At 42.6% G+C, this 144,179-nt stretch overlaps 5 protein-coding genes across 5 annotated transcripts; 3 read left to right on the forward strand and 2 right to left on the reverse strand.

The window, feature by feature from the left end:
* Positions 1-2,820: 2,820 nt before the first annotated feature.
* LOC142204358 (olfactory receptor 1M1-like) lies at positions 2,821-3,756 on the reverse strand. The gene has a single exon (XM_075275672.1). The coding sequence runs from the start codon at positions 3,754-3,756 to the stop codon at positions 2,821-2,823; it is 936 nt and encodes a 311-aa protein (XP_075131773.1).
* A 16,446-nt stretch (positions 3,757-20,202) lies between these two features.
* Positions 20,203-21,132, forward strand: LOC142204359 (olfactory receptor 10A3-like). The gene has a single exon (XM_075275673.1). It carries the CDS (start codon positions 20,203-20,205, stop codon positions 21,130-21,132), a length of 930 nt encoding a protein of 309 aa, XP_075131774.1.
* A 6,302-nt stretch (positions 21,133-27,434) lies between these two features.
* LOC142204360 (olfactory receptor 10A3-like) lies at positions 27,435-29,505 on the forward strand. The gene is made up of 3 exons (XM_075275674.1): positions 27,435-27,442; positions 28,245-28,305; positions 28,543-29,505. The coding sequence occupies exons 1-3, from the start codon at positions 27,435-27,437 to the stop codon at positions 29,503-29,505; spliced, it is 1,032 nt and encodes a 343-aa protein (XP_075131775.1).
* A 9,797-nt stretch (positions 29,506-39,302) lies between these two features.
* LOC142204361 (olfactory receptor 6B1-like) lies at positions 39,303-40,243 on the forward strand. Its single transcript, XM_075275675.1, has 2 exons — positions 39,303-39,926; positions 39,974-40,243. Exons 1-2 carry the CDS (start codon positions 39,303-39,305, stop codon positions 40,241-40,243), a joined length of 894 nt encoding a protein of 297 aa, XP_075131776.1.
* Positions 40,244-52,317: 12,074 nt separating this feature from the next.
* On the reverse strand, positions 52,318-106,092 carry LOC142204661 (uncharacterized). The gene is made up of 5 exons (XM_075275969.1): positions 106,054-106,092; positions 59,182-59,509; positions 55,444-55,497; positions 54,943-55,032; positions 52,318-53,803 (listed from the first exon to the last, which is right to left on the reverse strand). The coding sequence occupies exons 2-5, from the start codon at positions 59,456-59,458 to the stop codon at positions 52,395-52,397; spliced, it is 1,830 nt and encodes a 609-aa protein (XP_075132070.1). The 5' UTR covers positions 59,459-59,509; positions 106,054-106,092; the 3' UTR covers positions 52,318-52,394.
* Between the last annotated feature and the right edge of the window lie 38,087 nt (positions 106,093-144,179).

The following is a 144,179-nucleotide window of genomic DNA, read 5'->3' on the forward strand; positions in this document are numbered from 1 at the left end:
GGAGTGCGTGACTCGATGCCAGTGCAGTGCATCGGCATTCAGTCGCGGCTACCCCTATTTTGGATCGCCTTACTTGGCTCAGTTTGAGATCAGGAGGGAACCTGGGAGGCTATATGAAAAAATTGCAAAAGATAGTCCTGATGTAGATCTGAAGGGCAGCTGTGTTAAGGCCAGCACCTGAATGTAGACAAAGAGTCGTGAGGGAACCTGGAAGGATATTTATGGCAGTAGATTCCTGTGGATGACACCTGGAGCAGGGGAGTTGTTGCGTCCTACATCCTGATTGGTGTGGGGGTCCCTAAGGACAGCTAAGTGAGGCTAAAGCCAGGGACTGAAGGATACAGTCACAGGTATGAGGATCGATACAGGCCCAAGAAGCTGAGAGTGCAGCCAAATCATCAGAAGGACGTAGAAAGAACCTTCCGTAGAACTGATAGCGGTCCAATCTATTCACTACATGGACTGTGCAGGCTGCAGGTTGGTTCACCGCATATTCCATCTGTAGCATACCTGAATGAGTTAATATAATATATAGTAATGAGAGCAATCAATAAAAGACGGAATAAAGCTGAAATTCTGACTATTGCAGAGCTATAGATGGTGTATGTTATATAAGTTACTATATTATGATACATACGGATACAATAGAATCACATTCATTCTCCCGCCAGGTCCCTGGAACAGTCTCCAATAACCTGATGGATCATTAAAGGGAATCCTCATAGGACTCATTAACAATGTAAGAAAATATAATGAATATCCCATAATGAGGACATGTAGACACGTCCTACGGGACCTCACAAGATCATGTGTATGGCAAACCTGCAACTTACTGTGACTGTCTGCAATTGAATTAACATGCCGGGATGTGGATTGTGAATTTGGATTATCATATACAGGAGACGTACCCAGACTTAGCCCAGGCACAACTACACAAATTCATAGCTAGACCCCGTACCATATCCATAATCCATAGCAATGTTTAATGTAGGAAATAGATTTCAGCAGTAGGACTAGATCTGAACAAAATAGTCAATAATGAGCCAGATTTTTTATAAGCTTTCCAAAAATCTCAGGTTTGGCTGAGCCCAAGATTTTTGGGATATTCTATCCACAAATTTTTATTATAGTTTGGGGTCTCTTCAGTCTTCTGGCCTCCTCCGGCCTCCTAAGTGATGTCAGCAACCCTTGATGTCTGCTGAGGCCTGTGATTGGGCCTCGGTGGTCATGTGGGTGTTGACATCACAATGAGGCTGCTGATGTCAGACGGGATAGTCAAGGAAATCTGGAGAAGTGACAAAATATCAGTATGAGTTGTTTTTCCTTTTTTGAGGACCTTCGTTGGGCCTCCGATTATTACACCCTGGGATCCGAAATTTCAGTTCAAGTCAACACTTGGGGGCGAATGTCACAAATGATCACAAGCCGAATTTCGTGAGCTTTGCCTATGATTAAGTAGGACATCTGAGGACAACCAAGCTTAGGACAATAAAGCTTATACAACGAATCTTATATCAATGATGTACAGAGAGACGGTTCGCCTAAATAATCTCACTTGTGGCTCGTGACTGTTATAATCTGGTTCTTACAATAGCCAGAACTGTATAAGCCAGGTGACGCTATTAACCTAGTGTGCAATAAGGCTTTCAAATAGTTTATTCAATTTTTGCAAATTTTTAGCTTTCTTGATAAAATAGTTACGCCTCGCAGTGTTAACCTAGGGTAATGTTGTGGCAATTGAAGCCAAGACTTAATGTCTGTTGGGTAGACGATGGCTGTGGGTGGTGGAGTCGGAGCAATTATTTAGCAACTAGCCATACCCTACATACAGAAACACTGCCACTGACCACTAGAGTCCCCCGTATATGAGAGGAAGACCAAAGAGCAGATGTTAAGTATCGTTCCCTGGACCATCATTTTATTGACTCACTGCTACCAAGTACGGGGGCCTCCCATATCAATAGGGACAAAATCCAACATAGGAGTGGCATTGTATGTGCCGTTTGGCCTAACATGGGGTCGTCATTTTATGAGTGTGTTATTTATATCCTATTGTAACAACTTTCACGTATATCTATTACATGTTACATTGTAATTTATTGTACAGTTCCATGGCTGATTCTAAAGGGTCTGTGCATGAGTCTCCTATGTCTGTGAAGAAGGGGAGTCCATCAGTGATGTTGGTCAAATATTATCCAATTAAGAGGTCATCGTAAATAATGTTATCTCAATTTAATTATACAAACAAAAAAATAAATATGAAGAATCGACACAAGCAGAAAAAGGGAAAAATACAATCTTATTTAGAGATCACAAATTCATGATTTCACCTAGACTTCCATTATATTATTCTAGTTTGTGAAAACCATTCCAGAGCCAACATGGAGACTTCAGGTTAAGGTTGGGAGTAGGGGGCTATCTATTCTATCTTGGTGTATGGAAAATTAGGTTTCAAATCATATGGCCAGTATAAAGACTGTCACTGTAAATGTATCAGATTGTATCAACATGTATATATATTTATTGTAGGTCCATTGACCTTTTCCCTTTGGAGGAGCCCTGATCTTATCATCATCCAGTCTGTCTGGTATGGAGATGAAGAGGCAGAAGGATTGGAACACGCTACATCTACACAAGATCTGTACTTAGTTCTCCAAGATGGCAGCGGGAACAACCTCCCTACCCAGTTGTGCCAAAACTGTCTACAAGTACCGAGAAGAACAACTACAAAAAGTTACTACTATGACTGGTTAAAATACACAGGACACTCTGAAACCATTTGTCCATTGTTGGACTTTGATCGACATTGGAGAACTCATTTTAAGTCTTCGTAATGAAATTTCTGATGATTTTTTGCAACGTTCTCTTGATTTCTTGGTTCCTCAGGCTGTAGATAATATGATTAAGTAGAGGAGTCACCACAATGTACAAAAGAGAACTGAACTTATTCAGATTGGAAGATCCCTTATCAAAAGAGTTCAGTGATGATGTCATCAGGGTCCCGTAATAGGCACACACGGTGGTCAGGTGGGAACTGCACGTGGAAAAGGCCTTACTCCTTCCACTGGTGGTTGAAATGTTCAATATGGCAACAAAAATACAGACGTAAGTTAGAATGGTGAAAACAAAAGGAAAAAAGATCATAAGAACTGAGACGATGAAGTCAACCAATAATAAGACAGAAGTATCGGATGTGGCCAACTCTATCACTGGAGTAAAATCGCAGAAAAAACTGTCCACATGGCTTAGACTGCAGAACTCTAGCTGACAAACCAAAATGATTTCACTTGAAATGACGAACACCAAAAACCAGGCCCCTCGAGTCATCACAACACAAACACGGGGGCTCATAATCGATATGTAATGCATCGGGTTACAAATGGCCAAACAGCGGTCGTAAGACATGACAGCGATGAAGAAACATTGTACAAATCCAAAAATGAAGATAAAGTTCATCTGGGTAATGCAGATACCTACTAACATCTTCATCTCATTCACTAATATGATGTCCAACATGGCTGGCACCACAGTGGTGGTCAGGAGGACATCAGCGGTGGCCAAATGTTTAAGGAAGATAAACATGGGGATCTTCAGATGATCCATGGTGGACACCAAAACAACAATGAGAAGGTTTCCAATCACTATGACAATGTAGACCAGAAGAAAGACTGTGAAGAGTAGAAGTTTTATTTCATGGAGACCTTGAAATCCAAGAAGTAAGAACTCAGTGACTTCTGTCTGGTTGACCTCACACATTCTCAGCAAGTCGAATCATAGGGCAAAGGAACTTCTCTGGAAAATAAAAGTAATACAGTCACTTGTCTAGTGGTATATGTCAGTGAGGACAAGTCAGTATCTTCTTTACTAATGTACTGTACCAGTGACTTTGATGATCACCCCCTGCCCCTTCCTTACCTGCCCCAGTACATCTACTTATTTGTATCTGCGGATCTCATTTATATTTTTTTCAAAGAGACAAAAAGGAGAAATGTCTATCACAGATTGAGTCAATTTAGAAAAGTCCAACCCTTGTTTAGTGACCATTTATAGTACAAGGTGGGCCATAAGTATGGATACATATGGATATGGATCTTCATGGAGTACACCATAGACTTCAAATGGCCCTAGAGATAGAAGTCCAAGGGAGTGAGATCCGGAGCCCTTGGGTGTATCCATACTTATGGTCCACCCTGTATATAAATATCATTCTCATTTGATACATTGTCATTGTTCACTATTGTATCATTTAGCAGGCTCAATGAATTGTGGCAGAAGAGAAAACTTCGTTGACCAGGACCAAAGATGGAGATAAGCTCTTCAGATAATAGACAATACTTTTGTTCTCTTAGTTAGGACTTAATATCACATTGAGAATACGCCCCCTGTAAACTTCTTGGATGGCAAAGACGCTATAAAGCATTGCCACACGTGATGGACATTACATGTAGTAATAAAGATAATTCTGGAATGATGATGTCAATCATGGCTTTGTCTATGTCAATGTGACTGTGTCTTGACTCCATTTGGTATGAACTGTTTATACTTCTTGATCCCATAAATGTTGGAAGCTATTAAGACCCTAGTTTGTTTTACCCCCCCCCCCCCCCCCCCGTGTGATTGTGTGCACCATGTGCCTGCAACTAGACTGAAATGATGTTTTAAATTTCCCTATAAAATTTGACAATTTGTCTAAATTTTGCTAGAAATGTAGTCAAATATAACAGTTTGTTCTACAAATGTCTATTCACCAACAAGAATATCCTTGTGTTATATATGTCATGTAAATCCCAGTCCAAGGCCTGAATCTGTATGACACTGCCAGTAAAGCTGGTCAAATATATTAGATTTTAGACTATGGTTGATTGGTCATACGGCCATCTGTCCCAAACACATGAGCAACCACCAACTTTTCAATGAGCATTTGACCACCACAGACACTTGGGAAATGAACAGATGAAAGTCACACATAACGGACACTTCGTGGCTTTGTTAGTGCTACAAACATATGACCACCCATACAAAAATCTCCCACAGGTCTTTCAGTTGGGCCCATAAACAACGAGTAATGGCCGAGTAATCCAACACCAACCAACTTTATTTTAGTTTATGGTTAACTGTGTGGAACTGATTGTTGCAAGATTATATAGGACCCAATAGACAGTCTAAAATCTAATATGTTTGACCAGCTTTAGTCTTCGCCAAACTGAAACGATCAACTCGGGAGAGCAACTCTGTCATCTACTTGGATCAATGCGAGAGAGATATAGAGAAGTAAAGAGAGAAGAGACTGAGACAGAGAGAGGTGCACTTACTGGAATAGTGTCACACGTACGTCATGGTTCTTGGAGGTGAAGGCACCCCGTAATTTAAAGTTCCTCTTCTTATCTGTTGTGATGTTGACTTGGGAGATGTTATAATGAAAGTTCCCAGATTCAGTGAGCCTTTTATAGAGGGAATTACACTCCTTGGGGATTGGTTGGGTGGGGGTAATGAGTTTAGATCAGAGAATGTATAATTGCAATTAGGAAGAACAAAAGTAATTAGAGTTCCAACCACCTGTGTCAAGTGTATGAGTCAAGTGTTCTAAAGACGTGTTGTCAATGCCGGTAAACCATTGGGTCAGTCACGTAATATGTTATGTACTTACAGTAGAAGTTGTGGGCGTAAGAGTCTGAAGATATGGCAAATATGCATGTGAGCTGTCTTTAAAGCAGAGTCCTCACCCGTAGGGACCATGTACATTACAGCTCCCTTACATTGGTCAGGATTGGAGATAGCTCCAATCTCAACTGTTTAACCCTTCAAATACAGAAGTCAAGAGTAATAACATCATCTGACCAATAGGGAAAGGGAGAGGGCTCCCTCTGTTACCATTTATGTGCCTCCATTACAGAAGTGAAGGGACTGATGGGTTTTCAAGGCAGCCAAAGGCCTAATCATGGCCACTAGGTACTCGTTCTGTGGATACCTATTAGGCCCTGACAGAGGATGAGTTTTAGGTTTACATTGCCAGCTTGCTTGTCAGTTTCACAGTACCAGGCATAATACACTGAGATATGACATGGTATAGTCCACTGGTGATGTAAAAATATGGCAAAATACTATTTGTTTTATAATTCCCCCAAAATAGTACCAATGAAAAGTAAGGGACATCCTGCCAAAATCAAGCCCTGGCATCAATTTACTGATCTCAGAATGTGGAGACACAAAAAAGAGGCTTCTTTTAACCAGCAGCCCATTGACTATATATATCCGGGCGGTCAACATCTCTTCAAAGACATACCTATATGCCCTTGAAAATTGTGCAGCTACATGAATGGAGCCAGCTCACTTACACCTTTTGGGTTTGGAGAAGTTATGGCAAATGCTGGAGATGCAACGGTTTGCCATCTCTTTGTGGTTGCTGACCTCTATAGAAGCAATCCTTCCAGCACCTCCAAAGATGACAGCCCAGGGAACTACTTCTCTTTGACTTGAACTGCTCTTGGTAGGGTTGAGACGATCTTGAGATTTAAGGATCGATTTTAAAATCCGATTTCCGATCATTTTCCAGCCGATCCCGTTCATGAAATTTGCTGGATCGCCAATCAGGATCCGATCTTTACCGATCCCGATCGCTCAACTCTATTAATGATGTTTATATGATTAGGGTTGAGCTGATCTTGAGATAACCTCTGACCTCGATCCCACGGGAAAAGATTGGGATCAGAATTCCGATCTTTTCCGATCTCGATCACTCAACCCTAGTTCTTGATAAAGTGTCTACAGTGTTGGCCAAAAGTATTGGCCCCCCTGCAATTCTGTCAGATAATACTCATTTCTTCCAGAAAATGATTACAATCACAAACTCTTTGGTATTATTATCTTCATTTAATTTGTCTTCAATGGAAAACCACAAAAATAATTGTCAAAAAGCCAAATTGGATACACAACTCAATACTACTGATAAATATAAGAAATTATGTAATATATCTGTATTCTAGAAATAAGTTTCCTTCTCTACTTATTAGAAGATGTTACTTTTTACATAGAAGTCTATGGTGAGGGAAAAGGGAGGAGGAGGAGGGGGTGCTGGAGAAGACACAAATAGCTGCTAAACTCTGCTACACTGTGAGTCAAGGAGCTCCTGTAACCCTGATATTTTTCTATATAAGTCTCTACCGTTGCACAGAATGAGGCAATAAATCGGTTAGCAGCTTCCTCCTCTCTAATCCTCTCTCCATAGACTTCTGTGTGTGAGATGAGTGCAGAGACGGTTTTATAGAAATTAACTGCCTGAGTGAAGATAAGGAGAAGGGGAGCAGTATCTCCAAGTTCACCTTTACTCTGGACTGCTGGCATGGGTGTAAGGACCATAGTAGGAGACATAGCAGTTGCTATGGAGCCCAGTAACTAAAGGGGCATTTCCCCTGATTATGGGGTGCAAATTAGTAATAGGCATAAAATTATGTTATGCCTCAAAAATAATTATTCACTATCCTTAGAACATTAGAAGAGAGGATACATTACAATTGCTGTTTGGGGGGTGGGGAGTAGATTGTTATGCTGAGACAACCACATGTTGGAACCAGCCCTGGATAGGTTTGGCAAATAATTAACCTGGGCAAGAAGCGACTAAGACCCATTTAATTGTTTTGTGCTATAATTTACACCAGTTTTTAGCATAAATTATATAGTGAATTCATTGACTTGAAATGGAAAGGGTGGTAGCACCTGGAACCGCTCTGCTTCACTATAGTAGTAGCACCTGGAACCGCTCTGCTTCACTATAGTAGTAGCACCTAGAACCGCTCTGCTTCACTATAGTAGTAGCACCTGGAACCGCTCTGCTTCACTATAGTAGTGGCACCTGGAACCGCTCTGCTTCACTATAGTAGTGGCACCTGGAACCGCTCTGCTTCACTATAGTAGTGGCACCTGGAACCGCTCTGCTTCACTATAGTAGTGGCACCTGGAACCGCTCTGCTTCACTATAGTAGTGGCACCTGGAACCGCTCTGCTTCACTATAGTAGTGGCACCTGGAACCGCTCTGCTTCACTATAGTAGTGGCACCTAGAACTGATCTGTTCCACTCTAGTAGTAGTACCTAGAACCGTTCTGCTCTATTGTACTGTGGCACCCAGAACCTTTCTCCTCCACTGAAGTAGTGGCACCTACCCTGTTTCCCCGAAAATAAGACACCCCCGCCCTTCACCTTCTGGATCACATACAACCGGCAGTCATGCCGGCACTCCGCTAAGGAAGCATCAGCATGACTGCCGATTGTTCCCCGCTCCAGCCGCTGCATAAGACATCCCCCGAAAATAAGAAAGGTCATATATTTTGTTTGATAATTAATTATAAGAAACTGTCTTATTTTCGGGGAAACAGGGTATAACCACTCTGCTCCACTGTAGTAGTGTCACCTAGCACCGTTCTGCTCCACTGTAGTAATGGCACCTAGAACTGCTCTACTGCCATTCACTTGAAAAAAAGCAGAGCTTCTTCAGGTCATTTCCCTGGAATACCGCCTCTGGCGATTAAATCAGCTGATCAGTAAGGGGTCCAGGTATTGAACCCGACATCTGATACCGATGACTTATTAATGGGGATCACTATCATCACTATCCCTCTTCCCTCTGTATTTTCCCTCTTAAATCTTAAGCTAAGCTGTCTCTTTTATTTGTAGGTTAGACTAGAAAAAAAAAAATCATTGTACAATTTATTGGGGTAACTTTTTAGGACTCTTCCTATACAGTAGGATACACAGTGTATTTTCATAGTCACTGCTGTCTGTATACTAAAGATTCAGTTCATGAACCAAACCCCCCGGTGATGTCTTCATAACCGCTCTACAGAAACATCCAGAGACATGTGAGATCCCACATCGAGTGTCTATTATGGGCACTGTCTCGGGATTACTGTGTGTCAACACAATCCTAATTGACAGTAACATCATCACATTATACAATGTACATTATATTATCTTCTTACATAGTAAATGAGTCCTATGAGGATTCCCCTTAATGAGTCCTCAGGTTATTGGAGAATATTCCCGGACATCGGTGGAGAATTAATGGAGGCACGGATTGTATTTGTATATAGAAACAATGTAATACAGTATACACCATCCTCATGTAGTCACCACGTTGTCCATGAGGTTGATACTTACACAAGAACTTTGACATTTTCATATAAAACATAACGTGAATCCTAAATAGTCAGGACTAGGGTTGAGCGATCGTGTTTGGAAAAGATCGGATTCTGATCGGCGATCGAGAAAATTTCACAATCGCGATCGGAATTCCGAACACGATCTTTTTAGGTAGGATCGAGATTGGTGATTATTTCCCACAATGGTTTGCTACTGGCCAAGCATTGTGGGAAAAGCTAACAATGTTAGCGGCGTGTATACTCAGTGTGAAGGCTCTGCTGTGGTTCCATAGGAATGATTGGAAGCAGCCGGCACACAGCCTTAACCCCCTGTGCGCCGGCTGCATTCATTCATTCTAATGGAAGACTAGCTAACATCTCTAGTAGCTACTTACCTGCAGAGATGGCTGGTCCGGTGCCCGGTGTTCTAGTTCTTCTTCGCCTCGCTGCCCCCACCTTCCAGGATAGTGTTAAAGAGCTAGGAAGAAGGCAGGGCTTGTGGCTTAGGAGAGTGTAGGTGGGTACAGGGTTAAACTGGATGCTGCAAGGTGTTAATCCTAATGAAATAGATAACCATGGAAGGTTGTCTTATTTAAAGTTTATAAGATCTTAAAATATGAGGCCATAGTAGTTGTGACTAACCAGGGCCAATTACCAATCTAACCTTAGGGACTTAAGAAAATCTGCAGAATCCATTCTGGTTAAAAAGGTCCCAGTAGTAAAGCCTGGTGACCTGAAATAGGACTCTCGGCCAACACACTGATCCACGGTGATGGGCATGGGCCGACAGAATTTAATGAGTCAGTGTACTATTCAGTAAAAACCTTAATAGCGCACTGAACTAGCCCACGGCTTCTGTGCAGGGGGGCTTATGCCTGGTTCACATCTGCATTTGGTAATACTTTTGAGGAGTCTGCATGGGGACCCCCGAATGGAATATTGAATGCATTGGCAAATGGAAAGCACATGGACCCCATAGACTATAATGAGGTCTGTGTGCTTTCCGTGCGGTGTCCGAACAGAACATGCGGACAGAAAAGAACTTTGTGATCTACTTTCATGTCCCTATGACTTGTGCGAGCAAGGTGCAGAAAGCACACGGACCCCATTATAGTCTATGTCATTATAGTCTATGGGGTCCATGTGCTTTCACTGCACACCACTTGTCAATGCGTTCAGTAGTCCGGACTCCCCGAATGGAGGATTACCAAACGCAGATGTGAACCAGGCATACATCTGTAGAATTAGGAGGCCATGGAAGTTCTTGGAAGTCTTGGTCATGCTCTTCAGTCACATTAGACATTGTCTTACTGTAAGATTCCATCTGCCCCAGGGAAGACAACCATCACGTACGAGTGTATGTGATCTACAATGATGGATTCATAACCAAATCGGTTCGGAGAACCTTCCACTTGGATGAGTGGGCCCAGAGAATGTTATGAAAAAATGTCTCTACCTACCAAGTTGTAGATAGCAGCTTGTGTCCTTCCAGCAATGGCCCTGAGCGGTAATACAATTTCAATACTGCCATGCACATTGTTTCTTATGCACCTTGCCTAGCATCGCACTCACTGGCCCACGGCACGGTGTCCACATTATCTAGTCCTGATGGTGCCACTTGTCCACTCAAAATCCACATCGTAGCAGCATGAAACACATTACAAATGGTCCTGTGTGATGAATCCTGCTGAATCACATGGTGAGGTGCTGCATGGTGTCTGCTGCTTATGTGGTGCTGTGCCTATGGGGTGGTGCGGTCCAGAGCCTGGGAGCTTGGTCTGGTGGCAGGGATGTTGCCAGACCGTTGGGTCACTCACCCTGTGGGTGCCGTGTTGTGGTTGTGGCGGTTGCTGTGCGGCGCTGCACCCAGTAGAGTAGGGACCTGCAAACAGGGTTTAATGTTTGCAGGACAAATTGTACTTTGTGATGGTTCCACTTATTACTCCATATCATGTACCAGGAAAATTGAAGAAAATCAGAATGGGGTGGAAATGAAGAAAAATTGCATTTGTGTAACTTCCTTACGGGCTTCATTTTTACTGCACTCACTGTGTAGACGTAATGACATGTCACCTGTATTCTGTGGGTCAGTATGATTCTGGGGATACCACCTTTTTTATATTTCCATGTACAGGGGTGCATTGAGCGTCCTTTATAACATTTTGGGGAATGTCCATTGCTTTGATCCCTTTTTGTTAAATGTTTTATGAGATGCTATGGTATTCACTGTATAGGAACATTATTTTTATAAGTTTGTAGAGCGGGCATTTTCAGACACAAGGCGACCTCATATCTATGTGTTTTGTAGTATTTAAGTATTCTTATATGTGTTCTGGTGTAATTTTAATTCCCTATGATTTTTATTTTTTTTACTGTATTTTTGGGGAACCACTAGGGGTCTTGGTCACTAATGCAATGCATTAATATGCTAATGTATTTCACAGAGCAGTCTGTCATACAAGTTAATGTCATACAATAGATTCCACGCTGTCATGAACAAATCTCTTTCCGGGCATCAACAATCTGCAAGAAAATGGCGGCACCCATGCACCTTCTTGAAAGTAAGAACTCTTCCTGCCATGATCAGAGTCGTGTTAGTGCTGGGTCTCTGCTGTATAATACAGCAGAGACCCGGTGACTGTGATGGCCGATCAGCTCCCGAGTGACCACCATATTTAAATACCCCACACCTACCAAAATATCATAGCAGATTTTGGGACTGGGTTAAGGTAACTGAAGTCTTTCCCCAAATACATTGTTTTATCTATCCTGCTCAGTTTTTCAGACATTGCTGAATATGCCTCATTGTATATAGTTGGTTGACTTGGTTTTGGACCATCTGTCTGGTCGACTCGTGACTCAGTCCCTATTCCTGGTCACCTAAAATCTCTTCTCTTTGTCTTCAAAATGCTCTCTATTGCTCAGCCCTCTTAAGAGTAAGAACAGTGCTTGATCCGTGCCTGTTATCTCTGCATATGAATACAGAGATAACTGCAATTTAGAACCAATATGGAGACCACTGATGGCCTGAGCTGGCTAGTAAGAAATGGAGGCAAGGGGAGATAGGAGAACTCTATTAACTGCCATGGGTCCACGTCTTCTTCATGGTTTCCTAGAGTTAGATCCCATGGCAAGGTTTAAGGCCACAGTCACATAATTGACCCTCTTACACATTGGAGACCCATATATACCAGATACACAGTATCTAAATACTGAAGAAGAGCTTTCCCATTCCATATATGGAGTCTCATATTTCTATATTATGGGGTAGCAAACCGTCATCCTATCCAATAGTATAGGTTTTGTGGGGCATTCATTGCAGCTGTACGTTGTGTGTTCTTACTGCATGATCAAAAAAAAGCTATTATCCTTAGACTGTAATGTCTAAAGAAAGAAAGAACTATGTATCATAGAAAAACAACTTTGTAACCAAACACTGTAAATTTTCCAAAAGTTTTGGGCTTGACCTGAACCGAAAACCATTGGGATTTGTCACACACAAACCACTATTTTATGCTGAGGTCTCTTGTCATATAAGTGGAGTCCCAGGAAAGATCCTACTAATATTATAAAGGTGAAAGTATGTGTGTTTGGATGTTTGTGTGTTTGGATGTTTGGATGTTTGGATGTTTGTTCCTCAATCACACCTACATGGGCAAATGGACTTGTCTGAAAATGCACACATACATACCTTGGGTCCCGGATTGAACGATAAGCTACATGGAATTCCCATACACCACCGCAATTCACTCCCGTGCCCGGTGCTTCTCACGGTTCAATTCGCTGCAGGACCTGGCACGCTGTAAGACCTGGGATGACGTCATCCCAGCCCCTTCAACAGCTCACTTGATTGAGTGCCGCTTTTCTATGTGGTCGGAGTTATTGTCTGGCCAACGTCCACACCAACATGGCATCTCTGAGAGGTCCGGAGCGTCCTTCACAAGGGCCTCTATTCTGGGCCAGTGACAAGTCCATACGCTGCCCACCTGTGTGGCCTCACCACGGGATCGCAGTACTCTGCCATGGCCGGACAGGGGGTCGCCTGCGCCGCGCTCTGGAATGCCGGTTCGGCCAGCTGTCCCACAGCGTCTGCTGCCTCTGGACACTCCAAGTCAGAACATCGGTGCACGGGAAGCCCAGGGTGTGGTGAGGCTGGGGCCACAGGTTGGTAGGGGGGGGGGGGACACATGGTCGGCAGAGTCTGGTGGGGGAAAAGGGGGCACGGGGTAGGTAAGATGGGTGAAGGGGGCATTGGGTAGGAGGAAGGAGTGACAACATGGGAAAGTGGGTAGGGATAAAGGGGGGTGGCGGGCGCCAGGAGGGAGAGGAGGTAAAGAGTTCCAACGGGCCGCAGGGTGGGGGGACACGGGTTAGGGAAGACGGGAAAGGGGACATGGGGTAGGGGGTAAAAGGGGGCACGGAGTAGGTAACACGGGAGAAGAGGGCATGCGGTTAGAGGGGGAAGGGGGCACATTCCTGGGGGGCAAAGGGGCACGGGGTAGGAGGAAGGAGTAACCACATGGGGAAGCAGGTAGGGAGAAAGGGGGGTGGCGGGTGCCAGGAGGGAGAGGAGGTAAACAGTTTCAGCGGGCCGCAGGGTGGGCCCCGAGGGTACATGGACCCACAGGTGTAGGAAGGGCCCGCTGTGGACACAAGGCAAAGGAACAAGCCTGCGCACCGCTCCAGGTGGGTCCCGCAGAGGGTCAGGGTTACGCGGACGAAGTCGTGGTAAAAGCTAGTGTAGAAATATAACAAAACTCATAGTCTGGCTTCCTCACGTCTCCTAGAATCCCTTCTGAACGCCCCTTGTTGTTCTCTTGAAGACTCCAGACACCTTAAGGGGCTGCAGAGGGCTAGGATTCGGCCTCAGTGGTCATGTAGGACACACTGATGTCATGATACTTAAACACAAGGCTAGAAGAGGACACTGGAGGTACAATCTCAGGGGAGGTGAGGCAAGGTATAGGTTTTTGTTATATTGCCACACCTGCCTTGGGCCTCCACTGGGTCTCTGGGTCTGAGGTCCCAAAGTATAATAACAACACTTATCGTTTGTGCCAGTGATGTTTGACCCAAAGCGAACCTGACAGATGAACCTCATGAAGTTTCCCCATTTCTAATAGTGACCAGTGTTGGAGTTCATCTCATTCTGGGACTTATCATCATGGTATATTCTCTATCCCCCACTTACACCCCCAAACCATATCAAGTGATGATCTTAATTTAATTCAACTTCCTCATTTTATATGATGTCCATTAACTCTCCAACAGAGAATGGAAAGTGAAACAGTTAATTAGAATTAACCCCTTCCTGTGGCGGCCATATAGATTCACAGAAGGATGTTAGGGCTTATTTTTTGCAATACCAATTACATTTCATAGTGATACCTTTTAATATTCTGAGAACCTGGAAAAAAATGAATGTTGACCTTCTCTTCTTCATAAGTTTTTTTTTTTTAAATATATTTCTACGTACGGAAATTTGAAAGGAGTCTTTCCTTTTTGCTGTACTTTTAATTTTTTGTAGGCCAAATAGTGGAGTCCATTGATGGCAAGTACATAGACTAGATGAGGAATACACAACTGCCGTTAATTCTCTAGGAAATCTGTCCCTGCTTGATATCGCCATGTAGACCTCTCATTGGCAGTGTCCACATGGAGAAAATTGAATGCGCCATCAATTATGGGCAGAGACAATGCCTAGGTTTTGTAGGCCACTGGGTCAATGTTTTGAGCGTTAGCAGCCACCATCAAGCTATATCAAGGCCAGATGTTAGCACACATATCAACACATGGGTTCAGTCCCAATTTTAACCATCCACGTCCTCATATTTGCTCCTCACTGGACCATTTCCTGCATTCAGCATCACTATGGCAAGCCATTACTTCCATTCCTCCTCCTTCATTTCATGGCGGTAAGGTGAAGCGCACATTGAGTGCCACATTGTACAGCATTACTTTGAGTAGCAGAAAGTGATGAATGACGACTGCATGCAGCAAACCACAGATACAATGTGTCATTTTTAAATCTACCATTGGAGGCTCATAAGGGAAGTGTGTCACCTTCTAAAACCCTTTGAGGAAGACACCAAGTGTCTCAGCCGCATGTGATCCCATAAACGAGTATTTTTTGGTAGCTATTTTTTATATAGTCAATTACACCGCACAAGATTGATTTTGCTACTTAGAAAAAAAACAAACATGATTTATACTAAAATGAATGCACTGATTCCAAATATGAACTTGAACTTTGCCTGACGCCTCTAGATTTTAAGTTCTACCTGCAAAGCCTATTCCTTTTATGATATGAATGCATTATATATTGGAAATATTCCAATGGACATGCCCAGACCTGTCCAGCACCAAAACTTCACACTTATGTCATCGATGCCCCAGATTTGCGGAATACTATGCAATGGGAAGTGATGTCTGTTTCTGTACTGATGTAACTGGTCTTAGGATGGAGTTAGATGGTTCACAAGTTCATAGACTCTAGCAAAATAAGTTTGAAAGCTGTCTTGTGGACAATGGTAACGAAAAACTATCTGATCCATTGGCTCATGTGGTTGGAATGTAAGAGACCCATGCCTCTATGGAGTTAATTTTGGAAGTGATCAAATACTCAGAACATAAATGGACAATTTGTGCTGATCTGAATGTGGTAGCGCTGCTGCTTGGCCTACAGTGAGGGCGCACAGAGCATTTGTGTTTCTTGTACCTATGGAATCCATAAACCTTTTACTTTGTTGTGTGGTATTATGTATCACTTTTCAACAAGCAGGTCCCATTTTTCTTGATAATAAGGGCAGAAGAGCCTGTAGTTGAGGATGACTATGCAGGGCATGAATGGCTTCCTCAGGCGGTGGCAGGTGAGCGAGAAGAGAAGTGATGCCAGGACACGACCCAATCTATGAAGTGCACCTGTCCTATCTGTCTATTCATTTCTAGCACTACTAATCTGCCTGGGTATAATTGCTTGATCCTCTTATTTCTCTGTTCACTATGGCTGGAATTGCAGAATTTTCTGACCTATGCTACCTATAACCTAGCGATGATACAGTGAGATGGATCACAGATCTGTTTGCTTGTCCACCATTATAGCAACTGAAGCCGATCCATAGTGTCCAATCTTTTTTATCCACCCTATGACATCAGTCTTGTAATCTCTACCTGCCTGAGACTGTCAGATGTTGCTATCATGTGATCTGTAAGTCACTGACATTGTCTGTACCTTCTGGTCAAACATGTGGATCGACGTTTTTTTGTTTGTCCGAAGCAAATCACCATTTGTTTGGTTTCATTAAGGACTAAACAACTTGGAATATTTGGGACAACCAATACATCAATCACTATCACCATATCAGTGCTGGGAAATACAGCCACCCTTGGGCCTAAAACCAAGTAGATGTTAAAAATCTAACACAACAGATAACTTAGTAAGTCCTGGGCTACTAGAATCTCCAGTCACTGAGGCAAAAACAGTCCTGGGTGTGCTACGCTCTTCTAACCGGAGCCGAACCAGGCCCTGGAGTTCTGCACCAGAGCTCCTGATGGTGGAGTTGGACCTGGCAATAGTCAGAGACCTGCAACTGCCCAGAGAGCGACGCACACCCAGCGAACCCCAAATAAGAGGACCCAGAAGGACCCAGACACTAACCTGAGAGTGAGGTACAAGAAGGCAGGAAGGAATGGAGTAGTAGTTGAGTAGGAGGGTTATACAGGGAATACACGCAGATACCCAAGGAGTAGGGTTGAGCCGATCTTGACTTTTCAGGATCATTTTTGAAATCCGATTTCTGATCATTTTTCATTCGAACCCGATTTCGATCCCAATTCTGATCCCAATGCAAGTCTAGGATCCCAATGCAAGGGTATTTTTTTACTAATCGGAGATCAGATTTTAAAAACAATCCTATTCACTATACAGCATGGAATCTAACAATTGAACGCTTTCATTGTTAGAATCCACGCTGTGTAGTGATTTTTTTTTAATCCTCTGGCTACTTAGTCCCCCCTGGTGTCCACTTACCTGCAGAGATGGCTGCTTTGGTGCCCAGTCTTCTCAATCTTCTTCACCTCGCTTCCCCCTGCCTCCCAGGTTAGGAGAGTGTGGGCGGGCTAGGTGAGTGTGGGCGGGTACTGCGAGGGGAGACATCACGTCTCCCCGCCCTGTACCTGCCCACACTCTCCTAAGCCACAAGCCCCGCCTTTTTCCTAGCTCTTTAAACACTAACCTGGTAGGCGGGGGCAGCGAGGTGAAGATGAACAAGAACACCGGGCACTGGACCAGCCATCTCTGCAGGTAAGTAGCTACTAGAGATGTTAGCTAGTCTTCCATTAGAATGAATGGACGCAGCCGGCGCGCAGTGGGTTAAGGCTGTGTGCCGACTGCTTCCATTCATTCCTATGGAACCGCAGCAGAGCCTTAACACTGAGTATACGCTCCGCTCAGAATGAGCATAACGTATAATCAGTTTGAAGGCTAACATTGTTAGCTTTTCCGACAATACTTGGCCAGTAGCAAAGCATTGTGAGAAATAATCACCGATCTCGATCCCACCTAAAATTATCGTGTTCGCAATTCCAATCGCGATCCTGAAATTTTCTCAATCGCCGATCGGAATCCAATCTTTTCTGAACACGATCGCTCAACCCTACCAAGGAGCAAATTCGTGGTCAAGCAAGACGGATCAATAACTGGAGGTCACGAGGTAGCAGAAGGCAGAGGCAGAAGTTTAGTCAGGAATGCTGCGTCATACACAGGAAGTCAATGGAGTAGCAAAATCAGGATCCGGAAGGAAGCCAAAGGTCATACACAGGAGTTCAGGAAGGTGCCAAATCATGATGACGGAGGAGAGGTCTGTAAGCCAAGCCAGGTCAAACAATCCAGGGAATCCAAGAGCAGGGACAGAAGGCAGGAGGCAGAAGAGGAGCAGGAGAGGCAACACTAGGGAGCTGATACCGTGAAGTAATGAATAACCAGCAGTGGGCCAGGACCAGAATGAGGCCTAAATAGCCTCAGGTCTGCTGCTGATCTCCCTGACTGGGAAGTGCTGGCCATGGGAAAACCGGAACCTCTGCAAACTCTAGCGGAGGCCCTGGCCCAAACTAACAGTAGGCGTTGGCCATAGTACTGTAACTTGACTGTGGTGTATATATAATATAAAAAGATAAGTAAAGGTTAATAATATTTCATGTATTATTTTTTTTTTCTCTTACTGAAATAACAATTTAATATAATGTTATGAGGGACCATTACAATTCTCAGAGATGACGCAACCCTGTCTCCTGCGTACTATCCACAGATCTCTATTATATTGATCCAGCATATGAATAAACGTCCCCAGATAGCCGACTGCAAGACATAAAAAGCTCAGGAAGCTGAATGTGCCCCGTAATCTGCATTTCTCATGAATGGCCTGTTATGCTGCACGATTTCTCCAGATCCTAATACAAGCTTTATTACAGCTGGCTCTAGCATACGGTCATACAACCATCATTTCTCCTTCAAACCTGTGCAATCTGGATACTAAAGAGCTACAAAATCTGCCCGTCTGCAGACACTGATACTTGTAACGGGACGCTCCTTTCCAGCCTGCCAGATTAGAAGGAAAACTGATAAGGATTGTATGGTAAAGAGTCAGGAGGCTGAGCCCAAACTTGTAAGGAGTGAAGGAGCCCGGGAAAGTAATAAACTGCAACATATATTTCATGGTAAGAGACGACTCTAAGGTGGAGGAGGCAAATGGGAACAAAAATAGTTTAATTCATTGTGAACATTACTTTAATTCCATTACACCGAGACCTCGGATTCTTCTATCTTTTGTACATACACCTAAATCTTATTTGCTTTTCAGCTCCTGGCATTAGGTACTGCAACTTTTTTATGGATTAGATTCAAGGTGAGGACGGCTGTTTCTGAATTACTTTACATGTATCAACATTAATCCTGACCGTCATGTTCTCTTTGAGTAATATTTCCCATCAAGCTCAGGTTTTTCTACGATCGGCAAAGCTGACGCATTACTTCATACCCCATCCAGAAGGTCATGAATCTTGAGATTTCAGGACTGTTTTTGAAATCCGATTTTTGATCAATTTCCAGCCGATCCCGATCGTGAAATTTGCTCGATCTCTGATCGGAATCCGATTTTTTCCAATCCCGATTGCTCAACCCTAATGTTAGCTTTTCCCACAGTGATTGGCCAGTAGCCATGCATGGTGGGAACTAATGTGAGACCTTGATCCTGGCTAAAAAAATCGGTATCGGAATTCCGATCGTGATCGTGAAATCGCGATCGGAATCCGATCTTTTCCGATCCCGATCACTCAACCCTAGTCATTAATAAAGAATCTATACAGAATTGAGCCTAACAAAGATCCTTGTGAACTCCACTGCTGATTTTAGCCTTAGCCCATTTTTAATGACTCTTTGCTCCCTCTTAACCAATTCTTTCACTTGTAGGCGTCTCTCACGGCGGAGAGGCTGCAAACGGACACCTGCAGATTCTTTTAAAAACCCATTGAAGTGAATGGGTTTTTAAGCAGACCGTTTGCAAACCGTTCCCAATCTGTTTTTCTGATCTTAAGGCAACTTCACGACGGACGGGCACAAGGTGCAAGTGTGAACAAGGATAGCTGTGTAGGAGCCAAATAGTTAAAGACACAGCCTGTTCCTCAAGATTCCATACGGGTTATTAGTGATTCGATGAGTTGCCAATAAATATCTTATATTATTATATTCAATTGTAGTTCGTCTCTTAGAGTAATGTCAAATATTTTACCTGCTGAATTTGTCAAATTTACGGGACGGTAGTTACAAGGTTGTTTTTCTCGGATTATATGCAATACTTACGCTCTTTCTGCTTCTAGACATTTTGCTACTTGACATTACTGTTGTCATTCACATATCAAACACTTTGTTTTCCGCAGCTACTAGGACAGAAGACGTTTACAGGAATACATAGATACATCAGCGGAGACATCGGCCATTGTTATATCACATCTATAAAGAAAGTCCTAGACATAAGAATCTTAGGGCTCCGTAACCAGATACTATCTGTCATACCATGAATAACGACAACCAGTCATTTATCACCGAGTTCATAATATTGGGGTTCCCAGATGTTAGGGGATACAAGGCCACCGCTTTGTTTATGTTCATCCTGATGGCTTACATCCTAACGCTCATGATAAATGCGATGGTCATGGTGTTGGTGTCCATCAAGTCCCAGCTCCATTCTCCCATGTACTTCTTCCTCCAGCAGTTATCATTCGTTGAGTCCTCATTCTTGACTGTGATTGTTCCTAAGATGCTTCAAGTTGTCTGGTTAGAAGGAGCCACCATCTCTGTGGGTGGATGTTTAACCCAGTTTTACATGTATGGTGCCATGGCATGCACAGAATGCTACATCCTCACCGTCATGGCTTATGACCGCTACTTGGCTATTTGTAACCCTCTTCAATACCACACCATCATGAACACGAGATTTCAGCGTCTCTTGGTCATCTATAGTTGGATTTTAAGTTTTCTCCTACCCCAGATAACTCTTCAATTTCTTTGTCAACTTCACTTCTGTGGCCCCAATGTGATTGATCATTTCTTCTGTGACCTTGTTCCTTTCGTTGAACTTACCTGCACCTACAAGGCTGAGTTACAGCTGGAGATCCTGGTCGTGTCTTTCCCTATCTTGGCGATACCTTTTATGCTAGTTATTATCAGCTATATCTGCGTCTTTAGGACGATTTTTGGCATCTCCTCGACTACGGGATGGAAGAAAACCTTCTCCACCTGCAGCTCCCACCTCATTGTGGTCATCATGTACTTTGGGACGCTCAACGCGATCTACATGGTCCCAGCTAATGGCTACACTCTGCCCGTACACAAATCAATGGCATTTTTGTATATTGTAGTCACTCCCCTGTTCAACCCGGTAATATATTGCTTAAGGAACCAAGAAATGAGAGCCGTCCTGGTGAAATTATTTGGTAAAAAATAAGCAAAAAAGTTGATTAGAAATGAAATTAGAAGAGAATTGAAACATTTTAGTATAAAAATTGAATTTGAAATTGAAATTGAATTCCATGTAAGAGAGCCGCTCAGTTCTTTTTTTCCGGGAGCCGTTTCTTCCGGCTCCTGGAAAAAAGGAGCAAGATGCTCATTCTTCAGACCGTTTTGCCTCGCGATTCGGCCTGAAGACACTCCCTCCTCCCGACTAGGCCCATTCATTGGGCCTAATCCAGAGCAGAGTGCGTGGCTGGATGCCAATGCAATGCACCAGCTTTCAGTCGCGGCTACCCGGCTTTTGGTCCGGAACCTGAAGTGGCCTCCGCCTCAGTTTCCAGACCAAAAAACTCCGTCTGTTGCAAAGACAAGGTCTGGTACGGCTTCATTGGCAAAATTTATCACCACATTGACTTTCATTTGAAAATTGTTTGCGTTATTTTTTTTTCAGCAAACTTTTTGTTTTGGCTTCCAAGCTCCATAGAACGAGAAGCAAAAACTGAAATGTCAAGAAATTCCATAATGGAGTAGTGTACACATTATTATTTTATCCCATTAGAAGGCTTACTTGTGTAATCTTCACTGTGGCAAATGAAGTTTTAATGAAGACAAATATAAGGTTATGCAATTTGGTCAAAGAAATAAAATGTATCACTATGTACTTAATAGTAAATTACTGGGTAAGATCGACAGTGAGAGAGACTTGGAGATTGTGGTGGACAGTAAGCTTATCTTTAGTGATCAGTGTCAGGCAGCTGCTGCCAAGGCAAATAAAATCTTGGGATGCATCAAAAGAGGTCTAGATTCTCATCACAAGAACATAGTTCTGCCTCTATACAAATCACTATCAAATGTCCTTCTTAAGTAGGTTTCCATTAAATGGGTTTGAGATTGAGATTGATTTCTGAGACCCCAAACCAGCTTTGACTTTAATTGAAATACAAACAATTAATCTTTATGACACTTAAATCCGATTTACAGAATAATTTTGAAGGCAATGTATCCTACTAATATTGTAAATGTGAAAGTTTGTATCTTTGTGTGTTTGGATGTTTGTTACTCGATCACGCCAAAATGGCTGAATAGATTTGGATGAAATTCGGCACATAGATAGTTTGTAACCTTGATTAACTCATGATAAACATTATGTATTTATGTTCACATACTATATTACACTGCTCTTGGCAGAAGGACTCTCTCAGCTAATTGGAGTTTGCCGACAAAGCCAGGTCTATTATCTCTCTATATAAACACTCAGCTAACCCTCAGTCCATTATATACAAGCATTTTCATATTAACTGATCTGCTCCAGGCAGTGCTGACACACTAGACGGGAAAACCCCTTTAATACAAATTGGCAGTTTGCCAATTTTAAACATGCCTGGAAAAAGAAAATCTAATTTGTCGCAAAATTCTAAAACAACAAGAGCTATGAAGGTAGCTAGGTGCCACGGCTGGCACGGCTGCCTCCGCCTCAGATTCTGGTCCAAAATACTCTATCTGAACTTACTCTAATAGGGAGGGAGCTGTGTAGAGGCGAAGGAAGGTGAGTATCAATGTTTATTATCTTTTTACATCTCGGATAGCCCCAAGGCCTGGGATTGGGCCTCATTGGTAACAATGTTAGCGTACCTGAGGTTTGTCCATCTTTAGTATATCGGGCACTGGACTCTTTGACCAGATGAGAATGCTAACTATATTCTAGCTATCCTACTTTATGCAGCCTTTCATAACAATCACAGTTGTAGACCCCTGGGGGTCTAAGAAATAAAGTATAAAAAAATAAATAAAAATAATATAAAAAACTTAAATAGAATTAAAAATTTAAGTCCCCCCCCCTTCCCTAGAATACATATAAAACTAGAAAATTTAGTGTGAACCACATACACATGAGGTATCCCTGTGTCCAAAAACACCCAGTCTAAAAACTTATAAAAATATTTTTTCCAAACTTTGATTGCCGTAGTGGGAAACAAAAAAATCAAAAGTGTCAGACCACCATTATTTTCCGTCTGATAAAATTTTGAATAAAAAGCGACCAAAGCAATAGACAATCCCTCGAATGGTATCAACTAAAAAGTATGCCTGGCCCCGCCAAAAAGTTGCCCTATGCATGCATGGGTGTCAGAATATGGCAATATGGCAAAAATAAATAAATAAATACATTTGGTATCCCCAGAATTGTAGCAAAACATAGAATACAGGGGACAGGTCTTTTTGGATGCACAATGAATGTCATAAAAAAGAAGCCTGCAAGAAGGTTGCATAAATGCATTTTTTCTCCAATTCCACCCCATTCTGGATTTTTTTCCATCTTCCCAGTACATTGTACAGAATAATAAATGGTGCCATTATGAAAAACAATTTGTCTTGCAAACATCGAGTCCTCGTATGGCTCAGTGAATGGAAAAATAGGTTTGGAATGTAGGGAGTCAAAAATTGAAAAATGCCACAATGGGTCAAGTGGGATTAATGCCAAACCAGAACATCTCTTCCAAAATGAAGAGATACAAACCAAGACAGTTGTTTTTTGGCTATTGCATCTCAGTGTGAAGTAGGTTACTGGTTTGGGAAGATGAGAGGTCATAGACATAGGTCAGACGGTATGGGTCTTCTTTTTAACTGCAATCAATGTTACTATGTTTCTTAGATAGCAGGCATTGATCTATAGGAATCAACCTTTCAAAAGGTGGCACTAGAGTGAGTTTTCTTGTTTCCATCTTGTTTTCCTTTCCCAGAATTCTTAGTATAGTTGGTATGGTCTGTAAGGCTCTACATACCACAAAGTAGCTTGCCAAGGCAATGTCTCCCTAAGGAGAAATAGTACCCCTTCTGACCCATAATATTAAAATCCTTGGACATCACAATATGTTACATGTAAAAGCCATTAAGAATACAGTGGGTTTTCTGTAGCAGGACAATGTCCAGTTTCAGGTGTCTACGAGTCATGTAAGGATTCTCATATTACTATATTATAGTGTAGAAGAACAAACATGTCTACCCAATGGGACATCATATAGGTTTTGTGGGGCATTCATTGCAGCTGTATACTGTGTGCCCTTACATTTTGCTTACACTGTAATGTCTATGTACTATGTACCATAGAAAACCTGCTTTATAACTGGACACTATGCAAATTTTCCAAAAGCTTTGGGCTTGACCTGAACCCAAAGCCTTTGGTATTTGTCACCACTATTTTATGCTGAGGTGGAGTCCCAGGAAAGGTGTAGAAGCATAAGATAACTCCTACTCCCCTTGCCTCACGTCTCCTACAATCCCTCCTGACTGCCCTCATTGTATTCCTCCAATCTCCTGGCACCTCAAAGGGCTGCTGAGACCTGTGATTGGGCCTCAGTGGTCATGTGCGGCACACCAATGTCCTGATGCTTAAACATAAGGCTAGAAGAGGACATTGGAGGTGCAGAGGAGGGATTCCAGGGGAGTGTTGCTACATCTTCCCTGGGCTTCCATGGGGTCTCTGGGTTTGAGGTCCCAGAGTGTAATAATGACACTTACAGTTTGTGCCAGGCATGTTTGACCCAAAGCGAACCTGAGAGATAAACCTGACGAATATTCAAAGAAATAATCTTATGAGGTTTCCCCATCACTAATATTGACTAGTGTTCATGGAGTGTCCAGGAGTTCATCTCATCCTGACTCTTATTATCATAGATAGAGGTGAGTAAATTGAAGCTGACGAAGTGGAAATCTGAATTTCAGGAAATCTTCAATTTGCCAAGAAGACGTTTTTCCTCACGTACTGATGTATCGAATCACATGTTTTTCCTAAAATGGCCGCTGCACATGTTAGGACAAAGGGCAGGAAACTCTGGTGATATGGGATCACCCACAATGCCAAGTGTGCAGCCAATCAGCAGCCCTATAAAAACCAGCGTCCATTTTAGGTACAGTCATCGGAGCCGAAGCAGTGCTGGCCGTGCGCTCAGCTCAGCTACTCCGGAGATGCAACCAAGCTCAGCGCACAGCCAGCACTGCTACATCGGAGATGAAGCAGTGCTGGCCGTGCGCTGAGCTCAGCTACTCCAGAGATGCAACCGAGCTCAGCGCACGGCCAGCACTGCTACATTGGAGATGAAGCAGTGCTGGCCGTGCACTGAGCTCGGCTACTCCAGAGATGCAACCGAGCTCAGCACACGGCCAGCACTGCTACATCAGAGCTGAAGCAGTGCTGGCCGTATGCTGAGCTCGACTACTCCAGAGATGCAACCGAGCTCAGTGCACGGCCAGCACTGCTACATCGGAGATGAATCAGTGCTGGCCGTGCGCTCAACTCGGCTACTCCAGAGATGCAACCGAGCTCAGCGCACGGCCAGCACTGCTACATCAGAGCCGAAGCAGTGCTGGCCGTGCGCTGAGCTCGACTACTCCAGAGATGCAACCGAGCTCAGCGCACGGCCAGCACTGCTACATCAGAGCCGAAGCAGTGCTGGCCGTGCGCTTTGCTCGACTACTCCAGAGATGCAACCGAGCTCAGCGCACGGCCAGCACTGGTACATCAGAGATCTGAGTGTACGTTGAGCTCTGCTACACCTGAGATGCAGCAGAGCTGATTGTGCAGCAGGATTCAACGCACACTCAGCACCGCTACATCTCTGTGTGCTGAGCTCTGCTGCTTCTCTGTGTAGCAGAGCTGTGTCAGCACTGCTACATCTGAGATCAGACCACAATGGAAACTGCTGTGAACTGATGTTAGACTCCGCCTCCTCTGGCAGAACCAGTGTTGATTGGCCGAAAGCTGTACTCTGTATGGCATTCGGCCAATCAACGCTGGTCAATGAATTCCTATGGAAAAAAGTCAGCTCGCACATATCACAAGGTGACAGGGATCCCGACCAGATAGAGCCCCAAAGTGCCCCCTAAATAAAGGTAATCCCTAGCTAACCCTGCCTGTACATCTATCCCTGTCTCACAGTCACATAGTTCACAGTCCCAAATTAATCGAATGTTAAATTCACAATTCGTCTAAATTGGTCACCTGATTTCAGCTGCAAATTCCTTTTTCCGATTTTTTTTTCGATGCCTCCATTGTCGTAGTTCCTGTCCCGTAGAGAAAAATAAGCTGACCACTAACCCTGAGTGTATAGCCAGAAGTAACAGATAAGAGGCTTCCCCAGTAACCCTGAGGCTTATAGTTTGACTAAATGTGCCGATCTTTGTGTCTTTGTGCGTATTAGAATATATCGAGTTAAAACCAGTTATTCACTGCCCCTCCGTACTACATGCTGGCGAATGTAAGTTACCATATTTGTACATCACAACACGTGATGGCCTTATCAAGACGCATAAAGTTCACAAGCTATGAAGTCAGTTCTAATCTCTTGTTTTGTCTGCCATCCACTAGCATGAAACCTGGAAGGTCATGGCATCCATTTCGTCACACTGTGCTACACACTAAAATGGATGACACGGACAACCATGTGTTAGCTCATGTATTGTTTATACACGTATTCATAGTTTGTAAACTCCCATTTTGTACTTTGACCAATGATAATTCATATTTCTATATGATGCAGTTTGTTATGCCTAAATTAGCATACAATGATTATTTCTCTATAAAACCTAAGTAATATGTAATAAACTGGAACATCCTGATCACGATACTTGTGTGTCTGACTGTGTGTTCTTCGAGCAATTGCTGTGATGTCACCAATACTCATATATTGATTAATTAGGACTACGGCAACATATCCAGGGCTGATTGCCCCTAACACATGTATTGTTACTTTCTTCCTGAAATAACAATTCTATATTACACCACAAGGGACAATTACAATTCTCAGAGATAATGAGCTCTCAATAAATGTTTTATACTTAGTAGGTATACACTGGGGTCTCTAAAGGAATACATGTCCCCAGAGAGCCGACTGCAAGATATAAGCAGCCCCATACTGTGCACTTCACATGAATGGCCTGTTATGCTGCACAAGTTCTCTGCCTCGTCAGGCATACACTACTACAAGTGAGTGTGGGATAAAAGTTATCTGAGGGTCGCGTTTCCCCCCAAGCTGTGTCCTCCGGAAATTAAAGAACTAAAAAATACCACTCCTTATGGACCTGCACCTGGACTTGTTAGTCTATTGTTTTAACTCTTTCTTTTCCAGTTGGTCAGCTTTGAAGGAGAACTGATGACTAGGGTTCAGCCGATGTTGAGATTTCAAGATCATTTTTAAAATCTGATTTTTGATCATTTTCCAGCCGATCCCGATCGCGAAATTTGCTCAACCGAGGTTGGGTTTCTAGTTTCAACCGAGGACAATAAATCCAAACTATTGCCCCATGAATGGGTAAGTAACCTAAAAAGAACCTTCACTAGCACCTATATGTAGTCCTTTATTTGTCAACTTGTCTTCAAATTTCCAGATATGTGTGTTACAACTGTTCTTAACCCAACCTGGTGTTATCACACATTGTATTGAATTCATTCTATGGGAAATTAAATTTGGAGACCATTAAAAGTTAGACATTGTTTGGAAATATCAACAATCAAAAATTTCTCCGAGTTTTGAAAATGTTCTCTATCTATTGCCATATGGATGGAGGAACTTGTAATGGTTTGGAACTTGATAAAAATACAGCCGTGATTACTTCATTGCGGACAGGTATGGAGCACTACATGTATGAGAAGATAAAGTGCTTACAATAAGGACATCATGGTCCAACACCATGACAGTTTCCTGTAGTCATGGTTTTATGCATTGGAAACTGATTAAGTTCACACGCCAATTTTTGTCTGGAACCTGATGCCAACTGAAAGCCGATGCACTTCACCGGCATCCAGCCACGCACTCTTCTCTGGATTAGGCCCGATGAATGGGCCTAGTGTGGAGGAGGGGGTGTCTTCAGGCCGAATCGTGAGACGACTCAGCCTGAAGAATGAGCACCTCGCTCACCACTCGTGAATGGCTCCCATTGATTTCAATGGGAGACATCTTTTTGATCAGGATTTTGACCAAAAATCCTGACCAAAAATCTCCGTGTGAACTTACCCTAAGGCAATTTTTTAAATTATTCACATTTTCAAAAATGTTACACGAAATTTACCCTATGTATTCAGCTGTTGATATTTTTTTCTTTCCTTTGTTGCAGTTTTTGGATTCTTCTTCGGCAGACTCCTATCATTATTTTTGATTTTGCACAGAGAAAACCAGTATTTATCACAGCAAATTATTACTAACTACTAAATCTAATGCCACATAATGAAGATGACTGATCTGCATGTTGTCACGGATGGATTAGCTACTATATACTCTGCAATTATTAGGATGGAAGGAATTTACAGAAATTCATAAATTCATCATCGGAGGCATCGGACATTGTTCTAATATCAGATCTAAAAACAAAGTCCTAAGGTAACTTTAATAATAAACATTTTGGGGTTTCCTAGAATTGTACAGAACATCTGGCAATGAATGAAGGCAACCAGTCATTGGTCACCAAGTTCTTAATATTGGGGTTCCCGGATGTTACGGGCTATAAGGCCACCGCTTTGTTCTTTGCTATCCTGATAGTTTACATCATCACACTCATGATAAATGCGATGGTCATGGTGTTGGTGTCCATCAAGTCCCAGCTCCATTCTCCCATGTACTTCTTCCTCCAGCAGCTATCATTTGTTGAATCCATGTTCTTGACAGTGATTATTCCTAAAATGCTTCATGTTGTCTGGTTAGAAGGAGCCACCATCTCCGTTATAGAATGTATAACCCAGACTTACTTGTATTGTGCCATAGGTTGTGCTGAATGTCACCTACTCACCGTCATGGCTTATGACCGCTACTTGGCCATCTGTAACCCTCTTCACTACAACACCATCATGAACACCAGACTTCAACGTCTCTTGGTCATCTATTGTTGGGTTTTTGGCTTCGTCCTGACCCAGATCACGCTTAATATACTTTGTCAGCTTGAGTTCTGCGGCTCCTTTGTGATTGATCATTTCTTCTGTGACCTTGTTCCTTTTGTGGAGCTTTCCTGTACTTACAAGTTTACGTTACAGTTGGAGATCCTGATCGTGGCTGTTCCTATAATGGGTATACCTTTTATTCTAGTTATTGTAAGCTACATCTGTGTCTTTATAACAATTCTTGGCATCTCTTCTTCCACGGGAAGGAAGAAAACCTTCTCCACCTGTAGCTCCCACCTCGCCGTGGTCACCATGTACTTTGGGACACTGAACGTTATCTATATGATTCCAGCTAATGGCTACACCTTGCCTATAAATAAACTTATTTCATTTTTGTACATTGTAGTCACGCCCTTGTTCAATCCCATCATCTACTGCTTGAGGAACAAGGAAATGAGAGCCGTCATGGAGAAGATTTTTAGCTGGAGAAATAAAAAAAAATAGGCGATTAAAGTAGATTAGAAATAAGATTAACATAATTATAATTCTCCTGTTTATATGACTTATTTTAGTGTCCAAATGAAATATTATGAAAGTGATAGAATACATGTGCCTGTGTATACAGCATTACCTTTGTATATATGTTTAGCATGCTACTGCACCTTTAATGGAACAGTCTGTTGAATCAGAGAACCTGGTACGACCTTGACTTGGGAACTCTGATTAGGGAAGGTTCAGAGACAGGGTTGGTCTTACCTAAGGAAGGAGGAAGTAATGTGGGGAGGAAGAGTAAGACAGAGCCCTGCTTAGGCTAGTATAGGCCAGGAAATACAGCAAAGGCTACCGGGGGAAGACCTAGCCACCAAATTCCCGTAGCCAATCCACATTTAGTACAGGCCAGCTCAAGAACAGTCTTAGTTTAGTTCTGAGTTCAGGAGATGGGGTTAATCCCTGCTCATTTTGTGTGTGCAAGATAGGTCTGTGAGGGTAAAGTTATACGGATCTCACAGCAAAGGCTACTGGTGGAAGGCCTAGCCACCAAATTCCCGTAGCCAATCCACAATTGGTATAGGCCAGCTCAAGAACAGTCTTAGTTTAGTTCTGAGTTCAGGAGATGGGATTAATCCCTGCTCATTTTGTGTGTGCAAGATAGGTCTTAGAGGGTACAGTTATATGGATCTCACAACCACATCTCTGCTTGTAGACTCAACTCAGACAGGGCAAACCATTTGGATATATAGCTAAGGCATTGCACCCCCGAGTAGGGAGACACAGACTGCCAACTGGTAAGTAGCATCTAGCAGCTCAGCTCCAGTGGGAAACTGCTAAGAACTGTACCTTCAGTATCCGGAAGCTGTTTGATTACCCCCATCTTCTTCAGTAAAGACTATCAGAAGACTTATGTCTTCAATGACATTCCAGTATCTACCGTCATAGGCACTCCAAGCAGCATTAGTCTCAAGGAGGCTTACTAGATGTGTCATGGGGAAAACACTACTACTTATATTTTTCCAAGATGGCGTCACATTGAGTGGCTGCCTCGATACAGTGCTCCAAGCTGAGAGCAACCTTTATCTTCCTTTTCACTCTTTTTGTCTGGATCTTCAAGAATCCTCTAACCAAGCAAACTAGCACTATGAATTAGCAGCTATAAATCGAATGGAAGACCCTGTGAAGTATTTTCTTTCCTTTTGTTCCTATTGTTAAAGCATGGACAAGACTCAAGACCTGATGCAGCTGGAGTTTTCCTGTGTGCACTTGTGCCTGTTACCATCCCCCCAGAAGCTAAGGACAGCATGGTCACCATGCGGCATGGAGGAGAAACCTGCATGGAAGTGTGGACTTCTTCGTTCAAGGAGATGATTTTTGGCGTCTATTGCTGATGTGTGAAGATGCTACAGCTGACTGGTATTTCTTTCTTTTACTGTGGACACGTGTTACAACCTGGGAACCTACCATCACCCACCTACACATGTGTTTATGGAAGCTTGGCAAGAGAGCAGCACCCTGTCTACCTGGATGGCTTCAGACCTCTCTGGGCAGTAGAACACAGTGGTAAGAAGAAAGGAGGAGGAGGAGGAGGGCTTGTGATGAAGGACATTTGGGGCATTTTATTGTGGTTAATGGACAATAGTGCTGATACAAGATACCGAACTATCAGCTGTGAGCAGGAGATCTCACCACCTACCAAAGCAACTGCCACATGTTATCATGATAGCTGCCTATGTCCCCCACCTCTGCAAAAAGTTTCTTCCTGTGATATCTACATGCTGTGACCCCCCTCCTCATGTCCTCCAACCACGGTCGGGCTGTATTATTAACATCACTCCGCACAGAGAACTAAATGATCCTGCCGTGTGTCTGAGTTTCTTTCTTTTTAGTTGCTCTGATTCCTAGGATTTCTCTATCTGCCATGAGCTTGTATGTGTTTTCTCTCTTGTTATATACTACTGTACCATCTATGAAACTGTATCACTGACATTTCCCCATTGTGGCACTATTAAAGGATTATCTTATCTTATCTTAATCTGTAAACCCTCTTAGCACTTCATTAGGCTATAAGGAGTGTCAAAGAAGCTGGAAGAAATCTGCCAATGTGACCACAATGACTTCTACTCCCAACCTCCTGATGTTCCTCCCAAAGGGCTGCTGCATTGTTAGAACATTTTTATGACATTATCAATTTCATGTTCTCTAGGCTCCCCTCTATGAGCCCGAATGGACAGACGCTCTGACAAAATCAGGGGAAAGTAGGGCAGGGGCTGTAGAAATAATGAATTTTATCTTAATATTTTTCAGTAAACATGTTTGAAGAATAAAAAATAAAACTAAAACAAAATTTAATCCATAAGATATACATTTCTTAAAACCAAAAAACCAAACTCTCGTATGGCTCGGTGAACAGTAAAATGCTAAGATGTATCAAATTTTTTAAGGGGTTAAAACTACATCAAACTATATAAATGTGGTATCCCCATAATTGTATTAACCCATAGAATACAGATGACAGGTGATTTTGGCTGCACAGTGAACGTCGCCATAACTATGCCTGTAGGAAAGTTGTACACATGCACTTTGACTCCAATTCCACCCCATTCTGATTTTTTTCCAGATTCCCAGTACAAAATAATAAATTGTACCAATATGAAGAACAATTTGTCCTGCAAACATTAAGCCCTAATATGTTTGTAAGGGGTGGAGCCAAAAGTGAAAATCAAACATGTTGGCGGCAGGGAGGAGATGATATTTTTATTCTCTTTTAGCATATGAACAAAACTTTCAGTCTTCCTGGTCATATATAATAGGAAGATATTAGGGATTTACGTTCGATAGTTTTAAACACCTCTTCATGCTATCCTAATAGAAGACATACTTAGGCCCGGTCACACCTGCGCCCTGGTCTCCGCTTTGTGGATTTCCGTCTTCTGCCGACAAGAGATGGAAACCCAGCAGAATGTGTCCGCCCGTGAACATCTTCTGGTCTCTGTGGCGAAACCAGTTTCTTTTTAACCGGACACAAAGTCCTGCGTATCCGACTTTGTGTCCGGTTAAAAAGAATGGTTTCTCCGCGGAGTCCAGAAGACGTTCACGGGTGGACACTGCAAACCCATTCAGATGAAGGGGTTTGAAAACTGACTGCCGGTTTCCGTTTCCTGTCCAGTTTCTCAGGCAGAAGATGGAAACCTCAAAAAGGAAACCGAGCGCAGGTGTAAACTCGCCCTAATGTGATATTCAATGCTTCCATTTTCCCTTTGAAGCTTTCCAAAAGAAACCATTTGGTAAATATGAGCGCTAAGGGCAATTGTGAGATTTCTATCATGGTATGATCATTTTTAGAGATGAGCAAACAGTAGAATATTCGATATTCGTTATTCGTTTCGAATAGCCACTCAGTATTCGACAATTCGAATGAATATAAACCCCATTATAGTCTATGGGGAAAAATGCTTTGTTTCAGGGGATCTCACCATTCACGGCCGCAAACTAGCGCGGCGCATACGATCCCCGCTCCCAGTGAAATGAATGGGAGCGTGTACGGCACGCAAAGGGTCACGCGGCGTACACGTGCCACATCACGTGGCACGTTACACCGTGTGAACGAGCCCTAACTGGGACAGCAGGGGAAGCATGTCTGGGGGCATCTAACACACCAAAGACCCTCTATTACCCCAACATCACTGCCTAACAACTACACACTTTCCACACTCAAAAAAAACCTCTATCAAAGTGGGAAAATACCTGGAAACCTTCTTTACTCCCCAAATGGGTGGACACAAACCCCAATTTAAAGCTAAAGAAACATTAATAAGCATGCCTTTAAATCACGTTGCCCATGACAACCACAGATGGGATAGGCAATGGGAAATCCAAAATCCCTCACCCTCAACTGTCATTGTGTGTGTGTGTGTGTGTGTGTGATGTGTGTGTGATGTGTGTGTGATGTGTGATGTGATGTGTGATGTGATAAGACCTTCCAAAATTCACTTTTCTAGCCCTTAACATGAGCCCTTCCAAATTAAGTTCCAGGCCCTTAAGCTGAGCTACCAGCAGAGATTGAGGCCCTTTAACTTAGTTCAGCCTTGTATCAGCAGAGATTTGTTGGTCCTTTGGGTGAGTTGAGCCTTTAAATAGCAGAAATTTAGAGTTTTTGGCCCTTGGAGTGAGTAGAGCCTTTAAAAAGCAGTGTTTTTGGCCCTGGTTAGTCTTGTACCCTGCAGCCTACTTAATGTGGCCATCAAGTTGGGGACTGTGGGGAAGCGCAGTGCTTGCTGCCGCAGAGCAGTAGGCACGGTAGACGCTGTTGGTTGCTCCACATCTGCATTTCCACGCCCCCGTCCTCGTCCCCTTGCGCTAGCCTTACATATTTTTTGATGGATACTAATGCCCTTTTTATGGTCGATAGAGTACACCGAGAAAAGCTGGGGTGGACGTATATAGCAGGCACTAACTGTTCTGTATCCCTGTTTTGGGGGATACACAGTCCGTGGAAAGCTGAACTCCTCTCCCTGCAGTATATAGCCCTGAAAAGAGCTGTTGTTGTTCTTTGGTTCTTCCCTGCCTACTAGAAGCTAATGCCTATCTAGCCCTCAGCAGATCTCTCTCCTTCTCTCTCTCTATCTCTCACTGCAAATGACACAGAGAGTGCGCCGGCTATTCTTTTAAATCAGAAATCATTAGTTTTCGGGCAGCCAATGGGTTTTTTCAATTTTTTTCACTGCCTCCGTTGTCGTAGTTCCTGTCCCACCTCCCCTGCATAGTTATTAGTGCAAAAAACGCGCCAGATAAGGTGGGAGGGGATACAAATTTTTACTGCGTATGCCGCGTGGTATTCGATTGGAGACGAATACCTCGAACGGCCTGATATTCGATCGACCGGTGTTCGCTCATCTCTAATCATTTTTAATAATCACCGTTTCCTAAAAAGTGGGAGATTTTTTTTTCTTTATCTCTGTTTTCATACATTTTGCATTGATCAGTTTCTTTAACCTATTAAGGGCTGGATTGGAGCAATCAGAGCCATAGCAGGACTTTCTGCCAAAGATTTCGCTCCCCCCTCCCCCTGCACCAAAAATCCCTAATAAATACACTATAGTCAAGGTTAACATTCATTTATCGTATTCCCATTACAAGCGTTAACAATGAAATTTCACCCAATTTTTGGAAACAATGCAATTTGGCTAAAGCCCCACACCTTTTTTGTAGCAAAGGCTCGGAATACTTATGACCATGTGATATTTCAGTTTTTTTCTTTTTTAATAAATTTGCAAAAATATCTACATCTCTGTTTTGGGGGTGCATTCATGAGAAGTAAAATGAACTTTTTTGATTTTAGCAAATGGCTGCAATGAAACAAAGAGTCAAAAATTTAAAGGGGTCTGAGTACTTTTAACCCCTTCCCGACATGCGCCGTAATAGTACGACGCATGTCGGGTCTGTAAGCAGTAGACAACCGGCTCTAATGCCTAGCCGGGAGCCTGTACAAGGCTCCCAGGCTTGTCTGCAAATTCTCTCTTTTGCAGGCTGGTCTATGCAGCCTGCAAAAGAAAGGATGATTTTTTGCAATGCATTGCAATGCATTAGCATTGTAATGCATTGCATTAGTGATCAGACCCCCTGGGGTTCAACACCCTTAGGGGGTCTAATAAATGCAAAAAAAATAAAATAAAAAAAAAAGTAAAAAAAAAAAAAAAAAGTATTAAAAGTTCAAATCACCTCCCTTTCCCTAGAACACATATAAAAGTAGTTAAAAACTGTGAAACATATACATGTTAGGTATCCCTGCGTCCGAAATCGCCCGCTCTACAAATCTATAATAATATTTTTTCTGTTAGGTAAACGCCGTAGCGGGAAAAATAGTCAAAAGTGCCAAACCGCCATTTTTTCACTGTTTTGATTCTGATAAAAATTTTAATAAAAAGTGATCAAAGCAATAACATTTCCCGAAAATGGTAGAACTAAAAAGTACACCCGGCCCCGCAAAAAAAGACGCCCTATGCATCCCCGTACACTTACGTATAAAAAAGTTACGGCCGTCGGAATATGGCGACTTTTAGAAAAAAAAAAATTAACACAGTTTTGGATTTTTTTTAAGGGGTCAAAATGTAAATAAAACCATATAAATTTGGTATCCCTGGAACCGTACCGAAACACAGAATATAGGGTACATGTCATTGTGGCTGCACAGTGAACGCCGTAAAACCAAAGCCCGTAAGAAAGTCGCAGAAATGCATTTTTTCTTCAAATCCACCCCATTCTGAATTTTTTTTTCCTGCTTCCCAGTACATTATCCTATTAATATTATAAATGTGAAAGTTTTTGAGTTTGTGGGTTTGTGTGTTTGGATGTTTGCATGTTCGGATGTTTGTTCCTCAATCACGGAAAAACCGCTCCACCGATTTGGCTGAAATTTTCCACAAACATAGTTAATACACCCGATTAAACAATAGGCTACTTTTCGTCACAATAGCGCACATACGTTTGTGCCAGGACCCCCACAAAACCCAAACTCACACCACCATCTCTGCAATCTCACACACTTTGGACCATAGCAAGCCACAAAATTCCTATTGCCCTCTACAGCCTCGCCCCTAACCCCACACAATCTCATATACATAGACTTTACCACTTTGCCCCTCACCTTAACGATACTCCAGAAGGCTCTCTTTAACGCTCCGGAGCAGCCATGTTTGCCAACCCCCACCGCTCTGACAATCCGCAACACCGCCCACCCATGTCAATACCCCTAGGCGGTCTAATAAATGCAAAAAAAAAGTTTAAAAAAAGTAAAAAAAAATATAAAAAAATAAATAAAAAGGATTAAAAATTCAAATCACCCCCCTTTCCCTAGAACACATATAAAAGTAGTTAAAAACTGTGAAACACATGCATTTTAGGTATCCCCACGTCCAAAATCGCCCGCTCTACAAAGCTACACAAATATTTATCCTGTTCGGTAAACGCCGTAGTGGGAAAAATGGTCAAAAGTGCCAAACCGCCATTTTTTCACTGTTTTGATTCTGATAAAAATTTGAATAAAAAGTGATCAAAGCAATAACATTTCCCGAAAATGGTAGAACTAAAAAGTACACCCGGCCCCGCAAAAAAAGACGCCCTATACATCCCCATAAACGCACGTACAAAAAAGTTACGGCTGTCGGAATATGGTGACTTTTCAAAAAATAATTTTTTAACACAGTTTTGGATTTTTTTTAAGGGGTTAAAATGTAAATAAAACCATATAAATTTGGTATCCCCGGAATCGTAAGGAAACACAGAATACAGGGGACATGTCATTTTGGTTGCACAGTGAACGCCGTAAAACCAAAGCCCGTAAGAAAGTCGCAGAAATGCATTTTTTCTTCAAATCCACCCCATTCAGAATTTTTTCCCTGCTTCCCAGTACATTATATAGAATAAATAATGGTGGCATCATGAAGAAAAATTTGTCCTGGGAAAAATTAAGACCTCATATGGCTCTGAGAGCGGAGAAATAAAAACATTATGGGGTTTAGAAGGAGGGGAGTCAAAAACGAAAATCAAAAAATGCCATCAGCGGGAAAGGGTTAACTTCAAATCCCTCTGTCCCAAAGTCACTATGTAAAGTTTCTCACAACACCGTATATATAGCAGCTCAAATACAAAGTAACTTCAATACAAAAGTCTCACCTATTCTCTGAATTACAGAAACAACAAGATACAAAGTTACATTTCATATCCCATCCCTTATACACAGTACGAAAACCATACCCGCGCCTGTATATACCCACTGCTACAATCACCGCAGACGAAGTCGCGGGTACCAGCTAGTATAGAATAATTAATGGCAGCATCATGAAGAAAAATTTGTCCCGCAAAAATTAAGACCTCATATGGCTCTGGGAGCAGAGAAATAAAAAAGTTATGGGGTTTAGAAGGAGGGGAGTCAAAAACGAAAAACGAAAATCAAAAAATGCCATCGGCGGGAAGGGGTTAATAGTAAAGTAACAGGTTAAATTAAATTTTATGTATTTTTTGTCTTACTGAAATAACAGCTCTATATTACGCCATGAGGACCAATTACAATTCTCAGAGATGAATCCATGTATCATTCTCTATTATTATGTATACACTAGACTCATTAAAGGAATAAATGTCCCCAGATGGCGAACCTCAATACATAAAAGCTTCTGGAGCTGAATGTTCTCCTCACTGTACATTTCTCCTGCATGGCCTGTTATGCTGCACCAGTCTCCTCTTCTTCACCCAATCCTTACTACAGCTGGGTTCGGTATAGAAACTTCATATGAGGGTCACGTTTCCCTCATAGCCCTGCAGACACGTAGACTTGTAACTGGGCTCCCTGACCCCTTAGGATGTTTGATTGACTCATTTCTTTCCAGCTACCTACTCTGAAGGAACACTGATGAGGATAAGCGGACAAAAGGAAGGATCCGGTGCCCAAAGAACTTCTGTCTGAATAGGAGAATTGAGGATTCCGCAGAATTGTTTTCCCTGGTAAGAGGACTAGTGATGGAACAAAGGTGGATGGATAAAATAAAACAATAAAAAGTTTAGGTCCACTTCTTGTGAACATTTATGGGGTTTCTACTCACGACACGACAATTACTAATCCAAACTACTTTTTTTAGAAGGAGATTCTTTTTTTTTTTTTTTCGTTAGGAGGTCAATAAGACTGGAGAAAGACTCAGGTCCATCAAGTTCAAGCTGTATCTTACGGTGTCCAGAAGAAGGCCAAAAGTCCTATCAAGAAGACACCAAATCCCTAGTCCTTGTATCAGGGCTTTAGGACCAAGTTGTTATGTGGCACAGTCTTAAGTGCCTTTGCCAAACCCTGATATGTCATATCATGTTGTGCCCTCCTTGAGATCCCCTCTGAAAAGTTAATCCAGATATCTAACCATTCTTTTCCCCAGCCCTGATGTTCCCTCTGTCCATAGAGCCTTTAGTTGACAGAGAGGCCAATTAAATTCTCCATGGACTCAAACCCTTTGTTTCTGCACCAAATTCTAAGCCACCTACATAAGCACCTATTTTAGCTCCTGATGTCTTACTAGCAATGCTCATGGCACTGCTAGTATCCTGGAAAACACTATGGTGGAGGTCCTGGACTTTAGCTTCTCTCCTATCTCCCTAAAATCAGTTGCAAAGACCTTTGATCTCCCACTGATTTTGTTATGGGTACCAATGTGTACCATTACCTCCAGGTCGGCGTACAATATGCCAAACCAGAGCCCCCCAGACAAGACACTGCTTGGCATTGGTGGTAGAGGATCCTGCCAGTTCCCAACCACCAATATATCTCTGATCTTTGATGCACTCCTATCCCCATTCTTCCTACAGCTGAGATCCTCCTGGTTGTTGGCAGCGACACCCTTCATTAGTGAAAGAGTCCTGGACTTGCCTCCCTTTTTTCTAGGGTAGAGAAGGAGAACTTGACCTGACTCCTTCTCCTTTTTGGCCCTTGCCAGTGTCTACTCAGTTATGTCTATTCTTTTCAACATGACCAAATGTAGAGACTACTCATGAACAAGTCTCCAATTATTATGTTTGTGTTTATATGAAAATAACCCTGATATTTAAGTAAGCAATATACTTGCAAATGCTAAATCCATTTCTACGAGCTATATTTGACTGATGTTGATCCATTTTATTTTATAGTGTGCATCTCTTAGGACAGAAGGTGTCTACAGGACCACATGCAACATAATCATCACCAAAACCAATGGGCATTGTTCCGCTATAAAGAAATCCCTGGTGTAAATAATATAAGGGCTCTGTAGTATCACACATAACATCTGGCTATGAGTCAAGGCAACCAGTCATCTGTCACCAAGTTCTTACTATTGGGGTTCCCAGATGTTACGGGCTATAACGCCATTGCTTTGTTCTTTCTTCTTCTGACGGTTTACATCCTCACACTCATGATAAACATTATGGTCATGACGTTGGTGACCATCAAGCCCCAGCTCCATTCCCCCATGTACTTCTTCCTCCAGCAGTTATCATTTGTTGAATACATGTTCCTCACCATTGTTGTTCCTAACATGCTTCATGTCGTCTGGTTAGAAGGAGCCACCATCTCCGTTATAGGATGTATAACCCAGACTTACTTGTATTGTGCCATAGGATGCACAGAATGTCACCTCCTTACCATCATGGCTTATGACCGCTACTTGGCTATTTGTAACCCTCTTCGCTACCACACCGTCATGAACTCCAGACTTCAGCGACTCTTGGTTATCTACTGTTGGGTTTTTGGATTCATCCTGACCCAGATAACTCTTAATTTACTTTGTCAGCTTGAGTTCTGTGGCCCCAATGTAATCGATCATTTCTTCTGTGACCTTGTTCCTTTTGTTGAACTTACCTGTACCTACAAGGATGGCTTACAGCTGGAGATCCTGATCGTGGCTGTCCCTATAATGGTCATACCATTTACTCTAGTTATTATCAGTTACATCTTTGTTTTTAGAACAATCTCTTCTTCATCTCTTCTTCTACAGGAAGGAAAAAAGCCTTCTCCACCTGCAGCTCCCACCTTACCGTGGTCACAATTTTCTATGGAACCCCTACAGCTATCTACATGGTCCCAGTTAATGAATACACCTTACCTATACACAAAATAATAGCACTTTTGTACATTGTAGTCACTCCCTTGTTCAACCCGATCATCTACTGCTTGAGGAACCAAGAAATGAGAGCCGTCATGGAGAAGTTATTTAGTAGGAAAGAGAGAAAATAACGGGGAAAAAAATAGCAACAGAATTAATATTATGATATCATTTAGTTAATAGATTGAAACTTAAATTTGTGTTTCCCTTTCAATGCCCCAGCCTAATCACAATTATCTTATTGTAGCAATGTTATCAGGCAAGGACACTACATGTATGAGAAGATAACCTGACCACAATAAGGACATCATGGCTGGTTATCAGGAGGACACTGCATGTATGAGAAGATAACCTGACCACAATAAGGACATCATGGCTGGTTATCAGGAGGACACTACATGTGTGAGAAGATAACCTGAGCACAATAATGACATCATGGCTGGTGATCAGGAGGACACTACATGTATGAGAAGATAACCTGACCACAATAAGGACATCATGGCTGGTTATCAGGAGGACACTACATGTATGAGAAGATAACCCGACCACAATAAGGACATCATGGCTGGTTATCAGGAGGACACTACATGTATGAGAAGATAACCCGACCACAATAAGGACATCATGGCTGGTTATCAGGAGGACACTACATGTATGAGAAGATAACCTGAGCACAATAATGACATCATGGCTGGTGATCAGGAGGACACTACATGTATGAGAAGATAACCTGAGCACAATAATGACATCATGGCTGGTGATCAGGAGGACACTACATGTATGAGAAGATAACCTGACCACAATAAGGACATCATGGCTGGTTATCAGGAGGACACTACATGTATGAGAAGATAACCTGACCACAATAAGGACATCATGGCTGGTTATCAGGAGGACACTACATGTATGAGAAGATAACCTGACCACAATAATGACATCATGGCTGGTGATCAGGAGGACACTACATGTATGAGAAGATAACCTGAGCACAATAATGACATCATGGCTGGTGATAAGGAGGACACTACATGTATGAGAAGATAACCCGACCACAATAAGGACATCATGGCTGGTTATCAGGAGGACACTACATGTATGAGAAGATAACCTGACCACAATAAGGACATCATGGCTGGTTATCAGGAGGACACTACATGTATGAGAAGATAACCTGACCACAATAAGGACATCATGGCTGGTGATCAGGAGGACACTACATGTATGAGAAGATAACCCGACCACTATAATGACATCATGGCTGGTTATCAGGAGGACATTACATGTATGAGAACATAAATATACTGTATATACACTCCTCAACAATTATAAATTGCAACACCCAGATATGGTTATTGGGAGACAAATTTAGAGACACTGCAGGACACGGTAGTTTGTTTAGCTCCACCAGCTTCTCAAAGCAGGATGAGCAACTTGCAACCTGGCATTGTCCTGTTTAAAAACAGCTACTGGAACACACTGGAGGAATTGGCACACCTCTGGTTCCATGACCAAATCAATATAATGCCGAGCTGTTAGTATACCTGAAATGAAGATCTATCAGCGGTTGACCTTTGAGTATCTCTTGCTAGCACTCCAGTTCATTGTTGTTCTCCCATCCACTGGGGCATACACCATCCAGCAGTGCTGACATCTAGGTGCGTAGAGATCGACTGGAGTGATGAATAATGGGCTCTGCCTCTCTTATTTTGCAATAAATAGCAATAACTGGTTTGTCAACTGGGTTTGCCCGGGGGGTAGAGCGCTGATAATGTGTAGAATGGAGACCCCAAAGCTGGTATATACATTGAAAATGAACAGGCAATGCGTTTCTACATTGAACAAAAGGGCTATGTTTTTTATTTTTAATTGTAGATTGTGAGCCCCATATCAGTATGGGAGGAAATCCATGCAAACATGGGGAAAACATACCAACTCCTTGCAGATGTTGTCCTTGGCAGGATTTGAACCCAGGACTCCAGTGCTGCAACGCTAACCACTGAGCCATCGTGTTGCCCTGATGAGAAAGTGCTATATTGCTGAGGCTAAGGAGGCGCTGGCTCAATGGAATGTACATGATTGGCCATATCTGGTGGGGGAGTGGCTGCCATATGTAAGGGGAGGCAGGGATTAGATTGTGAAGCGTGCAAAGTTGTAGTAGTGAAAAAAGCTCTCAATGAAGTGAAGGCAATGAAAGTAAAAAAAGGAAAAACATTGATTTAGTAATAGATGGGAGATATGATATGTGTGATATATAGTGGATTGAGAGATGTCTGAGAATAATAATGCAATTCATTAAAGAATAGGAGTAATGGGGAACGGTAATACAATAAAAAAAATAAAAACATGGAAAGATGACTGACAGCTAGGGTTGAGCCCATCTTGACCTTTCAGGATCAATTTTAAAATCCAATTTCCAATCATTTTTTTTTTTTTTTTAAATGTAGATTGTGAGTCCCACATAGGACTCACAATGTACATTTTTCCCTATCAGTATGTCTTTGAAATATGGGATGGAAATCCATGCAAACACGGGGAGGACATACAAACTCCTTGCAGATGGTTTTATGCCCTTGGCGGGATTTGAGCACCAGGACCCCAGTGCTGCAAGGCTGCAGTGCTAACCACTGAGCCACCAAGTGGCCCCCAATCATTTTTCATTCGAACCCGATCTTGATCCCAATTCCGATCCCAATGCAAGTCTATGAGATTTTTTTACTAATCGGAGATTGGATTTTAAAAACAATCCTATTCACTATACAGCATGGAATCTAACAATTGTACGCTTTAATTGTTAGAATCCACGCTGTGTAGTGATTTTTTTGTAATCAATAAGTAGCCAGAGGATTTTTTTTTTTTATCCTCTGGCTACTTAACCCCCCCTGTTCTTCTTCGCCTCACTGCCCCCTGCCTCCCAGGTTAGGAGAGTGTGGGCGGGTTAGGAGATTGTGGGCGGGTACTGGGAGGGGAGACGTCACGTTTCCCCACCCTGTACCTGCCCACACTGTCCTAAGCCACAAGCCCCGCCTTCTTCCTAGCTCTTTAACACTAACCTGGGAGGCGGGAGCAGTGAGGTGAAGAAGAACGAGAACATCGGGCACCGGACCAGCCATCTCTGCAGGTAAGTAGCTACTATTACAATGAATGGACACAGCCGTCGCGCAGGGGGTTAAGGTTGTGTGCCGGCTGCTTCCATAAATTCCTATGGAGCAGCAGAGCCTTCACACTTCAGAATGAGCGGACTGTATACTCAGTGTGAATGCTAACATTGTTAGCTTTTCCCACAATGACGTCACATCTCCCCGACCTGTACCCACCCACACTCTCCTAAGCCACAAGCCCCGCCTTCTTACTTTACGCTTACTTTACTTACGCTTTTACTTTTTGGTAGAGTTGGAAGGGACCTCAAGGGCCATCGGGTCCAACCCCCTGCGAGTGCAGGTTTTCCTAAATCATCCCAGCCATATGTTTATCCAGATTCCGCTTGAAGATTTCCATTGATGGAGCGCCCACCACCTCCCGTGGCAGCCTATTCCACTCTCTCACTCCCCTCACTGTCAGAAAGTTTTTCCTAATGTCTAATCTGTATCTCTTTCCCTTTAGTTTCATCCCATTGCTTCTTGTACTTCCTTGTGCTAATGAGAATAGGGTAGATCCCTCTGCACTGTGACTACCTTTCAGATATTTGTAGACTGCTATTAAATCTCCCCTCAGCCTTCTCTTCTGCAAACTAAACAATCCCAGTTCTTTTAGCCGCTCCTCATAGGACATGGTTTGCAGACCTTCCACCAGAGCTTCTTCCTAGCTCTTTAACCTGGGAGGCGGGGGCAGCGAGGTGAAGAAGAACGAGAACACCGGGCACCGGAGCAGCCATCTCTGCAGGTAAGTAGCTAATAGAGATGTTAGTTTAGTCTCCCATTAGAATGAATGGACACAGCCGGCGCACAGGGTGTTAAGGCTGTGTGCCGGCTGCTTCCATTCATTCCTATGGAACCGCAGCGGAGCCTTCACACTGATTATACACTCCACTCAGAATGAGCGGAGCGTATACTCAGTGTGAAGGCTAACATTGTTAGCTTTTCCCACAATGCTTGGCCAGTAGCAAAACATTGCCGGAAATGATCACCGATCTTGATCCCACCTAAAAAGATTGTGTTCAGAATTCTGATCGCGATCGTGAAATTTTCTCAATCGCCAGTCGGAATCCGATCTTTTCCGAACATGATCGCTCAACCCTACTGACAGCTGATGTATCAGCTTTATACACTAATATTCCTCACAACAAATGGCTAGTAGCCATTGTTCACTTTCTCTCAAAAAATCCATCAAAGCCACCAAAACAAAAAAGATTTCATCCTGCACAGTTTCCAATTCAATTTGGAGCACAATATTTTCACCTTCCAAAATAACACCTACAAAGGGCTGTTCCATGGGTACAAGATTTGCCCCATTATATGCAAACCTATATATGGCGTTCTTTGAACATCTGTACAATCAATCTCCGGACATTAATAATAAACAAATTACATTCTACCAAAGATATATTGACGATCTTTTCTTCATTTGGGATGGGGACCAAAAGTCAGCCACAGACTTCATAACATACCCCACAAAGAACAATCTTGGCTTATCATTAGAAATGAGCGAATTGAAGCTGACAAGGTGGAATTCGATACGAATTTCAGGAAAAATTTGGTTTGTGTTGAATCCGGATTTTCTCACACTTTGTGGTGACAAATTGAATTTTTTCTAACATGAAAACTCTGGGAACGTGGTATCATCCACAATGCCATGTGTGCAGCCAATAAGCAGCCAGCCAGCCCTGTGATGTCACAGCCCTGTATATACCCTGCTCTGTCTTGGAATCAGGCATGTTCCATTGTACTTAGTGCAGGGAGAGAAGTCAGCACGTACTAGGGAAAGTGGTAGAAAAAAAAATCTCTGCATTTATCTGTTACTAGAGGGAGGACGCGGCTTCGCACGGGTATATTACATTTTATGTTTGTGTAGTGGCCCCATAAGAAATGTCCAATTTTGCACTGGTGTATTTTATATGTGCTTTGTGTGTATGTCCATAAGCGTCATGTGATTGTGTGTATCTCATTTTGGATATCAGTGAAAAACCTATGATCAGTTGTTATGGATACCTGGAGTAAAGCTGTATCTAATCCTTCCCCGTGTAGTACTGTGTTTAGACTCAAGTATCTAATCCTTGTTGGTGTGGTACTGTTTGCAGATGCACATATCTAATCCTCCGGTGTGTGGTACTGTGTGCAGATGTGTGTATCTAATCCTCCCCTGTGTGGCATTGTGTGAAGAGGCACGTATCTAATCCTCCGGTAAGTGAAACTGTGTGCAGACGTGCATATCTAATCTTACGGCATGTGGTACTATGTGCTGATGCGCGTATCTAATCTTCTGGCGTTGTGGTACCGTGTGCAGACAGGTGTATCTAATCCTCTGGCGTGAGGTACTTTGTGCAGATGCGCGTATCTAATCCTCCCCAGTGTGGTACTGTGTGCTGAGACGCGTATCTAATTATCTGGCATGTGGTACTGTGTGCAGAGGCATGTATCTAATCCTCCAAAGTGTGGTACTGTGTGAAGAGGCGCGTATCTAATCCTACGGCGTGTGGAACTGTGTGTAGACACGCGTTTCTAATCCTAAAGCATGTGGTACTGTATGCAGACACATGTATCTAATCCTATAGTGTGTACAACTGTGTGCAGACGTGCTTATCTAATCCTCTGGTGTGTTGAACTGTGTGCAGATGTGCGTATCTAATCCTCCCTTGTGTGGTATTGTGTGAAAAGGCGCGTATCTAACCCTACGGCGTGTGTAACTGTGTGTAGACGCGTGTATCTAATCCTACGGCATGTGGTACTGTGTGCAGATGCGCGTATCTAATCCTCTGGCGTGTGGTACTGAGTGCTGAGACGCGTATCTAATTCTCTGGCTTGTGGTACTGTGTGCAGAGGCATATATCTAATCCTCCAAAGTGTGGTACTGTGTGCAGACACGCATATCTAATCCTCCCCTGTGTGGTATTGTGTGAAGAGGCACATATCTAATCCTGAGGCATGTGGTACTTTGTGCAGACGCGCGTATCTAATCCTCCCCGTGTTGTACTGTGTGCTTAGACACGTATCTAATTCTCTGGCTTGTGGTACTGTGTGCAGACACACGTATCTAATCCTCACCTGTGTGGTATTGTGTTAAGAGGCACGTATCTAATCCTGCGGCATGTGGAACTGTGTGTAGACGCACGTATCTAATCCTACGGCATGTGTTACTGTGTGCAGATGCGTATATCTAATCCTCTGGCGTGGGGTACTGTGTGCAGACGCACGTATCTAATCCTCCCTGTGTGGTATTGTGTGCTGAGACGCGTATCTAATTCTCTGGCTTGTGGTACTGTGTGCAGAGGCATGTATCTAATCCTCCAAAGTGTGGTACTGTATTCAGGCACACGTATCTAATCCTCCCCTGTGTGGTATTGTGTGAAGAGGCGTGTATCTAATCCTATTGCATGTGGAACTGTGTGTAGACGCGCGTATCTAATCCTATGGCGTGTGGTACTGTGTGCAGATGTGTGTATCTAATCCTCTGGCATGTGGTACTGTGTGCAGATGTGCGTATCTAATCCTCTCCTGTGTGGTACTGTGTGCAGATGCACGTATCTAATCCTCTGGCATGTGGTACTATGTGCAGATGAGCGTATCTAATCCTCCCCTGTGTGGTACTGTGTGCTGAGACGCACATCTAATTCTCTGACTTGTGGTACTGTGTACAGAGGCATGTATCTAATCCTCCAAAGTGTGGTACTGTGTGCAGACACACGTATCTAATCCTCCCGTGTGGTATTGTGTGAAGAGGCGCGTATCTAATCCTACGGCGTGGGGAACTGTGTGTAGACACACATATCTAATCCTGCGGCATGTGGTACTGTGTGCAGATGTGCATATCTTATGCTCTGGTGTGTGGAACTGTGTGTAGACACGTGTATATAATCCTATGGCGTGTACAACTGTCTGCAGACGCGCGTATCTAATCCTCTGGAGTGTGGAACTGTGTGTAGACGCGCGTATCTAATCCGACGACATGTGGTACTGTGTGCAGACGTGCAAATCTTACGCTCTGGTGCGTGGAACTGTGTGCAGATGCGTGTATCCAATCCTTTGGCATGTGGTACTGTGTGCAGATGCATGTATCCAATCCCCTGGGGTGTGGTACTTTGTGCAGACGCGTGTATTTAATCCTTCGGCATGTGGAACTGTGTGCAGACGCACGTATCAAATCCTTCAGTGTGTGGAACTGTGTGCAGAAGTGCGTATTTAATCCTCTGGTTTGTGGGACTGTGTGCAGACGCGTGTATCTAATCTTCTGGAGTGTGATACTGTTTGCTGATCTGTGTATCTAATCCTCTGATGCGTGTATCTCAGCTTGGATATCAGTGTTGTATTGTGTATGTGGAGTGACCGTGTGTATTGCAGTTGGAATATGAGTGAAAGTCTTGCAGGTTTGTATTGGCTAAGGGGGGGGGGGGCATTGTGTTTGAAATGCTGTATCTCAGCAATGGTACGTCCGAGTGAGTTGGAGTCTCGTCTTAAACCTTCCCGGATACCTGAAGTATCTCTGTACCAAATTTGGTGAAGATCGGTCCAGTCGTTTGGTTCGCATTAGAGCACAGACAGACAGACAGACAGACAGACAGAAATTCATTTTTATAATATAGGGAGATAAAGCCTTTTATTGGTGTTTTGTATGGAAGGGAAAAAATGACAGGACTTTTTGCCCTGTATTAATTTCCTTTTAATTTAATTATTTGCTCTAACAGTATGTCGGACAGAGAAGCGACATGGGAGGGGCACAGGCCTAAATGTTTCAGGTGCAGGCACAGGTGCATCGGGGGTCACTTCTAAGCCCCCAGGCCTGAGCTCCCAGTGTCAGCTAGCGGTCTTGTCTTGACCGGCAACCCACCGGTTCTAGAATGGCGACTCTGGTCATCCACTTCATCCCAAGTCACATAAGACATCTCCAGCCAAGAACTGATGGGTTCATAAGACACAACCTTAGGTTGGCCTGGCCCAAGAGCAGGCCTTGTACCTTCACCTGGTCTCAACCTGCCTCTGTCCTTTTCTGTTCCCTCAGCCAAAATACTCTATGCTGTGGGCTCATATTCACTATTCAGCAAGAATGAGTGTTACGGTTCTGTGTATATATATATATAAATAATATATATTTTTTTAAATTACAGAACCTCTTAGCTGCAAAACAGTGCAGCGAGGTCTACAGGCCCAGTGGGCGGTGGTATGTCACAACAGAACCACTAATCTATAGAACACTACAGCGAACCTCTAGTCTATAGAACACTACAGCGAGGTTCACAGGCCCAATGGTGGGCGGCTGTATATCTGAACTCAATGTGAACTACTGCAAAGACACTACAGCGCAGTACTTAATGTGAACAGTGTGTACTGTGTGACACTCCATGTGAACAAGGTGCAACTAAAACCCTGCCAGTTTAGCTCACTGGCCAGGTGCACCAGTACAAGTGAAACACACACGGCTGCCAAGGGTTAACACTCACCCCAGGCCAGCAAACACAGACACTTACCCCTGCAACAGCTAGGGGCCTCCATGGAAGTTTAGAACATTCTCCTGCACACAGCTTGGAGTCCCCAGGGGGTTTGCATGGTCCTGCACATAGCTTGGAGACATCACACACCCACGCTCTGCACACAGCTTGGAGTTACAAGGGGAGTTTGCATGGTCCTGCACACATCTTGGAGCCATCAATACCCATGCTCCCGCACACAGCTGGGAGCCATACATGAAGTCAGACAATACACATAGGCTATCTCAGTGATCAAACCTGCTGCAACTCTGCAGGCTGGAACAATGTCAATTGCTCCTAGCCTGGTGTAGAGCTGTCAGTTCAGGGTTTACAGGTCCTACCTAACAGCACCCAGGAGAAGCAGAGGAACCCCACACAGAGGCCTAGTCTGACAATCTGCAGGACCAACGTGGTCCTATTGCTCACTATACCCCTTGCTAATAATTTTTAAGGAGTGTTGTTGTTAAACTAAGCCAAGAAAAAAGATATAGGATGGCACTGCTGAATGCACAAATGAAAGTCCCGACAAACTGGAGGTAAGTATGAGGAATATAACCTTATGTATACAGAGCTGTGGGGGTGCTCAACAACCGAAAAAAGACTATTAGAAAAATAGAGCAAATGCAGAAAAATGAGGAAGGGCACTCACCCACGTTCACGCTTGTCTTCATAAAATGCTTCTTTTATTAAGGTAACATATTTCTTTAAAAACAAGTAGTGCAGGGAGGGAATAGAGCATATATAGGCATGTGGGCACTCATGCCCACACTCTGTGGACTTTGAGGAGATTTTAGTCAAAATGTGAGCACCCAGCGGGCGTCAGCTCACACTATTTAAAGGGAAGTCCCTGCCCAATAGGGGCGGTGGCCATGACCTCACCGCTCATGCTCAGTAGGGGAGAAATGGCACTTAGCTTGTGAGCAGCTCCAATATGTCTGAGCATGCTCAGTAAGGTGAAAGCTGGATGGTTAGACTGACCCGCAGGTGGCGCTGTGCGCTATGATAGCAACCTGCAGGACCCACTCCTAACAATGAGCTACTAGAGGGCAGTCAGCAGCTATTGCATCCATCCCCACTGCATACCATGGCAGTATGCAATGGGGATGGATGCAAGGAGTCCCTCCGAGTCACTTGCACAAATGATCCAATGCATTCCCACTTATTTGCGTAGTGACAAGAATTTATTTAGGAGTGAGGTAGGCTGAGCCAAACCTCCAGCTGTGATAACTATGTAGGCCTGTAGCTCCATCGCACAGAGGCCTGGAGAGTCTGACACATCGGTGTTTACATGACAGACACGGGTAAAATCAGGAGAGACAAGGGTGGTGATAACCCATTTACACCCAAACCTGCATGACAGCAGGTGCAGTGGTCCCCCAAAATGGCTCCAGAGGGGCCATGGCTGATTCTGACCAAGACAGCAACAACAAAGGTGAGAGTTTAGAACTCGCCTGATGTCAAATCTCTAAATCCCTCCGGTGGACGGCCCTATCTCAGGAGATTCATCCTGTTCTTTCCAACCTGGCAGACCTAAAAACAGAAATATCTCACCTTGGCCACAGAGTAGAAGCAGTAGAGGAGGGGTCACAGACATTTCTAGAAAATAAATGAATGTCATACCAGCGGGGTCCTAATGCTCACTATACCCCTTGCTAATAATTTTTAAGGAGTGTTGTTGTTAAACTAAGGTCATGTGATAAGGGTTTTCACTGAATATGATGGTGCTGTTGACATATCAGAATCGGGGGTGCACACTTTTAATTTAGCCCCATGTCACACTCTATCTAAATCCAGTCCTGTCTATATCCCACACCCATCCTTTGCCATGTTTTGTACAAACTATTTACCGATTTTATTTTATTCTGAATTATATGGCACTGAAAGTGTGGAAGACGAAAAGAAAGTGTTGTAGCATCTCAAAGACTTTGTACATTGTACAATTGTACAATGTACAAAGGGAGGGGCCACACTGTGGCTCAGTGGTTAGCACTGCAGCCTTGCAGCACTGGAGTCCTGGTGCTCAAATCCCGCCAAGGGCATAAAACCATCTGCAAGGAGTTTGTATGTTCTCCCCGTGTTTGCATGGATTTCCATCCCATATTCCAAAAAAGACATACTGATAGGAAAAATGTACATTGTGAGCTCTATGTGGGGCTCACAATCTACATTAAAAAAAAAAAAAAGCATAGGAAGGGATTGCAGATGACGGCATATGTAAAAAAAAAAAAAATAGTAATTGTCTTGTGAAACGGAAATGTCTCTACTTGTTTGAGTCCCTGCGCCACCCTCTGCTCACTCGCTACGGTGCAGGAATGTTCAGTTTAATTATTTGCTTAGAGTTTTTTGTTGCTCTGAGTGAACACTGTTCTATTACCTCTCTTCCTCCATCTCTTGCACCTTAATCCCTCTGTCTATCAAATAGTTAGTCTTAGCCTTGCCTGTGTGATTGACAGCCTGTCTACCAATCAAGTCTGGGTCCTGGGCTTCCTATCCACAGGTCATCAGCCCACACAGGTTTGCTGGCTATTGTGACTTTGTCCTCATCAACTTCCTTGTTGCTCTTTCTATTATATTACTGACCTCTGATTGTTGGCTTCTCTTGTGACTACTCTTTTGGATTACAATTTTGTACTGCTTTGTCTCTCTGGTTTTGACCCTTAGTAGAGATGAGTGAGTAGTATTCGATCAAGTAGGTATTACTCGTACTCGATCGAGTAGCACTCGCTATTTGAATGGAAAAGTTTGATGCAGAACCAGCTTTGATTGGCCGAATGCTATACAGTCGGCCAATCAACGCTGGTTCTTCTCTTACTTTTAGAAGTCTTCTCCTCGCTGCGTCCCCGCGGCATCTTCCGGCTCTTCATTCACTCTGCCAGGCATCGGGCCTGGGCAGAGCCGACTGCGCATGCCCACACTACAAGAAAATGGCTGCTTTGACTGTAAGCGGCCATTTTCTTGTAGTGCGGGCATGCGCAGTCGGCTCTGCCCAGGCCCGATGCCTGGCAGAGTGAATGAAGAGCCGGAAGATGCCGCGGGGACGCAGCGAAGAGAAGACTTCTCGGAGAATCCAGCCCAACCCTCACTCGTGGACTTTGTAAGTTCACTTTGATCGAATGCTGCCTACCCCTGAAATGAGCATTTTTCCCCCATAGACTATAATAGGATTCGATATTCGATTCGAGTAGTCGAAATGAATATCGAATATCGAGTATTTAACTACTTGCTCATCTCTAACCCTTAGCTTGCTGACTTTGCTTCTGTCTTGTTTTGTCCTGTCTTATTCTATGTGACACTTATTTCTAGGAAGGGTTTGGCCACTCAGTTGTCGTCTCTCGCCTAGGACAGGTCAGATAAGTAGGCAGGGACAGGGGCTGGATTGTCTTTCCCTTCTTCCATTGTTCCAGCAGCAGCACTAGGGGATTGTACATCTAGCAATTCCCTTACAGAAACATTCCCTTTAAAGTCTCTTAGACAACCCTTATAACTAACCATAAAGAAATAAAGCAGACAACGTTTAGGTGATGCCCAAACAGTGTTTAATTGAAAGTGATTTCAATATTTTAACATTATTGGACTATTTTTTGTCTCGATATTTCATTTCATAACAGTATCATGTGAATTATGAGATATGATATTAATAAATGTATTATTTTTCCATCTCACAGACCTCACTCCATTTCCTCTACATCAATGACTGATTTATACTGAAACTTCTCTTGGGTGAAATCCACAAAGCGTAATTTGCGGTCACTCATTTCAGAAGGTCTGGCCGGATAAGCTCTGAAGTCTAGACTAATCTGGAAAAGCCCCAAATAACAATAACCACCTGCGGCTGCCCGGACATTGTAGAGGCCAAAGCTGGGGATTCCTCCTGCGGTTACACTCGCCACATCCCATCCAGCTCCATTTCCCAGGCGTCCACTAGATTCTCCATTTGAGAATCCTATGGTCAGATCCACTATATTGCAGTAGTTCTCACCGAATCGTATGGATTCTACACATCTGTTATTTAAAGGGATCTGATGAAGATTTCCACCAGCGCTATTTCCTACAAAGGAACCATTGTGTGTACTATAGATCACCTGGAAGCCATCAATGACATCTCCTGCTCTAACATTGATGCTGGACACATCCCAACCAAATGGGTTGTCCTCAGGTGGTGCATATAGCCTAGCCCTTTGGTTTCCTCCTTGAAGATCTGGTGAAATGGGGCCAAAGCTAGCAATGGACATGGATGGAGGTATCACTGAAGGATTGTCTTCTTTACCAGGGATGAAATTGTCAAAGTAAAATGTTGTCACCATCACTTTCAGTAGTTCACCATTCCGGAAACTAAACATATTCTGTTTTACAGCTTCACATATAGGTTTGAAATAATTCCTGTCATTGGGACCAAAACCAGAATACTTATAATTGACTGTGACTTTGGTGATTTCATCATGAACTACCCCATAGGGTTGGAATTTATGATATGGAAAAAGGTGATGGACCCCTAACTCAATCGTGATTTTGGATTTTCTCCATTCAACCCATTGGGAGTAAGTGCCCTGCATATACTCTTTATAGGAAGAAATCTGATTCTCTAGATCATTCCTCCAGACAATAGCATTGTCCTCATCATACATCTCCTTTCCATGCACAAGTCTCTCCTTCAGGATCAGTAGGTGCTGGGTGCTGTGGGTGACCACTAGTGGGATGAGCTGCACAGAGTTTTTGGAATTTGTGAGCTTGTAGAACAATTCATTACTGGCATGGATCATCAAAGACATCAGCGCGCCCTTCTCCTTGATCCCAGCTTTCACATACATCTGCATGGTTCTCTGTAGACCACGGATCTCATTATTTCTTTCCTGAAGTTCAAATTCAAGAATACTTTCGTCTAGTAATCCTTGTGCTTGGTCTTTTATGAGGCTCCAGACGTCTTTTTCAGATTCTGGCCAAAATGCTTTTAAAAGCAAACTGATAATTATTCCAACTGGTATGCTTATAAAGGGTGGAATCAGAGTCGGGATGCCAACCAAAGTAGTCTTCATTCTGTCATTCCATGTATTGCCCAGTAAACTTTTGTTGGCGCTTTCTACAAATATAGAAATATGAAAAATTTAGATAGGGAGTCAGATCCTGCACGACTAAACACATTAAGGCTGAGTTCAGACGGAAATTGGATATAATTCCACAGCAAACATAAAAAAGGGATCCCCGTGTGTCGCCTATGCTTTTAATTCATGGCAGACCGGTTGCAGCACGGTTCTCTATGACCGGCCTAAGGCTGAGGTCTCAACTTTTTTTGTTACAGATTTTGCAGCTGTTTTTTTTTTTTTTTTTTTTTTTTGAGCCAAAGCTAAGAATGGCTACAGAAAGAATGGGAAATACATAGGAAGTCATTGTACTTCTATCTTCTTCTCCTAAGCCCCTATTCTAATAAGGGGACCCAGAAATTTTTGAACTCTGCAAAGAGTTGTATAGAGGCCCCCATATTGATTTATTGTCCTATTAAACTCTATCGCTTTCTACTTCCATATGGAAGCATATAACCTTTTCTGATCATAATAACTGATTAGAACAGGTCTTTGCTTTCTATGGGTTTTTAGACCCTCCGCTGGGGCGCGTTTGGAGCATTTCCATCGCCTATTCAATCTTTTGGTCAGAGACAAAAGTTGGACTTGCAGCACTTTTGATCCCTCCAAAAAATAAGGATACACGACAGACAGCAACATTGAGGTCTACGGAAGTCATACACCAACTGGTTACCAATGGATAGTGATACATTTGTGCCCATTTTCCCCTGTTTGATCTTCTCTCCTTACGCTCAGAATAAAAAATAAAAAAATAAATAAAAATCAGTTAAAAACAGGACCTGGAAAGCCAATGACATCCCCATCTGATATCTGATGGGACTCTGAGCATTTTAGTGTTTGGGGTTTTATATCCATATCTGTTTCTAAAGCTTCCTCAGAGTTCAGCCAAGTGGGCAATAACACAGCATGACGATAGCACAGACCTCACCCCAAGGGAAACCACAGGGGGACCACCCAATAGACCCTCATTTACATAAACACTAAAAGGGCCCATGTCTTTGGAATGGATGATTCGATTTAGAGATAGACAAGAAACACAAGTCAATGCTCAGTGTCACAGCCTATATCGGAGGACATGTCTATCAGCAATGGGGCGGGGGAGGGGGGTAAGAAATATATTGTTTTTCACACTATATACCTGTAATGGGGGGGATTTTGGCGATCCTTTTTAGCCATTGCTGCTTTCTTCTGCCATGCCATAAAGCTTCTTCCAATGAGTTGGAAATTTCTAGACACAAAGAAAAATAAAACATTGGGGGATATTAATGAAGTGATTGGTTTCAGTTATTGGGTAGGAAAAGAGCCATCTTGTGGCTTGCCTGCTGGGTGGAATTTTTTAAATTTTTTATTAAATTTGGCATTGGAAAGTGGAAAAGGATTTGTGGTAAAGTACATGGGGTACTATTGACGGGGAGAAGGTCACTTGTGTTCTGGAAGATTTACTAGAAATTGGCGTAGCTCTACATTAATGGCACGCTGACAACCAAATGTATGGACAGACTGGGCCTCCTAATGAACTCAGCTTATCCTACTCTGGAGGGCTTCTGTTGATGTGTGAAATGCTAGTCTTCATTTATGGCCTCCATTTATTGCATTATAGACAATCAGAAGTAACCGAAGGTCACATCAGCTCCTGTACCTGTTATCTGTGAGAACTTGGCAACTGCCTCCGGTGTATTGGCCAAAAGATTTTCTGCAAAAAATAAACAAGTCGTAGAAAGTAAAAGATTAAAGAGTCATTGTAAAAAAAAAAAAAAAAAAAAAACAATAACACAACTCTTGTACTGGTTATTATTAGAGATAGACAATCCAACTTGGAGCCAAGATTATTAGAGGGATGCCAAAGGGAGGTGAAAATATCTAAAAAAAATATTTAAAAAAAATTGAAAACTTACCTTTTTGCCACTTCTTTCAGTATCCAGTGCCTTTTCAGGTGACCTCATGTGTCTGGGATCACCACTGAGCCCTGTGATTTTGTCAACAGCAGTAATTGGGCCACTGATAGGTAAGCCAAGTGTCATAATGATTGGCATGCACATATGACCACTGGTGGCCCAATCACAGACCTCAGCAGTGACCATAGACACATGACATTACTGAGGAGGTGGAGAAAGTACCAAATACTGGAAGGTGATCCAAAAGAGATAAAGGAAGGCGAGTATGATTTTTTTTTTTCTTTTTCATTTTACTATCTTTCCTTGTCCTCCATAAATTCTACTCTGGAATCTGAAGAAACCCCAGAGTATAATAATGTCATATTCATTTTGAAATAATGTTGGCTGTGTTTACTTTGGAGAACTAGAGGTTAGGTATATAGGTTAATAGGAGCCCTCAGAGTATTCTACACTATGTTTTATAAATAGGTTCCTAGGAGCCCTCAGAGTATTCTACACTATGTTTTATAGATAGGTTCCTAGGAGCCCTAAGAGTATTCTACACTATCTATTATAGATAGGTTCCTAGGAGGCCTAAGAGTATTCTACACTATGTTTTATAGATAGGTTCCTAGGAGCCCTCAGAGTATTCTACACTATGTTTTATAGATAGGTTCCTAGGAGCCCTCAGAGTATTCTACACTATGTATTATAGATAGGTTCCTAGGAGTACTAAGAGTGTTCTACACTATCTATTATAGATAGGTTCCTAGGAGGCCTAAGAGTATTCTACACTATGTTTTATAGATAGGTTCCTAGGAGTACTAAGAGTATTCTACACTATGTATTATAGATAGGTTCCTAGGAGTCCTAAGAGTATTCTACACTATGTTTTATAGATAGGTTCCTAGGAGCCCTAAGAGTATTCTACACTATGTATTATAGATAGGTTCCTAGGAGTCCTAAGAGTATTCTACACTATGTTTTATAGATAGGTTCCTAGGAGTACTAAGAGTATTCTACACTATGTATTATAGATAGGTTCCTAGGAGCCCTAAGAGTATTCTACACTATGTTTTATAGATAGGTTCCTAGGAGTACTAAGAGTATTCTACACTATGTTTTATAGATAGGTTCCTAGGAGTACTAAGAGTATTCTACACTATGTTTTATAGATAGGTTCCTAGGAGTCCTAAGAGTATTCTACACTATGTTTTATAGATAGGTTCCTAGGAGTCCTAAGAGTATTCTACACTATGTATTATAGATAGGTTCCTAGGAGCCCTAAGAGTATTCTACACTATGTTTTATAGATAGGTTCCTAGGAGCCCTACCTTTTTGATCAAAAACAAATCTTGATCCCGAGCCCCCCCAAACCCAAATCACAGCACAATTCAAAAACTTCAAGAATCCTTGACTGATATAAACACTATCACACCCAATTGAATGTTGTAAATGGGGAACAGTAACCAGAGCAGTCTTTGAGGCATGAGAACTGACAGACATACAGGCCCATTGATAATAATAATAATAATAATAATAATAATAATAATAATAATAATAATAATAATTATTATTATTATTATTATTATTATTATTATTATTATTATTATTATATTTTCTAGAGTCCTACCTCTCACCTAATCCCTCCCTGCACTGACCCTAAGGCTGAGGCCCCAGATTGCAGAAATGCAGCTCTTTTTGTTGCAGATTTTGTTGCATTTTTTTAAAGCCAAAGCTAAGAATGGCTACAAAAGTAATGGGAGATGTAGAGGAAGTTCTTATACTTCTACCTTTCCCTCAATCCACTCCTGGCCTTGGCTCAAAAAACCGCAACAAAATCTGCAACAAAAAAAAAAGCTGCGTTTCTGCAATGTGGGGCCTCAGGCTAAGGATCACCATGCACATCTTGGTCGCTGAGAGAAACCAATAACCGTTAAATTTATATCTTTAATAACTTTCCATAAATTAAGAAATTGGGGCTTATTCATAAAGACTGGCATATTGTATGAGGCCTTCACTTCATCCTGACTCTGGTGCGTCCTATGTCAGGTCTTGCACCTCTGGCTGGTGTAGATTTCCATCATCATATATGCTGCAAATGTTATATAAATGATAATGAATGTGGTGCGGGTGATGGCCTTGCCCATTCCCAACTCTCATGAAGCAAAGTAGGGAAAATAATATTTTTATAGATATGCAAATGTGGGGCGGGCCTGATTTTTTCAATTTTCCTAATAATGTATCTGGTCAATGGTAGTTCAAGATATTCGGGCCCAGAAACTTCAAGTTATACTGGGTCTTTCATCTGTTGGTTATTAGTAGAGATGAGCGAACGCTAAAATGTCTGAGGTTCGAAATCCGATTCGAACAGCTGCACACTGTTCGACTGTTCGAACCCCATTATAGTCTACAGGGGGAAATGTTCGTTTCAGGGGTACACAAAATTCTATTACATTATACTTACCAAGTCCACGAGTGACGGTCGGGCTGGATTCTCCTTGAAGTCTTCTCCCGGCGCAGCGCCCCTGCGGCGTCTTCCGGCTGGAATTCACTCTGCCTAGGCATCGGGGCCTAGGCAGAGCCGACTGCGCATGCGAGGGCATGCCCGCGCATGCGCAGTCGGCTCTGCCTAGGCCGGATGCCTAGGCAGAGTGAATTCCAGCCGGAAGAAGCCGCGGGGACGCTGCACGGAGAAGACTTCTAAAGGTAGGAGAAGAACCAGCGTTGATTGGTAATGTATAGCATTCTGCCAATCAATACTGGTTCTGCATCGAACCTTAAACTTCGAACAGCTAGTAGTGTTCGATCGAGTACGAGTATTTCGAATACCGTAGTATTTGATCGAACACCTACTCGATCGAGTACTACTCGCTCATCTCTAGTTATTAGCATTGTGGCTGTAGCGCTCCCATCTTTCCTTTGGATATTTATGAGGTCCACTATTTGTGGGGTATCTAGAACCTGTTCTTTGCCTCTTGGGTCTATGCTGTGATTATATTGCAAAGAACAAAGTAGTCAGCGGCACTACTGCGACAACGCTCGTATTCACAATCTTGTTTCAGTATTGGCAAATCTTCCGGCTGTAACAGCCAAAAAACCATGGAATAAATAAAATCCCAGGGTGGTGCTCACTGTGAAAAAACCTAGACAGGCAGTGACATATGTGAAATGTAGAAAACAGGGCGCTCACCCACCACGGGATACATAAAACATTTGTTTTTATTTCATCCTCTTTAAAAAAAGGTCAAACATTGACCATCGGGGTACAGAAGACGGAATGATGCAAAGAAACAGGCTGCCTGTTTCTTTGCATCATTCCGTCTTCTGTACCCCGATGGTCAAGGTTTGACCTTTTTTTAAAGAGGATGAAATAAAAACAAATGTTTTATGTATCCCGTGGTGGGTGAGCGCCCTGTTTTCTACATTTCATCTATGCTGTGATTACTTTATTGTCTTAACCATTGTTCATAATGAAACTGAAGCAGAACATCACTCCTTACTTTTCCAAAGGTCACATCTTAGTTCATCTTGGACAATCTTCTCATCTATGTCCTCTAGGACAGCCAGGGTCACCTCAGCCCCATAGTCATCTCCATAATACTCATAGATCAGACCAGCAACGTGTTCCGGATCTTTCCCCATCAGCTCATCCTTTTGGATATTCTTATATTCTTCTTTTACTTCCCAGACACTCAGTTTCTCTATGAATCTCTGATAACTTGACTGGTCCAGCTTCTTCAGAGCCTTCTCCATGGCCGCCTGTAATCTCAGCACCATCCTTATATCGTACAGAGGTGGTCACTTTCTGATCTGATATCACTTTTTTATCTATAAGAAATAGAACAATGTATCATAAGTTTTGGTGATTGTCTATGTCACATTTATGTATGAAGAAAAGGATTCCACAGCTTCTATTATATAAAGTTGGGCGAACCCCAGAAAATTAACTTTGTCCTGCGTTTCGATGAAGCAATCCACAGGTTTGTTTCAGTCCAAACTTGTTTGTATAGAACCAGAAAGGAAATCCTTATATACTGGGGTTCCTTCAGGCCCAGGGGAGGTGAATTGCCAATTATGATTCTTTTGCAGATATAACCTGGTAAGGATGACAAAGTAACATGAGAGGAAGAAGGAGGTGGCTTTGGTGACAGCAAGAATTCCAGCGAAAGCCCCAACATCCAAAAAGACTGCCCAGGGGAGAAGCTCAAGGAGTAGTAATGGTAGTGGCAACACGTTCCAACTGCTGCAGGTTTTGGTGGCAGCAACTACATATGGTAAGCTCTCGTGTGGGAACTTTTTTTTAAATTGCCAAAATAATAAATTGTTGTCAATGTGTAAAATTTGTGAGCAGAGAGTTAGCCATGTCCATGTAGGAATGACGCCTCTATGCTTCAGAAGGCAGTGAACGATTACTGCATGCAGCAGACCACAAGGGCAATGTCTTATTTTGAGATCCGTCATTAGATGCTCAAGGACTTTCACGAGGCCACCAACTTTGTCAGCAGGGACAACTGCAGTATCGGCATTGTAATCCCTTTATTCTATAGAAAGCTTCTGCCTCTCCGTCAATGTCATCACCCTGTGTTGATGGTGAAGTATGAGGATTTGTTTCTTTATCATTATGGTGGAGGATCTGATACTCTTAGACTGTAAGAGGAGGAAGACTCATTTATAGGAAGAAGGAGCCTTTGATATGTCACAGGAGCGTCCAGGGGAGGAGGCTGAACCTTATCCCTTTCAAGATGAAGATGTTGATGATGATGACCAGGCTGGCCCGAGAACACCAACACGTGCATGGACCATGGGTCCTGACTGTAACAAGGGTAGAAGTAACTACTGAGCCATATAGATATACTATAATAGGGATAGACTATAATAGGGATAGACTATAATAGGGATAGACTATAATGGGGATAGACTATAATAGGGATAGACTATAATAGGGATAGACTATAATAGGGATAGACTATAATAGGGATAGACTATAATAGGGATAGACTAAAATGGGGACAGACTATAATAGGGATAGACTATAATGGGGATAGACTATAATAGGGATAGACTATAATAGGGATAGACTATAATGGGGACAGACTATAATGGGGACAGACTATAATAGGGATAGACTATAATGGGGATAGACTATAATACGGATAGACTATAATGGGGATAGACTATAATAGGGATAGACTATAATAGGGATAGAATATAATGGGGATAGACTATAATGGTGACAGACTATAATAGGGATAGACTATAATGGGGATAGACTATAATGGGGACAGACTATAATAGGGATAGACTATAATGGGGATAGACTATAATACGGATAGACTATAATGGGGATAGACTATAATAGGGATAGACTATAATAGGGATAGAATATAATAGGGATAGACTATAATAGGGATAGACTATAATAGGGATAGACTATAATGGGGATAGACTATAATGGGGACAGACTATAATAGGGATAGACTATAATGGGGATAGACTATAATAGGGATAGACTATAATGGGGATAGACTATAATAGGGATAGACTATAATAGGGATAGAATATAATAGGGATAGACTATAATAGGGATAGACTATAATAGGGATAGAATATAATAGGGATAGACTATAATAGGGATAGACTATAATAGGGATAGAATATAATAGGGATAGACTATAATAGGGATAGACTATAATGGGGATAGACTATAATGGGGACAGACTATAATAGGGATAGACTATAATGGGGATAGACTATAATAGGGATAGACTATAATAGGGATAGACTATAATAGGGATAGACTATAATAGGGATAGACTATAATAGGGATAGACTATAATGAGGATAGAATATAATAGGGATAGAATATAATAGGGATAGACTATAATAGGGATAGACTATAATAGGGATAGACTATAATGGGGATAGACTATAATAGGGATAGAATATAATAGGGATAGAATATAATAGGGATAGACTATAATAGGGATAGACTATAATAGGGATAGACTATAATAGGGATAGAATATAATAGGGATAGACTATAATAGGGATAGACTATAATAGGGATAGACTATAATGGGGATAGACTATAATGGGGAAAGACTATAATAGGGATAGACTATAATGGGGATAGACTATAATAGGGATAGACTATAATAGGGATAGACTATAATGGGGACAGACTATAATAGGGATAGACTATAATGGGGATAGAATATAATAGGGATAGACTATAATAGGGATAGACTATAATGGGGATAGACTATAATAGGGATAGACTATAATAGGGATAGAATATAATAGGGATAGACTATAATAGGGATAGACTATAATAGGGATAGACTATAATGGGGATAGACTATAATGGGGATAGACTATAATAGGGATAGACTATAATGGGGATAGACTATAATGGGGACAGACTATAATGGGGATAGACTATAATGGGGACAGACTATAATGGGGATAGATTATAATAGGGATAGAATATAATAGGGATAGAATATAATAGGGATAGACTATAATAGGGATAGAATATAATAGGGATAGAATATAATAGGGATAGACTATAATAGGGATAGACTATAATAGGGATAGACTATAATAGGGATAGAATATAATAGGGATAGACTATAATAGGGATAGACTATAATAGGGATAGACTATAATGGGGATAGACTGTAATGGGGATAGACTGTAATGGGGATAGACTATAATGGGGACAGACTATAATGGGGATAGACTATAATAGGGATAGAATATAATAGGGATAGACTATAATAGGGATAGACTATAATAGGGATAGACTATAATGGGGATAGACTATAATGGGGATAGACTGTAATGGGGATAGACTGTAATGGGGATAGACTATAATAGGGATAGACTGTAATGGGGATAGACTGTAATGGGGATAGACTATAATGGGGATAGACTATAATAGGGATAGACTATAATAGGGATAGACTATAATGGGGATAGACTGTAATAGGGATAGACTATAATGGGGAGAGACTATAATGGGGATAGACTATAATGGGGATAGACTATAATAGGGATAGACTATAATAGGGATAGACTATAATGGGGATAGACTGTAATAGGGATAGACTATAATGGGGAGAGACTATAATGGGGAGAGACTATAATGGGGATAGACTATAATGGGGATAGACTGTAATAGGGATAGACTATAATAGGGATAGACTATAATGGGGATAGACTGTAATAGGGATAGACTATAATGGGGAGAGACTATAATAGGGATAGACTATAATGGGGAGAGACTATAATGGGGATAGACTATAGGGATAGACTATAATGGGGATAGACTATAATGGGGAGAGACTATAATGGGGATAGACTATAATAGGGATAGACTATAATGGGGATAGACTATAATAGGGATAGACTATAATAGGGATAGACTATAATAGGGGATAGACTATAATAGGGATAGACTATAATGGGGATAGACTGTAATAGGGATAGACTATAATAGGGATAGACTATAATGGGGATAGACTGTAATAGGGATAGACTATAATGGGGAGAGACTATAATGGGGATAGACTATAATGGGGATAGACTATAATAGGGATAGACTATAATGGGGATAGACTATAATGGGGACAGACTATAATGGGGATAGACTATAATAGGGATAGAATATAATAGGGATAGAATATAATAGGGATAGACTATAATGGGGATAGACTATAATGGGGACAGACTATAATGGGGATAGACTATAATGGGGACAGACTATAATGGGGATAGACTATAATAGGGATAGAATATAATAGGGATAGAATATAATAGGGATAGACTATAATAGGGATAGAATATAATAGGGATAGAATATAATAGGGATAGACTATAATAGGGATAGACTATAATAGGGATAGACTATAATAGGGATAGAATATAATAGGGATAGACTATAATAGGGATAGACTATAATAGGGATAGACTATAATGGGGATAGACTGTAATGGGGATAGACTGTAATGGGGATAGACTATAATGGGGACAGACTATAATGGGGATAGACTATAATAGGGATAGAATATAATAGGGATAGACTATAATAGGGATAGACTATAATAGGGATAGACTATAATGGGGATAGACTATAATGGGGATAGACTGTAATGGGGATAGACTGTAATGGGGATAGACTATAATAGGGATAGACTGTAATGGGGATAGACTGTAATGGGGATAGACTATAATGGGGATAGACTATAATAGGGATAGACTATAATAGGGATAGACTATAATGGGGATAGACTGTAATAGGGATAGACTATAATGGGGAGAGACTATAATGGGGATAGACTATAATGGGGATAGACTATAATAGGGATAGACTATAATAGGGATAGACTATAATGGGGATAGACTGTAATAGGGATAGACTATAATGGGGAGAGACTATAATGGGGAGAGACTATAATGGGGATAGACTATAATAGGGATAGACTATAATGGGGAGAGACTATAATGGGGATAGACTATAGGGATAGACTATAATGGGGATAGACTATAATGGGGAGAGACTATAATGGGGATAGACTATAATAGGGATAGACTATAATGGGGATAGACTATAATAGGGATAGACTATAATAGGGATAGACTATAATAGGGGATAGACTATAATAGGGATAGACTATAATGGGGATAGACTGTAATAGGGATAGACTATAATAGGGATAGACTATAATGGGGATAGACTGTAATAGGGATAGACTATAATGGGGAGAGACTATAATAGGGATAGACTATAATGGGGAGAGACTATAATGGGGATAGACTATAGGGATAGACTATAATGGGGATAGACTATAATGGGGAGAGACTATAATGGGGATAGACTATAATAGGGATAGACTATAATGGGGATAGACTATAATAGGGATAGACTATAATAGGGATAGACTATAATAGGGGATAGACTATAATAGGGATAGACTATAATGGGGATAGACTATAATGGGGAGAGACTATAATGGGGATAGACTATAATAGGGAAAGACTATAATGGGGATAGACTATAATAGGGATAGACTATAATAGGGATAGACTATAATAGGGGATAGACTATAATAGGGATAGACTATAATGGGGATAGACTGTAATAGGGATAGACTATAATGGGGAGAGACTATAATGGGGATAGACTATAATGGGGATAGACTATAATAGGGATAGACTATAATAGGGATAGACTATAATGGGGATAGACTATAATAGGGATAGAATATAATAGGGATAGAATATAATAGGGATAGACTATAATAGGGATAGACTATAATAGGGATAGACTATAATAGGGATAGAATATAATAGGGATAGACTATAATAGGGATAGACTATAATGGGGAGAGACTATAATGGGGAGAGACTATAATAGGGATAGACTATAATAGGGATAGACTATAATGGGGATAGATTATAATGGGGATAGACTATAATGGGGATAGACTGTAATAGGGATAGACTATAATAGGGATTGACTATAATAGGGATAGACTATAATTGGGTTAGACTATAATGGGGATAGACTATAATGGGGAGAGACTATAGCGGGGATAGACTATAATGGGGACAGACTATAATAGGGATAGACTATAATAGGGATAGAATATAATAGGGATAGACTATAATAGGGATAGACTATAATGGGGATAGACTATAATGGGGACAGACTATAATGGGGATAGACTATAATGGGGACAGACTATAATGGGGATAGACTATAATAGGGATAGAATATAATAGGGATAGAATATAATAGGGATAGACTATAATAGGGATAGAATATAATAGGGATAGACTATAATAGGGATAGACTATAATAGGGATAGACTATAATAGGGATAGACTATAATAGGGATAGACTATAATGGGGATAGACTATAATGGGGACAGACTATAATGGGGATAGACTATAATAGGGATAGAATATAATAGGGATAGACTATAATAGGGATAGACTATAATAGGGATAGACTATAATGGGGATAGACTATAATGGGGATAGACTGTAATGGGGATAGACTGTAATGGGGATAGACTATAATAGGGATAGACTGTAATGGGGATAGACTGTAATGGGGATAGACTATAATAGGGATAGACTATAATAGGGATAGACTATAATGGGGATAGACTGTAATAGGGATAGACTATAATGGGGAGAGACTATAATGGGGATAGACTATAATGGGGATAGACTATAATAGGGATAGACTATAATAGGGATAGACTATAATGGGGATAGACTGTAATAGGGATAGACTATAATGGGGAGAGACTATAATGGGGAGAGACTATAATGGGGATAGACTATAATGGGGATAGACTGTAATAGGGATAGACTATAATGGGGAGAGACTATAATAGGGATAGACTATAATGGGGAGAGACTATAATGGGGATAGACTATAGGGATAGACTATAATGGGGATAGACTATAATGGGGAGAGACTATAATGGGGATAGACTATAATAGGGATAGACTATAATGGGGATAGACTATAATAGGGATAGACTATAATAGGGATAGACAATAATAGGGGATAGACTATAATAGGGATAGACTATAATAGGGATAGACTATAATGGGGAGAGACTATAATGGGGAGAGACTATAATAGGGATAGACTATAATGGGGATAGACTATAATGGGGATAGACTATAATGGGGATAGACTATAATGGGGATAGACTATAATGGGGATAGACTATAATGGGGAGAGACTATAATGGGGATAGACTATAATGGGGATAGACTGTAATAGGGATAGACTATAATGGGGAGAGACTATAATAGGGATAGACTATAATGGGGAGAGACTATAATGGGGATAGACTATAGGGATAGACTATAATGGGGATAGACTATAATGGGAAGAGACTATAATGGGGATAGACTGTAATAGGGATAGACTATAATAGGGATTGACTATAATAGGGATAGACTATAATGGGGATAGACTATAATGGGGATAGACTATAATGGGGATAGACTATAATGGGGATAGACTATAATGGGGATAGACTATAATGGGGAGAGACTATAATGGGGATAGACTATAATGGGGATAGACTATAATAGGGATAGACTATAATGGGGAGAGACTATAATAGGGATAGACTATAATGGGGAGAGACTATAATGGGGATAGACTATAATAGGGATAGACTATAATGGGGATAGACTGTAATAGGGATAGACTATAATGGGGAGAGACTATAATGGGGATAGACTATAATGGGGATAGACTATAATAGGGATAGACTATAATAGGGATAGACTATAATGGGGATAGACTGTAATAGGGATAGACTATAATGGGGAGAGACTATAATGGGGAGAGACTATAATGGGGATAGACTATAATGGGGATAGACTGTAATAGGGATAGACTATAATAGGGATAGACTATAATGGGGATAGACTATAATAGGGATAGACTATAATGGGGAGAGACTATAATGGGGATAGACTATAGGGATAGACTATAATGGGGATAGACTATAATGGGGAGAGACTATAATGGGGATAGACTATAATAGGGATAGACTATAATGGGGATAGACTATAATAGGGATAGACTATAATAGGGATAGACTATAATAGGGGATAGACTATAATAGGGATAGACTATAATGGGGATAGACTATAATGGGGAGAGACTATAATGGGGATAGACTATAATAGGGAAAGACTATAATGGGGATAGACTATAATAGGGATAGACTATAATAGGGATAGACTATAATAGGGGATAGACTATAATAGGGATAGACTATAATAGGGATAGACTATAATGGGGAGAGACTATAATGGGGAGAGACTATAATAGGGATAGACTATAATAGGGATAGACTATAATGGGGATAGATTATAATGGGGATAGACTATAATGGGGATAGACTGTAATAGGGATAGACTATAATAGGGATTGACTATAATAGGGATAGACTATAATGGGGATAGACTATAATGGGGATAGACTATAATGGGGAGAGACTATAGCGGGGATAGACTATAATGGGGACAGACTATAATAGGGATAGACTATAATAGGGATAGAATATAATAGGGATAGACTATAATAGGGATAGACTATAATGGGGATAGACTATAATGGGGACAGACTATAATGGGGATAGACTATAATGGGGACAGACTATAATGGGGATAGACTATAATAGGGATAGAATATAATAGGGATAGAATATAATAGGGATAGACTATAATAGGGATAGAATATAATAGGGATAGACTATAATAGGGATAGACTATAATAGGGATAGACTATAATAGGGATAGACTATAATAGGGATAGACTATAATGGGGATAGACTATAATGGGGACAGACTATAATGGGGATAGACTATAATAGGGATAGAATATAATAGGGATAGACTATAATAGGGATAGACTATAATAGGGATAGACTATAATGGGGATAGACTATAATGGGGATAGACTGTAATGGGGATAGACTGTAATGGGGATAGACTATAATAGGGATAGACTGTAATGGGGATAGACTGTAATGGGGATAGACTATAATAGGGATAGACTATAATAGGGATAGACTATAATGGGGATAGACTGTAATAGGGATAGACTATAATGGGGAGAGACTATAATGGGGATAGACTATAATGGGGATAGACTATAATAGGGATAGACTATAATAGGGATAGACTATAATGGGGATAGACTGTAATAGGGATAGACTATAATGGGGAGAGACTATAATGGGGAGAGACTATAATGGGGATAGACTATAATGGGGATAGACTGTAATAGGGATAGACTATAATGGGGAGAGACTATAATAGGGATAGACTATAATGGGGAGAGACTATAATGGGGATAGACTATAGGGATAGACTATAATGGGGATAGACTATAATGGGGAGAGACTATAATGGGGATAGACTATAATAGGGATAGACTATAATGGGGATAGACTATAATAGGGATAGACTATAATAGGGATAGACAATAATAGGGGATAGACTATAATAGGGATAGACTATAATAGGGATAGACTATAATGGGGAGAGACTATAATGGGGAGAGACTATAATAGGGATAGACTATAATGGGGATAGACTATAATGGGGATAGACTATAATGGGGATAGACTATAATGGGGATAGACTATAATGGGGATAGACTATAATGGGGAGAGACTATAATAAGGATAGACTATAATGGGGATAGACTGTAATAGGGATAGACTATAATGGGGAGAGACTATAATAGGGATAGACTATAATGGGGAGAGACTATAATGGGGATAGACTATAGGGATAGACTATAATGGGGACAGACTATAATGGGAAGAGACTATAATGGGGATAGACTGTAATAGGGATAGACTATAATAGGGATTGACTATAATAGGGATAGACTATAATGGGGATAGACTATAATGGGGATAGACTATAATGGGGATAGACTATAATGGGGATAGACTATAATGGGGATAGACTATAATGGGGAGAGACTATAATGGGGATAGACTATAATGGGGATAGACTATAATAGGGATAGACTATAATGGGGAGAGACTATAATAGGGATAGACTATAATGGGGAGAGACTATAATGGGGATAGACTATAATAGGGATAGACTATAATGGGGATAGACTGTAATAGGGATAGACTATAATGGGGAGAGACTATAATGGGGATAGACTATAATGGGGATAGACTATAATAGGGATAGACTATAATAGGGATAGACTATAATGGGGATAGACTGTAATAGGGATAGACTATAATGGGGAGAGACTATAATGGGGAGAGACTATAATGGGGATAGACTATAATGGGGATAGACTGTAATAGGGATAGACTATAATAGGGATAGACTATAATGGGGATAGACTGTAATAGGGATAGACTATAATGGGGAGAGACTATAATAGGGATAGACTATAATGGGGAGAGACTATAATGGGGATAGACTATAGGGATAGACTATAATGGGGATAGACTATAATGGGGAGAGACTATAATGGGGATAGACTATAATAGGGATAGACTATAATGGGGATAGACTATAATAGGGATAGACTATAATAGGGATAGACTATAATAGGGGATAGACTATAATAGGGATAGACTATAATGGGGATAGACTGTAATAGGGATAGACTATAATAGGGATAGACTATAATGGGGATAGACTGTAATAGGGATAGACTATAATGGGGAGAGACTATAATAGGGATAGACTATAATGGGGAGAGACTATAATGGGGATAGACTATAGGGATAGACTATAATGGGGATAGACTATAATGGGGATAGACTATAATGGGGATAGACTATAATAGGGATAGACTATAATAGGGGATAGACTATAATAGGGATAGACTATAATGGGGATAGACTATAATGGGGAGAGACTATAATGGGGATAGACTATAATAGGGAAAGACTATAATGGGGATAGACTATAATAGGGATAGACTATAATAGGGATAGACTATAATAGGGGATAGACTATAATAGGGATAGACTATAATAGGGATAGACTATAATGGGGAGAGACTATAATGGGGAGAGACTATAATAGGGATAGACTATAATAGGGATAGACTATAATGGGGATAGATTATAATGGGGATAGACTATAATGGGGATAGACTGTAATAGGGATAGACTATAATAGGGATTGACTATAATAGGGATAGACTATAATGGGGATAGACTATAATGGGGATAGACTATAATGGGGAGAGACTATAGCGGGGATAGACTATAATGGGGACAGACTATAATAGGGATAGACTATAATAGGGATAGAATATAATAGGGATAGACTATAATAGGGATAGACTATAATGGGGATAGACTATAATGGGGACAGACTATAATGGGGATAGACTATAATGGGGACAGACTATAATGGGGATAGGCTATAATAGGGATAGAATATAATAGGGATAGAATATAATAGGGATAGACTATAATAGGGATAGAATATAATAGGGATAGACTATAATAGGGATAGACTATAATAGGGATAGACTATAATAGGGATAGACTATAATAGGGATAGACTATAATGGGGATAGACTATAATGGGGACAGACTATAATGGGGATAGACTATAATAGGGATAGAATATAATAGGGATAGACTATAATAGGGATAGACTATAATAGGGATAGACTATAATGGGGATAGACTATAATGGGGATAGACTGTAATGGGGATAGACTGTAATGGGGATAGACTATAATAGGGATAGACTGTAATGGGGATAGACTGTAATGGGGATAGACTATAATAGGGATAGACTATAATAGGGATAGACTATAATGGGGATAGACTGTAATAGGGATAGACTATAATGGGGAGAGACTATAATGGGGATAGACTATAATGGGGATAGACTATAATAGGGATAGACTATAATAGGGATAGACTATAATGGGGATAGACTGTAATAGGGATAGACTATAATGGGGAGAGACTATAATGGGGAGAGACTATAATGGGGATAGACTATAATGGGGATAGACGGTAATAGGGATAGACTATAATGGGGAGAGACTATAATAGGGATAGACTATAATGGGGAGAGACTATAATGGGGATAGACTATAGGGATAGACTATAATGGGGATAGACTATAATGGGGAGAGACTATAATGGGGATAGACTATAATAGGGATAGACTATAATGGGGATAGACTATAATAGGGATAGACTATAATAGGGATAGACAATAATAGGGGATAGACTATAATAGGGATAGACTATAATGGGGAGAGACTATAATGGGGAGAGACTATAATAGGGATAGACTATAATGGGGATAGACTATAATGGGGATAGACTATAATGGGGATAGACTATAATGGGGATAGACTATAATGGGGATAGACTATAATGGGGAGAGACTATAATGGGGATAGACTATAATGGGGATAGACTGTAATAGGGATAGACTATAATGGGGAGAGACTATAATAGGGATAGACTATAATGGGGAGAGACTATAATGGGGATAGACTATAGGGATAGACTATAATGGGGATAGACTATAACGGGAAGAGACTATAATGGGGATAGACTGTAATAGGGATAGACTAAAATAGGGATTGACTATAATAGGGATAGACTATAATGGGGATAGACTATAATGGGGATAGACTATAATGGGGATAGACTATAATGGGGATAGACTATAATGGGGATAGACTATAATGGGGAGAGACTATAATGGGGATAGACTATAATGGGGATAGACTATAATAGGGATAGACTATAATGGGGAGAGACTATAATAGGGATAGACTATAATGGGGAGAGACTATAATGGGGATAGACTATAGGGATAGACTATAATGGGGATAGACTATAATGGGAAGAGACTATAATGGGGATAGACTATAATAGGGATAGACTATAATGGGGATAGACTATAATAGGGATAGACTATAATAGGGATAGACTATAATAGGGGATAGACTATAATAGGGATAGACTATAATAGGGATAGACTATAATGGGGAGAGACTATAATGGGGAGAGACTATAATAGGGATAGACTATAATAGGGATAGACTATAATGGGGATAGACTATAATGGGGATAGACTATAATGGGGATAGACTGTAATAGGGATAGACTATAATAGGGATTGACTATAATAGGGATAGACTATAATGGGGATAGACTATAATGGGGATAGACTATAATGGGGAGAGACTATAATGGCGATAGACTATAGGGATAGACTATAATGGGGATAGACTATAATGGGGAGAGACTATAATGGCGATAGACTATAATAGGGATAGACTATAATGGGGATAGACTATAATAGGGATAGACTATAATAGGGATAGACTATAATGGGGATAGACTATAATAGGGATAGACTATAATGGGGAGAGACTATAATGGGGAGAGACTATAATGGGGATAGACTATAATAGGGATAGACTATAATGGGGATAGACTGTAATAGGGATAGACTATAATAGGGATAGACTGTAATAGGGATAGACTATAATGGGGATAGACTATAATGGGGATAGACTGTAATAGGGATAGACTATAATGGGGATGGACTATAATGGGGATAGACTATAATGGGGATAGACTATAATAGGGATGGACTATAATGGGGATAGACTATAATGGGGATAGACTATAATTAGAGATGAGCAAACACTAAAATGTTCGAGGTTCGAAATTCGATTCGAACAGCCGCTCACTGTTCATGTGTTCAAACGGTTTTCGAACCCCATTATAGTCTATGGGGAACAGATACTTGTTAAGGGGGAAATCCAAATCCGTGTCTGGTGGGTCACCAAGTCCACTATGACACCCCAGGAAATGATGCCAACACCTCTGGAATGACACTGGGACAGCAGGGGAAGCATGTCTGGGGGCATCTAACACACCAAAGACCCTCTATTACCCCAACATCACAGCCTAACAACTACACACTTTCCACATTCCAAAAAACCTCTATCAAAGTGGGAAAATACCTGGAAACCTTCTTTACTCCCCAAATGGATGGACACAACCCCCAATTTAAGCTCAACAAACATTAACAACCACCCCTTTAAATCACGTTCCCCATGACAAATACGGATGGAATAGACAATGGGAAATCCAAAAGCCCTCACCCTTAACTGTCATTTTGAGTGTGTGTGTGTGTGTGTGTGTGTGTGATGTGGTAAGACCTTCCAAAATTCACTTTTCTAGCCCTCAACATGAGCCCTTCCAAACAAAGTTACAGGACCTTAAGCTGAGCTACCAGCAGAGATTGAGGCCCTTGGCATGAGTAGAGCCTTGCACCAGCAGTGTTTTTGGCCCTTAGGGTGAGTTGAGCCTTGTACCAGCGTGTGTCCCTTAACATCAGGTGGGCCCTAAGTTCTGCGCTTTGCACAAAAGTTCCACATTAACTAGGCTGAATGGTACAAACCTTAGTAGGCCCGAGAACCAGGAACAGGTCTTGCAATGGCTGTCGGAAAACGCTTAAAGCACATTGTCCACCAGCCAGTCAGCCTCTACCTCCTCTTACCCAACAGTCTTGTCCTCCTTCCACCCAAAATTCCCAATCTTCCCAGAACAATAACCCCAACTGTCCCTGCTCCCCAGAGCTGTTCTCCCTTCCTTTGACTATACCGCAACCTGCCCCTCCATTTCGCGATTCCACGGACCTAACAGACGAGTATCTGTGTCCAGATGCTCAAACACTAGAGTCTCCTCCATTCCATCTCCGGTCGATTTGGTGGCGGATGACCAGCAACCCACCCTCATCGACGACGATGAGACGCAGTTGCTGTCAGAGCAGCCAGTTGACATGCGCATTGTGCAGGAGGAGGAGGCGAGACAGGAGTTGGAAGAGGAGGTGGTGGACGACGAGGACACCGACCCCACCTGGACAAGGCGGATGTCAAGCTGGGAAAGTAGTGTGGATGTTGAGGCAGGTGCAGCACCAAAAAGGGTAGCTAGAGGCAGAGACATGTCCAGAGGCAGAGGTCAGCTGCTTTGCCGAAGCCAGGCCAGACCCGGAATGTCCGAAGATATTCCCTTTTGTACCCAGCCCAGAAAAACTCCCCCATCGAGGGTACGTTTCTCAAAGGTGTAGAGTTTTTTCAAGGAATGCGCCGAGGACAGATATAGTGTCGTCTGCACAATTTGCCTCTCAAAATCGAGTAGGGGCCCTGAGAAGAGCAACCTGTCCACCACTTCAATGCACCGTCATTTGGAATCCAAGCACTGGAATCAGTGGCAGGCAGCAACGGCAGGACAAACGTCGCCCGCCGTTCATGCCACTGCCTCTGCTCACAGTGCTGGCGATACACTCCAGAGGACGAGCCAGGACACCACTTCATCTGCCTCCGCCACTTTGTTGACTTCTCCCTCATCCTTCCCTGTTTCTGTCTTATCTCCTTCTCCTGCACCATCAAAGGCACCATCAGGTGCTTCTTTACAACAACCCACCATCTCTCAGACATTGGAGCGCCGGCAGAAATACACCGCTAACCACCCACCCACGCAAGCCTAGAATGCCAACATCGCTAAACTGCTGGCCCAGGAGATGTTTGCGTTCCGGCTTGTTGAAACTCCCGCCTTCCCGGACCTGATGGCAACTGTGGCACCTCGCTATGCCGTCCCTAGCCGTCACAACTTCTCCCGGTGTGGCGTCCCCGCCTTGCACCAGCACGTGTCACTCAACATCAGGTGGGCCCTTAGTTCTGCGCTTTGCTGCAAGGTCCACTTGACCACCGACACTTGGACAAGCGCCTGTGGTCAGGGATGCTGCTTATCTTTAAGGACAGGCAGGGTGAAGGTGGTGGAGTCTGGTCCCGGGGTGCAAACTGAGTTACCCTATCTCCTCTCCCAGGCCAAAATTCATGGCAGGAGTAGACTGAAACCCTACGACGCTGCAACCTCCACCCCAGCTACTAGCGGCAAACGCTAAAACATTGGTGTGGGGAGACGTCAGCAGGCGGTGCTGAAGCTCATCAGCTTGGGGGACAGACAGCACAGTGCCTCCGAGGTCAGGGATGCCATCCTGGCTGAGATGGCAATGTTTCTTTCCCTGCTACACCTGGGGCCTGGCATTTTTGCGCCTGTGATAATGGCTGGAACCTGGTAGCGGCTCTGGAGCTTGCCAGACTCAAACACGGTCCACGCATGGCCCACGTTTTCAACTTGTTGGTGCCATGTTTCTTTGAAACCTACACCATGGTGCCTGATATACAGGTCAAAGTGGGGCCATTTTCGTAAGTGAGAACTAGCCTCTGCTAGGCAGAAAACATTCAGAGCCCACTCCTCTCATCTTTGCACCGTTGGCTGGCGGAGGAAGACGAGGGGGTTGGAGTGGCATCTGATGTCCCTGTCCCACATGAGGCTAGAGGGTGCACTTCAGTGCATCCCATTGCTTCACCACAAATGGTGTGAAGGGGAGTGGAAAATGGAGGAAATGGAGAGTGACCCTTACAGTTGGGGCCAGTAAAGGTATGCCAAGTAACACACTGGCACACATGGCTGACTTGATGTCTGGTTGCTTTTCAAGAGTCTAACACATATTTCACATCATGGAGAACAAATAATACTGGATTTTTACAAGCCTCGAACCCCGGTCTAGGTCTAATGTCTGTTTCTTTCTTATATTAGGGGAGAGGGAAAAAAAATTACTTCAGTGATGCGTTTAGTGTACATAGACTGACTATTAATGTGTATCCCACTTAGTGTTGTTAGGGTTACACACCGTCACAACCTGGCTAAAGCTTCTATAGCTGGTAATAAAGTCAACATAACTTTACGGTATCCAAAAAGACAGCTGGTACCGACAGAGAGCAAGACAAATGTCAACCAAAGCTATGAGCTCTGAACACCCACAGTGACTTTGGCGTCATCATCATTATAAGGGAGCGGGTGGTAATAAATAACTTGGCAGTGCCTAAAACCCAACAAGCTTATACAACTATATTTACATTAAGATACACAAATGACACTTTTTAGTAGCATGTCATGAGACAAGCTGATAAGATCTTCCTTTGTGCAGTGCTATTTGAAAGTTAAACGCTGCCTTCATTTTAATTCTGGAGAAGGTGCAGACATTAGATTTAGAACATGTTGTCTTCATTGTCCAAATCCTCTATATAGGTAATGTGTTTTTCGGGCCGAGCTGTCTGGGAACGAGCTGGTGCAGCACTGACAACCTGGGTGAATATGGCAAGAGCCTGAGATGTAGGGTGAATGAATCCCCAAATTATTTGGGGAATTTCCACTCAGAAACTGGCACTATATGGCAGTGGCAGGACTTGAAGGTATTTGTAACCCCAATATATTCTTTGCATTCCCAGTCAGACAATGGCACTACATGGCAGTAGCAAAAATAGTGGGTGTATATAGCCCCAATTCTATTGCTAGGGGACTTGCAGGGTATTTATGGGGTGAAGGTGGGGGGGGCACACCGTTGGAATGTGGATCGGGGGTATATATAGGGTATACGGGAATACACTGTCAGTGTATTCCATTCAGGATCCTGGGAAAGCTGGGTTGCGGCGATTGAGCCCGTCAGTGCCACGTTACACTGACAAGCTTCTCCCTGGAATTTAGCTCTTATAAGAGCTGTTGGTTGTCTTCTCCTTCCTATCCTAGCCTGTCCCTGCCTACCCAGAATCTAAGCCCTAGCTAACTGGACGGAAACCTCCGTCCCCGGTGAATTGCAAGCTCAGAATGACGCGAACCTGGGCGGCGCTGTTCTTTTAAATTAGAGGTCACATGTTTTCGGCAGCCAATGGGTTTTTCCTACTTTTTTCAACGTCACCGGTGTCGTAGTTCCTGTCCCACCTACCCTGCGCTGTTATTGGAGCAAAAAAGGCGCCAGGGAAGGTGGGAGGGGAATCGAGTAATGGCGCACTTTATCACGTGGTGTTCGATTCGATTCGAACATGGCGAACAGCGTGATATCCAATTGAACATGAGTTCGATAGAACACTGTTCGCTCATCTCTAACTATAATAGGGATAGACTATAATGGGGATAGACTATAATGGGGATAGACTATAATAGAGATAGACTATAATAGGGATAGACTATAATTCGGATAGACTATAATAGGGATAGACTATAATAGGGATAGAATATAATAGGGATAGACTATAATGGGGATAGACTATAATGGGGATAGACTATAATAGGGATAGACTATAATGGGGATGGACTATAATGGGGATAGACTATAATGGGTATGGACTATAATGGGGATAGACTATAATAGAGATAGAATATAATGGGGATAGACTATAATAGGGATGGGCTATAATAGGGATAGACTATAATAGGGATAGACTATAATGGGGATAGACTATAATAGAAATAGACTATAATGGGTATAGACTATAATGGGGATAGACTGTAATGGGGATAGACTATAATGGGAATAGACTATAATAGGGATAGACTATAATAGGGATAGACTATAATAGGGATAGACTATAATAGAGATAGACTATAATGGGGATAGACTATAATAGAAATAGACTATAATGGGGATAGACTATAATGGGGATAGACTGTAATGGGGATGGACTATAATGGGGATAGACTATAATAGGGATAGACTATAATAGGGATAGAATATAATAGGGATAGACTATAATGGGGATAGACTTTAATGGGGATGGACTATAATGGGGATAGACTATAATGGGTATGGACTATAATGGGGATAGACTATAATAGAGATAGACTATAATGGGGATAGACTATAATAGGGATGGACTATAATAGGGATAGACTATAATGGGGATAGACTATAATGGGGAGAGACTATAATAGAGATAGACTATAATGGGGATAGACTATAATGGGGATAGACTATAATGGGGATAGACTATAATAGGGATAGACTATAATGGGGATAGACTATAATAGAGATAGACTATAATGGGTATAGACTATAATGGGGATAGACTGTAATGGGGATAGACTATAATGGGAATAGACTATAATAGGGATAGACTATAATAGGGATAGACTATAATAGGGATAGACTATAATAGAGATAGACTATAATGGGGATAGACTATAATGGGGATAGACTGTAATGGGGATGGACTATAATGGGGATAGACTATAATAGGGATAGACTATAATAGGGATAGATTATAATAGGGATAGACTATAATGGGGATAGACTATAATAGGGATGGACTATAATAGGGATAGACTATAATGGGGATAGACTATAATAGAGATAGACTATAATAGGGATAGACTAAAATGGGGATAGACTGTAATGGGGATAGACTATAATGGGGATAGACTATAATGGGGATAGACTATAATGGGGATAGACTATAATGGGGATAGACTATAATAGGGATAGACTATAATGGGGATGGACTATAATAGGTATAGACTATAATGGGGATAGACTATAATGGGGATAGACTATAATGGGGTTGGACTATAATGGGGATAGACTATAATGGGGATAGACTATAATAGGGATAGACTATAATGGGGATAGACTATAATAGAGATAGACTATATTAGGGATAGACTATAATGGGGATAGACTATAATGGGGATAGACTGTAATGGGGATAGACTATAATGGGGATAGACTATAATAGGGATAGACTATAATAGGGATAGACTATAATAGGGATAGACTATAATGGGGATAGACTATAATAGGGATGGACTATAATAGGGATAGACTATAATGGGGATAGACTATAATGGGGATGGACTATAATAGGGATAGACTATAATGGGGATGGACTATGATGGGGATAGACTATAATAGGGATAGACTATAATGGGGATAGACTATAATAGGGATAGACTATAATAGGGATAGACTATAATAGGGATAGACTATAATGGGGATAGACTATAATAGGGATAGACTATAATGGGGATAGACTATAATGGGGATAGACTGTAATGGGGATAGACTATAATAGAGATAGACTATAATGGGGATAGACTATAATAGGAATAGACTATAATGATGATAGACTATAATAGGGATAGGCTATAATAGGGATAGACTATAATGGGGATAGACTATAATGGGGATAGACTGTAATGGGGATAGACTATAATGGGGATAGACTATAATAGGGATAGACTATAATAGGGATAGACTATAATAGGGATAGACTATAATAGGGATAGACTATAATAGGAATAGACTGTAATGGGGATAGACTGTAATGGGGATAGACTATAATAGGGATAGACTATAATGGGGATAGAATATAATGGGGATAGACTATAATGGGGATAGACTATAATAGGGATAGACTATAATGGGGAGAGACTATAATAGGGATAGACTATAATGGGGATAGAATATAATGGGGATAGACTGTAATGGGGATAGACTATAATGGGGATAGACTATAATAGGGATAGACTATAATGGGGATAGACTATAATGGGGATAGACTGTAATGGGGATAGAATATAATAGGGATAGACTATAATGGGGATAGACTATAATAGAGATAGACTATAATAGGGATAGACTATAATGGGGATAGACTGTAATGGGGATAGACTATAATGGGGATAGACTTTAATGGGGATAGACTATAATAGGGATAGACTATAATGGGGATGGACTATAATAGGTATAGACTTTAATGGGGATAGACTATAATGGGGTTGGACTATAATGGGGATAGACTATAATGGGGATAGACTATAATAGGGATAGACTATAATGGGGATAGACTATAATAGAGATAGACTATATTAGGGATAGACTATAATGGGGATAGACTATAATGGGGATAGACTGTAATGGGGATAGACTATAATGGGGATAGACTATAATAGGGATAGACTATAATGGGGATAGACTATAATAGGGATGGACTATAATAGGGATAGACTATAATGGGGATAGACTATAATAGAGATAGACTATAATAGGGATAGACTATAATGGGGATAGACTGTAATTGGGATAGACTATAATGGGGATAGACTATAATAGGGATAGACTATAATAGGGATAGACTATAATAGGGATAGACTATAATGGGGATAGACTATAATAGGGATAGACTATAATGGGGATAGACTATAATGGGGATAGACTGTAATGGGGATAGACTTTAATAGGGATAGACTATCATAGGGATAGACTATAATAAGGATGGACTATAATAGGGATAGACTATAATGGGGATAGACTATAATGGGGATAGACTATAATGGGGATAGACTATAATAGGGATAGACTATAATGGGGATGGACTATAATAGGTATAGACTATAATGGGGATAGACTATAATGGGGTTGGACTATAATGGGGTTGGACTATAATGGGGATAGACTATAATGGGGATAGACTATAATAGGGATAGACTATAATGGGGATAGACTATAATAGAGATAGACTATAATAGGGATAGACTATAATGGGGATAGACTATAATGGGGATAGACTGTAATGGGGATAGACTATAATAGAGATAGACTATAATGGGGATAGACTATAATAGGAATAGACTATAATGATGATAGACTATAATAGGGATAGGCTATAATAGGGATAGACTATAATGGGGATAGACTATAATGGGGATAGACTGTAATGGGGATAGACTATAATGGGGATAGACTATAATAGGGATAGACTATAATAGGGATAGACTATAATAGGGATAGACTATAATAGGGATAGACTATAATAGGAATAGACTGTAATGGGGATAGACTGTAATGGGGATAGACTATAATAGGGATAGACTATAACAGGGATAGACTATAATGGGGAGAGACTATAATAGGGATAGACTATAATGGGGATAGAATATAATGGGGATAGACTATAATGGGGATAGACTATAATAGGGATAGACTATAATGGGGAGAGACTATAATAGGGATAGACTATAATGGGGATAGAATATAATGGGGATAGACTGTAATGGGGATAGACTATAATGGGGATAGACTATAATAGGGATAGACTATAATGGGGATAGACTATAATGGGGATAGACTGTAATGGGGATAGAATATAATAGGGATAGACTATAATGGGGATAAACTATAATAGAGATAGACTATAATAGGGATAGACTATAATGGGGATAGACTGTAATGGGGATAGACTATAATGGGGATAGACTTTAATGGGGATAGACTATAATAGGGATAGACTATAATAGGGATAGACTATAATAGGGATAGACTATAATAGGGATAGACTATAATGGGGATAGACTATAATAGGGATAGACTATAATGGGGATAGACTATAATGGGGATAGACTGTAATGGGGATAGACTTTAATAGGGATAGACTATAATAGGGATAGACTATAATGGGGATAGACTATAATGGGGATAGACTATAATGGGGATAGACTATAATAGGGATAGACTATAATGGGGATGGACTATAATAGGTATAGACTTTAATGGGGATAGTCTATAATGGGGTTGGACTATAATGGGGATAGACTATAATGGGGATAGACTATAATAGGGATAGACTATAATGGGGATAGACTATAATAGAGATAGACTATATTAGGGATAGACTATAATGGGGATAGACTATAATGGGGATAGACTGTAATGGGGATAGACTATAATGGGGATAGACTATAATAGGGATAGACTATAATGGGGATAGACTATAATAGGGATAGACTATAATGGGGATAGACTATAATGGGGATAGACTATAATAGGGATAGACTATAATGGGGAGAGACTATAATGGGGATGGACTATAATAGGGATAGACTATAATGGGGATGGACTATAATGGGGATAGACTATAATGGGGATGGACTATATTGGGGATAGACTATAATAGAGATAGACTATAATGGGGAGAGACTATAATGGGGATAGACTATAGGGATAGACTATAATGGGGATAGACTATAATGGGAAGAGACTATAATGGGGATAGACTGTAATAGGGATAGACTATAATAGGGATTGACTATAATAGGGATAGACTATAATGGGGATAGACTATAATGGGGATAGACTATAATGGGGATAGACTATAATGGGGATAGACTATAATGGGGATAGACTATAATGGGGAGAGACTATAATGGGGATAGACTATAATGGGGATAGACTATAATAGGGATAGACTATAATGGGGAGAGACTATAATAGGGATAGACTATAATGGGGAGAGACTATAATGGGGATAGACTATAATAGGGATAGACTATAATGGGGATAGACTGTAATAGGGATAGACTATAATGGGGAGAGACTATAATGGGGATAGACTATAATGGGGATAGACTATAATAGGGATAGACTATAATAGGGATAGACTATAATGGGGATAGACTGTAATAGGGATAGACTATAATGGGGAGAGACTATAATGGGGAGAGACTATAATGGGGATAGACTATAATGGGGATAGACTGTAATAGGGATAGACTATAATAGGGATAGACTATAATGGGGATAGACTATAATAGGGATAGACTATAATGGGGAGAGACTATAATGGGGATAGACTATAGGGATAGACTATAATGGGGATAGACTATAATGGGGAGAGACTATAATGGGGATAGACTATAATAGGGATAGACTATAATGGGGATAGACTATAATAGGGATAGACTATAATAGGGATAGACTATAATAGGGGATAGACTATAATAGGGATAGACTATAATGGGGATAGACTATAATGGGGAGAGACTATAATGGGGATAGACTATAATAGGGAAAGACTATAATGGGGATAGACTATAATAGGGATAGACTATAATAGGGATAGACTATAATAGGGGATAGACTATAATAGGGATAGACTATAATAGGGATAGACTATAATGGGGAGAGACTATAATGGGGAGAGACTATAATAGGGATAGACTATAATAGGGATAGACTATAATGGGGATAGATTATAATGGGGATAGACTATAATGGGGATAGACTGTAATAGGGATAGACTATAATAGGGATTGACTATAATAGGGATAGACTATAATGGGGATAGACTATAATGGGGATAGACTATAATGGGGAGAGACTATAGCGGGGATAGACTATAATGGGGACAGACTATAATAGGGATAGACTATAATAGGGATAGAATATAATAGGGATAGACTATAATAGGGATAGACTATAATGGGGATAGACTATAATGGGGACAGACTATAATGGGGATAGACTATAATGGGGACAGACTATAATGGGGATAGACTATAATAGGGATAGAATATAATAGGGATAGAATATAATAGGGATAGACTATAATAGGGATAGAATATAATAGGGATAGACTATAATAGGGATAGACTATAATAGGGATAGACTATAATAGGGATAGACTATAATAGGGATAGACTATAATGGGGATAGACTATAATGGGGACAGACTATAATGGGGATAGACTATAATAGGGATAGAATATAATAGGGATAGACTATAATAGGGATAGACTATAATAGGGATAGACTATAATGGGGATAGACTATAATGGGGATAGACTGTAATGGGGATAGACTGTAATGGGGATAGACTATAATAGGGATAGACTGTAATGGGGATAGACTGTAATGGGGATAGACTATAATAGGGATAGACTATAATAGGGATAGACTATAATGGGGATAGACTGTAATAGGGATAGACTATAATGGGGAGAGACTATAATGGGGATAGACTATAATGGGGATAGACTATAATAGGGATAGACTATAATAGGGATAGACTATAATGGGGATAGACTGTAATAGGGATAGACTATAATGGGGAGAGACTATAATGGGGAGAGACTATAATGGGGATAGACTATAATGGGGATAGACTGTAATAGGGATAGACTATAATGGGGAGAGACTATAATAGGGATAGACTATAATGGGGAGAGACTATAATGGGGATAGACTATAGGGATAGACTATAATGGGGATAGACTATAATGGGGAGAGACTATAATGGGGATAGACTATAATAGGGATAGACTATAATGGGGATAGACTATAATAGGGATAGACTATAATAGGGATAGACAATAATAGGGGATAGACTATAATAGGGATAGACTATAATAGGGATAGACTATAATGGGGAGAGACTATAATGGGGAGAGACTATAATAGGGATAGACTATAATGGGGATAGACTATAATGGGGATAGACTATAATGGGGATAGACTATAATGGGGATAGACTATAATGGGGATAGACTATAATGGGGAGAGACTATAATAAGGATAGACTATAATGGGGATAGACTGTAATAGGGATAGACTATAATGGGGAGAGACTATAATAGGGATAGACTATAATGGGGAGAGACTATAATGGGGATAGACTATAGGGATAGACTATAATGGGGACAGACTATAATGGGAAGAGACTATAATGGGGATAGACTGTAATAGGGATAGACTATAATAGGGATTGACTATAATAGGGATAGACTATAATGGGGATAGACTATAATGGGGATAGACTATAATGGGGATAGACTATAATGGGGATAGACTATAATGGGGATAGACTATAATGGGGAGAGACTATAATGGGGATAGACTATAATGGGGATAGACTATAATAGGGATAGACTATAATGGGGAGAGACTATAATAGGGATAGACTATAATGGGGAGAGACTATAATGGGGATAGACTATAATAGGGATAGACTATAATGGGGATAGACTGTAATAGGGATAGACTATAATGGGGAGAGACTATAATGGGGATAGACTATAATGGGGATAGACTATAATAGGGATAGACTATAATAGGGATAGACTATAATGGGGATAGACTGTAATAGGGATAGACTATAATGGGGAGAGACTATAATGGGGAGAGACTATAATGGGGATAGACTATAATGGGGATAGACTGTAATAGGGATAGACTATAATAGGGATAGACTATAATGGGGATAGACTGTAATAGGGATAGACTATAATGGGGAGAGACTATAATAGGGATAGACTATAATGGGGAGAGACTATAATGGGGATAGACTATAGGGATAGACTATAATGGGGATAGACTATAATGGGGAGAGACTATAATGGGGATAGACTATAATAGGGATAGACTATAATGGGGATAGACTATAATAGGGATAGACTATAATAGGGATAGACTATAATAGGGGATAGACTATAATAGGGATAGACTATAATGGGGATAGACTGTAATAGGGATAGACTATAATAGGGATAGACTATAATGGGGATAGACTGTAATAGGGATAGACTATAATGGGGAGAGACTATAATAGGGATAGACTATAATGGGGAGAGACTATAATGGGGATAGACTATAGGGATAGACTATAATGGGGATAGACTATAATGGGGATAGACTATAATGGGGATAGACTATAATAGGGATAGACTATAATAGGGGATAGACTATAATAGGGATAGACTATAATGGGGATAGACTATAATGGGGAGAGACTATAATGGGGATAGACTATAATAGGGAAAGACTATAATGGGGATAGACTATAATAGGGATAGACTATAATAGGGATAGACTATAATAGGGGATAGACTATAATAGGGATAGACTATAATAGGGATAGACTATAATGGGGAGAGACTATAATGGGGAGAGACTATAATAGGGATAGACTATAATAGGGATAGACTATAATGGGGATAGATTATAATGGGGATAGACTATAATGGGGATAGACTGTAATAGGGATAGACTATAATAGGGATTGACTATAATAGGGATAGACTATAATGGGGATAGACTATAATGGGGATAGACTATAATGGGGAGAGACTATAGCGGGGATAGACTATAATGGGGACAGACTATAATAGGGATAGACTATAATAGGGATAGAATATAATAGGGATAGACTATAATAGGGATAGACTATAATGGGGATAGACTATAATGGGGACAGACTATAATGGGGATAGACTATAATGGGGACAGACTATAATGGGGATAGGCTATAATAGGGATAGAATATAATAGGGATAGAATATAATAGGGATAGACTATAATAGGGATAGAATATAATAGGGATAGACTATAATAGGGATAGACTATAATAGGGATAGACTATAATAGGGATAGACTATAATAGGGATAGACTATAATGGGGATAGACTATAATGGGGACAGACTATAATGGGGATAGACTATAATAGGGATAGAATATAATAGGGATAGACTATAATAGGGATAGACTATAATAGGGATAGACTATAATGGGGATAGACTATAATGGGGATAGACTGTAATGGGGATAGACTGTAATGGGGATAGACTATAATAGGGATAGACTGTAATGGGGATAGACTGTAATGGGGATAGACTATAATAGGGATAGACTATAATAGGGATAGACTATAATGGGGATAGACTGTAATAGGGATAGACTATAATGGGGAGAGACTATAATGGGGATAGACTATAATGGGGATAGACTATAATAGGGATAGACTATAATAGGGATAGACTATAATGGGGATAGACTGTAATAGGGATAGACTATAATGGGGAGAGACTATAATGGGGAGAGACTATAATGGGGATAGACTATAATGGGGATAGACGGTAATAGGGATAGACTATAATGGGGAGAGACTATAATAGGGATAGACTATAATGGGGAGAGACTATAATGGGGATAGACTATAGGGATAGACTATAATGGGGATAGACTATAATGGGGAGAGACTATAATGGGGATAGACTATAATAGGGATAGACTATAATGGGGATAGACTATAATAGGGATAGACTATAATAGGGATAGACAATAATAGGGGATAGACTATAATAGGGATAGACTATAATGGGGAGAGACTATAATGGGGAGAGACTATAATAGGGATAGACTATAATGGGGATAGACTATAATGGGGATAGACTATAATGGGGATAGACTATAATGGGGATAGACTATAATGGGGATAGACTATAATGGGGAGAGACTATAATGGGGATAGACTATAATGGGGATAGACTGTAATAGGGATAGACTATAATGGGGAGAGACTATAATAGGGATAGACTATAATGGGGAGAGACTATAATGGGGATAGACTATAGGGATAGACTATAATGGGGATAGACTATAACGGGAAGAGACTATAATGGGGATAGACTGTAATAGGGATAGACTAAAATAGGGATTGACTATAATAGGGATAGACTATAATGGGGATAGACTATAATGGGGATAGACTATAATGGGGATAGACTATAATGGGGATAGACTATAATGGGGATAGACTATAATGGGGAGAGACTATAATGGGGATAGACTATAATGGGGATAGACTATAATAGGGATAGACTATAATGGGGAGAGACTATAATAGGGATAGACTATAATGGGGAGAGACTATAATGGGGATAGACTATAGGGATAGACTATAATGGGGATAGACTATAATGGGAAGAGACTATAATGGGGATAGACTATAATAGGGATAGACTATAATGGGGATAGACTATAATAGGGATAGACTATAATAGGGATAGACTATAATAGGGGATAGACTATAATAGGGATAGACTATAATAGGGATAGACTATAATGGGGAGAGACTATAATGGGGAGAGACTATAATAGGGATAGACTATAATAGGGATAGACTATAATGGGGATAGACTATAATGGGGATAGACTATAATGGGGATAGACTGTAATAGGGATAGACTATAATAGGGATTGACTATAATAGGGATAGACTATAATGGGGATAGACTATAATGGGGATAGACTATAATGGGGAGAGACTATAATGGCGATAGACTATAGGGATAGACTATAATGGGGATAGACTATAATGGGGAGAGACTATAATGGCGATAGACTATAATAGGGATAGACTATAATGGGGATAGACTATAATAGGGATAGACTATAATAGGGATAGACTATAATGGGGATAGACTATAATAGGGATAGACTATAATGGGGAGAGACTATAATGGGGAGAGACTATAATGGGGATAGACTATAATAGGGATAGACTATAATGGGGATAGACTGTAATAGGGATAGACTATAATAGGGATAGACTGTAATAGGGATAGACTATAATGGGGATAGACTATAATGGGGATAGACTGTAATAGGGATAGACTATAATGGGGATGGACTATAATGGGGATAGACTATAATGGGGATAGACTATAATAGGGATGGACTATAATGGGGATAGACTATAATGGGGATAGACTATAATTAGAGATGAGCAAACACTAAAATGTTCGAGGTTTGAAATTCGATTCGAACAGCCGCTCACTGTTCATGTGTTCAAACGGTTTTCGAACCCCATTATAGTCTATGGGGAACAGATACTTGTTAAGGGGGAAATCCAAATCCGTGTCTGGTGGGTCACCAAGTCCACTATGACACCCCAGGAAATGATGCCAACACCTCTGGAATGACACTGGGACAGCAGGGGAAGCATGTCTGGGGGCATCTAACACACCAAAGACCCTCTATTACCCCAACATCACAGCCTAACAACTACACACTTTCCACATTCCAAAAAACCTCTATCAAAGTGGGAAAATACCTGGAAACCTTCTTTACTCCCCAAATGGATGGACACAACCCCCAATTTAAGCTCAACAAACATTAACAACCACCCCTTTAAATCACGTTCCCCATGACAAATACGGATGGAATAGACAATGGGAAATCCAAAAGCCCTCACCCTTAACTGTCATTTTGAGTGTGTGTGTGTGTGTGTGTGTGTGTGATGTGGTAAGACCTTCCAAAATTCACTTTTCTAGCCCTCAACATGAGCCCTTCCAAACAAAGTTACAGGACCTTAAGCTGAGCTACCAGCAGAGATTGAGGCCCTTGGCATGAGTAGAGCCTTGCACCAGCAGTGTTTTTGGCCCTTAGGGTGAGTTGAGCCTTGTACCAGCGTGTGTCCCTTAACATCAGGTGGGCCCTAAGTTCTGCGCTTTGCACAAAAGTTCCACATTAACTAGGCTGAATGGTACAAACCTTAGTAGGCCCGAGAACCAGGAACAGGTCTTGCAATGGCTGTCGGAAAACGCTTAAAGCACATTGTCCACCAGCCAGTCAGCCTCTACCTCCTCTTACCCAACAGTCTTGTCCTCCTTCCACCCAAAATTCCCAATCTTCCCAGAACAATAACCCCAACTGTCCCTGCTCCCCAGAGCTGTTCTCCCTTCCTTTGACTATACCGCAACCTGCCCCTCCATTTCGCGATTCCACGGACCTAACAGACGAGTATCTGTGTCCAGATGCTCAAACACTAGAGTCTCCTCCATTCCATCTCCGGTCGATTTGGTGGCGGATGACCAGCAACCCACCCTCATCGACGACGATGAGACGCAGTTGCTGTCAGAGCAGCCAGTTGACATGCGCATTGTGCAGGAGGAGGAGGCGAGACAGGAGTTGGAAGAGGAGGTGGTGGACGACGAGGACACCGACCCCACCTGGACAAGGCGGATGTCAAGCTGGGAAAGTAGTGTGGATGTTGAGGCAGGTGCAGCACCAAAAAGGGTAGCTAGAGGCAGAGACATGTCCAGAGGCAGAGGTCAGCTGCTTTGCCGAAGCCAGGCCAGACCCGGAATGTCCGAAGATATTCCCTTTTGTACCCAGCCCAGAAAAACTCCCCCATCGAGGGTACGTTTCTCAAAGGTGTAGAGTTTTTTCAAGGAATGCGCCGAGGACAGATATAGTGTCGTCTGCACAATTTGCCTCTCAAAATCGAGTAGGGGCCCTGAGAAGAGCAACCTGTCCACCACTTCAATGCACCGTCATTTGGAATCCAAGCACTGGAATCAGTGGCAGGCAGCAACGGCAGGACAAACGTCGCCCGCCGTTCATGCCACTGCCTCTGCTCACAGTGCTGGCGATACACTCCAGAGGACGAGCCAGGACACCACTTCATCTGCCTCCGCCACTTTGTTGACTTCTCCCTCATCCTTCCCTGTTTCTGTCTTATCTCCTTCTCCTGCACCATCAAAGGCACCATCAGGTGCTTCTTTACAACAACCCACCATCTCTCAGACATTGGAGCGCCGGCAGAAATACACCGCTAACCACCCACCCACGCAAGCCTAGAATGCCAACATCGCTAAACTGCTGGCCCAGGAGATGTTTGCGTTCCGGCTTGTTGAAACTCCCGCCTTCCCGGACCTGATGGCAACTGTGGCACCTCGCTATGCCGTCCCTAGCCGTCACAACTTCTCCCGGTGTGGCGTCCCCGCCTTGCACCAGCACGTGTCACTCAACATCAGGTGGGCCCTTAGTTCTGCGCTTTGCTGCAAGGTCCACTTGACCACCGACACTTGGACAAGCGCCTGTGGTCAGGGATGCTGCTTATCTTTAAGGACAGGCAGGGTGAAGGTGGTGGAGTCTGGTCCCGGGGTGCAAACTGAGTTACCCTATCTCCTCTCCCAGGCCAAAATTCATGGCAGGAGTAGACTGAAACCCTACGACGCTGCAACCTCCACCCCAGCTACTAGCGGCAAACGCTAAAACATTGGTGTGGGGAGACGTCAGCAGGCGGTGCTGAAGCTCATCAGCTTGGGGGACAGACAGCACAGTGCCTCCGAGGTCAGGGATGCCATCCTGGCTGAGATGGCAATGTTTCTTTCCCTGCTACACCTGGGGCCTGGCATTTTTGCGCCTGTGATAATGGCTGGAACCTGGTAGCGGCTCTGGAGCTTGCCAGACTCAAACACGGTCCACGCATGGCCCACGTTTTCAACTTGTTGGTGCCATGTTTCTTTGAAACCTACACCATGGTGCCTGATATACAGGTCAAAGTGGGGCCATTTTCGTAAGTGAGAACTAGCCTCTGCTAGGCAGAAAACATTCAGAGCCCACTCCTCTCATCTTTGCACCGTTGGCTGGCGGAGGAAGACGAGGGGGTTGGAGTGGCATCTGATGTCCCTGTCCCACATGAGGCTAGAGGGTGCACTTCAGTGCATCCCATTGCTTCACCACAAATGGTGTGAAGGGGAGTGGAAAATGGAGGAAATGGAGAGTGACCCTTACAGTTGGGGCCAGTAAAGGTATGCCAAGTAACACACTGGCACACATGGCTGACTTGATGTCTGGTTGCTTTTCAAGAGTCTAACACATATTTCACATCATGGAGAACAAATAATACTGGATTTTTACAAGCCTCGAACCCCGGTCTAGGTCTAATGTCTGTTTCTTTCTTATATTAGGGGAGAGGGAAAAAAAATTACTTCAGTGATGCGTTTAGTGTACATAGACTGACTATTAATGTGTATCCCACTTAGTGTTGTTAGGGTTACACACCGTCACAACCTGGCTAAAGCTTCTATAGCTGGTAATAAAGTCAACATAACTTTACGGTATCCAAAAAGACAGCTGGTACCGACAGAGAGCAAGACAAATGTCAACCAAAGCTATGAGCTCTGAACACCCACAGTGACTTTGGCGTCATCATCATTATAAGGGAGCGGGTGGTAATAAATAACTTGGCAGTGCCTAAAACCCAACAAGCTTATACAACTATATTTACATTAAGATACACAAATGACACTTTTTAGTAGCATGTCATGAGACAAGCTGATAAGATCTTCCTTTGTGCAGTGCTATTTGAAAGTTAAACGCTGCCTTCATTTTAATTCTGGAGAAGGTGCAGACATTAGATTTAGAACATGTTGTCTTCATTGTCCAAATCCTCTATATAGGTAATGTGTTTTTCGGGCCGAGCTGTCTGGGAACGAGCTGGTGCAGCACTGACAACCTGGGTGAATATGGCAAGAGCCTGAGATGTAGGGTGAATGAATCCCCAAATTATTTGGGGAATTTCCACTCAGAAACTGGCACTATATGGCAGTGGCAGGACTTGAAGGTATTTGTAACCCCAATATATTCTTTGCATTCCCAGTCAGACAATGGCACTACATGGCAGTAGCAAAAATAGTGGGTGTATATAGCCCCAATTCTATTGCTAGGGGACTTGCAGGGTATTTATGGGGTGAAGGTGGGGGGGGCACACCGTTGGAATGTGGATCGGGGGTATATATAGGGTATACGGGAATACACTGTCAGTGTATTCCATTCAGGATCCTGGGAAAGCTGGGTTGCGGCGATTGAGCCCGTCAGTGCCACGTTACACTGACAAGCTTCTCCCTGGAATTTAGCTCTTATAAGAGCTGTTGGTTGTCTTCTCCTTCCTATCCTAGCCTGTCCCTGCCTACCCAGAATCTAAGCCCTAGCTAACTGGACGGAAACCTCCGTCCCCGGTGAATTGCAAGCTCAGAATGACGCGAACCTGGGCGGCGCTGTTCTTTTAAATTAGAGGTCACATGTTTTCGGCAGCCAATGGGTTTTTCCTACTTTTTTCAACGTCACCGGTGTCGTAGTTCCTGTCCCACCTACCCTGCGCTGTTATTGGAGCAAAAAAGGCGCCAGGGAAGGTGGGAGGGGAATCGAGTAATGGCGCACTTTATCACGTGGTGTTCGATTCGATTCGAACATGGCGAACAGCGTGATATCCAATTGAACATGAGTTCGATAGAACACTGTTCGCTCATCTCTAACTATAATAGGGATAGACTATAATGGGGATAGACTATAATGGGGATAGACTATAATAGAGATAGACTATAATAGGGATAGACTATAATTCGGATAGACTATAATAGGGATAGACTATAATAGGGATAGAATATAATAGGGATAGACTATAATGGGGATAGACTATAATGGGGATAGACTATAATAGGGATAGACTATAATGGGGATGGACTATAATGGGGATAGACTATAATGGGTATGGACTATAATGGGGATAGACTATAATAGAGATAGAATATAATGGGGATAGACTATAATAGGGATGGGCTATAATAGGGATAGACTATAATAGGGATAGACTATAATGGGGATAGACTATAATAGAAATAGACTATAATGGGTATAGACTATAATGGGGATAGACTGTAATGGGGATAGACTATAATGGGAATAGACTATAATAGGGATAGACTATAATAGGGATAGACTATAATAGGGATAGACTATAATAGAGATAGACTATAATGGGGATAGACTATAATAGAAATAGACTATAATGGGGATAGACTATAATGGGGATAGACTGTAATGGGGATGGACTATAATGGGGATAGACTATAATAGGGATAGACTATAATAGGGATAGAATATAATAGGGATAGACTATAATGGGGATAGACTTTAATGGGGATGGACTATAATGGGGATAGACTATAATGGGTATGGACTATAATGGGGATAGACTATAATAGAGATAGACTATAATGGGGATAGACTATAATAGGGATGGACTATAATAGGGATAGACTATAATGGGGATAGACTATAATGGGGAGAGACTATAATAGAGATAGACTATAATGGGGATAGACTATAATGGGGATAGACTATAATGGGGATAGACTATAATAGGGATAGACTATAATGGGGATAGACTATAATAGAGATAGACTATAATGGGTATAGACTATAATGGGGATAGACTGTAATGGGGATAGACTATAATGGGAATAGACTATAATAGGGATAGACTATAATAGGGATAGACTATAATAGGGATAGACTATAATAGAGATAGACTATAATGGGGATAGACTATAATGGGGATAGACTGTAATGGGGATGGACTATAATGGGGATAGACTATAATAGGGATAGACTATAATAGGGATAGATTATAATAGGGATAGACTATAATGGGGATAGACTATAATAGGGATGGACTATAATAGGGATAGACTATAATGGGGATAGACTATAATAGAGATAGACTATAATAGGGATAGACTAAAATGGGGATAGACTGTAATGGGGATAGACTATAATGGGGATAGACTATAATGGGGATAGACTATAATGGGGATAGACTATAATGGGGATAGACTATAATAGGGATAGACTATAATGGGGATGGACTATAATAGGTATAGACTATAATGGGGATAGACTATAATGGGGATAGACTATAATGGGGTTGGACTATAATGGGGATAGACTATAATGGGGATAGACTATAATAGGGATAGACTATAATGGGGATAGACTATAATAGAGATAGACTATATTAGGGATAGACTATAATGGGGATAGACTATAATGGGGATAGACTGTAATGGGGATAGACTATAATGGGGATAGACTATAATAGGGATAGACTATAATAGGGATAGACTATAATAGGGATAGACTATAATGGGGATAGACTATAATAGGGATGGACTATAATAGGGATAGACTATAATGGGGATAGACTATAATGGGGATGGACTATAATAGGGATAGACTATAATGGGGATGGACTATGATGGGGATAGACTATAATAGGGATAGACTATAATGGGGATAGACTATAATAGGGATAGACTATAATAGGGATAGACTATAATAGGGATAGACTATAATGGGGATAGACTATAATAGGGATAGACTATAATGGGGATAGACTATAATGGGGATAGACTGTAATGGGGATAGACTATAATAGAGATAGACTATAATGGGGATAGACTATAATAGGAATAGACTATAATGATGATAGACTATAATAGGGATAGGCTATAATAGGGATAGACTATAATGGGGATAGACTATAATGGGGATAGACTGTAATGGGGATAGACTATAATGGGGATAGACTATAATAGGGATAGACTATAATAGGGATAGACTATAATAGGGATAGACTATAATAGGGATAGACTATAATAGGAATAGACTGTAATGGGGATAGACTGTAATGGGGATAGACTATAATAGGGATAGACTATAATGGGGATAGAATATAATGGGGATAGACTATAATGGGGATAGACTATAATAGGGATAGACTATAATGGGGAGAGACTATAATAGGGATAGACTATAATGGGGATAGAATATAATGGGGATAGACTGTAATGGGGATAGACTATAATGGGGATAGACTATAATAGGGATAGACTATAATGGGGATAGACTATAATGGGGATAGACTGTAATGGGGATAGAATATAATAGGGATAGACTATAATGGGGATAGACTATAATAGAGATAGACTATAATAGGGATAGACTATAATGGGGATAGACTGTAATGGGGATAGACTATAATGGGGATAGACTTTAATGGGGATAGACTATAATAGGGATAGACTATAATGGGGATGGACTATAATAGGTATAGACTTTAATGGGGATAGACTATAATGGGGTTGGACTATAATGGGGATAGACTATAATGGGGATAGACTATAATAGGGATAGACTATAATGGGGATAGACTATAATAGAGATAGACTATATTAGGGATAGACTATAATGGGGATAGACTATAATGGGGATAGACTGTAATGGGGATAGACTATAATGGGGATAGACTATAATAGGGATAGACTATAATGGGGATAGACTATAATAGGGATGGACTATAATAGGGATAGACTATAATGGGGATAGACTATAATAGAGATAGACTATAATAGGGATAGACTATAATGGGGATAGACTGTAATTGGGATAGACTATAATGGGGATAGACTATAATAGGGATAGACTATAATAGGGATAGACTATAATAGGGATAGACTATAATGGGGATAGACTATAATAGGGATAGACTATAATGGGGATAGACTATAATGGGGATAGACTGTAATGGGGATAGACTTTAATAGGGATAGACTATCATAGGGATAGACTATAATAAGGATGGACTATAATAGGGATAGACTATAATGGGGATAGACTATAATGGGGATAGACTATAATGGGGATAGACTATAATAGGGATAGACTATAATGGGGATGGACTATAATAGGTATAGACTATAATGGGGATAGACTATAATGGGGTTGGACTATAATGGGGTTGGACTATAATGGGGATAGACTATAATGGGGATAGACTATAATAGGGATAGACTATAATGGGGATAGACTATAATAGAGATAGACTATAATAGGGATAGACTATAATGGGGATAGACTATAATGGGGATAGACTGTAATGGGGATAGACTATAATAGAGATAGACTATAATGGGGATAGACTATAATAGGAATAGACTATAATGATGATAGACTATAATAGGGATAGGCTATAATAGGGATAGACTATAATGGGGATAGACTATAATGGGGATAGACTGTAATGGGGATAGACTATAATGGGGATAGACTATAATAGGGATAGACTATAATAGGGATAGACTATAATAGGGATAGACTATAATAGGGATAGACTATAATAGGAATAGACTGTAATGGGGATAGACTGTAATGGGGATAGACTATAATAGGGATAGACTATAACAGGGATAGACTATAATGGGGAGAGACTATAATAGGGATAGACTATAATGGGGATAGAATATAATGGGGATAGACTATAATGGGGATAGACTATAATAGGGATAGACTATAATGGGGAGAGACTATAATAGGGATAGACTATAATGGGGATAGAATATAATGGGGATAGACTGTAATGGGGATAGACTATAATGGGGATAGACTATAATAGGGATAGACTATAATGGGGATAGACTATAATGGGGATAGACTGTAATGGGGATAGAATATAATAGGGATAGACTATAATGGGGATAAACTATAATAGAGATAGACTATAATAGGGATAGACTATAATGGGGATAGACTGTAATGGGGATAGACTATAATGGGGATAGACTTTAATGGGGATAGACTATAATAGGGATAGACTATAATAGGGATAGACTATAATAGGGATAGACTATAATGGGGATAGACTATAATAGGGATAGACTATAATGGGGATAGACTATAATGGGGATAGACTGTAATGGGGATAGACTTTAATAGGGATAGACTATAATAGGGATAGACTATAATGGGGATAGACTATAATGGGGATAGACTATAATGGGGATAGACTATAATAGGGATAGACTATAATGGGGATGGACTATAATAGGTATAGACTTTAATGGGGATAGTCTATAATGGGGTTGGACTATAATGGGGATAGACTATAATGGGGATAGACTATAATAGGGATAGACTATAATGGGGATAGACTATAATAGAGATAGACTATATTAGGGATAGACTATAATGGGGATAGACTATAATGGGGATAGACTGTAATGGGGATAGACTATAATGGGGATAGACTATAATAGGGATAGACTATAATGGGGATAGACTATAATAGGGATAGACTATAATGGGGATAGACTATAATGGGGATAGACTATAATAGGGATAGACTATAATGGGGAGAGACTATAATGGGGATGGACTATAATAGGGATAGACTATAATGGGGATGGACTATAATGGGGATAGACTATAATGGGGATGGACTATATTGGGGATAGACTATAATAGAGATAGACTATAATGGGGATAGACTATAATGGGGATAGACTATAATAGGGATGGACTATAATAGGGATAGACTATAATAGGGATAGACTATAATGGGGATAGACTATAATAGGGATAGACTATAATGGGGATGGACTATATTGGGGATAGACTATAATAGAGATAGACTATAATGGGGATGGACTGTAATGGGGATGGACTATAATGGAGATAGACTATAATAGGGATAGACTATAATAGGGATAGAATATAATAGGGATAGACTATAATGGGGATAGACTATAATGGGGATAGACTATAATAGGGATAGACTATAATGGGGATAGACTATAATAGAGATAGACTATAATGGGGATAGACTATAATGGGGATAGACTATAATAGGGATAGACTATAATAGAGATAGACTATAATGGGGATAGACTATAATAGGGATGGACTATAATAGGGATAGACTATAATGGGGATAGACTATAATGGGGATAGACTGTAATGGGGATGGACTATAATGGGGATAGACTATAATAGGGATAGATTATAATAGGGATAGAATATAATATGGATAGACTATAATGGGGATAGACTATAATAGGGATGGACTATAATAGGGATAGACTATAATGGGGATAGACTATAATAGAGATAGACTATAATAGGGATAGACTATAATGGGGATAGACTGTAATTGGGATAGACTATAATGGGGATAGACTATAATAGGGATAGACTATAATAGGGATAGACTATAATAGGGATAGACTATAATGGGGATAGACTATAATAGGGATAGACTATAATGGGGATAGACTATAATGGGGATAGACTGTAATGGGGATAGACTTTAATAGGGATAGACTATCATAGGGATAGACTATAATAGGGATGGACTATAATAGGGATAGACTATAATGGGGATAGACTATAATGGGGATAGACTATAATGGGGATAGACTATAATAGGGATAGACTATAATGGGGATGGACTATAATAGGGATAGACTGTAATAGGGATAGACTATAATGGGGTTGGACTATAATGGGGTTGGACTATAATGGGGATAGACTATAATGGGGATAGACTATAATAGGGATAGACTATAATGGGGATAGACTATAATAGAGATAGACTATATTAGGGATAGACTATAATGGGGATAGACTATAATGGGGATAGACTGTAATGGGGATAGACTATAATGGGGATAGACTATAATAGGGATAGACTATAATAGGGATAGACTATAATAGGGATAGACTATAATGGGGATAGACTATAATAGGGATGGACTATAATAGGGATAGACTATAATGGGGATAGACTATAATGGGGATAGACTACAATAGGGATAGACTATAATGGGGATAGACTATAATAGGGATATACTATAATGGGGATAGACTATAATAGGGATGGACTATAATAGGGATAGACTATAATGGGGATAGACTATAATGGGGATGGACTATAATAGGGATAGACTATAATGGGGATGGACTATAATGGGGATAGACTATAATAGGGATAGACTATAATGGGGATAGACTATAATAGGGATAGACTATAATAGGGATAGACTATAATAGGGTTAGACTATAATGGGTATAGACTATAATAGGGATAGACTATAATGGGGATAGACTATAATGGGGATAGACTATAATGGGGATAGACTATAACAGAGATAGACTATAATGGGGATAAACTATAATAGGAATAGACTATAATGATGATAGACTATAATATGGATAGGCTATAATAGGGATAGACTATAATGGGGATAGACTATAATGGGGATAGACTGTAATGGGGATAGACTATAATGGGGATAGACTATAATAGGGATAGCCTATAATAGGGATAGACTATAATAGGGATAGACTGTAATAGGGATAGACTATAATAGGAATAGACTGTAATGGGGACAGACTGTAATGGGGATAGACTATAATATGGATAGACTATAATAGGGATAGACTATAATGGGGAGAGACTATAATAGGGATAGACTATAATGGGGATAGACTATAATGGGGATAGACTATAATGGGGATAGACTGTAATGGGGATAGACTATAATGGGGATAGACTATAATAGGGATAGACTATAATAGGGATAGCCTATAATAGGGATAGACTATAATAGGGATAGACTGTAATAGGGATAGACTATAATAGGAATAGACTGTAATGGGGACAGACTGTAATGGGGATAGACTATAATATGGATAGACTATAATAGGGATAGACTATAATGGGGAGAGACTATAATAGGGATAGACTATAATGGGGATAGACTATAATGGGGATAGACTATAATGGGGATAGACTGTAATGGGGATAGACTATAATGGGGATAGACTATAATAGGGATAGACTATAATAGGGATAGACTATAATAGGGATAGACTATAATAGGGATAGACTATAATAGGGATAGACTATAATAGGAATAGACTGTAATGGGGATAGACTGCAATAGGGATAGACTATAATAAGGATAGACTATAATAGGGATAGACTATAATGGGGATAGACTATAATAGGGATAGACTATAATGTGGAGAGACTATAATAAGATAAGATAAGATAATCCTTTAATAGTCCCACATTGGGGAAATTTCAGCGTGTTACAGCAGCATAGTAATACAGATACAGGATAATACAGAGTAATATATTACAGACGTAGACACAGAGAGAAGAGAAGATATACTAGGAGTCCATGGAAGCTAAGGAAAAACAGAAGAGAAAGAGGAAGACCTCATGGTCATCGTCATAATCATTAGTTCTCTGTGCGGAGTGATCTTCGTTTGGACTGATGTAGATTATACAGCCTGGTCGCGGTTGGAAGGAAGGACCTGCGATAGCGCTCCTTCTCACACTTGGGGTGAAGCAGACGGTCGCTTACAGTGCTGCCATGTCCCATCAGGGTCCCATACATGGGGTGGGATTTGTTCTCCCGCATGGAGGTCACCACAGACAGTATCCTTCTGTCACCCACGACCTGTACTGGGTCCAAGGGGCTCCCCAGGACAGAGCTGGCCCTCCTGATCAGCCTGTCAAGTCTATTTCTGTCCCTGGTTGATATACTGTTTCCCCAGCAGGCCACACCAAATAAGATGGCTGAGGCAACCACAGAGTTGAAGAAGGCCCTAAGAAGTGTCCCCCGGAATCCGAAGGCCCTCAGCTTCCTGAGCAGGTAGAGTCTGCTGTGGCCCTTTCTGTGCAGCGCCTCCAGGTGATCAGCCCAGTCTAGGGATAGACTATAATGGGGATAGAATATAATGGGGATAGACTATAATGGGGATAGAATATAATGGGGATAGACTATAATGGGGATAGACTATAATGGGGATAGACTATAATGGGGATAGACTATAATAGGGATAGACTATAATAGGGATAGACTATAATAGGGATAGTCTATAATAGGAATAGACTGTAATGGGGATAGACTGTAATGGGGATAGACTATAATAGGGATAGACTATAATAGGGATAGACTATAATGGGGAGAGACTATAATAGGGATAGACTATAATGGGGATAGAATATAATGGGGATAGACTATAATGGGGATAGACTATAATGGGGATAGACTGTAATAGGGATAGACTATAATAGGGATAGACTATAATGGGGAGAGACTATAATAGGGATAGACTATAATGGGGATAGACTATAATGGGGATAGACTATAATGGGGATAGACTGTAATAGGGATAGACTATAATAGGGATAGACTATAATAGGGATAGACTATAATGGGGATAGACTATAATAGGGATAGACTATAATAGGGATAGACTATAATGGGGAGAGACTATAATAGGGATAGACTATAATGGGGATAGAATATAATGGGGATAGAATATAATGGGGATAGACTATAATGGGGATAGACTATAATGGGGATAGACTATAATGGGGATAGACTATAATAGGGATAGACTATAATAGGGATAGACTATAATAGGGATAGACTATAATGGGGAGAGACTATAATAGGGATAGACTATAATGGGGAGAGACTATAATAGGGATAGACTATAATGGGGATAGAATATAATGGGGATAGACTATAATGGGGATAGACTATAATGGGGATAGACTATAATGGGGATAGACTGTAATAGGGATAGACTATAATAGGGATAGACTATAATAGGGATAGACTATAATGGGGAGAGACTATAATAGGGATAGACTATAATGGGGATAGACTATAATAGGGATAGACTATAATAGGGATAGACTATAATGGGGAGAGACTATAATAGGGATAGACTATAATGGGGATAGAATATAATGGGGATAGACTATAATGGGGATAGACTATAATGGGGATAGACTATAATGGGGATAGACTGTAATAGGGATAGACTATAATAGGGATAGACTATAATAGGGATAGACTATAATGGGGAGAGACTATAATAGGGATAGACTATAATGGGGATAGACTGTAATAGGGATAGACTATAATGGGGATAGACTATAATAGTGATAGACTATAATAGGGATAGACTATAATGGGGATAGACTATAATGGGGATAGACTATAATAGGGATAGACTATAATAGGGATAGACTGTAATGGGGATAGAATATAATGGGGATAGACTATAATGGGGATAGACTATAATGGGGATAGACTATAATGGGGATAGACTATAATAGGGATAGACTATAATAGGGATAGACTATAATGGGGATAGACTATAATGGGGATAGACTATAATAGGGATAGACTATAATAGGGATAGACTGTAATGGGGATAGAATATAATGGGGATAGACTATAATGGGGATAGACTATAATGGGGATAGACTATAATGGGGATAGACTATAATAGGGATAGACTATAATAGGGATAGACTATAATAGGGATAGACTATAATGGGGATAGACTATAATAGGGATGGACTATAATAGGGATAGACTGTAATGGGGATAGAATATAATGGGGATAGACTATAATGGGGATAGACTATAATGGGGATAGACTATAATGGGGATAGACTATAATAGGGATAGACTATAATAGGGATAGACTATAATAGGGATAGACTATAATGGGGATAGACTATAATAGGGATGGACTATAATAGGGATAGACTATAATGGGGATAGACTATAATGGGGATAGACTGTAATGGGGATAGACTATAATGGGGATAGACTATAATAGGGATAGACTATAATAGGGATAGACTATAATAGGGATAGACTATAATGGGGATAGACTATAATAGGGATGGACTATAATAGGGATAGACTATAATGGGGATAGACTATAATGGGGATAGACTATAATGGGGATAGACTATAATGGGGATAGACTATAATAGGGATAGACTATAATGGGGAGAGACTTTAATATTGATAGACTATAATGGGGATAGACTATAATGGGGATGGACTATAATAGGGATAGACTATAATGGGGATGGACTATAATGGGGATAGACTATAATGGGGTTGGACTATAATGGGGATAGACTATAATGGGGATAGACTATAATAGGGATAGACTATAATGGGGATAGACTATAATAGAGATAGACTATAATAGGGATAGACTATAATGGGGATAGACTATAATGGGGATAGACTGTAATGGGGATAGACTATAATGGGGATGGACTATAATAGGGATAGACTATAATAGGGATAGACTATAATAGGGATAGACTATAATGGGGATAGACTATAATAGGGATGGACTATAATAGGGATAGACTATAATAGGGATAGACTATAATGGGGATAGACTGTAATGGGGATAGACTATAATAGGGATAGACTATAATAGGGATAGACTATAATAGGAATAGACTGTAATGGGGATAGACTGTAATGGGGATAGACTATAATAGGGATAGACTATAATAGGGATAGACTATAATGGGGAGAGACTATAATAGGGATAGACTATAATGGGGATAGAATATAATGGGGATAGACTATAATGGGGATAGACTATAATGGGGATAGACTGTAATAGGGATAGACTATAATAAGGATAGACTATAATAGGGATAGACTATAATGGGGATATACTATAATAGGGATAGACTATAATAGGGATAGACTATAATGTGGAGAGACTATAATAAGATAAGATAAGATAATCCTTTAATAGTCCCACATTGGGGAAATTTCAGCGTGTTACAGCAGCATAGTAATACAGATACAGGATAATACAGAGTAATATATTACAGACGTAGACACAGAGAGAAGAGAAGATATACTAGGAGTCCATGGCAGCTAAGGAAAAACAGAAGAGAAAGAGGAAGACCTCATGGTCATCGTCATAATCATTAGTTCTCTGTGCGGAGAGCTCTTCGTTTGGACTGATGTAGATTATACAGCCTGGTCGCGGTTGGAAGGAAGGACCTGCGATAGCGCTCCTTCTCACACTTGGGGTGAAGCAGACGGTCGCTTACAGTGCTGCCAAGTCCCATCAGGGTCCCATACATGGGGTGGGATTTGTTCTCCTGCATGGAGGTCACCACAGACAGTATCCTTCTGTCACCCACCACCTGTACTGGGTCCAAGGGGCTCCCCAGGACAGAGCTGGCCCTCCTGATCAGCCTGTCAAGTCTATTTCTGTCCCTGGTTGATATACTGCTTCCCCAGCAGGCCACACCAAAAAAGATGGCTGAGGCAACCACAGAGTTGAAGAAGGCCCTAAGAAGTGTCCCCCGGACTCCGAAGGCCCTCAGCCTCCTGAGCAGGTAGAGTCTGCTGTGGCCCTTTCTGTGCAGCGCCTCCAGGTGATCAGCCTAGTCTAGGGATAGACTATAATGGGGATAGAATATAATGGGGATAGACTATAATGGGGATAGACTATAATGGGGATAGACTATAATGGGGATAGACTATAATAGGGATAGACTATAATAGGGATAGACTATAATAGGGATAGACTATAATGGGGATAGACTATAATGGGGATAGACTATAATGGGGATAGACTATAATGGGGATAGACTGTAATAGGGATAGACTATAATAGGGATAGACTATAATAGGGATAGACTATAATGGGGATAGACTATAATGGGGATAGACTATAATGGGGATAGACTGTAATAGGGATAGACTATAATGGGGATAGACTATAATGGGGATAGACTATAATGGGGATAGACTGTAATAGGGATAGACTATAATAGGGATAGACTATAATAGGGATAGACTATAATGGGGATAGACTATAATAGGGATAGACTATAATAGGGATAGACTATAATGGGGAGAGACTATAATAGGGATAGACTATAATGGGGATAGAATATAATGGGGATAGACTATAATGGGGATAGACTATAATGGGGATAGACTGTAATAGGGATAGACTATAATAGGGATAGACTGTAATAGGGATAGACTATAATGGGGAGAGACTATAATAGGGATAGACTATAATGGGGATAGACTATAATGGGGATAGACTGTAATAGGGATAGACTATAATGGGGATAGACTATAATAGGGATAGACTATAATAGGGATAGACTATAATGGGGATAGAATATAATGGGGATAGACTATAATGGGGATAGACTATAATAGGGATAGACTATAATAGGGGTAGACTATAATGGGGATAGACTATAATGGGGATAGACTATAATGGGGATAGACTATAATGGGGATAGACTATAATGGGGATAGACTATAATAGGGATAGACTATAATAGGGATAGACTATAATAGGGATAGACTATAATAGGGATAGACTATAATAGGGATAGACTATAATAGGGATAGACTATAATGGGGATAGACTATAATGGGGATAGACTATAATGGGGATAGACTATAATGGGGAGAGACTATAATAGGTATAGACTATAATGGGGATAGACTATAATAGGGATAGACTATAATAGGGATAGACTATAATAGGTATAGACTATAATGGGGATAGACTATAATAGGGATAGACTGTCCTTTTGCAGGACTTTTCTCTCTGCATTTTTCAAGCAGAATCTGGACAGAATCCCCAAACAGAAACCAGACGCAGGTGTAATTCCAGCCTTACATTGTCCTGAACTTTGCCTAATTTTATTATAAAGATATCTTTTTATATAGAGCCTTAAGGGTGCATTCACACGATGTAACGTGCTGCAGACTACACATCCTTGTCACATCTATAAGCCCAGAGTTTTTGGGTTTGTCCCATTTCACATGCGACACATTGAATAAACAGATCTAGATGTGAGATAATCAGCGACCCCCCTGACCATATCCCTGACCCTAGAGGGTGAGACACCCATACGTTTTATTACAATACTTGTAAGATGTATAATAAATGTTGTGTTCTTTCTTAGGTTCTGTTCATCCTCCTACAAGACCCTGTTATTACATAATACGTATCAGCAAAAAGAAGGGAACAAATGCAAGACCAGAGAAGAGCAAAAGAAAGTTACTGAAACCATAAAGTACTTACTACGGAGAAGACTGATTAGGAGACTCTGGGCAGAGATCACCATACACTGCACTGTGTAACATCTGCTCACTTATATTCTAGTCTGCAGATACTCCCTCTTGTCACCTATTGGGTGCACACCAGCCCTTGCCTACTGGGTGGTGCAGAATTATAAATAGTGATCTTAGATATTGAATTTTTAAAACAAAAAAAGTTTCTTCAAATAAAATAACAAGTTGTGTAGCTCAGATATGGAGAATGTTCTCCAGCTCTATTACCTGAATATTCTCCAGCTCTATTATCTGAATGTTCTCCAGCTCTATTACCTGAATGTTCTCCAGCCCTATTACCTGAATATTCTCCAGCTCTATTACCTGAATGTTCTACAGCTCTATTATCTTAATGTTCTCCAGTCCTATAATCCAAATATTCTCCAGCTCTATTATTTGAATGTTCTCCAGCTCTATTACCTGAATGTTCTCCAGCTCTATTACCTGAATGTTCTCCAGCTCTATTACCTGAATGTTCTCCAGCCCTATTATCTGAATGTTCTCCAGCCCTATTACCTGAATGTTCTCCTGCTCTATTACCTGAATGTTCTCCAGCTCTATTACCTGAATGTTCTCCAGCCCTATTATCTGAATGTTCTCCAGCTCTATTACCTGAATGTTCTCCAGCTCTATTACCTGAATGTTCTCCAGCTCTATTATCTGAATGTTCTCCAGCTCTATTATCTGAATGTTCTCCAGCTCTATTATCTGAATGTTCTCCAGCTCTATTATCTGAATGTTCTCCAGCCCTATTATCTGAATGTTCTCCAGCTCTATTATCTGAATGTTCTCCAGCCCTATTACCCAAATGTTCTCCAGCCCTATTACCCAAATATTCTCCAGCTCTATTACCCAAATGTTCTCCAGCTCTATTACCTGAATGTTCTCCAGCCCTATTACCCAAATGTTCTCTAGCTCTATTATCTGAATGTTCTCCAGCCCTATAATCCGAATGTTCTCCAGCTCTATTACTTGAATGTTCTACAGCCTTATTACCTGAATGTTCTACAGTCCTGTTACCCACATGTTCTCTAGTCCTATTATCCAGATGTTCTCCAACCCTATTACCCAAAAATGTTCTACAGCCCAACTACCCAATTATTCTCCAGCCCTATTACCCAGAGGATATTTTCTCCCAACAGTCTTCCAAGAAACTTCAAATGGAAAAAATTCCAGCCTAAACAAACATATGTGCGCTTTCTATAGCTTATATATATGATCCAGATTAATATCTCAGAAAAAACTGTCATATTCATGTACACAATGTCTGATTTATAAACTATGGAGCATGGACTATTCACTCCAAATTCTGGCCTTCCTTTTTGTCTTATGAGGTCTTTAATCCCTTAAGAATGTGGCCTCAAATCTCACCTGTGTCACTTAAGACTAAGACCCCTGATCAGGGATGGAGGACGCTGCAAATGTGGCAAGAAAGTGGTCAATGAGAGTTTTTGTTGCAGATTTTGCTGCAGTTTTTGGAACCACAGCTGGTCACTAAGGGGTTACTCCATATTTGAAGGCACACGTGTGTTAGGATTGGAAGTTTACTGGAAGAAACTGTTTTTGGCTGAACTGCTAAACTCTAATTCCACAGAAACTACTGGCGCTCCTTTCTCTTCGGCGTGATGGATAATTCCAGAGAATAGAAATAACTTTATAACATACTATATCTTATCACTGTGTGGCCATGTCCTTACCCGTCATGTGCACAGAAAATTCTGTAGAATAGTTTATGGCCTAGAAAGAATCCAACAAACCCTGGAACCAGGGGCATAACCAGCAAAGACAGGGTGGCAGTGCAACCTTTTTACTTGGGCCCCCTCCACGCCCCCACATAGCAAAGCAGCCCCTCCATACAGTATAATGTCCCATAGTGGCCCCTCCATACAGTATAATGTCCCATAGTGGCCCCTGCACACAGTATTATGTCCCATAGTGGCCCCTGCACACAGTATTATGCCCCATAGTGGCCCCTCCATACAGTATAATGTCCAATAGCGGCCCTTCCATACAGTATAATGTCCCATAGTGGCCCCTCCATGCAGTATAATGTCCCATAGCGGCCCCTCCATACAGTATAATGTCCCATAGTGGCCCCTGCACACAGTATTATCCCCTATAGTGGCCCCTCCATACAGTATAATGTCCCATAGCGGCCCCTCCATACAGTATAATGTCCTATAGTGGCCCCTGCACACAGTATTATGCCCCATAGTGGCCCCTGTACACAGTATTATCCCCCATAGTGGTCCCTGCACACAGTATTATACCCCATAGTGGCCCCTGCACACAGTATTATGTCCCATAGCGGCCCCTCCATACAGTATAATGTCCCATAGTGGCCCCTCCATACAGTATAATGTCCCATAGCGGCCCCTCCATACAGTATAATGTCCATTAGTGGCCCCTCCATGCAGTATAATGTCCCATAGCGGCCCCTCCATACAGTATTATGTCCCATAGTGGCCCCTGCACACAGTATTATGTCGCATAGTGGCCCCTTCATACAGTATAATGTCCCATAGTGGCCCCTGCAAACAGTATTATGTCCCATAGTGGCCCCTGCACACAGTATTATCCCCCATAGTGGCCCCTCCATATAGTATAATGTCCCATAGCGGCCCCTCCATACAGTATAATGTCCCATAGTGGCCCGTGCACACAGTATTATGTCGCATAGTGGCCCCTCCATACAGTATAATGTCCCATAGTGGCCCCTGCACACAGTATTATGTCCCATAGTGGCCCCTGCACACAGTATTATCCCCCATAGTGGCCCCTGCACACAGTATTATGTCCCATAGTGGCCCCTGCAAACAGTATTATGTCCCATAGTGGCCCCTGCACACAGTATTATGCCCCATAGTGGCCCCTGCACACAGTATTATCCCCCATAGTGGCCCCTGCACACAGTATTATCCCCCATACTGGCCCCTCCACAAAGTATAATGTCCCATAGCGGCCCCTAAACACAATAATTTACCATAGTGGCCCCTTAACACCGTCTTCACATTAATGCTCGGCGACTTTTTTCACATTTACCTTCCCCTCCTTCCAAAAATCGTTTTTATTTTTCTGTAGACCTAGCTATATGTAGATTTTTTCCTTGTATGACAACTTGCATGTTCATTTCTAGGGGGTCCATGTGAAAAAATCCATAATTTTAAAAGCATTTTTTGCATTTTGTTTTTATGACATTCACTCTGCAATAGCCACTTAGGGGTCATTCACACTACTGTCTGTGTCCGACAGGTAGTGTCCACTCCTAGTGTCCGCTCAAAATCTGTCACAGACATTAGGAGCGGACACTCGCTGTGTCCATGACACTTGTAATTCACTTAAATCGGTATCGGGTGCGTTCTTTTGCACTCCATGCCCTTCCTTCACTGTCCACATGTAAAGATGTCCGACTTCTCAAGTGGACAGAAAAACCTGACATGTATGGAGGGATTAAAAGGAGACCGCCAGCATGGAGGATTTGGTAAAACAGTTTGGGCAGGTCATCATACAGTAGCAGCAGACTCAGGCACAGCAGCAAAAAGCCCTGATGGAAGCCGAGAGGTGACAACAGCCAGCGCAAGCCCAGCAGAAGGGAATAAGGTTGTGGCTTTTGGAGAGGCTGATGCAGCTCAGCAAGGCTCTGGTGAAGCAGAGGATGACAGAAGAGTGTGTTGGTGCAAGAGAGACCCAGAGGCTCCAGATCGCTGCCCAGGCTGCCGTGCAGAGTTCCCTGCAAAAGATGACGTCCACAGACAACAGGGAGGCAGATCTTCGGTTTTTGAGCAGGTGGCCGAGTGAGAGAAGTTGTCAGGGGACCAGTAGGCCGATATGGTGGCACTGTTTCTCACCAGGGAACCTCTTAAGGACTACTATGAGCTTTGTGAATAGAAGGCTAAGGACTACGCCAAACTGAGAGGTGAGATCTTGGCACGTCTTGGTGTGAACATGCAGGTACTTGATGGGAGAGTGCACCAATGGACTTTCTCTGAGAGTCTCCCACCCCGATCACAGATGCATAAGCTGGTGTATCTAGTAAAGAAATGGCTTCAGCCTGAGGAGGCCACTCCAGGACAGATGGTGGAGAGAGTGGTACTGGATAAGTACACCAGATCGCTTCCGCCTAAGGTTCAGCGCTGGTTTGGACAAGCAGGACCTACAACAGCTGACCAGCTGGTGGGTTTAGTGTAATGGAACCGAGCCACCGAGGAGTCCTGAGAGGTAAGTTACACTGTTTATTATGTTCCCTCACCTCCACTGGGGCTCCATTATTATACTCTGGGTTCTGAAAAGACCCCCAAGTACAATAATAGTGGCAGTGGGATTGCGGCCTCGCGTTGGCCTACTCACTGCTGGCCTCCGCGGCCTATAGTACAAGGGGAAGTGGGGGGGAGGGGAATGAGCAGGTCCAGGGAGGTTGGTAAATAGGCTGCTGCCTGCTGGGGATACTCCAGCAGGTAGTAGCCTATTATAAAACAAAAACAAAAAATATTTTACTCACCGACCTGAGTGCTGCTGCTGCCCCCTCTGGAGTGCCGCCCAAGGCGGGTGCCTCACCTTGCTTCATTAGAGGTGCGCGCTGCCCTAAAGCTAAAGCCTCAAATTGTGGAATTGCAGCTTTTTTAGTCATAAATTTTGTTGCAGTTTTTTGAGCCAAAGCCATGATTGACAACAAAATCTGCAACAAAAAAGCTGCTTTTCCGCAACATGGGTCTTCAGCATAAAGAATTCATTTGAAGCAACATAAAACAGATACTGGGGTTATAAAAAGCCAACACACAAACTGCCTCCAGGACATCAGAGAAATGGGGGTAAAGGTTTGGGGAACACAGCTTTCCTTAACCCAGTGATGACAAAGAAAAAAGATTTCAACCCCAATCTCCTAAAGAGAGTTGCAGTGACAAAAAAAACTTATCAATTAGATGGGAATCATAAACAGTATTTCTAAAACATGAGACAAGGCTTAATATTACAAACACGTTTGCTATAAAAAGAGTATTTTCCGCATCCTTGGAGCCCGACTAACTGAGCAGTGCCCATCATTCTTGCTCTAAGCATGCATTGCCTTTTAGGCTGAGGTCCCACATTGCAATACTGTGTGCAGGGGCCACTATGGGGTATAATACTGTGTGCAGGGGCCACTATGGGGGATAATACTGTGTGCAGGGGCCACTATGGGACATAATACTGTGTGCAGGGGCCACTATGGGACATAATACTGTGTGCAGAGGCCACTATGGGGGATAATACTGTGTGCAGGGGCCACTATGGGGGATAATAATGTGTGCAGGGGCCACTATGGGGATAATATTGTGTGCAGGGGCCACTATGGGGGATAATACTGTGTGCAGTGGCCACTATGGGGGATAATAATGTGTGCAGGGGCCACTATGGGGGATAATACTGTGTGCAGGGGCCACTATGGGACATAATACTGTGTGCAGGGGACACTATGGGGGATAATACTGTGTGCAGGGGCCACTATGGGACATAATACTGTGTGCAGGGGCCACTATGGGACATAATACTGTGTGCAGGGGTCACTATGGGACATAATACTGTGTGCAGGGGCCACTATGGGACATAATACTGTGTGCAGGGGTCACTATGGGACATAATACTGTGTGCAGGGGCCACTATGGGACATAATACTGTGTGCAGGGGTCACTATGGGACATAATACTGTGTGCAGGGGCCAGTATGGGACATAATACTGTGTGCAGGGGACACTATGGGGGATATTACTGTGTGGAGGGAACACTATGGGACATAATATTGTGTGCAGGGGCCACTATGGGACATAATACTGTGTGGAGGGACCACTATGGGACATAATACTGTGTGCAGGGGCCACTATGGGACATAATAATGTGTGCAGGGGTCACTATGGGGCATAATACGGTGTGCAGGGGCCACTATGGGACATAATACTGTGTGCAGGGGCCACTATGGGGCATAATACTGTGTGCAGGGGCCACTATGGGACATAATACTGTGTGCAGGGGACACTATGGGGGATAATACTGTGTGCAGGGGCCACTATGGGACATAATACTGTGTGCAGGGGCCACTATGGGACATAATACTGTGTGCAGGGGCCACTATGGGACATAATACTGTGTGCAGGGGTCACTATGGGACATAATACTGTGTGCAGGGGCCACTATGGGACATAATACTGTGTGCAGGGGCCACTATGGGACATAATACTGTGTGCAGGGGCCACTATGGGACATAATACTGTGTGCAGGGGTCACTATGGGACATAATACTGTGTGCAGGGGCCACTATGGGACATAATACTGTGTGCAGGGGTCACTATGGGACATAATACTGTGTGCAGGGGCCAGTATGGGACATAATACTGTGTGCAGGGGACACTATGGGGGATATTACTGTGTGCAGGGGCCACTATGGGACATAATACTGTGTGGAGGGACCACTATGGGACATAATACTGTGTGCAGGGGCCACTATGGGACATAATAATGTGTGCAGGGGTCACTATGGGGCATAATACGGTGTGCAGGGGCCACTATGGGACATAATACTGTGTGCAGGGGCCACTATGGGGCATAATACTGTGTGCAGGGGCCACTATGGGACATAATACTGTGTGCAGGGGACACTATGGGGGATAATACTGTGTGCAGGGGCCACTATGGGGCATAATACTGTGTGCAGGGGTCACTATGGGGCATAATACTGTGCGCAGGGGCCACTATGGGGGATAATACTGTGTGCAGGGGACACTATGGGGGATAATACTGTGTGCAGGGGCCACTATGGGACATAATACTGTGTGCAGGGGCCACTATGGGACATAATACTGTGTGCAGGGGCCACTATGGGACATAATACTGTGTGCAGGGGTCACTATGGGACATAATACTGTGTGCAGGGGCCACTATGGGACATAATACTGTGTGCAGGGGCCACTATGGGACATAAAACTGTGTGCAGGGGCCACTATGGGGCATAAAACTGTGTGCAGGGGTCACTATGGGACATAATACTGTGTGCAGGGGCCACTATGGGACATAATACTGTGTGCAGGGGCCACTATGGGACATAATACTGTGTGCAGGGGCCACTATGGGGCATAATACTGTGTGCAGGGGTCACTATGGGACATAATACTGTGTGCAGGGGCCACTATGGGACATAATACTGTGTGCAGGGGCCACTATGGGACATAATACTGTGTGCAGGGGACACTATGGGGGATATTACTGTGTGGAGGGGCCACTATGGGACATAATACTGTGTGCAGGGGCCACTATGGGACATAATACTGTGTGCAGGGGCCACTATGGGGCATAATACTGTGTGCAGGGGCCACTATGGGACATAATACTGTGTGCAGGGGACACTATGGGGGATAATACTGTGTGCAGGGGCCACTATGGGACATAATACTGTGTGCAGGGGCCACTATGGGACATAATACTGTGTGCAGGGGCCACTATGAGACATAATACTGTGTGCAGGGGCCACTATGGGACATAATACTGTGTGCAGGGGACACTATGGGGGATAATACTGTGTGGAGGGACCACTATGGGACATAATACTGTGTGCAGGGGCCACTATCAGACATAATACTGTGTGCAGGGGCCACTATGGGACATAATACTGTGTGCAGGGGACACTATGGGGCATAATACTGTGTGCAGGGGCCACTATGGGGCATAATACTGTGTGCAGGGGCCACTATGAGACATAATACTGTGTGGAGGGACCACTATGGGACATAATACTGTGTGCAGGGGCCACTATGGGACATAATACTGTGTGCAGGGGCCACTATGGGGCATAATACTGTGTGCAGGGGCCACTATGGGGGATAATACTGTGTGCAGGGGCCACTATGGGGCATAATACGGTGTGCAGGGGCCACTATGGGGGATAATACTGTGTGCAGGGGCCACTATGGGGGATAATACTGTGTGCAGGGGCCACTATGGGACATAATACTGTGTGCAGGGGACACTATGGGGGATAATACTGTGTGCAGGGGCCACTATGGGACATAATACTGTGTGCAGGGGCCACTATGGGACATAATACTGTGTGCAGGGGCCACTATGGGACATAATACTGTGTGCAGGGGCCACTATGGGGCATAATACTGTGTGCAGGGGCCACTATGGGGCATAATACTGTGTGCAGGGGCCACTATGGGGGATAATACTGTGTGCAGGGGCCACTATGGGGCATAATACGGTGTGCAGGGGCCACTATGGGACATAATACTGTGTGCAGGGGCCACTATGGGACATAATACTGTGTGCAGGGGCCACTATGGGGCATAATACTGTGTGCAGGGGCCACTATGGGGGATAATACTGTGTGCAGGGGCCACTATGGGGCATAATACGGTGTGCAGGGGCCACTATGGGACATAATACTGTGTGCAGGGGCCACTATGGGGCATAATACTGTGTGCAGGGGCCACTATGGGGGATAATACTGTGTGCAGGGGCCACTATGGGGCATAATACGGTGTGCAGGGGCCACTATGGGACATAATACTGTGTGCAGGGGCCACTATGGGGCATAATACTGTGTGCAGGGGCCACTATGGGACATAATACTGTGTGCAGGGGACACTATGGGGGATAATACTGTGTGCAGGGGCCACTATGGGACATAATACTGTGTGCAGGGGCCACTATGGGACATAATACTGTGTGCAGGGGCCACTATGGGACATAATACTGTGTGCAGGGGACACTATGGGGGATATTACTGTGTGGAGGGACCACTATGGGACATATTACTGTGTGCAGGGGCCACTATGGGACATAATACTGTGTGCAGGGGCCACTATGAGACATAATACTGTGTGCAGGGGCCACTATGGGACATAATACTGTGTGCAGGGGCCACTATGGGACATAATACTGTGTGCAGGGGCCACTATGGGACATAATACTGTGTGCAGGGGCCACTATGAGACATAATACTGTGTGCAGGGGCCACTATGGGACATAATACTGTGTGCAGGGGCCACTATGGGACATAATACTGTGTGCAGGGGCCACTATGGGGTATAATACTGTGTGCAGGGGACACTATGGGGGATAATACTGTGTGCAGGGGCCACTATGGGGGATAATACTGTGTGCAGGGGCCACTATGGGGCATAATACTGTGTGCAGGGGCCACTATGGGACATAATACTGTGTGCAGGGGCCACTATGGGGCATAATAGTGTGTGCAGGGGCCACTATGGGACATAATACTGTGTGCAGGGACCACTATGGGGCATAATACTGTGTGCAGGGGCCACTATGGGACATAATTCTGTGTGCAGGGGCCACTATGGGGGATAATACTGTGTGCAGGGGCCACTATGGGACATTATACTGTGTGCAAGGGCCACTATGGGGGATAATACTGTGTGCAGGGGCCACTATGGGACATAATACTGTGTGCAGGGGCAACTATGGAGCATAATACTGTGTGCAGGGGCCACTATGGGGGATAATACTGTGTGCAGGGGCTACTATGGAACATAATACTGTGTGCAGGGACCACTATGGGACATAATACTGTGTGCAGGGGCCACTATGGGGGATAATACTGTGTGCAGGGGCCACTATGGGGCATAATACGGTGTGCAGGGGCCACTATGGGGGATAATACTGTGTGCAGGGGCCACTATGGGGGATAATACTGTGTGCAGGGGCCACTATGGGGCATAATACTGTGTGCAGGGGCCACTATGGGACATAATACTGTGTGCAGGGGCCACTATGGGGCATAATAGTGTGTGCAGGGGCCACTATGGGACATAATACTGTGTGCAGGGACCACTATGGGGCATAATACTGTGTGCAGGGGCCACTATGGGACATAATTCTGTGTGCAGGGGCCACTATGGGGGATAATACTGTGTGCAGGGGCCACTATGGGACATTATACTGTGTGCAAGGGCCACTATGGGGGATAATACTGTGTGCAGGGGCCACTATGGGACATAATACTGTGTGCAGGGGCAACTATGGAGCATAATACTGTGTGCAGGGGCCACTATGGGGGATAATACTGTGTGCAGGGGCTACTATGGAACATAATACTGTGTGCAGAGACCACTATGGGACATAATACTGTGTGCAGGGGCCACTATGGGGGATAATACTGTGTGCAGGGGCCACTATGGGGCATAATACGGTGTGCAGGGGCCACTATGGGGGATAATACTGTGTGCAGGGGCCACTATGGGGGATAATACTGTGTGCAGGGGCCACTATGGGACATAATACTGTGTGCAGGGGACACTATGGGGGATAATACTGTGTGCAGGGGCCACTATGGGACATAATACTGTGTGCAGGGGCCACTATGGGACATAATACTGTGTGCAGGGGCCACTATGGGACATAATACTGTGTGCAGGGGCCACTATGGGGCATAATACTGTGTGCAGGGGCCACTATGGGGCATAATACTGTGTGCAGGGGCCACTATGGGGGATAATACTGTGTGCAGGGGCCACTATGGGGCATAATACGGTGTGCAGGGGCCACTATGGGACATAATACTGTGTGCAGGGGCCACTATGGGACATAATACTGTGTGCAGGGGCCACTATGGGGCATAATACTGTGTGCAGGGGCCACTATGGGGGATAATACTGTGTGCAGGGGCCACTATGGGGCATAATACGGTGTGCAGGGGCCACTATGGGACATAATACTGTGTGCAGGGGCCACTATGGGGCATAATACTGTGTGCAGGGGCCACTATGGGGGATAATACTGTGTGCAGGGGCCACTATGGGGCATAATACGGTGTGCAGGGGCCACTATGGGACATAATACTGTGTGCAGGGGCCACTATGGGGCATAATACTGTGTGCAGGGGCCACTATGGGACATAATACTGTGTGCAGGGGACACTATGGGGGATAATACTGTGTGCAGGGGCCACTATGGGACATAATACTGTGTGCAGGGGCCACTATGGGACATAATACTGTGTGCAGGGGCCACTATGGGACATAATACTGTGTGCAGGGGACACTATGGGGGATATTACTGTGTGGAGGGACCACTATGGGACATATTACTGTGTGCAGGGGCCACTATGGGACATAATACTGTGTGCAGGGGCCACTATGAGACATAATACTGTGTGCAGGGGCCACTATGGGACATAATACTGTGTGCAGGGGCCACTATGGGACATAATACTGTGTGCAGGGGCCACTATGGGACATAATACTGTGTGCAGGGGCCACTATGAGACATAATACTGTGTGCAGGGGCCACTATGGGACATAATACTGTGTGCAGGGGCCACTATGGGACATAATACTGTGTGCAGGGGCCACTATGGGGTATAATACTGTGTGCAGGGGACACTATGGGGGATAATACTGTGTGCAGGGGCCACTATGGGGGATAATACTGTGTGCAGGGGCCACTATGGGGCATAATACTGTGTGCAGGGGCCACTATGGGACATAATACTGTGTGCAGGGGCCACTATGGGGCATAATAGTGTGTGCAGGGGCCACTATGGGACATAATACTGTGTGCAGGGACCACTATGGGGCATAATACTGTGTGCAGGGGCCACTATGGGACATAATTCTGTGTGCAGGGGCCACTATGGGGGATAATACTGTGTGCAGGGGCCACTATGGGACATTATACTGTGTGCAAGGGCCACTATGGGGGATAATACTGTGTGCAGGGGCCACTATGGGACATAATACTGTGTGCAGGGGCAACTATGGAGCATAATACTGTGTGCAGGGGCCACTATGGGGGATAATACTGTGTGCAGGGGCTACTATGGAACATAATACTGTGTGCAGGGACCACTATGGGACATAATACTGTGTGCAGGGGCCACTATGGGGGATAATACTGTGTGCAGGGGCCACTATGGGACATAATACTGTGTACAGGGGCCACTATGGGACATAATACTGTGTGCAGGGGCCACTATGGACATAATACTGTGTGCAGGGGCCACTATGGGACATAATTCTGTGTGCAGGGGCCACTATGGGGCATAATACTGTGTGCAGAGGCTACTATGGAACATAATACTGTGTGCAGGGGCCACTATGGGACATAATACTGTGTGCAGGGGCCACTATGGAGCATAATACTGTGTGCAGGGGCCACTATGGGGGATAATACTGTGTGCAGGGGACACTATGGGGGATAATATTGTCTCGTCACTGTCACTGCGGCCCAGTCTTTGCAGGTTATGCCCCTGGTTCCAGGGTTTGTTGGATTCTTTCTAGGCCATAAACTATTCCACAGAATTTTCTGTGCACATGACGGGTAAGGACATGGCGACACAGTGATAAGATACAGTATCTTATAAAGTTATTTCTATTCACTGGAATTATTCATCACGTTGTAATTCTGTATCTCTCTTGTTACTATATAATGGATATGAACCTTTGACCCGCAGTTTTTTTTTACACACCTTTCATTGGTAGATTCCAGTTCAGCCAAAGAGGAAGGAGCGCCAGTAGTTTCTGTAGAATTAGACTTTAGCAGTTCAGCCAAAAAACTCGTTTCTCCCAGTAAACTTGCAATCCTAACATGTGTGACTTCACGTATGGAGTAACCCCTTAGTGACCAGCTTTGGCTCCAAAAACTGCAGCAAAAAAAGCTGTGTTTTCCGGAACATGGGGCCTCAGCCTAAATCCCGCAGTCAATATCGACTGTGGCATATAAAGGGTTAAACACACGGATTGGTGGTTTTGCAATCCCAAGTGTCAGGGGCAGGTGTCTGGCTATGAATAAACAATGGGACCCCCGCTTCACACCTGTATGGGAGACCCTGCATCATCCCCATGTAATTGATAATATACATCAGTCACTAATGGGGTAACACAGTGAAACTAATTGTAAAGGACAACAAGTAGCAGCTGACATTGGTGCAATACTAATATCCATCCAAGTCTGATTGTAGAACAGGGACAAGAACTCGCACTTTACATCCACAACAAGCAACAGTATAATACAACGCGTTTCCTACAAAGAGATCCAGACTAATAGCTCAGAAAGAAGTGTCAGATTCAGGAGAGCTGCTTTATATATTATGGGGCAGGGGCTACTCTATGGTGTAGCAGTGAATTTCCCTAACCCTCCCAAAAATAGTCCCCACAGTGCAGAAACGCCGCAATTTGCCTGTGGCGAACAAATTGCAGCATTTTACAGTACTTGCCAAGTAGATGGGATTCCTGCGTTGCCCATGCTCACTTTGGGTCATGCCGCGGTTGTTCCCGCAGCACTTTAGCGCAGTGTTTCCGGCCCAGGGAGCCTTAGCCTTATCATGATCTCCTACTACAGATAGAATAACAGGTCCAGTTTCTTCAATTAAAAAATGTTAGAGAGGGCGCATCACATGCTCCCAAAAAAACCTATTACAGTCAAAGCGGCCATTTTCTTGTAGCGCGGACATGCGCAGTCAGCTCTGCCCAGGCCCGATGTCTGGCAGAGTGAATTCAGAGCCAGAAGACGCCGCGGGGAAGCTGCACAGAGAAGACTTCTAAAGGTAGGAGAAGAACCAGCGTTGATTGTCTGACTGCAATGGCAGCTGCACTGTAAAGTAACAGTGAGTACTTAGTTCGAGGTCTAGCCCTGCAGTGAGCTTAACTGTCAGGCCTTGTTCACACCAGTTCGCCCTGCAGTTCTGAGCCCAGTGGGCTCCGCAGGATATATTTATCATTATTTTTTTTATATATCCTGCTGACCATAACAGTAGGCTAGAGCCAGATCCCTGCCGCTGAACATTTGGCGGCGGTCCTGCTAGCGGTCAGACCATTTACCGCTCACTGACATTTTATACACTTGTAGTGATGGTCCGATAGTGAGGACTAAATGTATAGACCCCTGATGAATCTCCTTATCAGAGAAGAAACGCGTAGGGTCATAACTTAGCTAATGGTGTAGCATCCACACACGGGCAGTCTGAACCGAGACGCAGCCAGTGGTACCTCCCTTCTCCGTTGGTGTGACATTAGGTCAGGAGCCTCGGAGGGGGGGGGGGATTATTCCATTGAGCTTACAATATTGTGCCTTGTTCTGATGTAAAACCCGTGGAGTTACAGGTGCACATCAGATGTTGGAAGAGGGAGATGGAGAATGTTTGACTGCAGGGTGAACTAGAAGCAGAATCAGACCAGGGTTTTGGTGTGGGACACAGTTTTGTTTTGCTTTTTGTGTGTCAGTTTTAATGATGTTTCAATAAAAGTAAAGTTTTATCTAGTAGTATTCCTTTGGTGGATGTGTCAATCCCCCCTCAGTGAAACGTATATAATAAGGAATAAGAGTATCACATTTTCAGAGAATATTGGCATTTCAATCACTCCCCATTTGCAAAATGTATATTGAGCCCTTGCTGGCAGATATCAAACAACTTCTTAACCCCTTCCCGACATGCGCCGTAATAGTACGGCGCATGTCGGGTCTGTAACTATGGCGACCGCCCGGGAGCCGGGCGGCCGCCATAGCCGCCGGGTGTCTACTGCTTTAAGCAGTAGACAACCGGCTCTAATGCCTCCAATCGGTCCGGGGACCGATCGGAGGCATTAACCCCTCCGGCGCTGCTGTCAAAGGCGCCAGAGGCGCCATTTTCCCGGCGGCGCATGGGCACCGCCATTTTGGCAGGGATCGCCGGCTCCTGGAGCATGCTTCAGGGCCGACGTCATGTTGCCATGACAGCCAGGAGCCTGTACAAGGCTCCCAGGATTGTCTGCAAATTCTCTCTTTTGCAGGCTGGTCTATGCAGCCTGCAAAAGAGATGATGATTTTTTGCAATGCATTGCAATGCATTAGCATTGTAATGCATTGCATTAGTGATCAGACCCCCTGGGGTTCAACACCCCTAGGGGGTCTAATAAATGCAAAAAAAAAAAAAAAAAAGTAAAAAAAATATAAAAAAATATAAAAAGTATTAAAAGTTCAAATCACCCCCCTTTCCCTAGAACAAATATAAAAGTAGTTAAAAACTGTGAAACATATACATGTTAGGTATCCCCGCGTCTGAAATCACCCGCTCTACAAATCTATAAAAATATTTTTCCTGTTCGGTAAACGCCGTAGCAGGAAAAATAGTCGAAAGTGCCAAACCACCGTTTTTGATTCTGATAAAAATTTGAATAAAAAGTGATCAAAGCAATAACATTTCCCGAAAATGGTAGAACTAAAAAGTACACCCGGCCCCGCAAAAAAAGACGCCCTATGCATCCCCGTACACTTACGTATAAAAAAGTTACGGACGTCGGAATATGGCGACTTTTAGAAAAAAAAAATTTTAAAACCGTTTTGGAATTTGTTTTAGGGGTCAAAATGTAAATAAAACCATATAAATTTGGTATCCCTGGAACCGTACCGAAACACAGAATACAGGGGACATGTCATTGTGGCTGCACAGTGAACGCCGTAAAACCAAAGCCCGTAAGAAAGTCGCAGAAATGCATTTTTTCTTCAAATCCACCCCATTATGAATTTTTTTCCTGCTTCCCAGTACATTATGTAGAATAATTAATGGTAGCATCATCAAGAAAAATTTGTCCCGCAAAAATTAAGACCTCATATGGCTCTGGAAGCGGAGAGATAAAAAAGTTATGGGGTTTAGAAGGAGGGGAGTCAAAAACGAAAAACGAAAATCAAAAAGTGCCATCGGCGGGAAGGGGTTAATGACTATGACATTCCGTTATTGTCTGGATGGGCCGAATCAATCTAATTAAAACTTACATCATGCCTAAAATCCTGTTTGCCCTGCAGATGGTTCCTATTTGGTTTCCAAACTCCTTCTTCATAAATTGTAACTGTAATTTTATTGAGTTTGATCTCCTGTATAATCTAGGGGTTTGTCATTCTATATTTCTGCTATTAAATAACTTCTCCATGACGGCTCTCATCTCTTGGTTCCTCAAGCAGTAGATGACGGGATTGAACAAGGGAGTGACTACAATGTACAAAAATGAAATTAATTTGTTGATGGTCAAGGTGTATCCGTCCGCTGGGACCATGTAGATAGTGATGAGGGTTCCATAGTACATGGTGACCACAGTGAGGTGGGAGCTACAGGTGGAGAAGGTTTTCTTCCTTCCATTAGCAGAGGAGATGCCAAGAATTGTTATAAAGACACAAATGTAACTGATAATAACCAGGATAAAAGGGATGGCGATTATAGGGATGGAGAGGAGCATGATCTCCAACTGTAACGCAAATTTATTACAGATAAGTTCAATAAAAGGAACGAGATCGCAGAAAAAATGATTGAGCACATAGGGGCCGCAGAACTCAAGTTGGCAAAGAAAATTAAGAGTCACCTGGGTTATGAGAAAGCCAAAAACCCAACAGTAGATGACCAAGAGACGCTGGAGTCTGGTGTCCATGATGTTGTTGTAGTGAAGAGGTTTACAGATGGCCAAGTAGCGGTCATAAGCCATGACGGTGAGGAGGTGACATTCAGCACAACCTATGGCACAATACAAGTAAGTCTGGGTTATACATCCTATAACGGAGATGGTGGCTCCTTCTAACCAGACGACGTGAAGCATGTTGGGAACAATCAATGTTAGGAACATGGACTCGACAAATGATAACTGCTGGAGGAAGAAGTACATGGGGGAATGGAGCTGGGACTTGATGGACACCAACACAAAGACCATCACATTTATCATGAGCGTGAGGATGTAACCTATCAGGATAGCAATAAAGAAAGCCGTGGCCTTGTAGCCAGTAATATCGGGGAACCCCAATATCAAAACCTCACTCACTGACGACTGGTTGTCTTTAGGCATTGAAAATGTTTTTGAAATTTTCCCAAAATATGGCAGGTTTTTTTGTTTGTTTTTGTCAAATTGGGATGTTTAATAATAAGAAACTTTTTTTAATTTCATCTGTTATAGAGTGATATAAAGTAATACGGATGGTGACCAATGTCTCTTGGTAATAGATCTAAGTATTTCCGGGAGCCCGTCTTCTGTCCTAAGAGTTGAAGAAGACAATGAATAGGAGTAAAAATACTGATAATTAGAGATGAGCGAACAGTAAAATGTTCGATATTCAATATTTGTTTTGAGTAGCCCCTCAATATTTGACTACTTGAATTAAATATCGAACCCTATTATAGTCTATGGGGGGAAAATGCTCGTTTCAGGGGTAGGCAACATTCGATCAAATTATACTTACCAAGTCCACGGGTAAGGGTCGGGCTGGATCCTCCAAGAAGTCTTCTCCGTGCAGCGTCCCCGCGACATCTTCCGGCTCTGAATTCACTCTGCCAGGCATCGGGCCTGGGCAGAGCCGATTGTGCATGCCCGCACTACAAGCGATGCAGAGTGAATTCACAGCCGGAAGTCGCCGCGGGGAAGCTGCACGGAGAAGACTTCTAAAGGTAGGAGAAGAACCAGCGTTGATTGGCCTACTGTATAGCATTCGGCCAATCACTGCTGGCTCTGCATCAAACTTTTACATTCGAACAGCGAGTGGTACTCGATAGAGTAGGAGTATTTCAAATACCGTAGTATTCAATTGAATACCTACTTGATTGACTTCACCACTGCAGATATCATCGTATGCATGTGCGTCTAAATACTTATTGGTAGACAGTGTACATACATGTATATTGGTGGCCCAATATAGGACCAATAAAAGCTACAACTCGCCCTTTTGATGTTAGAGATTCTCCAGTACAATACTATCCCAAAATGTGACTCATCCTGCAAAAAACAAACCCTCATTCAGCTACAGATTCACATGACCCTGAAAACTTGTTGTATCTTATTATAAAACATATTATATTGAAGGTCCTTAAAAAAGTTGGCGTCTTGTGTCACAAAGTATGTGATATGTCAGAAGAAAGGAGAAGGAGGAGAAGGAATTAGTTACAAGAGTCAGGATAATAACCACATCAATGGGATTAACTGTGCAGCCGATAGGTAATGGTAACAGAATCCCCATTCTATATGTCCAGCCAGAGGAAGATTATTTAGGGGGAGAGTTGGATCCCACCCTTACAGTCTTTGTTAAAGGGGATGTCCTATTCATAGTTAATTTTTGTAGATAAATGTGTAGGATATTTGTAGTTAGCAAATATGACAATGGCGTTCTGTTACAGTATCTCGGGAACAACCACTGTCCTTCAATATCAAAAGCCGCCCTACAAAGTACTGGAACTTATCCTCACATCAGAAATCCACAAATATCAAATTCAAGTCGATTATTTTAGACATACAGTGGTGAGCCCAATGTAACCAAATGGACCCTCTTACCTGGAAAAAGTAGCATTGAAGGGTTGGTTTCCTTTGATTCTCCAGTATGGACAATACAAGCTCTTCTAGTGCCGGATCCTTCATGTGTCTCTCTACATCCTCATAGGGCTCTTATCTTGTCTGCTTGGGGGTGCAGAGGAGATGTTTTGCAGCATGACAGACTATCCCTGAGAAATATTTGGGGCACCTTGGGTTTCCTAAGCTTTTATGTCTTGCAGTTGACTATCTGGGGACATTTATGCATGTAGTGATCCAATATAATCCCCATCTGTGCATACAGGGTATATAGGCTTACGTTAGCTCTGAGAATTGTAATGGTCCCTTGTACTGTGATAGATAATTGTTATTTCTGTACAAATTATGAGTAATTTTATATAATTAGATCAACGCTTAAGAGACAAAGGCAAAATTAAAAATGGATAAATATTAGAGATGAGCGAGTTGTATTGGATCGAGTAGGTATTTGATGGAATACTATGGTATTCGAAATATTCGTACTCGATCGAATACTACTAGCTATTCGCAGTAAATATTCGATTTAGAACCAGCGTTGATTGGCTGAATGCTACACAGTGTATACAGCATTCGGCAAATCAACACTGGTTCTGCAGCAGGTTCGTCCTTGCTAGTCGGGAGAGCTGGCAGCTTGCTGTTATGAGGGAGCTTACTTTTTCTCATAGGAATGAATTGACCAGTGTTAATTGGCCAGTGTACAGCATGCGGCCAATCAACACTGGTCCTGCCGGAGGTTTGTCTGTGAGGAGGCGGAGTCTAAGATCGGATCACTGCAGTCTCCATTGTGGTCCGATCTTAGACTCCGCCTCCTCACAGACGAGTCTCCGGCAGAACCAGTGTTGATTGGCCGAATGCTGTACACTGGCCAATCAACGCTGGTCAATGCATTCCTATGACAAAAAAGTAAGCTCCCTTGTAACAGCAAGCTGCCAGCTCTCCTGACTAGCAAGGATGAGTCAACTGCAGAACCATTGTTGATTTGCCGCTTGCTTGTCCTTGCTAGTCAGGAGAGCTGGCAGCTTGCTGTTACGAGGGAGCTTACTTTTTATCAGCTCAACTGCAAGCGCTGTTCAGTTAAAGCACACGGACCCCATAGACTATAATGGGGTCCGTGCACTTTAACTGCATAGCGCTCCTCCTAAACACTCTCCTCCTGCTATTCGTGGACTTGGTGATTCTCCTTTAGTCGAATAGTAGTTTCCCCTGAAACAAGCTTTTTTTCCCATAGACTATAATGGGATTTGATATTTGATTGAGTAGTCGAATATTGAGGATCTACTGGAAACGAATATCGAATCTGGAATATTTCACTATTTGCTCATCTCTAATAAATATATTAACCCCTTAACAACAAAATAACTATTACGTCAAGGTTGTAAGAGAAGAAATGCACAACATGGAGGCGCTCCTAATGTAATACAGATAGAGGGAAAGTGAAGAAAGAAGGACAGGTAGAAAGCTCACCAGATCTGGATACATATGCAAGTGTATAGTTCTATGCTGATCCTTGGAAACTCCTATCACCATCACAAGCTTCATGGTAAAGCCGGCCGGACACCGCATACTTTGGAACCAAGTAGAAATGAGGAGGCTGTATAGAGGCGCTGCTCGCATGAGGGGCGGATTATTATATGTGTGTTTTCCTGGGGTCCAAGGATGTAGGGGGGCCCTGTAGCAACTGTACATTTGCCACACTATAATCCAACCTTGCAATCAAAGATCGAAACTCGCCAATACAGTTGATTATTGTAACAGGGCAATGGGAGTCTTCTGTAGGTGTATATGTGTTACCTTGTGTAAGGGCCATTATGGCACATTATACTGTGCGGAGGGGCCACTCTGGGGCATTAAACTGTGTGTATAGCTGCTATGGGGCATTATACTGTCCACTGGCATGAAGGGAAGGGTGTTAGTTTTCTGAACAACCTGGGGCCCATGGCACTCTTAATCCATTCCAGCTCTCAGGTAAAGGAAAACTTTATTGGGGAATGAACTGGCAGCACAACAGACGTTTTGTAGAATGCATCCTATGTATCAGTATTGTTGAGCGATCGAGAAGGATCAGATCGCGATCAGTATCGAGCAAGTTTCACGATCGCAATCAGGATCGGCTGGAAAATGATCGAAAATCGGATTTTAAAAACGATTCTGAAATCTCAAGATCGGCTCAACCCTAGTCCTCAGGCACATAGCCAAGAAATGCCATAGCTGCCATGTCCGCTGTCTGGCTATGTTCCTGAGGACGTAGGATACATTCTACAAAACAGGTGTTGTGTTGCCAGTTTATTTCCCTAATAAAGTTTTCTTGTACTTGGGAGCAGCCCCTCTATATAAGCCCCCTCTATATAAGCCCCCTCTATATAAGCCCCCTCTATATAAGCCCCCTCAATACTGCCTCTTCATTTCTACCTGGTTCCAGTTGCTAAAGTGATAAAGAGAGGGCTCAGGAGACGTCTCTATAGCTGGTGCAACATACAGCAGGCAGTGGCACCCACCATTAGCAACCTTATAGATGTCTTGGTCAATTGTAGCCAAGCTATCTAAACATCAGTGGTAGATGGTCCCTGTCTTATTGGTCCCTATCTGCAACCACAGGAACATAAATCTGAGATTGGGCCTCAGTGGTCTATTGGGGCCAAGATGAGTCCAAAAGATGACTAAAGAGGACACTGATTGATCTCCAGAGGCTGCAAGGGAATCTACGAGAGACGAGGGAAGGTGAATATTGGTGTTTATTACTTTACTTCCCCAGGACTCAGATGATTATAAAGAGACCCGAGAGTACAATACTGACTCTCAGGTGGTAAGCCCCAAAAAATCGCAAACTCAGCTAAACCTGAGATTTTTGGAAAATTTGCAACTAACCAGCTCATTATGAACTAGTTTTCTCTACTATACACCCAAAAATGTGGATCATTGGGTGAATGCTAGATGAAACATGCAGCATGGAGACAAATGGAAACTGGAGAGCTAAGTCTGGTAGTCGTGAGGTAGCAGAACAGAGTTCCTAGTTGTGAATTAGAAGAGCAGAGTTCATAGTCATAAGAGACACTAGTCCATGGCACCGAGGGATCAAGCAAGAATTTAGTCAAGCTATGGTTTAATGGCAGGTCACACAGAATTAGATAAGAGGAACAGATCTGAGGTCTAACAGGAAAACATTCAGAGAACAAACACCTCTGCAACTGGTTAGCTAAGGGCCCGCGCACATGATGTAACGCGGCATTGATTCTGACATGTAAACTTCAAAACAGAATCCCATTGACTTGAATGGGTTCCATTTAACGCACGTAACCCATTGAAATCAATGGGTTAAAAAGCCTCCCATTGATTTCAATTGGTAGTGCGCGTAAGACGGAACCCATTGAAGTCAATGAGATTCTGTATTGAAGCGCTGATTGTGACATGAGTTTACGTGTCAGAATCAACGCCATGTTACATTGTGTGCACGGGCCCTAAGTAAGTCTTTAGGCAGCTTTCTGTGGGTTGGCAGGTGTCAGCACTTTACATATGGTGCCTATTCAGGAGCTGAGTGGGTGCCATACATGCTGGGTCTCTGCTGTATAATACAGCAGAGACCCAGGAGCAATGCCCTTGATCAGCGTGGGCATTAACTCTTCAATTGCCTCAGTCCAATGTACCCCAGGCACCCGATTACCAGCGAATTGTGTGTGGCGTCATGTTGAAGATGACATTTGCTGAGTTCAGAGACTTCTGGTACACCGGACTTCTAATAAGCAGCGTTCTGGAGGACATTAGTTTTCAGAGGATGATGGGATTGTTTGCATTAAAGATCCCACCATCAACATTAGCAACTAAATTGCCTAATTCAGGGTACAGTTTCATCGTTAAAAAACTGAGTATGTTTCAATTGGCCGAAAGATAACACCCTTGTCCAGAAGTGATATTTTTGGCCGACAGCTGGCTTAAAATTTTCAGCATTGCAGATCTGTTTTGGGTAGACCAAAGTCTGTCATTAGGCAGTCAGGAAGGACTGTTGAACACACCTACACACAGCTACGAATTTGCCTGTTTGTCAGCCAAAATTTGCCCATTTTGCTCTTATATAATAATAATATAATAATACATTTTATTTATATAGCGCCAACATATTCCGCAGCACTGTACAATTTATAGGGTTCAGATACAGACATACATAACAAAGAACGTCATTTCACACAATGGGACTGAGGGCCCTGCTCAAAAGAGCTTACAATCTATGAGGTAGAGGGGGTGACACAAGAGGTAGCAGGGGCGGCATTGCTTATACAGTGTTCAGACAATTTTGTGCATTAGGAATTGTGATAGGCCTGTCTGAAAAGATGCGTCTTTAGTTTGCGTTTCAAACTGTAGAAGTTGGGAGTTAATCTTATTGTCCGGGGTAGAGCATTCCAGAGAAATGGTGCAGCTCGGGAGAAGTCTTGTATACGAGCATGGGAGGTTCTGATAATAGAGGATGTAAGTGTTAGATCATTGAGTGAGCGGAGAGCACGGGTTGAGCGGTAGACAGAGATGAGGGAAGAAATGTATGGAGGTGCGGCATTATGGAGAGCCTTGTGGGGGAGGGGGAGAACTTTATATTTTATTCTATAATGAATAGGCAGCCAATGTAGTGACTGGCACAGACCAGAGGCATCGCTGTAGCGTCTAGCCTGATAGATGAGCCTGGCCGCTGCATTCAGAATAGATTGTAGAGGGGAGAGTTTAGTGAGGGGAAGACCGATTAGTAAGGAGTTACAGTAGTCAAGGTGAGAATGAATCAGAGAGACAGTAAGTGTCTTTAGTGTATCTCTGGTAAGGAAAGGGTGTATTCTGGAGATGTTTTTGAGGTGGAGGTGACATGAACGTGCGAGTGATTCAATATGAGGGGTGAAGGAAAGGTCTGCGTCAAATATGACCCCGAGGCAGCGGGCATGCTGCCTAGGAGTTATTGTAAGGCCTGAGACTGCAATGGATATATCAGGGACAGATCTGTTAGATGGTGGAAACAGTAGTAGTTCAGTCTTAGAGAGATTTAGTTTCAGATAGAGCGAGGACATGATATTAGAGAGAGAAGAGAGACAGTCACTGGTGTTCTGTATGAGTGCAGGGGTGATGTCACGGGAAGATGTGTATAATTGGGTGTCATCAGCATAAAGATGGTACCTGAAGGCCGACTGAGCGGAGCATAGTGAGGAGAAGTTGATGGTCAACAGTGTCAAAAGCTGCAGAGAGGTCCAGAAGAATAAGAAGAGAGAAGTCACCATTGGATTTAGCCTTTAGTAGATCATTAGAGACTTTTGTGAGAGCTGTTTCAGTAGAGTGCAGAGCGCGGAAACCAGATTGTAAGGGGTCAAGCAGGGAGTTAGCAGAGAGATAACGGATTAACCGAGAATAAACCAGGCGTTCCAAAAGTTTAGAGATGAAGGGGAGGTTAGAGACGGGTCGATAGTTAGCAGCACAGGATGGGTCCAGGGAGGGTTTTTTCAGTAGCGGGGTTATAACAGCATGCTTGAAGGAGGATGGGAAGATTCCAGAAGAGAGAGAGAGGTTAAATATTTTAGTAAGGTAAGTAGTGACAGCAGGCGACAGAGATTGGAGAAGGTGTGAGGGGAAGGGGTCACTACTGCAGGTTGTGGGGCGAGATGAAGAAAGTAGCTGGGAGACTTCCTCTTCTGTAACAGGTTCAAAAGATGAGAATGGACAGTCTGAAGTGCGGCTGGTGAGGGGATCAGTACTATCGTAGGTGTGGGAGTCAATGCCACCTGGGGCTTGGGCAGTTATTTCCTGACGGATCTTATCAATTTTATCATGGAAATACATGGCCAGGTCATCAGCACTAAGGTCTGTGAATGGCGTCTGTTCCTTGGGTGTGAGTAAGGAGTGAAAGGTTTCAAAAAGCCTTTTAGGGTTGCTGGAGAGAGAAGAGATGAGGGCGGTGAAATAGTCTTGTTTGGCGAGGTAAAGGGCAGAGCTATATATATAGCATTTTTGAGGGTTTCATTATAGTGACTGGTGGCCAGATTGGGACAGGAGATTGAAGAGATGGGGGACAGGGAGGACTGTAGAGTATCTGAGAGGTGCTGGGTGTCAATAGCACGCAAGTTCCTATATGTGTGATGGGTAGGGGCGTCTTGTGAAGGGGAGAGAGCACTGATGGTGAGAGATAGAATTTCCATGCAATCAGCCCATCTGATATAGCAGAGCCGAGTGTGTGATGTAGCAGAGCTGAGTGTGAATATAGGAATCCATAGGAATGCATTGGCCAGCGCTGTTTGGCCAGAGTACGGAATTCGACCAATCAGCGCTGGCTCTGCCGGAGGAGGCGGAGTCTAAGGTCGGACCTGAATGGAGACTGGTGTGGAGCGATCTTAGACTCCGCCTCCTCCAGCAGAGCCGGCGCTGATTGGTCGAGTTCCGTACTCTGGCCAATCAGCGCTGTCCAATGCATTCCTATTGGAAAAAGTTTATGCCACAAAAATCACAATTACACACCCGATAGAGCCCCAAAAAGTTATTTTTAATAACATTCCTACCTAAATAAAGGTTATCCCTAGCTATCCCTGCCTGTACAGCTATCCCTGTCTCTTAGTCACAAAGTTCACATTCTCATATGACCCGGATTTGAAATCCACTATTCGTCTAAAATGGAGGTCACCTGATTTCGGCAGCCAATGACTTTTTCTGATTTTTTTTATGCCTCCGGTGTCGTAGTTCCTGTCCCACCTCCCCTGCGCTGTTATTGGTGCAAAAAAAGCGCCAGGGAAGGTGGGAGGGGAATCAAATTTTTTTGGAGTTTGCCGCGTGATGTTCGATTCGAATCGAACACATCGAACAGCCTGATATCCGATCGAACATGTGTTCCATAGAACACTGTTCGCTCATCTCTAATAGTTACATAGTAGATGAGGTTGGATAAAGACATCAGTCCATCAAGTCCAACCTATAACTCTACAATCCCTACAGTGTTGATCCAGGGGAAGGCAAAAACGGTGCCGAAGGTTTTCTTGGACTGACTGTAAATCTATACTATGACATCTGTCCTGTTGTCCTGTTTTGTTTCACATTTGTGTCACACCAGTTTCTTCATATAGGTTGTTCTAGGTATCCTTTACATATACACATAGAAGATGTAATACTACTTACCTTTTGTGCTTGTTTTTTTAGCAGCAGTGGGATCACGGCCTGGCCTGGGCTTTTTTTTTCCATAATACAGGTTATCAGATTTTATTGGAATAAAATTGGAACAAAAGGTCATGTTTAGGTGGGGTATGTTGTTTGGAAACATTAGTAATGTATAGATCGTGGAGCTTACAACACCAAAATATGTTTTGTTCTCGATCACTCAGGTTGAGCAAATCAGCGGAACCTCTTTACAAACACAGCTTGTCTTCCGGTGCAAGAATTTTACTGATGATTTTACTATGAATCTAATAAAAATCGAATTTTAAGAAACGGACTTCGTCTTCAATCAGAATTTTCCTACGTGGACACATTCCAGGCCAATGGAATCATTCAAGTCCGTGCATTCAGTTCTGCTGCAAGGGATGTGAGTTTTTCTATAGTTTTTTTCTTGGATATTGTCAGTTTTTTTGCAGGTGGGCTGTGTCTCTTTTCCCTTTTTCCCTACTCATACACGTTCTCAAGAGGTATGGTATGGCGGTGGTACGAGGACTCCAAAGTCAAGACCTCTCTAATCCAGGTTGACGCTGTCTATATTATATAAAAGGCATCCACCATTAGCAACCCTTTAGATGTCACAGTCAATCACAACCAAGGCATCTAAAGGTCTAACGGCACCTATAGAAATCGGGTATGGTTGTTATGATCCTATTAAAGGATTCCAGGCCAGTCCTTGCTGAGGTTCTGTTACACTTCCATTACATAAAAGTGAATGGGCTTTGCAATGTACTGTAATGTACATGCATTGCAGTGTATTGTTTGGATGTTCAGATCACATGCATTCTTTGCTATTTCAATATGGTAATGATATTGCGTGTCTGGATATAAACAGGATACATTTCAATTATTATTCTTAGGTGACCTATGACACCAGCTAGTGTATTACATTTATTCTGACATGCATTGCTATGAATCCTCATTTTACATTATGTGAAGTTATTTTTCTTGGGAGATTTACCCACTTTATGTCCTTCAGGTGTTATTAGTGGTTCAGTGTCACCTGCCCTGCTGCTTGTGATTTTTTTACATACTTATCAATAAACTAGCTGTACCCGCGACTTTGTCCGTGAACCCTCCATCCTTGCGCGAACCATGTGCAGCTCAGCCCGTTGGCCTCCACGCCCCTTTTCTTGTGTCCGCCACTGGTCCCTCCACACCCTCATGTGGCGGGACCCCACAGCCCTGCTGCTGTGGCCCCTGCTCCCCCCCCTAGCAGCCACCCACGCCCCCGGATCTCCCCTTACCTCCCACCTGTGCCCCCCCTTTAGAGCCTACAGTGACCTTCCACATCTCCCCCCTCCATCACCCACCTGTGACCCCAGTCACTCTCCCACCTCCCCCTTCAACCTGTGCAATCGGCCTCCCTCCTACTCACCCTCGGCCCTCTGATCCCGACCCCCCCACCAAACAACCCCCCCAGGCCCCCTCCCTAACCCACAGCACCATCACCTCCTCCAAACCACCAACCCCCCTTCCCTGCCCCCTACCCACCACGTCTCCCCCCAGCCCCCTACATACCAACTCTTGTAAACCCCTCCACTAAGGAAACTGGCGATAACAGAACCCCCCAGCACTCACCTTGTATATGCTGGGGAGATCTGTGTGTAGTGACCACAACATAAGACGGCATGAGTGCTGTGTGTTCCCGGCCGCACAGTACGCTGGTACGGGCGGCTGTGGGCTTGAGACCTGGTCGGGCTGCTTCATGTTATGCCGTCAGGAGGCAATGTGTGGCCGGCATGTCAGCAGTGTTGGTAACAGTGGGTAGGGAGCTGTATGGTTGCGGCCTGCTTGCGCTGCTGCATATAATGCCACCATTAGGCGATGTGTGGGCGTCCGGTATGTGAGCAGTATTGCGAACATGCAGGCAGCCGTCATGTTCAGACAAGTGTCCTCGCGCGCTGGCCACACCCACATTTTGGCAGTAAACTATGGGTCCGCTGTGCTGTCTCCCTATCCCGTCCCCACACCGCCACGCACCAATCGGAGCTGCGTGTAACTACCTACGCTGACGTCATGGCAGGGCCGACAGCGGAGCCAACTTTTGAGGGTCGCGGTGGCGATTTGGGTTGAGTGAGACACTCTCAAAGTAGCCTATGTATCTTTCCTGGCCAATATATAGGTGTGTGTCAAATTTCAAAGCAATCCATTCAGCCATTCGGGTGTGATTGAGGAACAAACATCCAAACATCCAAACACACAAACTTTCACATTTATAATATTAATAGGATTATTAATATTTTATATAAATAATATAACTATTGTGGCATTTTTGGGGGCTTCTCGTTCTTTTTTTGTGTTGTTATATATATTACGGCCCGTGCCATAATTATCTCAGATGTTGTTTGTTTGTTGGTTCAAGGGAGTACGGTAAACTCATCCTGGTGCTCCTCGAACCACGCTTGTACACTGTGAGCTTTATGACACATCGCATTGTCCCGCTGGTAGATGCCATCATCCTGAGGAGAAACAATTCACATGTAGGGGTGAACATGGTCCGCAAGGATAGATGCATACTTGTGTTGATCCATCGTGCCTTCCACAATGATGAGTGCACCTAGATGGCTGATGACACGTGCCTTCTGCGACTGGTTATTTAACGTTGACGTCCAAAGTAGGCGCTGGTCACATTAATAGGACTGGACTGTGTATTTGGAATTTAATTCTAGAGCAAAGTACAGACCATCATCGAGGATCCATGTTTTGTGTTGCAGGAACCATAATGGTCTGGTTGCAGCTAGGGTTGAGCCAATCTTGACTTTTCAGGATCGATTTTGAAATCTGATTTCCGATCATTTTTCATTCGAACCCGATTCCGATCCCAATGCAAGTCAATGGGATTTTTTTACTAATCGGAGATCGGATTTTAAAAACGATACTATTGACTATACAGCATGGAATCTAACAACTGAACACTTTAATCGTTAGAATCCACGCTGTGTAGTGATTTTTTTTAATCCTCTGGCTACTTAGTCCCCCCTGGTGTCCACTTACCTGCAGAGATGGCTGGTCCAGTGCCCGGTGTTCTTGTTCTTCGCCTCGCTGCCCCCTGCCTCGCAGGTTAGGAGAGTGTGGGTGGGTACTGGGAGGGGAGACGTCACATCTCCCCGCCCAGTACCCACCCACACTCTCTTAAGCCACAAGCCCCGCCTTCTTCCTAGCTCTTTAACACTAACCTGGGAGGCAGGGGTAGCGAGGCGAAGAAGAGCGAGAACACCGGGCACTGGACCAGCCATCTCTGCAGGTAAGTAGCTACTAGAGATGTTAGCTAGTCTCCCATTAGAATAAATGGATACAGCCGGCGTGCAGGGGGTTAAGGCTGTGTGCCGGCTGCTTCCATTCATTCCTATGGAACTGCAGCAGAGCCTTCACACTGAGTATACACTCCGCTCAGAATGAGTGGAGCGTATACTCAGTGTGAAGGCTAACATTGTTAGCTTTTCCCACAATGCTTAGCCAGTAGCAAAGCATTGTGGGAAATAATAATTGATCTCAATCCCACCTAAGAAGATCGTGATCGGAATTGCGATCGTGAAATTTTCTCGATCGCCCATCGGAATCCGATCTTTTCCGAACACGATCGCTCAACCCTAGTTGCAGCATCACCTCTAAGTGATGGACCAAGAAGGGGTTAATGACAGTCATGATATAACCACGATTAAACAATTGGTTATGGGGATCCCTTTAGTAAAAGAGGCCAACCTCCTGAATACTCTGCTCATAGATTCCCTATATTCACCACATCCTGGGGCTCTTTGGTAGCAATAAAGCAGGGTTACTAGAGTTCATTCGTTTTTTGTTTTTTTTATTTCATTAACATTGATTACAATAATTTCCTTCCCCAGACGTCTTGTTAATCCTTCCAAAACATCCAATTCTCAAGGTGTATTATAAGATATAAAAAGCTTCGAGAAATTGCTGTGTTTATTCCTTCACTATAGATGGCCTGTAGGACTACAGCTTTATTCCTCGTGCCCAAAGGGATGACACCATCGGGAACCAAAGCCAAAAAATGGGAGAAAGAATTAAACACTCCTAAGGCTAACAGAATTACCAAGTTTCTCCAATTTTCTGATTACAATGAATATTTTTCAAAGAAGCAAATAATTGTGTAATATCTACAGGGACAGGTTTCATGGTAAGAGGATTGTTTCATTGGTATAGTAGGATCAAAATATTTGCAATGCCCAAGTTAGTGATAATGTGTATGAAGTTGTGCTAGGAGATACTCCATGTTCTCAAAATTAGATCTTGATTTGGGGGATATTTGGACATTGACAGTTATCAAACTATAACATAGGCTAGAGCTGGCACTAAGAAGGTCCATATAAGCAAATACAGGGACCTTCTCACACCTCCATAAGAACCAAGGCGGTGATTAGGGTTGAACCGATCTTGAGACTTCAGGATCAATTTTAAAATCCGATTTCCAATCATTGCATTCTGATATTATAGGATATAATAGGAAGTAACTTAAACTATGGACCCAATGATACTTGTGACCCTGCACCAAACACTAGAATGTTGAAGCCTACTGTAGATGGTGCAGATGTGTTTGAGACAATTCATTGTGGACACATCACAAGGTTCTTCACCATAACAATTCCAGTTTGTAACCTTCTCTTAACGTAAAAATATTCTGCACCGCTCAAAGTTCTGTTCTCTCCAGTAGATGATCTATAACTACTCCTGAATGTCCATGTAAAGTATTACTGATGGTCTATTAGAGTATATTTACTATGATATTCATGATGTTCTCCAGTCGTGAGTCCTGGGTTCATTACAAACTCTTCCATGGTGTGGACCAATGTTTCATCTTCACGTTCAAGAAATGATATAAAATTAGAAGTAGCACAATAAGTATCCAAAGGCAGAGATCTATTGCATTCAAATAGTCAACCAAGAAATAATACACTCGCCTATACTATGAATAGCAGCAGCCACGTGGTCACTGAATTTCTACTCTTAGGGTTTCCAGATGTTACTGGCTTTCGAGCCACCGTTTTATTCATTGTGATTCTGGTGATTTACATTATGACTCTCATGATAAACACTATGGTCATGGTGTTGGTGTCCATTAAGCCCCAGCTCCATTCACCCATGTACTTCTTCCTCCAGCAGTTATCACTTGTTGAGTTTGTTTTCCTCACCGTTGTTGTTCCTAAGTTGCTGCAGGTTATATGGTGGGAAGGAGCCGCCATCTCTGTTAGAGAATGTATCTTCCAGGCTTACATGTACTGTGGTTTAGGATGTACAGAATGTCACCTCCTCACCGTCATGGCTTATGACCGCTACTTGGCCATTTGTAACCCTCTTCACTACCACCCCATCATGGACACCAGACTCCAGAAATCCTTGGTCATCTACTGTTGGGTTTTTGGCTTCCTCCTGACCCAGATCACTCTTAACTTTCTTTGCCAACTTCACTTCTGCGGCCCCCATGTGATAAACCATTTTTTCTGTGATCTTGCTCCATTTCTTGAACTTACTTGTTCTCACAAAATGGCCTTCCAGTTAATGATTCTGATTGTTGCTATTCCTTTAATTGTCATCCCTTTTATATTAGTTATTATCAGTTACATCTGCGTCTTTATAACAATTCTTGGCATCTCCTCTGCAAAAGGAAGGAGCAAAACCTTCTCCACCTGCAGCTCCCACCTCACTGTGGTCACCATGTACTATGGAACCCTCATCACTATCTACATGGTCCCAGCTAATGGAGATACCTTGACCCTCAACAAGCTAATTGCATTTTTGTACATTGTAGTCACTCCCTTGTTCAACCCGATCATCTACTGCTTGAGGAACCAAGAGATGAGAGCCGTCATGGAGAAGTTATTCCGCGTGACAGCTGAACAATAGACACAAGACTGTATTGTGAAATAAATTTGTTACATAATTCACTAAATAGATTATAAAGTCAATGTCTTGGACTGGTTTGTTGGAATTTTAGATGCCAGATGTCAAGCCTTGATATCCTGACAGTGGTAATTGGCTGTAATGTCGGGAGTCCTAAAGTTTATCCTTGTTGTTCCTGAAGACATAATCCAAGTAAACAAAGTATGATATAATAATAAAGATATAAAACAGAAAATCCAACTTTATTGAAGTAAACTGAGATTATAAGTCCATGGCATGTACTAGGTAAACATTCAATAAATATTGTAAAGTATACAAAGTCCAATCCTATTAATGTGACCACCGCCTACTTTTGACATCAACGCAGAAGTCACGTGTCATCCGCCATCTGGGTGCACTCATCATTGTGGAAGTCACGATGATGGATCAGCACAAGTATGCATCTATCCTTGCGGACCATGTTCACCTCTACATGCAAAATGTTTTTCCTCAGGATGATGGCATCTACCAGCAGGACAATGCGACATGTCATAAAGCTTGCAGTCAGTGGCGTAACTACCGCCGTAGCAGCAGAGGCAGCTGCCACAGGGCCCGGGACATTAGGGGCCCGGTGGCAGCTGTTACCGCTGCTATCATTATACTGGGGGGTCTTTTCGGACCCCTGAGTATAATGATTGGTGGCCCGGGATAGGTAAGCAGGGCCGGCTTTAGGGAGGGGCAAACTTGACTATTGGCCAGGGCCCCAGCACTTGCAGGGGGCCCCTGTTGGTGGAATACTTTCCCTATTAATATAGGGAAAGTATATGTCCAAAGCTGCAGCAACGGCTGATACACAGGAGCTGCAGGTCTGGCTCCACTCAGCACTCTCAGGGCGCTCTCCCCCCCCCTCCCTTTCTCTGGCTGTCCTCTGCCCACCAATGAGAGGGCTGAGGAGAGCCCAGGAGGCGGGGCTTATCCCTGCCAAGCTCCTGCCATCCTGCACACAAGAGAAGGAGCAGAAGAAGCTCCAGGAAGGTGACACTAAAAAAAGAAAACCCAGGTACACAGGACATACTGGGGTTACTATACTTATTAATATCAGGCATTTGGGGTGATTAATTTTGTTTTAGTAACTCCATGTGCCTCATATTAATAGAAATTAACCCCATCATGTCCCTCACATTAACCCCTGTGTGCCTCATGTAAAAGTTACTAATATGGGGGTAATAATAATGAAGATATTTTATTATTACCTCCATGTCTCTCACATATCAGTAACTCTTATGTGAGGTACACAAGGGTTAATGTGAGGGACATGATGGGGTTAATTTCTATTAATATGAGGCACATGGAATTACTAAATTGTAATGCACAGGGCCAGACGTTTTATCCACAATTGTCCTGGTATAGCGGTCAACGGTGACGTGACAGTATTTAGTCCTGTAGGGGCCACTAAGGGACATAATACTGTGTGCAGGGGCCACTGAGGGACATAATACTGTGTGCAGGGGCCACTATGGGGTATAATACTGTGTGCAGGGGCCACTATGGGACATAATAATGTGCGCAGGGGCCAATATGGGACATAATACTGTGCACAGGGGCCACTATGGGACATAATACTGTGTGCAGGGGCCACTATGGGACATAATACTGTGTGCAGGGGACACTATGGGACATAATACTGTGTGCAGGGGCAACTATGGGACATAATACTGTGTGCAGGGGCAACTATGGGGTAAAATACTGTGTGCAGGGGCCACTATGGGACATAATACTGTGTGCAGGGGCTACTATGGGACATAATACTGTGTGCAGGGGCCACTATGGGGGATAATACTTTGTACTGGGGCCAGTATGGGGGATAATACTGTGTGCAGGGGGCACTGAGGGACATAATATTTCATGCAGGGGCCACTATGGGGGATAATACCGTGTGCAGGGGCCACTACGGGGGATAATACTTTGTGCAGAGGCCACTATGGGACATAATACTGTGCGCAGGGGCCACTATGGGACATAATACTGTGTGCAGGGGCCACTATGGGACATAATACTGTGTGCAAGGGCCACTATGGGGGATAATAATGTGCGCAGGGGCCACTATGGGACATAATACTGAGTGCAGGGGCCACTATGGGACATAATACTGTGTGCAGGGGTAACTATGGGGGATAATACTGTGTGCAGGGGCCACTATGGGACATAATACTGTGTGCAGGGACCACTATAAGACATAATACTGTGTGCAGGGGCCACTATGGGGCATAATACTGTGTGCAGAAGCCACTATGGGACATAATACTGTGTGCAGGGGCCACTATGGGGGATAATACTGTGTGCAGGGGCCAATATGGGACATAATACTGTGTACAGGGGCCACTATGGGACATAATACTGTGTACAGGGGCCACTATGGGACATAATACTGTGTGCAGGGGCCACTATGGGGTATAATACTGTGTGCAGGGGCCACTATGGGACATAATAATGTGTGCAGGGGCCACTATGGGACATAATACTGTGTGCAGGGGCCACTGAGGGACATAATACTGTGTGCAGGGGCCACTATGGGACATAATACTGTGTGCAGGGGCCACTATGGGACATAATACTGTGTGCAGGGGCCACTATAGGACATAATACTGTGTGCAGGGGCCACTATGGGGTATAATACGGTGTGCAGGGGCCACTATGGGACATAATACTGTGTGCAGGGGCCACTATGGGACATAATACTGTGTGCAGGGGCCACTATGGGACATAATACTGTGTGCAGGGGCCACTATAGGACATAATACTGTGTGCAGGGGCCACTATGGGGTATAATACGGTGTGCAGGGGCCACTATGGGACATAATACTGTGTGCAGGGGCCACTATGGGACATAATACTGTGTGCAGGGGCCACTATGGGGTATAATACGGTGTGCAGGGGCCACTATGGGACATAATACTGTGTGCAGGGGCCACTATGGGACATAATACTGTGTGCAAGGGCCACTATGGGACATAATATTTTGTGCAGGGGCCACTATGGGGGATAATACTGTGTGCAGGGGCCACTATGGGACATAATACTGTGTGCAGGGGCCACTATGGGACATAATACTGTGTGCAGGGGCCACTATGTGACATAATACTGTGTGCAGGGGCAACTATGGGGTAAAATACTGTGTGCAGGGGCCACTATGGGACATAATACTGTGTGCAGGTGCAGGGGCCACTATGGGACATAATACTGTGTGCAGGAGCCACTATGGGAGATAATACTGTGTGCAGGGGCCACTATGGGAGATAATACTGTGTGCAGGGGCCACTATGGGGGATAATACTGTGTGCAGGGGCCACTATGGGACATAATACTGTCTGCTGGGGCCACTTGGGGGAAAATACTGTGCGCAGGGGCCACTATGGGACATAATACTGTGTGCAGGGGCCACTATGGGACATAATACTGTGTGCAGGGGCCACTATGGGACATAATACTGTGTGCAGGGGCAACTATGGGGTAAAATACTGTGTGCAGGGGCCACTATGGGGTAAAATACTGTGTGCAGGGGCCACTATGGGACATAATACTGTGTGCAGGGGCCACTATGGGGATAATATTGTGTGCAGGGGCCACTATGGGGTATAATACTGTGTGCAGGGACCATTATGGGGCCTAATACTGTGTGCAGGGGCCACTATGGGGATAATATTGTGTGCAGGGGCCACTATGGGGTATAATACTGTGTGCAGGGACCATTATGGGGCCTAATACTGTGTGCAGGGGCCACTATGGGACATAATACTGTGTGCAGGGGCCACTATGGGACATAATACTGTGTGCAGGGGCCACTATGGGACATAATACTGTGTTCAGGGGCCACTATGGGATATAATACTGTGTGCAGGGGCCACTATGGGACATAATACGGTGTGCAGGGGCCACTATGGGACATAATACTGTGTTCAGGGGCCACTATGGGATATAATACTGTGTGCAGGGGTCACTATGTGACATAATACTGTGTGTAGGGGCCACTATGGGACATAATACTGTGTGCAGGGGCCACTATGGGACATAATACTGTGTGCAGGGTCACTATGGGGGATAATACTGTGTGCAAGGGCCACTATGGGACATTATACTGTGTGAAGGGGCCACTATGGGACATTATACTGTGTGCAGGGGTCACTTTGGGGGATAATACTGTGTGCAGGGACCATTATGGGGCCTAATACTGTGTGCAGGGGCCACTATGGGACATAATACTGTTTGCAGGGGCCACTATGGGGTATAATACTGTGTGCAGGGACCATTATGGGGCCTAATACTGTGTGCAGGGGCCACTATGGGACATAATACTGTGTGCAGGGGCCACTATGGGACATAATACTGTGTGCAGGGGCCACTATGGGACATAATACTGTGTGCAGGGGCCACTATGGGACATAATACTGTGTGCAGGGGCCACTATGGGACATAATACTGTCTGCTGGGGCCACTTTGGGGGAAAATACTGTGCGCAGGGGCCACTATGGGACATAATACTGTGTGCAGGGGCCACTATGGGACATAATACTGTGTGCAGGGGCCACTATGGGACATAATACTGTGTGCAGGGGCCACTATGGGACATAATACTGTGTGCAGGGGCCACTATGGGACATAATACTGTGTGCAGGGGCTACTATGGACATAATACTGTGTGCAGGGGCCACTATAGGATATAATACTGTGTGCAGGGGCCACTGAGGGACATAATACTGTGTGCAGGGGCCACTATGGGACATAATACTGTGTGCAGGGGCCACTATGGGGTATAATACTGTGTGCAGGGACCATTATGGGGCCTAATACTGTGTGCAGGGGCCACTAAGGGACATAATACTGTGTGCAGGGGTCACTATGGGACATAATACTGTGTGCAGGGGCCACTATAGGACATAATACTGTGTTCAGGGGCCACTATGGGACATAATACTGTGTGCAGGGGCCACTATGGGGTATAATACGGTGTGCAGGGGCCACTATGGGACATAATACTGTGTGCAGGGGCCACTATGGGACATAATACTGTGTGCAAGGGCCACTATGGGACATAATATTTTGTGCAGGGGCCACTATGGGGGATAATACTGTGTGCAGGGACCACTATGGGACATAATACTGTGTGCAGGGGCCACTATGGGACATAATACTGTGTGCAGGGGCCACTATGGGACATAATACTGTGTGCAGGGGCAACTATGGGGTAAAATACTGTGTGCAGGGGCCACTATGGGACATAATACTGTGTGCAGGTGCCGGGGCCAATATGGGACATAATACTGTGTGCAGGGGCCACTATGGGAGATAATACTGTGTGCAGGGGCCACTATGGGGGATAATACTGTGTGCAGGGGCCACTATGGGACATAATACTGTCTGCTGGGGCCACTTTGGGGGAAAATACTGTGCGCAGGGGCCACTATGGGACATAATACTGTGTGCAGGGGCCACTATGGGACATAATACTGTGTGCAGGGGCCACTATGGGACATAATACTGTGTGCAGGGGCAACTATGGGGTAAAATACTGTGTGCAGGGGCCACTATGGGACATAATACTGTGTGCAGGTGCAGGGGCCACTATGGGACATAATACTGTGTGCAGGGGCCACTATGGGAGATAATACTGTGTGCAGGGGCCACTGAGGGACATAATACTGTGTGCAGGGGCCACTATGGGGATAATATTGTGTGCAGGGGCCACTATGGGGTATAATACTGTGTGCAGGGACCATTATGGGGCCTAATACTGTGTGCAGGGGCCACTATGGGACATAATACTGTGTGCAGGGGCCACTATGGGACATAATACTGTGTGCAGGGGCCACTATGGGGCATAATACTGTGTTCAGGGGCCACTATGGGATATAATACTGTGTGCAGGGGCCACTATGGGACATAATACGGTGTGCAGGGGCCACTATGGGACATAATACTGTGTTCAGGGGCCACTATGGGATATAATACTGTGTGCAGGGGTCACTATGGGGGATAATACTGTGTGCAGGAGTCACTATGTGACATAATACTGTGTGTAGGGGCCACTATGGGACATAATACTGTGTGCAGGGGCCACTATGGGACATAATACTTTGTGCAGGGGTCACTATGGGGGATAATACTGTGTGCAAGGGCCACTATGGGACATTATACTGTGTGCAGGGGCCACTATGGGACATTATACTGTGTGCAGGAGTCACTATGTGACATAATACTGTGTGCAGGGGCCACTATGGGACATTATACTGTGTGCAGGGGTCACTATGGGGGATAATACTGTGTGCAGGGACCATTATGGGGCCTAATACTGTGTGCAGGGGCCACTATGGGACATAATACTGTGTGCAGGGGCCACTATGGGGTATAATACTGTGTGCAGGGACCATTATGGGGCCTAATACTGTGTGCAGGGGCCACTATGGGACATAATACTGTGTGCAGGGGCCACTATGGGACATAATACTGTGTGCAGGGGCCACTATGGGACATAATACTGTGTGCAGGGGCCACTATGGGACATAATACTGTGTGCAGGGGCCACTATGGGACATAATACTGTCTGCTGGGGCCACTTTGGAGGAAAATACTGTGCGCAGGGGCCACTATGGGACATAATACTGTGTGCAGGGGCCACTATGGGACATAATACTGTGTGCAGGGGCCACTATGGGACATAATACTGTGTGCAGGGGCCACTATGGGACATAATAATGTGTGCAGGGGCCACTATGGGGTATAATACTGTGTGCAGGGGCCACTATGGGACATAATAATGTGTGCAG

Source organism: Leptodactylus fuscus, chromosome 5 (genome assembly GCF_031893055.1).
Source record: "Leptodactylus fuscus isolate aLepFus1 chromosome 5, aLepFus1.hap2, whole genome shotgun sequence".
Lineage (NCBI taxonomy): Eukaryota > Metazoa > Chordata > Amphibia > Anura > Leptodactylidae > Leptodactylus > Leptodactylus fuscus.

Bases quoted from the DNA above. Each gene is read 5' to 3' on its own strand.
- LOC142204358 (XM_075275672.1), bottom strand. From the start codon at position 3,756: ATGTGTGAGGTCAACCAGACAGAAGTCACTGAGTTCTTACTTCTTGGA.
- LOC142204359 (XM_075275673.1), top strand. From the start codon at position 20,203: ATGAATAACGACAACCAGTCATTTATCACCGAGTTCATAATATTGGGG.
- LOC142204360 (XM_075275674.1), top strand. The intron at 28,306-28,542 runs GTATTTATCACA...GGGGTTTCCTAG, and splicing joins ATTTTGCACAGAGAAAACCA to AATTGTACAGAACATCTGGC.
- LOC142204361 (XM_075275675.1), top strand. From the start codon at position 39,303: ATGAGTCAAGGCAACCAGTCATCTGTCACCAAGTTCTTACTATTGGGG. The intron at 39,927-39,973 runs GTCATACCATTT...CTTTGTTTTTAG, and splicing joins TCGTGGCTGTCCCTATAATG to AACAATCTCTTCTTCATCTC.
- LOC142204661 (XM_075275969.1), bottom strand. From the start codon at position 59,458: ATGGTGCTGAGATTACAGGCGGCCATGGAGAAGGCTCTGAAGAAGCTG. The intron at 55,498-59,181 runs GTAAGGAGTGAT...TATTTTTTGCAG, and splicing joins AAGATGTGACCTTTGGAAAA to AAAATCTTTTGGCCAATACA. The intron at 53,804-54,942 runs GTATATAGTGTG...CTATATTTGTAG, and splicing joins CAAAATCCCCCCCATTACAG to AAAGCGCCAACAAAAGTTTA.